We start from the raw sequence: 144,179 nt of genomic DNA, 5'->3' as shown, positions 1-144,179 counted from the left end.
TTCATGCGGCTGAATTTTTAAAGTTTTTGTCGAAATGTCTTAAATTTTTTCTGTCCCATTTACCTGCGCTTATCATGTAGATCCGGATTGCCTTAAAAAAATGTCAAAGAATTCATACTTTTTGATACCAAATAACGTATAAAAGGGGATAAGCTCCAAAAGACGTTTCCTATGGAATTCATACCGGGAGAATTATCAGACCGGTTCAATACTTAAATTTGTATATCTAGGAATAACGTGACATTCTAACCTTTATGCCAAGGACCCAGTCTTGCATAGATATAGAAGCTTCGAGTCTCGAGTCTATTCTGAAATCGTAGAATCAAAACGTTCTTAAGCTCCTTTTTGTGTTGGTCTGGAGCTATGGCGTTTTCCACAACATAAAAAGAACCTCATCCTTTCCCTGAAATAAGAGAACAGCCAATAATGATCAGATGATGCTTTTTTATTTGAATAAGTATTGCTTGTCTGGTCTGATACGAAAAAAAAACTACTCCAAATCTTAAAACATTACGTACTGTCCAGACGATCAGAGCTTCTATGTTTATGCAAGTGGCGATCCTTGCCATAAGGTTAAGCATGTCACGTTATTCCTCGGTACAGAAAAATTAATTATTGGACCGGTCTGTTAATTATCCGGACGTGAATTCCATAGGAAACGTCTTTTGGAGCTTATCCCCTTTGTACGTTATTTTGTATCAAAAAGTATGAATTCTTTGACTTTTTTTAAGTCAATCCGTATTTGATGTGGCGAAGACGAAACAGATGCACCAGAAAGCATTGAGTCCCAATGAGTGTCTGCTTCAAGCAAATTTAAACGTTGACAGGCATCACGGTGTTTTGCACAATAATTATTTTGAAGTCTTAATATATTTTTTACAAATTAAGCTTAGTTAAACTTTTTCAAAAGCTAGAGTGTTTTTTTACTTGTACAAATTGACAGCTATGTAAAGATGCGAGAAAAGGTATTATTTTTTTTTTATACAAACTATCTACATAATAATACCTTTCAAACAAAAAAAAATTACCAAAATCGGACCAGCCAAACGCGAGTTTATCGGCCACACACACTAAACGAACTCATTTTTATATATAAGATTTATGAGGTGATACTCTTAGTTCAAAAATTATGACAAAAAACCTTTTTCAAATTACCAACCATTTAAAAATCAAAATTTGTTTTTTTTTCATCATATTATGTACGAGCATTTGAAAAATAGGGAGGGGTTTGAAAAGAGATACCGATTAACATTAGCTTTGAAATTCTGAAATAAGTGTCTCACAATTTTTGAAGTGAAAACTTCTTTAGTATCGTAGTGATTTGAAACAAGATGAAACGAAAACGCGACACGACTTCAACTTGTTATAACTTTTTTGTTTTAATAGATAGATAAATGAAATTTGTACTGTAGATAGGTAATTAAATAAATTATAATTGTAAAAAATTTCAATTAATTTCATATTCAAAATTCGGAGATAACGGTAAAAAGATGTTCTTTTCCAACACACGTTATATCTTTTGATCTAGTGCACATACAAAGTTGATTTAACTTTAATACGCATGCTGATAACATAACCTTTTATTTGATATATCACACATAACGTTACGTGCTCTACAAGTTACACAATCTTAAATTGAAATAAATTTAAAAATACCTCAAAACACCTGTGGAGATCTGTTGCCGATGGCCAACTACCAGTGTTGGAAGTACCGTAATCTCATAATGGAAATTCGACATGGTTGACTTTAAAAAATTCTAACTTCTCTTGTAGACATCTTTGAAATAAGATTTATGCATCATTATACAAGGTGAAACAATAAGCTTTCACATGGTATAAAATTTTTTATAGGTTGTCAAACAAAAAAATTGATTTAATGGCATGAGAACATAAAAATAAATGTTTTTTTTTGCTTTTTGGATGAAATTTCATCGAGTTTAAAAAATTCTAGCTCTTATTGTAGATGTCTCATACACCTGATCGATATATATACATATTTTGAGTTAAGACAATAAGCTTTCAGATGATATAAAATTTTTATAGGTTGTCACATAAAAAACATGGATTTGAAGGTGATAGAATAAAAATAGGTAGATTTTTTCTATTTTTTTTTTTTCAAGAAAAATGATTTTTTAAGGTTTCACTTCTACCACGTGTGAATTGCACACATGATTTTTTTTTGTTTTTTTTTTTTACTTAATTTGGTATCTTTCTCTAACTATTCTTACTTTGTTATGTAACCCTTATTGAGACAAAAATTATGACAATTTTTGATTGAGAAAAAAAATAATTTTCAACCATAAAAAATCACCTGTATCTGATATCTCCATCATACAAATTTTCATGCACATGCACACTTACATACTAAATGAATGTTTGTTATCTTTAAGATTGCAGATTTAAATATTTTTTTACTATAGCCTTCATCGTGTTCCCAACAGATATCAGTTTTCAAGTTTATTTTGTCCTAAGAAAGGTCTTTTTTCAAAAAAGGATTCAAAGAAAGGTCAAATTCCTCATTCATTTAATTTCTGCCCAAGGACGTGGGACTAATTTAAATTCATTTACTTTATCTCCTTTGATAGCTTCCGCAAAATTAATTATCTCCTTAGGGATGATTCCATAAAGTACTATAAAGTTGCGAATATGCCCAACATCAAGCAAATCAAGCAAAAACTTCAGCGAGCCTTGAAGAAAGAAAAAAATCTTTGAATTAGAAAATTCTACTTCTTACATCCTTATTCACCCTCAAGTTAATAATAGGAGCACCGAATGTTGTCCAACTTGGACGTTCGTCATTTTTTACGCCAACCGCATTTCCGCATCGCATAAAATATTCAGATTTTAAAAATTAATTTACGACAAACAATTTTAACGGACAGTGATTTTCGAAAAGTTTTTCCTCTCCCAGGTATGTATTTTTGAAATTCTTTTTCTTGGAATTTCTTTTTTTTTCTTCTTCTTTTTTATATGTGAGTTCTAATCTGCCAACTAAGGACTGGAATTTTGAGAGAAAAAAAAAAGAAAGAAAGAATGAAAACTTTGCCAAGAACTTTGGTTGGACTCAAAGAATGTAAAAGTTTCTAATTCAAAAATTGAATTTGAATTCGTGAAGTAATCTTCAAATTAAAGAAAAAGAAAAAACGAAAAGAAAAAAAAATTGAAAAAGATAAAATAAAAGAAGATGTAGGAGGACGAACATAACGGAAGATGGATTGAGCTCATGAAAGTGTAATTGAGCGTAAAAGCTCGGGGAATTGGCTTAATGTAATTGAATGTGCAAATTTTTACTTTTGTAAAACACTTTGAGATATACAAATACAATGCATGATTTATTTTAGTGAATCTGTATTTAAAAACTATGATCATATAAAGGAAGATAGAAGAATACAGTAAAAAAAAAAACACTTCATGTGAGAACGAAAATTTTTAAATTATTTTGGCAAACATCATGTCACACAAGCCTTTAAGTTATACATTTATAAAAAGGTTAAGATTGTCTCTATCTGCTGCTATTTTATTTATTAAAATCGAAAGCAGGGTTCGAAAGCTATAGCTAAATAAAAACAAAAGTTTTACCAAAAAAATTTCATTTTGATCAGAAACGACATAAGTCCAGCGACTTTAAAGGCTTACAAATCCGTTAAGACATAAAAAAAAGTTTATATTTTAAAGGTTTCTAAATGCATCTTAGGCTAGATTATAACTCGGCATACTCGAAATTTGAAGTGTTGTGGAATTTTAAGTAAAACACAGTTTTTTGTTGCTCCTGAAAAGTTTATGCTCATGGACTTGTCGTTTCTGAAATAAACGATTCATTTGTACATTAGACATTTAATAATAAAAAAAATATGGTTTAGAACTGCAACCTAACCTCTTTAATAAAAATTCTCTTAAAAGTATGAAACATTATGCTCTGCATATACAAATTTAAATAAGAAATTCAAAAACTAAAAGCTTAATCTGAAAATGCTAGTGATTCTTATTAAATAACCGTTATCTTTTTTTTTTTGTTTATTTAAATTACTTTTATTTTACTTTTATTTAAATTATTTAGAGGTATGATTTCGTGATTATCTAACAAGCCAAATTTTCTAAAAAAAATTATAAATCAGTTTTTATAAATTACTTAAGCATCGTTTTAAATGATTTTTTCTACAAATCTAATGTCGTTTTCTATTGACTTTTGAGATTTTTGTGTAAAATTCTCAGATTTTCCACTGCAAATAGAATATGAAATCTAGTTTTGTAATTGTGTGCGAAATCTGTGCGTATAAAAAAAATAAAACAACAACAAATGTTCAGACAAATGTCAAACAGAGGAGTGTGTGTGAAAGTGCGTGTGTTTGTATGCGTGATAAAAATCCAGAATCAGATTCTTGAATCTCAGATTCATTTTTTTGTCATTTTTTTGAATCTCAAGACGCAAATAGATCATGAAATCTGAGATTTGTCCACTATTTCCCCTCTTCACCCCCCCTTTCAGCTGTCAAATTCACAAATCTCATCCTAAGATTCGTCAATAGAAAACGACATAAGAATCCGATTTGATTCTTGGTTTGAAAAGGAATTAAAAAAAAAATTGAAAATCGTTAGAGAGGTTTAAAAAAAATAATTTTTTATAGGAATTTAAAAATTTTTCAACAGTTTTTAAAAAAATTTGGTACCTATCCCATTTTTAAAAAAATGTTATTCAACAAATAAAAATAAAATTTTGAAAAAATTTCTTGATTTTTCAAAAAAAAATTGAAAATTGTAAAATCAAGAAATATAAGTATGTCCCTCAAATTCGAAAACTCCATAAAGCACAAATGTGTTTGATTTTATTCAAACCGAATTGCTCCGAACTTTCTTAAAAAAAATATTAAAAAATAAAGATTTTAAAGTGAATTTTTACGAATTTTTACGACATTTAAAAAAATTCTTATTGAACCACCAAATATTCAAATAGTAAAAGTTAAAAAATTTCTGTATTTTTATAAGTCCTTTCAAATTAATACAAAGATAAACTAGTATATTTAAATGTTGATCAAATCTGGGAATATGAAATTGTATAGGTACCAATAAAATACACTCTCTAAACCCACAATACAAATTTCATAAAAAAAAAATACATAAAATTACAGACATTAAAATATAAAAAAATGTTTACGGTATAACAAATCAAAAATTTCTGCTAGGTAGGTACTTCTTTAAGAATTCCAAAATTAAAAAAAACAATGTTTTTTTTGAAAATTTTATACTAAAAATCAATATTGGAATTTTAGAAGATCCCTAGAACAACCTGGAGCAAGTTTTGAAATTCAAGAAATTTTAATATGAAATTTTCATTATGTATCAATTTTTAGGAACAATAGTCAGATCACTTTTTAAAGGTTCAGAAAACTTAAAAGATCGAAAAGAGGGACAAGTTTTTTTTTTGTTTTTGGCCCCTTACTTTTCAAAAATTTTGAATAACTTTTAAAACCTGGAACAATTTTTTAAAAAATTCATTTTCGAAAAATGAGGGGCATTTTTTTGCCTCTAAAACCCTTATTTTTGAAAAATAAAAAAAATGGAATAGCTATGTCGGAACAAATCGGTAAGAATCTGGAACAGTTTAAAAAAAAATATTTCAAAAAAGTGGTGGGGGGGGGGGGCTAACTTCACACACTCTGAATCATGCTTAAATGAATGAAACTTTGTACATTATATAGAATTGAAAGATAGGTATGCCGGTTTTAAGTGTCAGTTGTTCTAATTTTAAAGATGTAATAGGTTAGGGGAGAGTGGGGCTAAATGTAACAGGGGTAAGAATTAACAGCTAAAAAAAGCGATGTTCCTTTCAATATTAAGAAACGCGTAAAGGAGAAAAATGCTCAATTTTTGGATATCTACCGGCACATTTTCTTCAGATGAAGATTAGACGACAGGGTGAGAAGTTACACTAGTGGTGCCCAAAAAATGCATGTTTGTAACTTTTTTTTTTAATTTTATTTTCGGTCTACCTCTTTACCCGAAAAAGATAGAGTGCTAAGTGTTTTTTTGTTATATGCAACTGTGTTTTGGCTCAAATTGCGTGTATATGTTATGTCTATATCAGTTTCGCTTTTTTTTAAATTTATTTTATGTGCCAAATTTCATGCTGGGGCTACTTGTAACATTTTTCCGGGGCAAGTTGTACCATGTAAAAACCTACCTATACTGAAAAATTGTTTACCTAATATAATTAACAACCCTGAATATGAATGCTTGTAATTGAATTTGTATTTATTTTGAAATTGGAAAAACATTTTTGAACCACCACTTGAATTCATAAAGCTTATAAAACAATTTATGAATTCGAATAACTTTTATTCAAGACTACTGTCAAATTTTCTCTGGAAATCTTGGATTTGCTCCACTTTTTACAAATTTGCACCAAAATTTCATGACTGAGGTTTGTTTTTATTGTTATTAATTAAAAATAAATAAATATAAACAAATAAAGGTATTTTTCTCTTATTTTTAGTTCTTGGTACAACCTACCCCGGTATGTGTTACACTTTGCCCCGTATGTGGGGTAAGTTGAAACAACACGATTTTTTTTTTTGGAAGCTTTATTTTTCAACATTACCGTTATGTTTTGCTAAATTTGTATGATGGATCTTGGAGCTAAAACATGGGTCTTTAATTTAAAAAAGGTCTGGTTGACCCACTTTCAAATTTGTAGGAGAACCATCGATTTTAGAAAAAAGTGTTACATTTGGCCCCACTCTCCCCTACTATGAATCACTTAATTGGATTTTTTATTTTCGAAATTGGATTTTTTTTTAAATACTTTAAAAATTATTTTTCTTGCTTAAAATAAAAATCGAAATAATTTATCTTTTTTTTATTCCATCACCTTTAAATCCATATCTTTTATATGACAACCTATTAAATTAAAAAATAATAAATTTTATACCATCTTAAAGTTTATTGTCCTAGCTCAAAATATATATATCGATCAGGTGTATGAGACATCTACAAAAAGAGCTAGAATTTTTTAAACTCGATGAAATTTCATCCAAAATGCAAAAAAAAAACATTTATTTTTATGTGCTCATTAGAGTGGAGCGTTTTTGGACTTTTCTTTCAGATCACTGCGTGCAACTCATGGTTTATGCCTTGTGCTCTTTTGAACATATTCTGATACTTTTTTTTTATTCGACAATGGAAAAATAAAAATCGGGAAGCCTCTGAAGATTGCTCGTATTTCACGAAAATCGATATTTTATGAAGCGTTAGAACCCATCTGAATTGACTTAATCTTTTTCATTTCACTACCAACTGCTCATAACTTATGCTGAGTGGTCTCTAGAACCAGATCTGATCCCCTTTTTTGAGTCGTTAATGGAAAAAACGAAATCGGCAAGGCTCCGAAAAATGCACATTTTCGCAAAAATTCAGATTTTTTAAATTGTATAAAATCCAACCCAGAACAAATTTCTTTAACAACTTGTTTGTATTTGCTATATTTGTTAGAACCTATTTGAACCTTATAAGCTATGGAGCACTCAAACTGAAAACTTTTCTGTAATAATGACGTCGTTTATGGGGGATTTAAGAAAATGCTACTTTGACATCCCCTGACCCATTTCAATAGAATTTTAAATTCTAATACTACACTTAAAAACTTCGTTAATAATTTAATTTTTATATAAAACACTAACCTTTGTTACTGCATTTAATTTATGTCGATATCTTATTTCAAACCTTAGATATTTGACATTTAGGTGTTTCCATAATTCTTGCTCATGCTTAATTTTTTTTTTTTAACTTTGCCTGCAGACGGTTTTCTTAAATACCATACAATTTTTTGTTTTCCACAAACTTTTGTTTTTAATAATGTTAAATTCATAAAAATAAATCGTTAAACGGTATAATTATTACGCCATTTTGACTTCGAAATAAAAATTTAGCATGGGCAAGAATTTAGTATGGGCAAGAATTATGGAAACACCTTAATGTCAAATATCTAAGGTTTGAAATAAGATATCGACATAAATTAAATGCAGTAACAAAGGTTAGTGTTTTATATAAAAATTAAATTATTAACGAAGTTTTTAAGTGTAGTATTAGAATTTAAAATTCTATTGAAATGGGTCAGGGGATGTCAAAGTAGCATTTTCTTAAATCCCCCATAAACGACGTCATTATTGCAGAAAAGTTTTCAGTTTGAGTGCTCCATAGCTTATAAGGTTCAAATAGGTTCTAACAAATATAGCAAATACAAACAAGTTGTTAAAGAAATTTGTTCTGGGTTGGATTTTATACAATTTAAAAAATCTGAATTTTTGCGAAAATGTGCATTTTTCGGAGCCTTGCCGATTTCGTTTTTTCCATTAACGACTCAAAAAAGGGGATCAGATCTGGTTCTAGAGACCACTCAGCATAAGTTATGAGCAGTTGGTAGTGAAATGAAAAAGATTAAGTCAATTCAGATGGGTTCTAACGCTTCATAAAATATCGATTTTCGTGAAATACGAGCAATCTTCAGAGGCTTCCCGATTTTTATTTTTCCATTGTCGAATAAAAAAAAAGTATCAGAATATGTTCAAAAGAGCACAAGGCATAAACCATGAGTTGCACGCAGTGATCTGAAAGAAAAGTCCAAAAACGCTCCACTCTAGTGCTCATGCTATTAAATCAATTTTTTTGTTTGACAACCTATACAAAATTTTATACCATGTGAAAGCTTATTTCTTATTTCACCTTGTATAATGATGTATAAATCTTATTTCAAAGATGTCTACAAGAGAAGTTATAATTTTTTCAAGTCAACCATGTCGAATTTCCAGACTGATATTACGGTACTTCCTTTCCTACACTGGTAGCTGGTTATCGCCAACAGATCTCCACAAGTGTTTTGAGGTATTTTAAATTTTTTTTCAATTTAAGATTGTGTAACTTGTAGAGCACGTAACGTTATGTGTGATATATCAAATAAAAGGTTATGTTATCATGCATGCGTATTAAAGTTAAATCAAATTTGTATGTACACTAGATCAAAAGATATAACGTGTGTTGGAAAAGAACATCTTTTTACCGTTATCTCCAAATTTTGAATATGAAATTAATTGAAATTTTGTACAATTATAATTTATTTAATTACCTATTTACAGTACAAATTTCATTCATCTATCTATTAAAACAAAAAAGTTATAACAAGTTGAAGTCGTGTCGCGTTTTCGTTTCATCTTGTTTCAAATCACTGCGATACTAAAGAAGTTTTCACTTCAATATAAAAAAAAAATTATTTCTCAACATTAAAAAAAAAACTCTGTTCCTAAACCAATTCTCTTGGACAAAAAATTTTGTTCTTCACTTCAAGTTGTTTGTGTAATTCCTGTTTTAGTTTTAATTGGCTCTCATGGTATGCAACTTTGTATCTCTTTTACAAGTAAAAAAAAAGAGTGTGTGTACACATGTACACGCGACTGAAGTTATACTTCTCATTCAGTATTATGTAAATTAATTTTATTTGATATTTTTAATTTCTATTATGAAGTAAATAATCCACACTTAGTTTCTTTTACATTTTTATCAAGTGAACAATAAATTAATTCTACAGTTTTTTTCGTATGTTTCCATACTTTGCAGTGACTGCTTTTTGTTCCGTCAATTCCATTATAATCTTTGAACAACAACAACATCTTGAAGGTGCTACCACCAAGTGTTTTATGGCTAGAGTTACAGTACTGTTTCACGGATGCCAATCCGATCATCAGACTCCTTTTATTCCATTTTGTGTGTGGTGCTTATTCTAGTAATTTTTTTCATTTGATTTGAAAAACTTCTTCCGTCACACTTGAGTATTGAACCTAGACCATGCGAGTTCAGAAGCCAGTACACTACGCACTGCGCTACCTCACCCACGTGATTAGCCTCACCCAATTGCAGGTTTTCTTAGTTTATCAACATGCAAATGAATAGACTTAGCATTTTTACTAGCTCCTTCAAGTATGATTATTGTTGTTCGGCTCTTTCATGTTTTTCTCCATAGTCTTAAGCATAGCAACAATTCGTTTGCATATACGAAAGTAGGAAAGTGATTAGAAAGATGTTAGGCACGGGCCCTGATTATTTTTCATCATATTAAGTTTACAGTTTTTTTTCGTATGTTTCCATACTTTGCAGTGACTGCTTTTTGTTCCGTCAATTCCATTATAATCTTTGAACAACAACAACATCTTAAAGGTGCTACCACCAAGTGTTTTATGGCTAGAGTTACAGTACTGTTTCACGGCTGCCAATCCGATCATCAACAGTACTGTAACTCTAGCCATAAAACACTTGGTGGTAGCACCTTCAAGATGTTGTTGTTGTTCAAAGATTATAATAAATTAATTCTTTCATCCTCCTTGCGTCCATGTAGTTTTCAATTTATTCTGTGAAATTTACTCATGTTGTGCGGTTCAGAACGTACGGTTGATGGTTAACGAAAGTAAATGAATTGCGCATAAAATGTGCGATATGGTAATTTTATGAGAATTGTGTGTGCTTCAGCACAAGTAGTAGCAATATGGAACTTGCAGGGTTGCTACAAAGCTCAAAAGTTAGCTGAGCTCAGCTCACAGCTCAGCTCAAATTTTGAGCTAGCACACTTTTGAGCTATGTACCATAGCTCAGCTCATTTGAATTCCGGTATAATCCGGTTTTTCGACTTTTTTCAAAATTCCGAGAAAATCGCGTTTGAAAGTTGGGGTAATTTTTTTTTTCGAAAAATCCCCGAATCTTTGAACGCTCCTGGAAGCTAAACCGCTTGAGAGCAATTTTTGGGAGTGATGCCAAATGATAGCTTGTGTCATGGGCCTACGCTTTGCACATTATCAGATTTTTAAAAAATCGCCTTCCATGTTAAACCACCACATCATGCCTTTTTTTTCAGAATCGTGCCTATTTCTTTTTAATTTTAAGTTCTCCCGGTTTGAGAACGCTTGGACCTACAGGGATGGGAGTTGTACCCAAATGTAGGTTAGAGTCCCTGCTACCTTTTGGCATCAAAAATTTTATTTTCATTTTCTTCAAAATTCCGCGATATAGGCGTTGGAAGTTGAGGCGCGAAAAAACTTCTTGGAGCTGAACGCTTTGATCTAGAGACAGGGGAGTGGTGCCATATGAAAGCTTATATTCTCAGATACCCGATAGTGGTATAATCCGGTTTTTGTTTTTTTTTTTCAAAATTCCGAGAAAATCGCCTTTGAAAGTTGGGGTAAAATTTTTTTTCGAAAAATCCCCGAATCTTTGAACGCTCCTAGGAGCTAAACCGCTTGAGAGCAATTTTTGGGAGTGATGCTAAATGATAGCTTGTGTCATGGGCCTACGCTTTGCACATTGTCAGACTTTTAAAAAATCGCCTTCCATGTTAAACCGCCACATCATGCCTATTTTTTTCAGAATCGTGCGTATTTTTTTTTTTAATTTTAAGTTCTCCCGGTTTGAGAACGCGTGGACCTACAGGGATGAGAGTTGTACCCAAATGTATGTTAGAGTCCCCGCTACCTTTTGGCATCAAAAAAAAATTTTTTTCATTTTCTTCAAAATTCCGCGATATAGGCGTTCGAACGCTTTGATCTAGAGACAGGGGAGTGGTGCCATATGAAAGCTTATATTCTCAGCTACCCGATAGTGGTATAATCTGGTTTTTCGATTTTTTTCAAAATTCCGAGAAAATCGCCTTTAAAAGTTGGGGTAAAATTTTGTTTCGAAAAATCCCCGAATCTTTGAACGCTCCTGGAAGCTAAACCGTTTGAGAGCAATTTTTGGGAGTGATGCCAAATGATAGCTTGTGTCATGGGCCTACGCTTTGCACATTGTCAGACTTTTAAAAAATCGCCTTCCATGTTAAACCGCCACATCATGCTTATTTTTTTCAGAATCGTGCGTATTTTTTTTTTACTTTTAAGTTCTCCCGGTTTGAGAACGCGTGGACCTACAGGGATAAGTTGTACCCAAATGTATGTTAGAGTCCCCGCTACCTTTTGGCATCAAAAATTTTTTTTTCCATTTTCTTCAAAATTCCGAGATATAGGCGTTGGAAGTTGGGGCGCTCACTTTCAGCTGAGCTCAAATGAGCTGAGCTATGGTACCTAGCTCAAAAATGAGCTAGCTCAAATTTGAGCTGAGCTGTGAGCTGAGCTGAAATGTGAGCTTTTTGCAACCCTTACAACTTGCCACATGGAAATTACCACATGCAACTTGTCACATGCAACTTCCCACTAGAACTTGCCACACGCAGCTTGCCACATGCAACTTGCCACACGCAACTTGCCACATACAACATGCCACATGCAACTTGCCACATGCAACTTGCCACATACAACTTGCCACATGCAACTTGCCACATGAAACATGTAACTTGCAACGTGTTGTGTGTTTTATGTTTGCCGTACTGCGGCGTACTGCATTTTTAAATACTAAAGTACTGCCTGCTCTAAAGGTGAAACGACAGCCCTGCTACCCAGGGTGATCGCGTCATAATCCCTTTGACATTCTTGTCAAAAAGTAAATTTTCATACTCACCCTCCCATAAGAAGTATAACTTCAAAAACATTGTGTTTCAAAAGCACAAAATGTATGCAACAAGTGTCTGTTGCTCTTTACTGAATCCCAAAAACACTTATCCAAGTTTCAAGAGTGTTTAAGTACCAACCATCCACCACACCAATATGTGTTTTAGGGTGGTTTTACACTTTGGCTTTGTTAAATGTTTTCCGAAGGGTATTGCTGTGTTGTGTTTAAGTTTTCGTGTTGTTCCTCGGTACACCTGAATTGTTGTATGATTTTCAACGAATTGAGAGATGAAATTGTAGGTATTTTGTGTCTGTAGGTAAGGTATATTGACGATGACATCTCAGTTCCGTTACGACTCCTGTTGCGGAAAAATTTAATTTGCATTTGTAACACATGTTTAAGATTTCAAATGGGGTTGAACGTTGAAAACATAATCTGAACTTTTATAGGTGTTGAATGAGAAGGGTTATAGAAGGGTTGGTAGAGGGTTGGTAGATAATTATGTTTAGCTAATTGGTTTTGTGGCGTTTAATGTCGTGGGAAATGTTGGAATTCTTATATGATTGAAGAAAAGCAACCCTTCAAAATAATACAATACTTGTTATTTGGTATTTGAAATTCTTAGAATTTAGTTTCAAAGGAGGTTAAGTCAAATATTATAGTTTTTCTTCGAAAATGATATTGAAGTTTACTTAACTTAAAAAAATCCCAGCACTCTTGTGTTCAAAATCAGTTTAATGTTTTAAACCAATTCGTTTGTTAAATTTATACAAAAAAATGTAACATAAATTTCCATCTAATTGCCTAATGCCGCCCACAGAAACAAACTCTCAATTCCTTGTATTCAAATCCACTCAGAAATTTCTACCGCAAACAAAGTTTTTTCAATGTTTTCGCACTTAATTTGCATATTTCTTTCTCAAAAAAAAAAATTAATAAATCCCTGCTCTCTTGTCAAATTGCTATAAATTAAAAAAAAAAAAATGGAATCGTCACCATTGAAACTGAGTCCTTTTTACTGAGTCCTTTTTACAACTTGATTTCTCTAATCCAGTGCGTGTGTGTGAAAAAAAAAAAATATAAAAATGTCCTTTTAAGCAGCCTCTCAGCTTCAGATAAGGATAAGTATCAATTTATATGTAGATTTCTTGATACTTATTTGCGCCTATTAAATGACATCGACATTCGAAATGTCTCGACTTTGAGGGTTGGGTTAGTAACCACTAGTTTCGGCTCGCGAGGCTAATACTTTATTAGAGCGAAATCACCAATCTTCCAAAGAAGTAATATTCGCATGTTATTATATGACAATGTTTCTGGAGATGGTCCTTTTTAACTCTGATTGCTAGGGATGTAAAAGAGAGTGTTTGCAAAAATTGTGTGTGATCACAGGGTAGCGATAAGTTGTCTTTTTATTGGTCGTAACCTAAGTTCACAGCTCCAGGGTAATTGAATTTTATGATAAGATTTAAATGGAAAATTCGTCTAGATATGACGAGACGCGCGATGGTGAAATGGATGGCATAATTTTGAATAAATATTAAGTTCCTGAAAAATCCGAGTATTATAAGAGATTTTTTTCGCGAAGACATTTTTTTGTGCGGTTTGATAGTCCATTTTCGTAGAAGAGAAAATACAAAGTACTTTGACATGGTTTGGTTTGTCACCATAATGTTATGTCATTAAAAATATTGATGTTTTATACACAGAAGTAGTTCGAAGTAAGAGGAGAATACACTAAATAGAGTTCTGGAATTCTAAAATTTTAAAATTCAGAAAAAGAGGTTAAATTTGTCCGAATTTCTTTAATGTAACAAAAATTTCGTAATGTAAGATGAGAGATATATTTTGTTAAAGTAGTGTCTAGAGAAACAGTTTGTACATGGATTGCCTAGCGATTTATTCACACTCCATTAAACTTAAAGTCTCCATTAAAAACGGGAAATTTTAAAATTTGTATGTGAATTGACAGATTTTTAATTTTTGATGGGCACTTTAAATAAAATGGAAAGTGAAAGAATTGGGCGTTAGAGGTGTAAAAAATATATCATGTCAGAGAAAATTTAACTTAAGAATTTGAATATTCCGAATTTTTAGAAATTTGATATATTAGTAGGATAAACTGAGGTGAATTTAGAAGAAGGTCAAAAAGCTATTTCCTAAACAAAAACTGGTAAAAAAAATTGGTACTGGAATCAATAGATATTGTTAATATGTATATAAGATTCACACATACAAAAAAAAAATGTAAAAAATCTTCAAATCGACATAACGCTTAAAAGTCAAAACCATGAAATTCGATGTTTGAAAAATAATTCACCAAAAATCAGCACGAAAGGTATTTGAAATAATGTTTATTAGACTGATTCACAAAAAAATTATTTTTTTTCAAAGTTCAAAGTTAGGCATATCGAAAAAAAATTCTGTAAAGGTACAGATTTTAATATTAATATTAAGTACTACCGCATCGAAAATTTCAATTAAATGGGAAAAATTGTGTTTTTGAGTTAAAAAAAAACGCACTACAAAAAAGCTTTTATATAATTTTTTTCAACAACTTTCAAATAAAAAATGTAATTTTTCTCATTTTTTCAAGTTTTTGACGCAATTATTAAGTTTTTCAAACAAATTCTTATTTTTTTTAAATTTTATGTATGTATTATAAGTTTTATTTTGGTTTCACAGAACCTTTTATTTAACTGTCAATTGTCAAACTCCTAATACTATCGTATTAAAAATTTTCAATAAATTCGAATTATATTATTTCATTAATTTTCTCGTGTTTTTTTTTTGTTCAAGGTATAAAAGCATTTTTGTAGAGCTTTCAATTTTATACAAGAAAATGATTTAGCCTAGCCTTTTCAGCAGTACATAATATTAATATTAAGATCTGTAACTTTTACAGAATTTTTTTTCATCATTTCCAACAATATTTTCGATATAACTTTGAACAAAAAAATAAAATAAAATTTTTTGAATAAGTCTAATTAGAGAGTAAAAACAAAATAACTTGACACTATCTGCAAAAATTTTAAATTAACATAGTTTTTTGTCTTCGTTGTTTTTTAGGAAAATTACAGATATTTACATTTCAATACATTGTTTAGCAAAAATTTTAATTTCAAAATATTTTTCTCTTGACCTTATACGTTCTGTAGGGCATATTTAACATATTAAAACTGCATACTTTATTTTTCAAAATACCTCCAAAATATGGATTAGGGGAAAAAAACGGTTTGGATTTTCATTAAAAAATAAGTCATTTGATTAAAACTTATGTCGTTTTCGATTGGTTTCACTCAAGGATTCACTCATTCTGAAATCGAATGGAACAGGTCCAACCGCTTCCACTCAATTCTGTTTTTTGTTAGTTATTCTGTGAAATTTCAAATGACAAATATAAATTCATTTTTTTTTCCTTTTAAAAGAAATATAATAAATTAATTTTTAAAATCGGTAATATTCAACAAATTAATGGTACAGTTGGTTTGCAGAATATTTTAAGTAAGTACATAATGCGTTTATTTGTTAAATTACACAAAAAAATAATATTTTGAATGAAAATACAAAAAAAAAACTGATTGAGTGATTGTTCTGAGTTTTTATTACTCATGTACCTATTAGTGCTTCTTGATTTGATTCTGATTTAAAATCGAGAAGAGAATTTCTCTTCTGAGAAGCGTTCTTGCTGTCATTTTCAAGTCAATAAAACGGTTTCAGAAGACTTCCAAATGCTTCCGGACGCCTCTGGACGTCCAATCGAAAACGACATTAATATTGTTTTAAAAAAAGTATCAAAATTGATATTTCAAGTTAAAAAGTATGCTTAAAATCGTCGTTCAATTGGAGAAGTGTCGAAAAAAACACCATAATATTTTTAACTTCTTTACATTTTCATATAAAGTTGACTATTTTGGTGTTATATATTTGCCAACTATGTTTTTATGAATATAAATAGGAAAGATGGAAAAAATGTGCCAACTCAAACAAAAAATCCAAGGAATAGCATAAAAAGTGTATAAAAGTGTTTTTTACTAGTTTGGTACTTTTTTGTCTTTGTTTTATTTTTTTTTTAAATTATTTATTTCATTGAATATGAACAGTTCTACATAAATCTAACTGCGAACATCTCAGACATCAATTGAGCTAAATTTATAGTTAATATTCAGTTTTGAAAAAAATTCTATAAACGCTTATTCCGTCGGCCATTTTGGAACCACCATTTTGAAAAAAAATTAAAGTTGGAAGATTTTTCGTTTTTTTCATACTAATATGCTTGAGTGTCCTAAATTTCATGACTTTTCCTCAAGAAATGGCCGCGTAAATGATTTTTGACGCCTTAAAGCACCAAATGCATCACTGTGCGGCGAGGAGAATGATAAACGGTCAAACTCCTCTTGTTCGACACATTTTTAAATCTTTAACGAGTTCATTGCATTCACTGATTGTGTCAACTTCATTTCTACTTCAAATTTGTTAAAAATAATAATTTACGAAATATTCTACACATAACAATCGTAAAAATAGGAATTTTGCCATATTTCGACAAATTTCAAAACTCTGTGCTACCGGAAGTCCTTACCCAATTCGAACAATTTTTTTTCAACTTAATATTTAGCTCATATAAGAGTTGTCCAAAGCAAAAAAAGATATTAGGGTGATTAATTTTTTTTTTTGTAAAAATACCATTTTTAAAAATTTTTTTCAAGCTTTGGAGCCAATGCGCGGGCAGAAAATATTAACCGATTTTGATAATATTTTAACCCCTTCTTAGTCTTCACTATTCACAACTTTTCCGCGCTATTACGAATTGAAATTCGAAAAAAAAACCAAAAACGACCCACCTTAATGTACATTGTTCTTAACTCTGATACCTGATACCTCCTTATAGTTAAAAATTCCAAATCCCAATTTAAAACAGAATGGTCTGAAACTAAGCCTTTTAACTTTCAAAATAAACCGATTGAATACTTAACTTAAGCCTTGTAATTCAGCTCAAAAAAAGAACAGCGAGTTTGGCTTAAGAACTTGATTTGACACCAAATACTCCCAATATTCATATCCACATTTCTTTTCAACAAGGGTACTTACCTATGTACTTCTACTTATATGAGGCAATTTAATGATTTTAAAATCATAATCTAATATCCATAAACACACCTCCCATTCTATTAATTCCAACGTACGTGTACAAGCCTAATTAAATAAAACTTGAAATTCCCTCAACGCTCGCAACAAAATCAACTTATCAATGTGTAAGCTCGTCAGTGTTAAAAATGCCAACGGTTAAATCGCACCCACCCGTAAAAAAATAAGAAGACAAACTTTTCCGAATTATTGATGCCAAAAAACGGGGTCTATGAGTAGCCAGCCAAAAAAGTAGCTGTATAACATTATACCTTATATTATCTTCCCTTAATAAATTCACTTGTATGTGTCAAGGGAAGTTTAGCTGAATTAAGTGTCTGTCCATCTAAAACAAATTGACAATACTCTGGTGGTGTGTAAAAATGAAGGTAACTGGTGTGTCGAAGGACACTCTTCTCTTTTTTTTTCAAGTCAACCACGAAAAATCCCTAAAACCCCCACAATCACAAATTATTCATGCAGAATTTATTAATGACGCAAAATTTGGCATTAAAATTTAATCAGACACAAAAGTTGTCAACTCAAATTTAGCTATGCGCTATCCCTGCATCACTTCATCATACCTTTTACCATCAAGAGTGAGAAGTTTTTTTTTGTCTTCTGTGGAAAAAAGAAATCAGGGAGAAAAATTGGATTGAACGCAGAAAGTTTAACTTAACTCATGCCAACACTGTAAGCTTTCTGATTGAATTATTTAAAAATAAAAAAAAAGAAAAAAAACGTCCACAAGGACAAGAAATCTCGGAAAGAAGCCAATAGAATGAAAAAGTTTTCGTCTCCACATCCTGCAAGTGTCACACTTTGGCACTTTTCTTCAGCACCGCCATCATCGCCCACCACTGTCACCATTTGACACCTAGGTGAATTTCTTCACATTGGAAATTAATGATTTTTATATTTTGTGTGTGTGTGTGAATTTTAACAGACAAAGAAGACGGCCACAAAAATGTTTGTTGTCATCAAGAATTTATTTACGGCTCCGATTCTGCAGATAATAGTCCCTAATTCAGTCGCTACTCTCTGCTATCAAAACCCGAGTAAAAATGGAATTCCGTCGCACCACCGCGCACTTTTTGACCACCGCACCACCACTGCACCACGTCGGCACCATGATCAAAAATTTCTAAACCGCCGCACCACGACTGCAAACGGACGTGAGATGTCGTGGTGCGGTGGTTGTTCACCAATTTTTTCATATAAAGTAAAATGGTGCGGTCTTGGCCGTGGAGCGGCAGTAGTGGGCCCACATTTTCCGCCAAACGGCGGTGGTGCAGCTGTGGTGTGGCGGTCAAGATATTTTATGATTTTCTTTAAAAATTCAATTTCTATTTTGACTCGGGAGTCCAAACATGTTTAGCTTCACCACAACTAATAAATACTCTGAACTGGTGAAATTCACCTTGCAGAAAGGTTGATGAAGGTTGTTGATTTCTTCTGCCAACGGAACGCGATATACATTGAACCTATACGCTGTGATGTTAATTTTTTTCCCTTCATACTTTTTATACCGGAACACGGTCTTGTTTTAATATAATAAAAATTGTGGTGTATTCTTCGTTATAACATGGGGGGATGATAAGACGCACTGGGCCACGTTTGAGGATGTGGCCTCTTTTTTTCCTTATTATGTCACACATTTCCCAGCTACTTTGCGTTCAAAATTTTCATTTTTCTTTTCTTTTTTTATTATGTCATACAGAAAAAAAAATGAATTTCAAAACCTCAATGATTTAACTGATGTCATGGGGAACGAAAAAATCACGGCAACAACCAAAATCCAAAGAGGGTTGGGTGGTGGGTTCTAAAGGAAACCCCCAATGACAAAGGGAACTTATATTCTAACATCTTTACCAAGGCTGATGTGTATAATATTGGTAAGCTAAATGGCAACCGTCATTTCACTTAATCACAATGTGTCAGGAGTGTTGATAGGTAGAAATACGACCTACAATCTAAACCATATTATAAGAAGACCGGCTTTTAATAGAATATAATATGAACATTTGTTATAGGAAAGCGTGAAGCTTCAAAATGACGAATGAATTTCCTCAGATATATGATATGATTTATTTGGAAATTTAGAATTGGAAAATTATTTCATTGTTATCAAATTTTATATGATTTCATGAGAATTGGACTTTAAAATTTTGGTATATAAAAATACTTTAAATTAAAAACCATTCAACAAAATCATGTGTAGGTAGATCGTATTATAAATTAAAGTAGGTACCTAAATTTTTGTTTGAGATTGGTTTAAAACATATTGGGAGGTGAAGCAAAATATAATACTTTTTAATAAACAGAATCAGAGATTGGTAACTATAATGTTTTTTCGTAGGTGTATATACCACTCATTTGTCAAATGCGAAACATTGGTCTGGTCCTTTTCTTCGGTCTTTGACCGTTTTTGGGATTTTAGCCTAATATGCCTCGAAAACAGCCATTGACAGAAAAAAAAACGAAACAAATCTGGGTCTTTTCGTAAAAACCTTCCAAAGCTATAGTTTGAATTTAAATTAATGTTTCATTTTATTTTTACTTTTAAAAGGATTTCAATTCCAAGTCAAAGCTTTTAGGAAATCATTCCGGATAATAAATTACAAATCTAATTTTTTAAGATTTTCGAAAATCATCCGAGGTGTACGTACCCCTTGTCTAAAAATTAGAAATTTTCAAAAATGTTCCCCAAATTCATCAAATGAGACATGAAAAGAACGCATTTTTAAGACTCTATTCATAACTGAAAACCAGAAGTTTGCAGTAGTGATGGGAACTATCGAATAAAAACTATCAAACTATCGATAGTTGTAAAATATTCATTCATTCGATAGTCTTAAATCATTCATTCATTCATTTATATTAGTTACTATTTTCATTCGAATAGTTTTTTCATTCGATAGTTTAGTTACTATTTTCATTCGAATCGTTTTTTTTATATGATAGTTTTGTCATTAAAATAGTTTTTTTTATTTGATAGTATTTTCTTTTGAACATTATTATTATTCGATAGTTTTCTCATTCGAATAGATTTTTTTTGTACGATAGTTTTTTCATTCAAATAGTTTAGTTACTATTTTCATTCAAATAGTTTTTTTTTATACGATAGTGTTTTCATTCAAATAGTTTCATAAAACGATAGTTTTTTCATTTAAATAGTTTTTTTATACGATAGTTTTTATTCGATAGGTTATTCGATAGTTTGCTTGATAGTTTTTATTCGATAGTTTTTATTCGAATGAATAAATGAATGAATGAATGAACTATTCGATAGTTCAAATCATTCAGTTACCAACTATCGATAGTTCAAATCATTAGATAGTTCCCATCACTAGTTTGCGGGAGTTCGGGTTGTTGAATTACATATTTGCAATCGATTTTTGTTTTCATTCGGAAGCAGATATTTTCGGATCAAAGTCCCGAAACAAGTTTTGGTTTACAGATATGAGATGACAGTGAACAGGTCTTTGCATTCAGCTAATAAAATTACAAATAGGGGTACCCCTTGTTTAGAAATTCGGAATCTTCAAAAATTTTCTCTAAATCAATCGAATGAGACATCAAAAGAAAGGGCTCTTTAGACTCAATTTATAATTGAAATCCAAAAGTTTGTAGGAGTTCGAGTTTCTGAATTATTTGCAATCGAGATATATGTATATTTATTTTTTTAAGATTATCGAAAATTATTCAAATATAAATATGTTTTTTTTTCTTTTTGTATGCTTTCATTTAATTTGTAACAGTACCGCCATCTTCAATGAAAAATATTTATAATTTATTTTCTATTGTAGGTATTTGAAAATGAGAGGAAGAGCTTATTCCATAGGTATATGGGAATATTTTATGGAAACTTCAAAGCTTTTTATTGTTAAAGCTATTATATTTTTACTTATAAAAATAAATTTAAGCTCTAGATTTTAACAGTTGTCTAAACTAAGAATACATCACAATATTAAGAAGCTCTCAGAGAGCTTTTATCAAGTTGAAAAAATAAATCGATGAATATTTTTAAACGTAAATTATAAAACCGGTGTTTTTTTATATCTGTCAGAAATGATGCATAATGCAAAGATAGAATAGGGCTTTGCTCCTTTATTATAAATTTGTTCTTGCTTTTTTTAGTTAAATTAAAATGTTCTCATTTTTCGCTAATTTTCCATTATATTTCGAGAGTTATTTTTCCTCATCATCAAGTTCTTAAATTTACAATTAAAATAACAATAATATTAAAAATAAGAAGAAGAAATAATTATTACCTACCTGCTACCTGTTTAAATGGAAAAGTCAATAACAATCACAACATTTTGTCGAAATTATTAGAAATTTGTTTTTATGTGTCCAATGATAAACCAACTCGAATTGTTGATGACACAAAAATGGCTCTAAAGATTTTCAAAAAAAAAATTTTTTTAATTCCTTCCTGTACAAAAAAAAATAATAATTTGTTCCTGAAGACATGTTTAAATTCAAGACCAATTTAGGGTTTTATTATCAAGGGACACGGTAGTGCGCAGCCAAGGTCTCTAGCAACTTTGGCCATACACCTTTATTTACAGGAACAAGTCATGCCATTTTTGACCGAATTTTCTTGGGTGCGTACAAAGAAAAAAAATTGAGATTTTCTAGTCAGGGGGCGTGGTACCCATTTCCGCTGAATTTTTATCAATTTTTTAAGAGCATAATCTGATAAGTGTGGAATCTTGAAACTTGGTAAGATGATAAAGCTGGTAGTTTATACGAGAGGAAAAAATTAAAAAAATTGCGAATTTTAGGAAGAGGGCGTGGTAACTGCCCAATTTCGCTAATTTTCCATAGAATTTTATAGCTTGGTAGAATCTTATGGCTGCCTTGCAAAAAGTAGTGAAATCCCAACAAAAACATAAATGTTAAAAAGAGCCAAGTTCTCCAAACTTTAAGTTATGATGGCACAAAAAGTACTGAGATGTAAATGTTAACCGAATTATAAATTTTAGTTTTTTAAATTTTTATCAATTAAATTTTGATTGTTACCAGGAAATTTAAAATTTAAATTTAAATTTCAGTTTAAAAATCGATAATTAAAAGAAAAATCGTCAGGAGAAGAATCAAAATTTAGTTGATACAAATTTAAAACTAAACTTTAGAATTTGGTAAACATTTACATCTCAGTACTTTTTGTGCCAGCATAAGTTTAAGATTGGAGAACTTGGCTTTTTTTAACAGTTATGTTTTAAAATTAATAAAAATTCTTTCATTGATTTTTAAATAGCTTTCATATTCTAAGCAAATTAACGTGATTTTTTTAAGACTTCTATAAAAACACTTAAAAAACTGCGGAAGTCGAATTATTAGCTCAAGTTCTTAGATCTGTCAATTATTTCTTACCAAATGTAGTACAATATGTGTCTTATATTTATATTCAACTTGTTTGTTCATACATACCTACTCTATTTTTATTTTAGTCATATTTTAATATTTATATTTTAAATTTAAAATTTAAATAAATGAAATTGTTCGCCTTAATTTCTTAAATGAAAAAAACCATCGAGTCTAATGAAGCAGTTTAAAATTAATAACAAAAAAAAAAAAAAAAATTGCCAACTATTGAATTATCTTTCAACTGCAATGTGGTACAATGCTGTTGTAGAAAAGTTTTATTCTATGAACGGTCGCGGTAGACTGGTGGGGCAAGCGTCTCTGCTGCGTGGCGACAACAAAAGGTCCACCTTCAACAGACAGAAATATGTACAAGATACTCCGACTTTTCTAGCTGCTGATGTGTTATGAATGCATATCGAAGAGGAAGTGCGCCACTCTGCAACCAGAACAAATGGAAAACTTTCCACCGTTTAATGAACTTTTGTTTGCCAACTTTTTAGTTTTTTGCTGTTGGCAGTTTGAAAAGTTTAACCCAGCCATTGCATTGGTACCATCTCTGATCTGTTTCACTGTCGACTGGGCTAGTTGCATTTTTTTTGCATTTTTTTATTTTTTTTTTTTTCTATTTCTTAAATTGAACATCACAAGCGTCACCATGTTCTTGTGATTAACGAGATACGGAATAAATTCAAAGGAATATACAACTTTTTTAATTGGTTGTTTGAGTCTGCTATATTTGTGACTGGGAAATGGAACTGGATGAGTCCCTTGGGGAATATAAGTTCTTTTTTTTATATTAGGCATAACATTTTTTGAAGTTTGATTTAAATTAAATTTAATGAAAATAGCTTTCCATACAATTAAAAAAAAAAAAAATATAAAAAACAACAAATGTTTTTTTTTAATAAAAGAAAGTCGAATTTTTGTTTTTAAAAATATTTTTTTTTATAAACACTTAAAAAATTTCAATTTTTTGAAAAGATATTTTCGATATTTTAAATTGCCTTAAACAATTGTTCCTATTTTATTTAATACTTTTACAACAAGAGAAATTACGTCGACTGGGTCGTGCATTTTATTTTACGCCATGGTGAATTAATATTTAGAACTAAACAAATTCTGGATTCTTATCAACTAAATTAATAAATATTAAAAAAAAAATAATTGTATTCGACCGTGACAGGACTCGAACCTGCAATCTTCGGATCCGAAGTCCGACGCCTTATCCATTAGGCCACACGGTCATATTTATCAGTAGCAAGAAAATAAAAAGTGCCTATTTTAAACAAATAACGAGTAATTGTTTAAATTAAATTATGAGATTATTTGTAATTGTTATTGTGAGCGCTTGATTCAAATGTAGAATATTAAAGTATTTTTTTGACAACGTTTATGTTCATGTCGATCTCGATTGTGGTACTTAAAGGGAACGACTTTATAACTTAAATTTATCATTTTGACAAACAGTTGGACTACAGGTCAAAACAAAGTAAAAATTGACTTTATTTCATAAAGTCCAAAAAACAAATTCTTGTTTACGTTTTCTTCTTCTTCTTTACAAACAGTTAACTATCAAGAATAATCAACTTGTTTTTTGAATTAGCGATACACTGTGGTCACTATAGCGTATGAGGAACAGAAACAAAAAAAATGAACGTCAAACCTAATTGTTCTATTCTTGATCAATTTATAAGGAGAGTAAACCTAACAAATTAATGGTTTGATTAGGTAGGAAAATTTTTTATAGGAGATGCAGCACTTAAGCTCCAATTTATAACTTTTAAAAAATAATTCCAGATAATAAAAGGCGATATCTGCTTTAGATCTAAATTTTTATTTTCGACTTTTTCAGATATGACTGAACTTATTATTTTTTTTTTAAATATACTACCTAGCTTTTTATTAATATTTAAAAAAAAAATATGAAGCAACTTCGTTGCAAGGAGATTTTTCTAGGTTCGAGAAAATGACGTTGATATAGTACACAACGAAATTTTTACTACAGTAACAATTTTCTTCCAAAAAGAAGAAAGTTAAGAAACTAGATAATGTAGCAATTTCAAGAATAATTGTTAAATAGATAAGAATATATTTTTGACAATGTTATTTTAGTTCAAAAACATAAACAAAAATTACTTGCTTCGATGGAAATTTCCTCTTTTTTTTGCAAACATTTTTTTCTACTTTCATGTAGGATTTTTGCCTTGGAAAATGGAATAGGCACAGTAGATTTAATATACATAAATATCTTTATTTGAAGAAATAAAAAAAAAAATAATAAAATAAAATGCACGACTGGGTCGTATGAACTTGCTCTTAGGGTTAGAGTTGCTAAAATGTTTAAGTGTTTTGAAATAGAAATTTTGAAAATTTATATAAAAACAAAAACAAAAAGCTCGTTTTTCAAAAGTAAAAAACTCTAAAACAAGTTTTCAAATTGAATTCTTTTATTAAGATGCATTAAAAAAAAATTCAAAATCGTTAGAGCCGGTTTAAATAAATTTGGTAGGTATGCCATTTTGTAGAAATTTTTATTCAACAAGTAAAACCAAAATTTCAAAAAATTCAATGTCATGTTAAAGAAATATAAGGATTTTTGAAAAAAAAAACTTTTTTTTATTAAAAGATAAACCTTATTTGAAAACTTGTACTTGATTTTTTTTTTTATAAAAATCGTAGGAGCCGTTTTTGAGAAAATTAACTTTTTCAAAATTTGTATATGACGTACCTGTAGTTATTTTTGGTCCAAAAAAATTAATTCCAAAAACCCCTATGTACAGGATCCAAAAACTGCTTCATACCAAGTTTGAAGTAGATCGACCCATTCGTTTAGGCTGTAGCTTATACAGATCGAAAACATATTGACAGACAGACGGACAGACGAACTTTCGAGACCCAATTTTATCGCATTCTCGTAATATTATGGAAAATTGTTATCTCAACTTTTTTTTAACGAATGCATAACTTGATATATAGAATATAGTAGGTATAGAATAAAGATATCTATATCGCAAGTAAAAATGAAGGTGAAAGATCGTAAAATTAAAAAAAAAACAAATATTTTGGTGCGAAAGTTATGACCGTGTTTGGAGTTTAATTTAATTTTTGCTTGAGAAAATTTTTGCGAGCACAGTGTTGGAAATAGTTTTTTTTTAGTTTGAAGTAAAATTAATTAAAGTTAAAGTAAAAGTTAAAGTATTTTTAATCAACGTCTTAAAAAAAAAATAAAAGGAACTTTGTGTCGAAAGTAGGTACTTTTATTGTGAAAATGATCTTTTAAGAATTTCATAAGAAATTTAAACAAACATTTTTTTTTTTATTTTTAATTACTTAAAAACCATTTCAAATGATTTTGACTTAAAAATGAAGTAACTATGCCATTTGATTTCTTATATTAGAAGGAAATTTAAAAAAAAATTGGAAATTCGACACGTAAAATGTAATATGTTCAACGTTAATTATTTACTAACATAAAACATCTTTAAATTAAAATTGAAGCAACGTAGGAAATTTTTTATTTTTGTCGGACTTCAGCTATTTTTGCATTTTATCACTATCATTTCCAACAATGAGATATCACATTGACGTTGCATTCGCCTAGTGTAGTGACCCTAAAGTCCAGTGGCTCCCAATTTTTCCTCTTTTTTTATAATTTACCTATGCTTTTTTTCAAAATTGAAACAACTTTGATAAAATGATATTTTATAACGGCAAACTACTTTAAACTTACGATGTTCTACTTTGATTTTAAAATTTTCGTCTTCAACGCAAAATCATTCCGAAAATAGTTTATTCAACGTGTTTTTTTTTTCTCAGTGGAGCCGCCTGAAAAAAATTTTTTTTATACAAAAAGTTTCCAAAATTTTTTCAACAAAAAAGTTAGTATGTGAATTTTAGGAAACATTTCTCAACAGTCAAAAATAAAATTCTAAAAAAGTCATCAAACCGTTTTCAAAAAATTCATTTTTCAAAAAAAAAATTTTTGAATTAGGTAGGGTCAATGTGGGTAAATGTAAACAATTTCATGTCTTTTTTTTCTTCTGACTTCAGATTTGAATATGTTTTCACAGAACAACTTCACAGGTATCTTCAAATGCAAATATGAAATGATGGCAATTCTTCTTTATAAATATAAACAAATATTTCCCAAATTGTTGAAATTACAGTCAAATATGGCATGTTTACAAATACCCCACCATGTTTGTGTTTTTTTACAAATTCGGGGTAAATGTGAACACTGATTTAAAATTTAGAATTTCCTCTTTATCATATGGATAACGACTTGAAAAACGTTCAAGAAGGTATTTGACAAAAACTTTTTCAAATTCCAATAAAAGTTTTTGTTTTCTTCTTTTGATTCCACTGGTTTACAAAATTAAACTTTTTTTTTGTTGCCGGAACAAAAATATACTTTTCTGAAGGTTTTCGGTGTGCTGAACTTGAATCCGAAGTCAAAAAAATTCTAGCAGCTCCCGTTTTTGAGATATTACCGTTAGAAAGTGCAGCACTTCGGACCTTATTCTTTTATATAAGGAAAATTGTTTGAGCATATTTAGTAACGGTTTTTATAAGAACTATTTACCACCTTTTTAAATCTGTTTAAATCTCTCCGATATCTTTTTTACTTCCCGAGATATCCTCAGTTGTTTGATATTTTTAAAAATTTTATAATGTCATTATCTTCTTTATGATATGTATATGAAGCCAAACCCACTGACTTCAGTTTAAGATATCTCGGGCAATACATAAGATATTGAAAAGATTTAAACAGGTATCAAAAGATGGGAAATAGTTCTTATAGAAACCGTTACTAAATATGCTCAAACAATTTTCCTTATACAATAGAATAAGGTCCGAAAAACTCAAAAAAAACGTTTTTTTTTGCATTTTCTAACGGTAATATCTCAAAAACGGGAGCTGCTAGAATTTTTTTGACTTCGGATTCGAGTTCAGCACACCAAAAACCTTCAGAAAAGTATATTTTTGTTCCGGCAACAGAACCCTTGTTAACCAGTGTTCTTTATATAGGCACCCAATATGCCTCCTGAGCACCTCTGAACGTCATATTTTTTTTTATTTTTACATCAAAGACAGATTTTGCAACATCATCCACTGAAAATGATGGATTTGGCTACTTTAAAATATGACTCCACGGCACTTTAGCAATAGTAATTGACTAAAAATACTTTATTTTTATTAAAACAAATAATTTCAGCAAAAATATATGTTTATATTTACCCCCAGAATACGTTGTTTACATTTACCCATTATGAAAAATATTCTGGGGTAAATTTAAACACATGCAAATAGACATAAATGTCCTGTATTTTAAAATTTGTTTGTTTCACACATAGCCGTAGGTAGGATTTCATTTCGGGGGGGGATAGCTCAGACCAAACAAATTTTTTTTTTTGAAATCGCAATACTTTGTATCAACTATATGTAACTGCAGTCGATTTTAAATCCCGCTAAATCAAAAAGTCATTTGAACTGTGTAGAAGCGAAAAATTTGCCAATAGGTATCCTTTTTAAGTATTTTTTAGGAGAGGAATTCGTAGCTAAAAGTTTAAAAAAGCCCTGCTTACGGTAAACGAATTTAAAAATGGCCGAATATTCAGCGGCATCTCTAGTTTTGTAGGTACAAAGAGTGATAAGTTGGTTGATATAAATTGCGAGCGTTAGCGAGCAAGAAAATTTTTTTTAAGAAACAAATTTTAACCATTCTAAGGCTTTATAAAAAAAATTATTTCGTACAATTTAATATATAAAACATTGAAAAATGGACTTTTTCTTGCATTGAAATTTTGTAGCAGAAAATTGACAGGTACATTCTATCTATTGAGTTCTAAATGAAATTAGCAATACTTAAAAACCAAAATTTTAAATAATCCAAGTTGTTTGACATGAGCTAATTACACTGGTCAACAAGGTTTTTGTTACAGAAACCAGGGTATACTTTTCTATAGGCTGAGCTCGAATCCGAAGTCAGAAAAATTCTATCACATCACGTTTTGGAGATATTCCCGTTAGAAAATCAAAATGCCGATTTTTACCAGTTTTCAAAGTTATTTTTTAGCGTTTACTTATTTTTTTTAAAATTAAATTTGTAACAGTTTCTAAAAGAATTGTGTCAAAATTTGAAAGCGATTGGTACAGAACTTTTCGATATTTGCTATTAAAAGCAAATAAATATGAGATGCCCCAAACACTTTGATTTCAAGTTATGATTTCTCGAGAAATAGATATTTACAAGATTTAAACGGATTTAGAGAGACAAAACTTAATTCTTTTAGAAACTGTTACAAACTCAATTTAAAAAAAAAATAAGTAAACGCTAAAAAATAACCATGAAAACTGGTAAAAAGCGGCATTTTCGATTTTCTAACGGGAATATCTCAAAAACGTGATGTGATCGAATTTTTCAGACTGCGGTTTCGAGCTCAGCACAAAACCTATAGAAGAGTATACCCTGGTTTCTGTACTTCACTTCACTTTGAAATTTAACAATAAACTGAAATTGTTTAATTTTATAATTTGAAACAAAAGAATAACGAAATGTTGTAAATACAGTGCTTTGCAAAAGTATAATCGCACCATATAAAAATGCTATTTATATAAAACCGAGTATTGCAGCGACACCCTACTATTTTTTTTATTAAAGGGGATCCAAAAACAAGAATATTGAGAAGATCAAAATGTCCCGTTACTTTCTCTTATAATTTTTAGAAATAAAAACAAGTTTTTCTTCCATTGCAAAAGTATAATCGCATTTTTTTTATTTTGAGTATGGCCAACAAGGTTTTTGTTACAGAAACCAAGATGTACTTTTCTAAAGGTTTTTTATGTGTTGAGCTCGAACCCGAACTCAGAAAAATTCTATCACATCGCGTTTTTGAGATATTCCCGTTAGAAAATCGAAAATCCCGCTTTTTACCAGTTTTCGAGGTTATTTCCTAGCGTTGGTAGGTACTACAGTCTCTGAATAAATCGATACATTTATTTTCGCTTACATACTGGATTTAAGGTTAACATAGAACAAAAGTGGGTAATAAGCAACTGAAGATATCTCGGACAGCAGAAAAGATGTCTGAAAGATTTAAATAGATTTACGGGTAATATTTCAAAAACGAGATGTGATCGAATAAGTTCGTCTTTGGATTCGAGTTCGGCCACCGAAACCCTTTGAAAAAGCATAGTTTAGTCTCGGCACCAAAAACCCTGCATAAGTACTTGAGGTATTTAAAGGGTTCTTAAAAGAGCATTTTAAGGTGTTAACATAGTGCTTAGGGAAATGGTCAAAGAGATAAAAACTCTTTGTAATGGACCAAACAATTTTTGTTTTCCTTTATACAAACTTCATCGACAGCTTCTGCAACGATGCAAAATTGGTAGTGATTCTAAGGGAGATTTTCATATCGGTAATCAAATCACTAAAATACAAAAACAAATCATTTAGTGCTGCACACATTAGACTTGTATATGTTTATAGGTAATATATCTTTTGATTTTCTGAAAAAAAATTTCGGGGGGGGGTTTTGGGTGTTTAACCCCCCCCCCTAAATACGGCTATGGTTTCACATAGAATCTACATCAAAATTCAAAACTAAAAAGTATTTGCAAATTATACTGACTTAATTGAATCTGCAAAAATATTTAATATTTCTGAAAGACTAACGACTAGTTTGGCACTTTAAAAAATTATCTTTCACGGAAAATACGCTCGTCGAATGAATACTGACTTGACAGCATTGAGTTTGACGTATAAGTTAAAAGATACATGCGTCCGCGATTTGTACTTATGTATACGTCACAGAGACTTAACTGAAGCTTGTTATGAGCCATGTTCTCATTTACCCCTGTTTACATTTACCCACATTGACCCTATGTAGAAAAAAATGTGTTTTCAAAATTTTTCAATATACGGTTACTTAAACGCCTTTGCATAGATACTTTCTTTGAATCGAATCCTTGAAAGGAGAAAAAAAAGAGAAGTGAAAAAAAACCTTTTTTACTTCGAGAGTACCGAGACCGACATACATAAATCTGTCGCAGTAAGGAAAAACGACATATATGTAAGTCAGTTTTTACAACTTTTCAGGAGAATGTTTGGCTTCCTATTATAAGCCAATGCTAATGTCATAAACCGCTTAAGATAAGACTTATGTAGTTATTCCTAGTTGTCACCGTATCACATCGCACACAAATCAAAATAGTAAGAGCTGATTTAGAAAAAAGTTAGTTGAGATCGATATAATAAGTATTGTCAAACGCATTTATTTCTAAATCGGTAGATAAAAAAGTGGATCACCGTGGCGTACACGCATTATATTTTCTAATGAAGGTTTTAAAAAGTCCAAATTCAATCCTAAGTGGGCTTTAGGTCTGGTTTATAAGGTCACGAAGATAGGAATTATTGTTTTAAAAAGTCAATATAAAAGTTTCAGTTTTCGGTTAAATATAATTAATCGAACAAATTTATCTTAATACCCACATATTTTTCATCATGAAGATCGTTAACTATATTAAACAATAATGGGATAAAAATATATGTTTCTCAATAATTTGATTGCACTTAAAGCATTTGCAAGAAAAATTTGTGAAGTGGATTGTATTTTTGACGGTTTTTGTGAAAATAACGGCCTAAAACAATACTAGGCATAAGATGATTATAAAGTTAAAGTACATATATATTTACATTTATTTAAATTAAATTTCTTACAGAGAAAATCATAAAAAAGTCTTTTGAGTCCCATCTTCAATCGGATATAAGAAAAAGTCTTTCATCTCTTTATTATTAAAGATTTTCTATGAAAGCAACCCATTCATCCATATAAGATTTGGAAAATTCAAAGAATATTCAATGATTAAAGTTTCACCGTTATCCTCAATGCCTCTTTATTCTATATACGACACACATGATATAGAACTTATTCTTTTTGTGCCACTGCTGCTGCCGCCCATCATCACCACCAGTTGCCTTATCCCTGGTTCAACAGGTGTTAAGTTGTTTCCACTTTAAGTAAAAAAGTTTTCTAACTAAAAAGAGAATTTTTTATATTCTGTAGCTAGGCAAATACATTGATAAAGTAGACAGCAAAACTAATTTTGCATGTATTGGTAGGAAAATGATGGGAAGAGTGCGGAAGGTGTTTGGTGGCAGAAAATAGTATTTTACTATACCATAAGATGGTTTTCATCTTTCTGAAAACACCACAAATCTGTATACTAAGGTATAAAGAAGGAACAAAAAAATAGGTATATAATAGAATGGTGGATCAAGGATTCTTTTTACACTTTGTACATATTAAAGATTGTGTATACAAAAACTAGAAAAAGGAAGAAGAAAGCAACATAAGGAAATTAAGAAAAAAAAAAAAACTTAACTCACATTGAAACATTAAGGTTGCCAATCCAGACGCTACCGACAATCAAGCTGTACAAATGAGGACGTTATTCAGCCAGCAATCGTGCTTCCTGAGCGATTTGAGTGTATCTAGCGATAAAACTAAAGTAGGATTTTTGAGAAACTCTAAACAGGGTGTTTGAACATCAATTTGAATGTAAATTATGTATCTTAAAGCGTTTTCAGTGCACTACCGTGCGTTTAGACCCAATTTTTGGCGCTTCTAGCAATTTTTAAATCTGTAAAAACACAAGGTATTAAATTCTTCCCTATAGAACAAAATATATCAAAAGCGACAGAAGGACATAGTATAAATTTAATAAGCTTTAATTTTGTAGAAGATAATCTTGTATGTGACAAAAAGTTTCGAAGATTAACGTGTACAAATGGAAAAAAACGCATGTATCACCTTTTAGACCCTAGAGTTATTTTATGAACTGTTTAAGATACAACAAAATGCATAAGAACTATTTTTTATAAAATTAATTAGCTTCTTTTAGTACACTAAAATTTTTCAAAAATAAACGTGAAAAAACAGAAAAAAGTGATTGTTTCTCTTAATCCCCGATAGAGCTCACGTCGCGTCGGTTCCGGGGGACTTTTTTTTGGGTTATCTCTAGATATTCTTGTGGTAAAATCAAAATCTTTCGAAAGTGTAGGTACCTACTACACATGCAAAATTTAAAACTATGAGGATTCGAAAGATTTTTTTTTTTTTTTTTTTTTTCAGTAAAAAAATTTTGTTTGTCTTGTTTTGTTAAAAAAAATCAATTTCTGGAGTTACCCAGAAAAATTATTCTAGTGGTTCTTGCTTATTTGATCAGTTTTCAGACGCCGTTTGGACTCTTCTCGTTCTGTAAAGAAAAAGGAACCGTTTCTTTAGTTTTAGCTTATGAATAGCAACTTAGCAAATCCTGAAGTAAATGCTTGACCAAAGAAAATTCTTGTCAAACTTTTGCTTGAGAAAATTTTTTACTTGAGTAATGCCTCTGAATTCCACCCTAAGTATGGTGGGATGAAGAACGATAAAAACCTTTGAAAAATCATATCTCGAAAACGTATCCATCATAATTTTATTTAAAGAGATTCCCGATCTCCCGAGGTCAAAGAACGTAAAAAAACTAGTGGGATTGAGTGTCCATTTTAGCTGTAAACTAGTGTTAACAGATTAGAATAGCGCGTTTTTTGGCAAAAGCACCTAGTACTTTTTAGTAAAAATATAAAAATATTGACATTATTCTCTGATTTGCAATTTAACAACAACTAAGTCTTTCCGTTGACTTAGTTCCCGTGGTCTAAGTTCCCTCCACCAGAAATTGAACGGTAAAATTTAATGAAATTAAAAAAAAATTCAAAAGCTTCCTTTGAAAAATAATTTTTTTGAAAAGGAGTAATTTGATTGAAAATTTGATTTCAAGTGTCGTTTAAAACTTTAAATGGCATACTAAATGTTTTGAAAAATGTTAATGATTCTCAAAAAATAACTCATTAAAAAAATCAATCCAAAAATATCACTTGAATTTTTTTTGTAAGAAATTTTACACAAAAAAATGAATGAAAAAGAGAAATGCCAAACATATAAACAAAAAAGTTACAAAAGGCCTTTTTTTAACACCACCCAAAGAACATTCTTTGCTATCATCTATTTTTTTTTTCTTTCACGTGATTCTTAATTTTGAGAGGAACACAGTTTTTCTAAGCTATTATTTTTTAACAAAAGCCGTCTTTTATTTTCCGTGTGACCCAGATCAGATCATTGTATTCATATGTTGAGTTACAATAACAAAACGAAATCCTATTTTTGTTGTGAAGCCAATAAAAACAATGATCTGATCTGTTCCACTTTCCCCTACTCAAAAAATATTCATCTCTGCATTATTAAATAAAATGCACGACTGGGTCGCACGAACTTAATCTTAGAGTTCAAGTTGCTTAAGTTTTTAAGACTTTTTATATAGAAACTTGGGAAATGTAGGTATATAAAAACAAAAAAAAAACAAATAAAAAAAAATTAAATTAATTTTTCAAAAAAATAAAACACTATCTGAAATCAAATCGCCCCACAAAAAAAGTACGCAGTTTTATTTGATATATTAAGGTGCATTTTTAGAAAAAAAATTTTCAAAGAGCCATTTTTTAAAAAACTAATTTTTTATAAATAATTTTTTGAAAAAAAAGTTTAAAAATAAAATTGGTATGCCATTTTGTAGAAATCACTAGTCAACATCTAAAAACAAAATTTCAAAAAAATTCAATGTCCCGTTTTCGAAAATTTGATTTAAAAAAAAAATTCAAATTTCTTTTAAAAATCAAAAAATTATTGTTTTCAAATTTTTATTTTTGGCTTATATTTAAAGTATATAAATGCTTTTGTATAAATTTCGTTGGAATACAATAAGCTGTTTTGCAGAAAATGCGAAATGAAAAAAGCGGTCCTATGGTCTTCAAAAGATAGACCTTGTTTAAAAACTAACATTTGAATTTTTTTAGCAAAATCGTTGGAGCCGTTTTCGTGAAATTAAACTTTTCCGAAATTTTTGTAGGACAGGTACCGTTATTTTTGGACCAATAAAATTAATTCCAAAAACCCCTCTGGAGAGCCTCCAAAAAATGCTGCATACCAAGTTTGAAGTCAATCGGTCCATCCGTTCAGGCTGTAGCTCCTTATACAGACAGACAGACTGACAGACAGACGGACTTTCGGGACCCACTTTTTTGGCATTCTCTACCATCGTAATGTCATGGAAAAATGTTATCTCAACTTGTTTTTTTTTTTTGTACGAATGCATAACTTGATATATACCTAGTACCTATATCGCAAGTAAAAAAAGCAAGTAATTGTATCTAAAATATAGTACGTATACGCCACAGTGCACGTACACAACGTGCAAATAATGTGAATTAGTTACAATTTGGGCCCTGGTGCAAATTAAGAAAAAACACTTGCACTCAATAATGAAATAAAATTTCATTTTCATGGTTGTTATTGTATAAATAAACAGAAAAAATCCTTTTAAATAAGAACCGAAAATTTAAAAATATTTTTTTAGCTTCATAGGTACATAACTTACTTTTAAAATATTACAAAAACAAACAAAAAATTACAAATACAACTCTGAAACAAACCAAAATAAATTTTAATTAACAAAACAAAAAGCAATTTTTCAATATTTTTGGCTCCTTAGTAACCATCGATTAAACAATCCCGTAAAGCGATTGTGGCACTACATCCATCCATAGCGAACGAAATAATGTTTGTATATACCAAACTGAGATGGCAATAACAGTTTAAAATTGAGACCGATAAGACTTTATAAATAATAAAAAAACAATTCAAAATAATGTGAAAATTAATTTAAGATAATTTAACTTTTGACTACCTTCAATAATTGTACAGCTTTGGAATATAGTACGAAGAACTTACTGCAACACAATAATAATAAATTTTACACTCACATATGGGACATGCAATATGCATTAAAAATGTGGTTTTCATTTTTAAAACCAAAAGAACTTATATTTAAAACCATAATTTCCTCTTTATAAGAATATGAAAACATAACTCAAAATTATATTACTTTTTCATATAGTTTATGTGGTAATACCCTGTATCTCAAAGTTATAAAAAAAACTTCCGTGTGTATCCTAAATCTATGCTCAAGAAGATAATACTCATTTTATTATACCCACCGTGTGCTTTTCTGTATAGCGTTCCTTTTTTTTATTTGAATAATATTCAATAAGAAAACACACAACAGTGGGCAACATCGCACAAAACCATTATAATTTATTCCAACTCTGTTATTTCTATGTATGAGTTCAATTCTGTTCTAGTATGAATGATACAAAAAATGGTAAAAACTCAACATTATAAAAGCTACATCGGCAACAGTGCCATAAGACCCTTATCCATTGAGCATGACAATTCGTCCTTGCAACCATTTTTCCAATGCCAGACCATACAAAGAAAATAAGGAAAAGCAACAATTTGTTGTCTTCTTTTCTGTGTATCAAGACATACCTATAACCTATAAGTCTTTCAAACACTCAAGCCGCACACAAATATATACAAAAAAAGTCCTTATTTTTCCGGTACCTCAATTGGACTTTCGTGGTGAAAAGCTTTTTATAATATCAACACCCCGAAAAAAAATTCACAGGATTGGTCTCTTATCAGTTTGGCTTTTTGCTCCAGCTACAGTTTAATCTCTCTCGCCGGGCTGAAAGCAACGTTGTTTTATGGGAATAACAAATCCTTTTTTTTGGTATCACAAAATAGCAATTTCAAAATTTTTTTTTTACTTGTGAATTCCTGAATTCTCTACTGAAAGAAAAAAAATCTGTAAAAAGCGGTTTTGTGTACAGCGAAAATAGAAATTGCATTAAAAAATAAGAAAAGATTGTATCTCATAATCTCGTGCGAGGATAACCTTTTTTATTAAGAAAAAATAAAGTGAATAAAAAAAATTAAGAAAAAAAATTGTGTATAAATCTAATAAAATCCAATCAAATAAAAAATACATATATTTTCTATCAAAAGGATACCATCTAAAGAATATTTAAATCAATTTAAGAAATGATAAGTAAGTTCAAAGCTATTTCGATTTGATTCAATTTCTTTCTTTTCTTTTTTTTATTTAAATTTATATCAAAATTAAATTTGTTCAACAACTCTTTCTCTCTAAAAAAAAGGAGGTAGAGGTAATTTTCTTTTTTTGCCTTAAAGCCATAGTCCCAACGCAAATCTGATAATCGAAGTCTTAACCCATCATTAACCCAAACACCCTTGACCTGCCCACCAAAGCTAATGTAATTCTGGCTCTTCACTTCATTGCATTTTTGCTTCGGCAGTCGAGTACGGGACATTTTCATGTTTTTTTTTTCTTTTATTTTTCCTTTTTTCTCACTTTGTTCAATTTTGCAATCCATGAACCCATCCTTCTTGATTAAACCCAATAAAGTGAAAGGCACACACATACACACAATACTGGTGTGTATATATCTGTATCTGCTATTGCCACCATACCATATACAATATCCCAGCCAGCACCTACTCTATAGCACAAAGTAACAGGATGACAAGGACTCTAGTCGATTAACTACAGAGTCGGACTTACCTTTTTATAAATCCCTAAGGCCTAAATTTATAATTATTTTAAGTGGTGAGAGTGGAGATGGGATTACCATGGGCAGAATAAATATGACTTTTTTTAATTATATCAAAATAATTTCGTAGTTTTTTGTTTTTGTTTTTCAATTTCATTTTTTTATGAGCGCTATATTTAGCTCAGGGCAATTAGTCAAAATATGGGCATGAAATCGCATTTTTCGCGGGACAAAATTTTTTTCATGGAATGTGTTCGGGTGGTTGTCCTTATCATAAAAGTCAATTTGTTGGGAAAATTGGAGGTTGGGAACAGCCGCCATCTTGGAAAAGAGATTGGTAGCGTTTTTATTGAATAGCTCCATTGTTATTCATTTTAACAGAAAATGACAAAGGTAGGACTTATTAACAATAAAATTATCTAAACAATGATATACAAAACAATTCCGTGAGTTGATTAAATAAAATTTTATAGTTAGTCAAAGTGCGGGTTTGTATCGCAAGGTTGGAACAAAATGACATTTTTTCATATATCTGACGAACTTTTGATTTGTTTGGATAATTCTTCAAGAATGAATTATAGTACTTATAATTACCTATAAAATGAGCCCACAATCGTTATTGTAACCATCGTATTGTAGAAGTAATCTAACTCCGAAACTCTCCATGTACTAGTCAAAAGTGAGAAAAAAGCTAGTTTTTTGCTAGTAGGCCGAGAAAATTTTGGGAGTAGAGGTATAACCAAAATATAAGTACGCAGTTTTGCTGCCATACTCGTGTTAATGTCGATTTCAAAGGTCTGACAACTCTAATTTTGGGCTTTATACGGTTTTTGGGGGGTTAAATAACTTAAATTTTCCAGTTAACGTGAATGGGCTAAATTTGTACTATTTGAAATTATAAATATACAAGCTGATGCTCTATTATTTTTCCTAAATCTGGACACCTTAATCTCGGCTATGGGGTTAATAGAACTCACGATATAAGCTTTTTTAACTAACCATATCAGGCTTTTCAATTCAAATAAACAAACAAAAATCGAAACAAAAAAGCCTCTAAAACATAATCGTATAAACGGCTTATATCTTGAGTTCTATTGGTCACATCCTCAAGATTGGGGTGTCTAGATTTAGGAAAAATAATAGGGAATCAGCTTGTATATTTATAATTTCAAATAGTATAAATTTAGCCCATTCACGTTAACTGGAAAACTTACGTTATTAAACCCCCCAAAAACCGTATAAAGCCCAAAATTAGAGTTGTCAGACCTTTGAAATCGACATTAACACGAGTATGGCAGCAAAACTGCGTACTTATATTTTGGTTATACCTCTACTCCCAAAATTTTCTCGGCCTACTAGCAAAAAACTAGCTTTTTTCTCACTTTTGACTAGTACATGGAGAGTTTCGGAGTTAGATTACTTCTACAATACGATGGTTACAATAACGATTGTGGGCTCATTTTATAGGTAATTATAAGTACTATAATTCATTCTTGAAGAATTATCCAAACAAATCAAAAGTTCGTCAGATATATGAAAAAATGTCATTTTGTCCCAACCTTGCGATACAAACCCGCACTTTGACTAACTATAAAATTTTATTTAATCAACTCACGGAATTGTTTTGTATATCATTGTTTAGATAATTTTATTGTTAATAAGTCCTACCTTTGTCATTTTCTGTTAAAATGAATAACAATGGAGCTATTCAATAAAAACGCTACCAATCTCTTTTCCAAGATGGCGGCTGTTCCCAACCTCCAATTTTCCCAACAAATTGACTTTTATGATAAGGACAACCACCCGAACACATTCCATGAAAAAAATTTTGTCCCGCGAAAAATGCGATTTAAATTACTAATTTCCCTGGGCTAATTGCCAAACTTATTATTTTATTTTTTCATGTGCCCATTTTCATTGAGCATTGCAATTTTTTCGCGTGACGTGATTTGAGCGACATAATTGCTGTTTAAAATTTATCAATATGAAAAAATCCGAATAAACTTTGGTTATTTTAGGGTTTTGAATTTCTCTTATGATTAAAAATAACAAAATTTTGAAAAACGGCTCTAATGATATTTGTTCTTTCGCAAATTACATATATCAAGAGAAAAATGTGGAAATCTGTACAGATGGACGCACAGACGAACGGATGGAATTGCTTGACCCACTTTTTCGGATTTCTCCATCATCGTTATGTTTTTTCAACACCTACCCACGGACAAAAAAAAAAAAAAAAAATCGTTATGTTTTTTTTTCAACACGAAACCAATACTTGCTCTAAAGATACGGTGACCATCAATCCTGGTTTACCCGGGACTGTCCCGTAATCAATAGCTTGTCACGGGTTTTTATTTAAGAAACCCGAGACGTAAAAGTGTCCCATATTTTGTAGTTTGTCCCGTAATTGTCCCGTATTTCTATAATCTATGATTATTGTATTCAAAATTTTAAATACTTTGTACGGAAAACAAGAAAACAGTGGTTACGTTTTTAATTTTTTTTTTTTCAATTATTTTTTTCCAGGTTGAAAAACAGCCCTCATAATTTTGATTGTAAAAATGTTTGTTTTTATAAGTTATTAACGGTCCCTATTATAAAACTATTTTATTGATTTTTAACTTTTTTTTTCAATGACTAAAATGATTTCAACGAAAATGTTCTCATAAAACTGTTTAAGAAATCTTGATATCAAAATTAGGAAAAATTATGAAAACTCATTTTATTATTATTTTTTTTTTGAAAAACCTTGTTTTCAGAATGAAATATGGTCACCGTACCTATAGAGCAAGTATAAAAATTTAAATAATATAAATAATTGAGTTTTTTTCCAGTTACCCTCCTTTTGCATGGATACATGCAAAGAAAAAACGAGAAATATTTTCGTTTATAGGTGTTTTTGTTTTTTGAATTTTTTGAAGTAATTTTTCTTGGAATGTCTCTGTCTTTTATAGTTTTTTTTTCAAAATGAGAAAATCGAAGTGATTTATAGGGCTATTTGGATTATCTCTTTCTAGCATTGAAATTGCTTAAGCTGTAAAGTGATTATTTTGTATTATTTCTGTTTTGCAATGAAAATTAGGAAAATGTTTGACTGTATAGTAAAAATTAGAACAGTCATAATCTTTAGAACTTTTCTTTCATGTAAACGACAAGCCCCTCAAAATGAAGATAATTAAAAGCAACATTTCCTAATCATTAATTCTAAAATGTAATTTTTTGACTTATCGCTGTTTTGTACTGAGGGTTAAATAATTGATTAAAGTAATGACCACACCGGATAGGCATGCGGTAGAGGTACGGGTAATTTTATAAAAAAAATCCAAGAATTTGTTAAACACTTTCGGCCTGTACCATTTTGAAATTAATTTTCTCTTTACAATTGATTTTCACAACTTTCTTGGCAGGAAGGTTAAAAAACTGTTTTTAAATACATATAGCTACATACTCGTGTCTCGCAAACCAAGCAAAATTTTAATGAGACTTTTTGTAGAAAATTAAGAGCCATTTGCTGATTCGAAACTTAAATAAAATTTATGTTGAACTTAAATGCTTAAGTTTCAATTCAGCAAACGGTTCTAAGTTTTCTATCGGAATAATGTTTTTTTTTTTTAATAAAAAAAAAAAAAAAATGTGATGATCACATTTTTATCAATTTGTATCAACTTCTATGAATAGAAACTTATATAACGGTTTTCCCAAGAACTGGACATAATTTAAATGGGACCACACTGTAAGTACCACCTTTCAACCATAATCGGTTAAAAAAAAGGACAGTCGAATTGAGAACCTCCTCCTTTTTGGAAGTCAGTTCAAAATTTAATATATACCAAATTTTGCTTCGTTAAATAGATTTATTTAAAAAAAGCCTTATCTTCAATTCCCACGCTCTCATTATATACCACTCCCTGGATTTATTTTCTTTTATAACATAACGATGTCTGCATAAAATACCCGTGAATGTCTTAGGCCAGAACTATAATAATTGGATGAAGCAGTCGGAAGCTTATGTCAAATCCTACGTTTTTGTTGTTGTTTTCTTTGACTTTTTGATAAGTTTTCATCCGTCGAGTGCGGTTGCGAGCGATGTTCCCCTCCGTTCCGTCCGATGCTTCCGTCAATTATAGTTCTACCTTAAGTTCCGTATTGCTTTATTTTTTAAAACATAATCTAGCCTAGCCTAGCATTTGTGGATCACTGCGGAGTATGCACATCCAACCAGTTTAATTATTTATTCACTTTTTTTTTCAATTATTATCGCTTTTTAAATGATTGGGATAGTAAACTGGTCGTTCAAAATTATACACGTAAGGGGTACAATAGGGTGGTACCACAGTTGCATTTTTTTTTTTATTATTTTAATGACCTCTCTAGGAATTAAGCAAGATATGATTAGAAAGCACCGATTTTATGCAAACAAAATTTTTGATTTTTTAAAAAATACAAAAAATAGATTTTCAAAAATTTAGTTTATATCAAAATAATCAATAGAAAATACATTGCAAAAAAATGTCGCATTCTGATTATAAAAATTTCTTCATTTTTGAGGAAAAATTCTATGGTTAATTGCAGAATGACTTTTGAACAGGGGATACAGATAATGATATTTCTTTGCTGCCGGCAAAAGGGGTTAAGTCAAAAAATCGATTTTTGGATTTTTATTGGACTTAAGTCAGTTTTTTCTCTTTCGTTTGGTCCTATCGCCATAGCTCTAGCGTATCTCCTTCCGTTAGAAATGATTTGATATAAAGGGTTTAAGTCAATTTTTTTTAATTTTGTAGTACTAAGGGCGTAAGTTGACTTAACTACTTTGTGTTTTGCATTAATTTTTAATTTTTAAATACAAAAATTGATCATAATGCGTTAAGTGAAGAGGAAGCCAGAAAACGAAAAGCCATTTTTCTACAGTATTATATTATTTTAAAAAGAATTCTCACATTTGGTAATGGATCACATTGATATTTCAAACTTTCTTTTATAAATTAAACTTTGTTATCAATGTAAACAAAGATTTTTCTTGACTTAACACCTTTGGACCAAGTTTATTTTTGAAGACTAAATGGCTCTAAAGTGTTAAGTCAACACAATTTTTTTAAGAACGGTCATTTTCTGCTTAACGGCATATGGATATTAGAAAAGATCTTATAAATGATGTTTCTGCATCATTACTTTTTCAAAACAATCATATTCAGATTTACAAACATAAATTGAAACTTCAATTTCTTTTTTCTCAAAACTACCTTTTCTGACTTAACACCTTTTTACCCGTCGCCAAAGATTTGTCATTTCTCACAAAATCGAAAAAAACAGCTAAAAGCAAAATTGTGAATTTTCATACGATTTTAAGTTTTCGCCGGTTTTCAGAGCACGACTTTTGAGATAAATTTGCTGGTATCATTTAACTTGGGCTGGTTAAATAAAATATTGGAGAACAGAAAAAATTGAAAAGTTAATGTATCCCTTTTTGAAATTTCATCCCTCAATTATTCATAAACAAATCGTAGCAGAACAAAATCCAAATCTTTCGATGAAAGGGTTTTTTTTGTACTGATTTCATTAAAATAAAACAAGCGGTTTTTGGATTTGAGTGATCAACAACTTTTAAAACATGTTGTGCCAAAAATATGGATACAATTTTTTTCATTTTTTTGAGCTTCCAGAAATCAAAAAATATACCTCAAAACTATGCGACTTGTGCATTTCAGATGGCTTATACTTATAAAATTGCGAACTCAATTTTTGGTTTGTGAAACTTGGTTGTTGTAAACTTGTCAACGAATTCACAATCGAATATGCAGTAAGAGTACTCGAAGAAAGGGGGGAATCTCAAAGTGCTGTTGAGAGCATGAAGAGGTGATACTGATAGACAACATTTTGCAGCAAATTTCTATTCTATTGTGAGATGTCTTTGAGAGTTAGTTTGAGTGCTTGCATTGACATATATATAAAGGAATGATATCTTACAGATATTGTAGTTATGTACGTGCAAAAATTTGTCATGTGAATATATAAACAAACTCTTGTTGGTCAGGTGTGTATCAAAAATGTCTAGTAGAGTGTTAGTAATGGTCATATTGAAACCACAAAAATGACTTCTGGGAAATTATTCTTAAAAATATTAGCTTCTAGACAATTATTGCAATTTAATGGTCTGCCAAATTAAATTTCTATGTAAAGAAAATAAAATATAGAAAATTCTCAAATAACCCCTACACCAAATCTTTAGATGAAATCGAAACGATAAATCAAATTTTTATTTCCACCACAATCATTTTCGATTTGTTAATTAATTTTGATTAGTTTCCCAAAAGATGAGAAATTATCAACCATTTGTCAGGTTATGGATACATTGATAAATGATGAGAATACGGTTTTTGAAGAATAATATCTTTTGGAAATCCATAACTTTGAACTTGATATTTCAAATGGTTAAACAAAAATCCATCCACTTTAGATTTGTCTTTATTATAATGACACTAGTACCAAGACCATATATTTATTTATTTTTTTATTAAATTTAAATCCTTTTGTATTTGTATGTAAAATTTTTTTAGTGAAAAAGTTATGATATAGTGAGGTAATTTGATGTGAATTTCGTTAATCAGGAAAAAAAGGAATACAAAAAAATTTTTTTAACATATCAAGAGTAAAACGTACTTTTTTCTATTAAACCTACCCTTTATTGAAGTCTTCGATTACATATCAAATGCAGATACATTTATATATTTAAATAATTTAGAGTTCGAATTATTAGGTTCACTGTGGTGTATACGTAATATTTTGTCTGAACAGTTAATATAAAAAAAGCTTTGTCTCATTCAAATTAAGTAAAGTACGTTGAGATTGAAAATTAATTGTCTCAGGAATCACAATGTTCAAGTAAAATCAACACGAAATTATGAAATCCTTTATAGGTTTACTTTCTTCAATTAATGATGATTTTCGGGGTGGTTGTTTGTCTAGCAATACCAGGTTTTTCTACTACATAGTTTTTAGTTGCTTTAGTTGCTAAAAATTGTTAAGTAAAACAGAGGAATGGATTAAATTATTATCAAACATAGAAGAAGATAACGAAAAAGATGTAGTTCACATCTGGGTTAAAAAGTATAAAATACCAATTGAAGCAATTGATTGCACTCACGTGAGTTACATATGATATAGCAGCAACTACAATTCAACCGATAAGTGCAGCGTCGGCAATGAAGGGTCAACAGCACGATCAACCAAAAAGTGCAGCATCGGCTAATAACGGTCAACAGCACTTCCAACCAATAAGTGCGGCATCAGCAATAAAGGGTCAACAGCTCAATCACCCACTAAATGCAATGTCAGCATTAAAAGACTATAAAAGCAAAGGCATAACCGATCAGAGGAGCCCAATAATACGTATGTAACCCCAATGATCGTAGCGACGCTTGGACGGCGGATCATTCTGGTTTCTTATTAGTTTGTTGCATTTAGTATAAATTAATAAAGCGCAAGAGGCCTGTGGCCCAATAAAAAAAAAAATAAATAAAAAGTTTTTTTTTTCTTTCTGCGGCCACATAAAACGTAAATCGTGCGCGTTAAGAATAGTTCAGTCAATGAGGAGTCAAATGCAGAAGACATAACAAAAAGTTGTGAAATCAGCAAAATGTATTTTCGCATTATTTGGCCCTGCAGGGTGCGCACAGAGGGGCAGAACAGTTCGATTTGTGATATAAATTACTTCTACTAATAATAAGACTATAATAAGACTGTAACTAAAGTTAACATTCTTCTTGAATTCTATGGACTTTTTACCATTAAAATTTTTATTTTTCTTCAGGAAGTTAAGTAAAGGGACAAAATATTAATACATTTAAAAAAAATATTAATTTTTAATTATATTTTTTTTTTTTTGTTAAAAAGTGAACTTTATTTTAAAAAATAGTTCTTTTGTTTAACCTGTAAAATATTTTTTTTTTTTGAAAGCTTATTTGCATTCTTACAAATGTTTTTCGATTTTAGTAGTTTTCGCGAAAACATTTTGTGAAATAAAATTCAAAAGTCAAAAATTTGAAAAAAATTGTCAAATTTGATGTTCAAGTTATTTATTTTTTTAATTTGTAAGGTGGAACTTTTTTGAAAAAACCTTATAACAGCATCAATTTTAATTGTAAAAAAATTAATAATAAATTAAATTAAAAAATATTTTATTAAAAAAAAAAGTAAAAAAAACACTAACTTCCACGAAACTTCTTATAATAAAATTAAAAAAAAAAACAACTTTTGATAAAAAAAAAACATTGTTTTACGTAATCAGTGCATGATTGTCAAAAAAGGATAATTTTGTAATTTATTTTAATAAAAACAAAAAAAAAAACACTTTCTTCAAAAAAATCGATTTTTGAAGTTCGAAATTGCATTAAAAATATTTTAGGCAAATATTTAGCAAAGGTGTTTATATGGGCTTATAGAGTAATTACTTATCATGCTTTCTTCATTTTTATACTTGCTAAATATTTGCCAAAGCAGAAGATTTTTAGAGAATGCGTTTCAAAGAATTCATTCACTATTTTCTCATTCAATTTTTAAATTTAAGAAATTTTCTTAAATTTTTTTCTCAAGAAGAATAATAATTTACATACTTTCGTCTATGCGAGACATTTTTATTTTATTTTTTCCCAAATAGTTTTGAGTTTAAACAAAAAAAAAAATAATTTCTAGACAACATATGTACAAAAAGAGCTGTAATTTTTTAAATGCAATCAGTTTTATAATAAACATCAAGAAACCCAACTTTTTTTTCCTTCCATCACCCTATTGTCCATTTTTTTATATGACAAGCTATAATAAATTTCATATCATCGGAAAGCTTATCATTTCAGCTTAAATTATATGCTTCAAGCATATTTGTACGACGCTTACAAAACAGTTACAATTTTCCTTCACCTGTGGTTGATCATTGCAAATGATCTCCTCTGGCATTTTGTGATATTTTTGGACTTTTTTAATTTCATTTAAATTTATCTATCGATTACCTTTAAAAAAATATATTTTTTACCATCTCCTTTTACCCCTATTTACCCTATTTAATGATTGAAATCTTAAAAATCATTTATTAGTATTTATGTTTAGGTTATATCATTTCAAATAAGCTATAGCTAGTAGCTTATTTTTAATTTTTAATTTGCAATCTATACCCCACTGCTAAAAACCTCAGACGTAATGGGAGATTTATAAGACGTTATTTCGTCAAAATATAAATAAATATTTTTAAATATCTTGTATAGAACTAATAGTGTTAACTTTAAGAACTTTTTCTCAAGTCAAAGTGCTCGGAGACACGATTAACCGATTTCAATAAAATTCCAGAAATCCACGAAAAAGACTTTTGTTTTGATATTATTTTCTTTCGAGATATAAAAACTTTATAACATTTCAACAGCCATTTATGCATTTTTATATAAATTTAACCTTAAAAGTGATGCCTTTTAAGTTGAAACCTTATCTTTCAAAACAGACATAGCAAAGAAAAAGAAAAAAAACTTCACGTAAGATTTATTTTCTAGATGAACGTGCAGGAAGAACACATTAGACATAGCAAGCATATCTTCCATTCAAAGATCCTTGCAAAAAAAATAAGAACTCTCGAATAAAGAAGTGTTTGTATCTATCGATATGAAACCTATCGACGAAGAAGAAACACAAAAGTAAGAAGAAGAAAAAAAAAATCCTGAAATGCATTAGAGGCTTTTGCTTTTATATTTTTTTTTTAAATGATATTTTTTTCGCTTTTCTATTTCTGTTCACGGAGGCGTATGAGTAACGCATTCTCTCTATGAATCAACAGGAGAAAAACGTGCTCTGCAATTTGTGTTTTGTTTGCATAGAAGATGGATGACTAAATAAAGCAAGTGGTAAAAAGAGGGAGGTGAATTGTTTGTGTTCAATAGAGTTCAGGCACATCAGGTATTGGATACCTGAGAAGATAATGCAGTGTATTTTTTTCTCTGTGCACACGAGCGTACGAGAGATCAAATTTGCTTTGGAAATTATAATGGTCAAGCAGTAAATAGAGTTTTGTGTTTCATGGATTCCTTTTTCACAAAGATAAAAGTTTTTGATGTAGGTTGGTAAAATGGAATTGAAAACTTTCAGAATAAAAGGTGTTTGTTTGGTTGTTTGAAAAATAAACAGGAATTGTTGTCTGGCTCTCTTTTTTTCCAAGAAAAAATTGAACGCTATGAATAAAATATCTATAACGCCCATATACATAAATAGAAGTCTACTGTATCTAATAAGAAAATAAAGTAGGTTTTTATTTTATAAATAAATTTTGTTTTATTTTTTGTTCAGTCAAAACATTTGGAAGCTTCAAATTAGGACGCACTAGAAGACTGCATGTTTATAAAAATAATGTTGATTAATTTTGTAATAAAATATATTTATTTTTGTACTTTTTTCAGATTGAATTAAAACAAGGAACAAAAATTGTAAATATCAAACAACACAAGCTCAGATATCCAACGTTTAAATCCAGTTGAAATTCCAAACAAAATATTTGGAAAAACTAAAAAAGTTTATTTCATATTTTAATGCACGGTAAGTGTTGATATTTGAATTTAAATAAGTTTTGTGTCAAAAGGCATTCCGGCAAACCATATTACACACAATATAAACACAAACATAACAACCCACTGACACCGTAAGTACCTTTGTCCTTGTATGTAAAAGAACCACCCTACAACTTTTGTTTTTTTTTTTTGTTTTATATCTACCACTGTGATAAACTTTTAGAAAGTTAGATATTATAAATAATTGTGTAGATATTCTATGAGTTACTGGTCATTTTGCATTATGCGTTTAATTGATAGAAAGTTTAAGAAGATTTCCAATTCTGTTTTTCGAAAGTTCCTGGAAGTCGTTAAAAAAAAAACAAATTTAAATTAAATTTTTTAAGTTTTTTTTTTTGAAGGCAGTAGATATTTATTTCAGGGTTGTAAAAAATGCATTTGTTTTCCATTAAAAAATAAAAAAAAAATATTTGCTGCAAATAAAAATTTTGCATTAAAAATAAAATAATTATTGGAACTGAAAAAAATTTGCTTTAAAAAAAAATTATTGCATCTGAAAAATATTTCCATTGAAAATAAAATTTTTATTAGGTACAGCTGAAAATATTTTGCATTCAAAAAAATATAATTGCAAATAAGAAATTTTATACACTAAAAAATAAATTCAATGCAAAATGTGTGAATTAAATTTGTTTTTAATAGTCGTCGAATTTGTTACAATTTTGACTATTTGGTTTTACATAAATTTTAGTTGAAATAGTGAGTGCATGGTCAAAAAGTCAAAATTGTAAGAAATTCGGAGAATCTTTAAAAAAATATTTAATGTCACACATTTTGCAGTTGTAATAAAATTTTTTTTTAATGGAAAATATTTTTAGTACATAACAATAAATATTTTTTTAATGTAAATATTTTTCATTTGCATTAAATATGTTTGTTTTTATTATTTCAAATGCTTTTTTTTTTTATTGATATTTTTTCAAACCCGATTAATTGGAACCTAAATTTAAAATTTATTTGAACTTAAAATTATTCAATTAAATTTGTTCATCATTCCTCTTAATTAGACTAATAAATAGCTTGCATGCAATACAAACATTCTTAAATATTCATTTCTTAAATTTCAACAACTTTAATAAACTGCCTTGCATTGATACAAAACACTTAAAAAGTCCTATTAAACATAAACAACAAGGTATAAAAAATTAACTTTAAGCTTTTAAGGGGTGTTAAAATGTTTCTGGTTAAAAAAGATGGGTATGTAAAGCAAATATGGAAGTTTCACAGCTGAAACGGACCATGTCAAAAGGAAAAAAATTCAAGTGTAGCGCTAAAATCAGCGCAAAGTTTGACTTTTCTAAGGTCTGTCATTAGTTTGATCCATTGTCATTTTTGTCATTTGTCCGAAAAAAATATTCACCATATAAGATTCAATGGAAACGTATTTATCTACTTTAACTCGTTATATCTCCGAATTCACTTTTTGTGACTTGATTCACTTCAGCTCTTAACCCTCCATATATACGCTCATCTGTTATTCAATCGGTTTGTACTGCGAACTGATTAAAACATTTTCCTTGGTTAGTACAAAATGCATTAAGTTAAATTTAAAAAAAGTACGTATACACCAGAGTGGATATTTTTCTTTCTTTTACAATAACATTTGTGCTTAGTGATTTTAACTGAATTGTTGACTTATTTTATTCAATGAATCGTTTCTAACTATAAAACTGAGTACTAGGTATTAAGTTCTTCTAAAGTGATCCAAAATAAACACTAAAATCTCAATGCCCGGCCCGTCTGAAAAAAAATGTGTTTGCTTTCAACTGAACTTATTTGTACATATTCTTCTTAAGGAGTTTTTACTATTATGTGTTTGATGTTTATATAGAGTTTTCTTACTCCACTGTCCAAAATTGTTCATAGATTTTCTGCATGGATCAATTTGGCTAGCATAGAACACATGGAAATCATTAGTTTAAAGTTTCCGACACATTTTGTAAGTAAAAAAAAAAAATTACTAAAAATTTATTATCTTCGTTGTTTAAAATTATTAACTTATCAAAATTGGCATACCAGTTTTAATTTTTTTTGTTTCAAAATTATTTATAAATTTAATTTTTTAATACATAGGTACATATAAGAAATTATGAAATTTTTTTTATCCTAAAATGCATTTGAAAAAAAAGAAATCACGGAACCAAAATCTTATAATTTTTTTCAATTATAATAATAAATATAAAATTAGCATTTAAAATTCAAATAAAATAAAATAAACAATGTTAGCTACTTGAATTTTATCATAAGATTGATACGTCTTTTCAGTCCTAAAATTTAAAAACATAAGTTGTAAAAGCCGACTAAATCCACTTCAGCTTGGTAAGCAGGAGACATTACATAATGGCTTTCAGACCCACAATATTTACATTTTTTGAGATTTAATATTTTTGAATGACATTTTAGTTATTTTCTGTAATGACAGTTTTCAGTGTCATTTAAATATCTGAGGTGCCAAATGCTGCCAATAATTTTCTTTTCCTATGCGTTTTTTTTTCTTTTTTTTCCTGTGCAAATTTTATTAAAGCTTGCAAAAATTGACACATATAAATAATTGGCTATTGGAGTTAGAAATATTGTTATCGTTAGTAAATGCATTTCTAATACCATTGTTTTAAAATGCAAAATATACCTAAATAATAGAAACAAATGTTGCACTTGAAAAATTATACGTGGAATAAAATTCGACGAAGATTGAGTTTTGGTAGATATACATTTATTATAAATTCAAATTTTACTCTTTATATGCAAATGAGTAATACCGACTTGTTGATATTACCAATTTACCATACCAAAAAAATAAGAACAGCCAAACTAATAACTCTTCCTTCTTTCCCAACATATAGTCAACCCATAACTCTCTTATTACCATAAACTAACTTGATTCCATGAATATAAAATTATTGTTTGCTTTTTGGTAGTCAAACAGATTTTAGCAGCTTAGAGAAGCCGCCTTTTTGGAACCAAAAAAGGCAACTTAACTCAAATACCAACTCAAATAACCTTCATGCGGTACAGGCATCAGCTTATTTACCCAAAATAACCTAGATAAATAATAGTTTTCACAACTTCTATCTTAAAACCCTAAAATTTTGGTGGGAACAAATAAAACGCGCACAAAAACACACCAAACTACAACAACAAAAACAATACAAACAATTGGAATTTAATAAATTAAATCATGATCCTGAATGCAGGAACTCTTACTCAAAACACAAAGCACTATCCATTAACATAAAACTCTACAACACCATATACCTACACACATGCATACCCATACTGATGGCCATGTGTGTGTGTAAATTCAAACTCAATATAATTGTTTTTCCGGCCTGGTATGCTACATCCACTCACATGGTTAAATAGGAGGGTTGTGCCAGGATCGAAATTCAATTGAATTCGATTAGTGCTTTTTCATGCACCTGCACCTGTATGTACCCAAAGTACTCCTATATCCTTATATTCCTTGCATCGCAGAGAAAATACTTGCGGGAAGCAATACCTACCTATGCTGAATAACTTTTTTCGTCAAAGATAAAAACCCAATTAAATAAAACCATCGTTACAGGTATTTGGTATAATAGTGAAAACCGCGATTGGGTACGAGTTGCTGGACGATAGTACCCGTTGTACCCGGTCAAGGGTTTGAGACCAGCATCAATACGTAAACCATCGTTCTCGGCGAGTGCTGCCCACCATCCAACAACATCACAACAACAATCCGCACCCTCGTCACCACAAACAACAGCAGCAGCATCAGCAGCAGCCGTCGTCTCCTCCACGTCATCCACATCATCAACCTCATCAACGGCAGCAGCGCACACCCAACATCCACATCCTCATTCACATCCGCATCCTCATCAACATCATCACACTCAATCTACTACTCATTCCTCCTTCACAGTCACTACAAATTCATTTCACTCCCGAGAATCGGTGGTTCAACCCCTTGAAGGGTACCAATCCCCCATCACAAGCGCATCCAACTCTAACCCAGATCCAGGCTCCAGCAGCAGCACCACAGCCGCTAACGCCACCACCACCAATAACGGTTCTTCGCCACCATCGATAGCGGCCATCGCAAGCGCAACTACGTCAGCAACAATAGCATCAGCAATGGGAAGGCGAGAGATTAAGCGGGCCAACACGAACGTCCCGAAGTCCTACGACAGCTCAAGCGGTAAGTTTTGTGCGCTGAATTCTACTCTTTTTTTTCGTTCAAAATTTATATTTTGTATGATAGGATTTCATGGATGAAGGATTTTTCGATTCACGCAATATTGCCTAGCTTCGGTACAATTTGAATATTTGAATATTTTTGTTTACCCCCAAAGGCTGGCAGATGCATGTAGCATGCAGCTAGCCGCAATAATAGCATTTGTTTGGTCTATATATTGTGCTTCTAGTTGTGTATTATGTATTTGTGGTACGATTTTGGGTTATTTTGGTATTTATAATTTTTGATTCACTATTAAACAGTTGTAAAAAAAATACATAAATATAACAATTTATTGATGAAATTATGCATACACGTGTATGGGGATTATCGAAGCTATTAATTTCAGTAACAAATTAGGCATTAAGGGTTGTGGTATACTTTCCGAGACCATCGAAATATTTTAAAAGTGATGAATGATGTTTAAGTGTCTAGAAAGTTTCAAATTTTAAACATTGTTTAGGTAGTTGACGGATTCAAGTTTCTAAGGATAGTAGTGGATTTAGTAATATGGGGTGCTTACAACGAATCTGAAATTTTCCAACTAGAATTTCAACGAAAGAAATGAGAAATAAAAAAAAACACTAAAAAGGGAAAATGTACCTATGCCAAAAAAAAAACACTTTTGATTGATTGAGATACGAAACATGAAACATGCCTTCGAGTTATTTGTTAATGAGAATCTATCCATAATCCATCCTCAAAATATTTATTGTAATTTTTGTTGTCTGTATTCTGTACAACATTAAAAATTATAAGTTTTACCAGTTTTAAAAAAGCAATTAATGGTAATTGCTAAAAACATCCACTTTCCACACTAAAAAAAGCACTCTTTTACCATAAATATTTGCATATCCTCATTTGACTCTCAATTATTATTTACATAACTGAAAAACCTATTTTAACTCTTTTAGATACGATGCTTAATTTGATACAATATCTTAATATAAAACCATAAGAGTCAGCTGCATTGTTCCCAAAATAATGCAAATATCGTCAATTCTGTCGAAATTAATTTTTTCAACGTAGTTTAATAAAAAAAAAAAAAAATAAGAACTACCTAATTTAACACACGGTCTTTCTCTACAAAAACGATAAGGTTACTTACTAGTGGGCTACATTCTTTGTGTATTCTTCAGGGACAATATGTTTTAAGCTTTGGGTCTTAGATTTGTTGAATCCTTTATGCCAATAGAAATCAGTTTTTTTTTTTAATCTTTAAGACAGGTAACCTGATATTTGATATGAAGTTTTAGCGGTAGGAAATGGAGCACACCACTTAAGCTCCGTTGAACAAAACCGAAAAGAGCAAGTCCTGTGTTCGTGCACATATTAAATTTTAATGTTCCACTTTTTCCCAAACCATATTCTGCAGGCATGATAATCATCAGAATTTGGACTGGATCTTCAATTCAAGAATACTGTGTAACTTTATTATATAGCTTAGGGTAATTGTATGGCGATTTTGGTTTTAGTAGTGAAAAGCATAAAATCGGTTCTGCTTTCGTTAAATTCCTGTTCCACAACCAGTTGATCAATTCATAATTTTGCTGATAATGGCTTAAAATTTGCCTGATACTGGAATAACTAGGTCATCCGCGTAGGCAAAGTTACTTTATACTCTACTTTTCTCATAGGGTTCAACCTTAAAAAAAAAAAAACGAAAAAAAGATTCCTCCCTGAGGTGTACGTACACTGACACTTCGGTATGCATCTGGCCTTTACTCGTCAAAGATTGTCATGGATTCAATAAAACTGGTCAGCAGCACTTTTGCCACAAGAACCGAAATAAACTTATTTGACGGTTTAAAGGGTTCTTATAGACAAGAGGTTACAAATTATGTTGAGTTCAATTACTTCACATTAAAACTTAACCTCTTAAACAGTCAAATGACGTTTTTTGCGTTTTATAACGGTAATATTTAAAAAACGGAGGCCAATCGATTTTTTCTGACTTCCGATAGGAGTTCAGCGCTCTTAAAACCTTGAGAAAAGTATGTTTTGGTTCTTTTTTCATACAAAATTTTAATTTTACTGACCAGTGTAAGCGATTCAGTTACGACACTGTTGGGTAAAGTCTTTGAAAATGAATATGATCATGACCCCATAGGTACCTACATATATGGGCAATGCCATTTGGGCATTGGGCATGCTTTGAATTTGTTAGAGAACGCATGTTAAAGCTCTGATGCAATTTTTTAATATTTATTCAAAGTAGATGATTAATAATGGCGTCACACATTTTGAGAATTAATTCTTCAGAATAATTTCTTATTTTAATAAGCCCTGATTTTTCAATCGCCAGATAAATAAAGCCAATATAAAAAAAAACGTTTATTTGTAGGAATAAGCCTTAACTGAGGTTAATCTCGCTAATGAAATATTGTCTTTAATAAAAAAGTAATTATTTAGTAAAACGGTAAAAAATGACGTTACTTAGTAAAAATGTTCAAATTCGGCATTTTATTCAAGTTATAGACAAGAACTCGAAAAGTAACAAAAGTATGGTCACCGTAAAAAACAAAAATGTTTTAAGATTTCGGCAAACCAGTGAATTGTTCAATTATGTTACGGCAACCTTGTTTCAATTCAAACTCCATGTTACCCAAAAAAAACTTAATTCTCAGCATATGACGATCCTGAAACATCCATCCCCTTGGCACGAATACAATAACTTGGGCGCCAAGATTTGATAACGGTTTTTTGTAGAAGGTTTCAATTAAAGAAAGTTTCCATCCAATAAATTTGTTTGGTATGGGAGGGGGACGCATCTGGTTTTCTCCACACTTTGAGGCGGGAGGGGCAATAGTCTAAACAAAAATGTCTTTAAATAACTGTTCCAAAAATAGCTCAACCCTTGAAGATCTTCAATACTTCATGTACGAGTAAGTGTTAGAAATGTTAAAAAAGAAAACTTAAAAAAAAAAACAGTATTTCCATTTTTGTGTACAAAATCAAAAATTATTGTATATTATTCGATAAAATTTTTAAAATTAACATAAAAACATCACACTTTATAGCTCACCAACACGCTAGTTTCTAACTATTAGTATAATAGCGTTGGTTGAAAAATAAAGTATTTTTAAATGCATTTTTCTTAATTACTTGTAAGTATACAGAATAAGTTCTGTTTCCTTTTTTTTTTAAATAAATAAGCAACGATTCCATGCTTCACACGAAACAAATAAACTGAAACAAAAAATATTGTTGTCTCATCTAATCAAGAAATTGATCAGCAGCATCAACGGCAGATCTGTAGATATCATCGGCACAGGGATTAAGATCCCAGAAGGCACCTTGGCAGCCTAATCGTTCAAAACATTGATAACGAATTTCTGTATTTCTATTATCACAGCACGATGATATTGCCCAAATGCAAGCTGACAAAGTACGAGGTGATGATTCTTGTGCTGGTGTTGGACGTTGTGTTGTACGTGGTGTTGTACGTGGACGTGGTGTTGTTCTTTGAGTTGCTGCTGAAAAAAAGTGATTATTATTAATTTTAAAATAAATTAAGGAGATTGATTTAATTATAAGAAAATACTGAAATTAAATAATTACCTGGAGGTCTTGTATTTCGATTAGGAGAAGCCCTATAATCCTCATCTCCACTTTGAAGGATTGAAGGTGGTGGTCTCCTTGGTGGCAGTGTTCTAGGTGGCGCCTGAGTATTAACTGAAATAAAAAAAAACATCGATTTATTCAAAATACAAAATTTCTTATAATTTTTCTAACCCAAAACTTTAGGGTATTTTGATTTGGAATGAAAAAAAGAGTGTGTGTACACATGTACACGCGACTGAAGTTATACTTCTCATTTGATATTTTAAATTTTTATTATTTTTGTTTTATATTATTATATATAATAAAACAGCGTATTTTTTAATAATCTCAGCTTATGGTGATCTAAGGAAATTTGTTGATGCTATCTCCATACCTTAACCCAAGACAATCTGTTCATACTAATTTCCGGGGCTAAATTTTTGAGAAAAAAAAAATTAAATTTTATCTACGATTGATGGCTTTTATATCAATACAGGTTTAGTTTTAGTCTATGTTGTTTTTTTCTTTTGTTTATGAGTATTTACATTTCTGTTTTTTTTTTTGGCAACTTGCCACATGCAACTTGCCACATGCAACTTGCTACATGCAACTTACCACACACAACTTGCCACATGCAACTTGCCACATGCAATTTGCCACATGCAACTTGCCACATGCAACTTGCCACATGCAATTTGCCACACACAACTTGCCACACGCAACTTGCCTCATTTTGCATACTGAATACCACATGCCTCGTGCTACTTGCCACATGCACTTGCACCATGTTACATGCCACATGGTACTTGCCACATGCATCTTACGACATGAAACATGCAACTTGCTGCATGTTGTGAGTTTTTTTTTACCGTACTGCGGCGTACTGCATTTTCAAATACAAAAGTACTAGGTACCAACTCTAAAGGTGAAACGACAGCCCTGCTGCCCAATTGTCTCGAAGATATCGATCGCGTCATAATCCCTTTGACATTCTTGTCAAAAAACAAATTTTCATACCCACCGTCCCATAAGAAGTATAACTTCAAAAATATGGAATTAAACTATCAATCAGTCATTCAAAAAAAAACTCTTTTTGGCCCTTAATTCTGATTTTGGAGGTTTATTGCAATTTTAATCTAAAGTATTGTATTTAGGGTAACAAGTCCTTCAAAACGTGCTAAGTCGCTGCCTGAGTATTTTTTTTTTTTTTTGAGCTTTACAAAGGAAGTTTGTCTTTTCGAGCTTCTTTGCGATGTCTTTTATTTAATAAGCTACTTATTTTAAACTTGAAAATTTAGCTTTTTCTATGAAACAAAACTAGGCAAGGTTTCATTGTTCCAAATTTTTATAATTTCGATAAAAAGTGGACTAGGATGATTACTGTAGAGAAGGATGAATTGATTTACCTGAGCCCGTATCTTGTCCCGATACTCGATTCTGAATTGGAGAAGAAGTACCTCTTCGATTTTCAACAGGAGAAGAAGTTACATAATCCTCGTCTCCACGTTGGAGTATTGGAGGTGGTGGTCTTCTGGGTGGCAATGTTCTAGGTGGCGCTTGAGTATTCGCTAAAATAAATTACATGTTTGTTATTTTTCTTCAACTTTGTTTGATTATTATAAAATAATATCTAATAAATTGTACCACCACCAACCACAGCACCACAACTTTACAAAAATTATTATTTTTAGTAATAGGACAATAAACCCAATATTATCAAAATTAGGGTAATGAAACTCCTGGTCTCCATGTCTCAAATAGGTATTCTATTAAGTTGCTAATCTTTAGTTATTTCTGCTAAACAAAATCAAGGGTTATTATTATAAATCCAAATTTTGAACTTGTACTTTAACTTTTATCACATCAGGCGGAAAGATTTTTTAATGACTATAAAATACGTTTTATCCCATCAAAATGCATATAAGGAATTCCGTTGAAAATCTTAATTTCTTAATTCATTAATTCTGAATTTAAAAGAAAAAAATTAAACGTTCACAGATTAAAACATTTTTTTTAATGGTTTGGACTCCAAAACAAAGTGTCCTATTGATTTTCTCGTATAGCAAAAACGAGATTTTAAAAATCGCTAGAGACATTAAAAAATAAAATGCATAACTGGATCGCACGAACTTGCTCTTAGAACTAACAACTTTTTATATACAAATTTGGTAAATGTATAAAAAAAATTTAAAATTCGTTCTTAAAATTAAAAAAAAAAAACAATAATTTAAATGAAATTGATCTCCAAAAAAAGTATGCAGTTTAATTTTTTTATAAAGATCATTTGTAGAAAAAAAAATTCAAAATCGTTAAAAATAATTTTTTGAAGAAAAAAAATTTAAATATATAATTTGGTATTCCATTTTGTAGGAACTTTTAATGAACACTTAAAACCAAAATTTCAAAAAAATTCAATGTCACGTTTCTGAAAATTTAATTTTTCAAAAAAAAAAAACTCAAATTTTTTTTAAATTCCAAAAATTATTTTTTTTCAAACTTTGTTTTTGATTTAAATTAAGGCAATATAAATGTTTTCGCATAAAAAAAATCTTTAAAATTAAACTAGTAACTTGGAAGATAATTTGAAATTTAAAAAATGGTTCAAAGGAAAAAAAAACTTTTTCATTAAAATATAGACCTTATTTAAATACTTATACTTGATTTTTTAATAAAAATCGTAGGAGCAGTTTTTGAGAAAATTAAACTTAAATTGATATAAAACAAGGTACGGGTATTTTTGTTTCAAAAAAATTAATTCCTAAAACCCTTTTGTACGGGATCCAAAAACTGCTACATGCCAAATTTGAAGCAGATCGGCCCATCCGTTTACGCTGTAGCTCCTTCTACAGACCGACATACATGCGCACAGACTGACGAACAGACGAACTTTCGAGACTCACTTTCTTCGTATTCTCTATCATCGTAATATCATGGAAAATTGTTATCTCAGCTTTTTATTTTTACGATAAATAGATATATAGTACCTATATCGCAATCGCAAGTAAAAAATAATTTCTTATTGATACAATTTTTCAAAATATTCGGCTTGTTTAAAAAAAATGATTTTTAAACAATTTGAATGATTTTTTTTTGGACCTAAAAGAATTTCTATTTTATACTCTAGGTACCTTGACTACCAATAATATCTACAGAAAATAATATTCAAAATTTGGGTGTCTGGAGGGAAGCCGGATAAAAAAAAAATTAGATAAGACTTCTGAAACATATCAAAATAAAATCTTCCCCTGGGCTGGGACGCGCAAATGTGGATCTATACAATTATTAATTTAAACAATTGGTTCCTTAAATAAATAAAACATGTTTTTTAATTGGTTAAATCTTCAAACAAAGTCCACAGTTGGATTTCTTTTATAAAAATAGAGTTTAATAAAAAATTAAATGCAGTTTTTCAAAAAGATCAATCTTTATAAAAAAGATTTTTGAGAAAAGCGTTTTTTTTTTTTTTTTGAATACCACTTTATTTTTTTTTAACGAAATCGTTGAAAATTATGCAAGGTATCTTTTTTGTTGGTGCTAAAAATATGATTCCAAAAATTCTTTTGAAGAGAAATAAAACGGTTCTTATCAACTAAGTTTGAGATAGATCGACCCATCCGTTGAGGTCTCAGCTGTAGGTACCTCACATGCAAGTCCAATACAAATTTCCTTTTTTTCTTACATGACTTTCTGTTATTGTATACCTCTGTTAATAAATATTGTAATCAAACGTTTTCACTATTCTGTTATATAATATTAAAAGTATCATTAAATGTGGACAGTAAAGTTGTTAAACAATTTCTTCCCTAGAAATTCAACATATTATATTTTCTTAAAGCTTTTTACGTAGTGTACGAGTATAGAAAGAGTATAGGGATTGTTCTCAAAAACTCCTTATTTTAAGATTTTTCTAAAAAGTCATAAACACACTTCAGTATTTACTATGCTTATTTTTAATTTTTCAGTAAAACCGATTTTTTTATCTTATTTTCGAATTCATCGTGAGAAAACTGATTTTAAAGTACTATGTAATTCATTCCAACTCATTGTCTTTATTTAATAAAAACTAATAAAATCTATCAAATTCATCAAAAATACATACCTGATGGTGGCAAATCTACCGATCCCCAAACTGGCAAATCGTCATCTGAAATTCCAACACGGTTACCAACAGAAGATGGAGTTGGGGTAGGATTTTTGGGTACATAACCTGGTAAATTATAATTTGGTGATCTAACTGGAACCCTTTATATGTGTAAAAAATAAAATTAAATTAATATATAATAATTCTTAAATCATATATATAATTCACACTCACTTCGAATAGATAAATAAATGATTCTTATAGGGCACTCCTCCGTACATTGGTATCACATTTGAATAATGCGAAACTGGATTGTAGAAAGGATTTCGTTTATGACGCAATCGTATATTTTTCATCGTATCCTCGTCCTCTTCTATTCTCACATCACGCCGATGTCGATGATTATATTTTTTTGGATTTTTATTTAATAAATTTTTAGATTCGTTTTGGATATCCTTGGGATTTGTATTGTCCTCCTCATCATCAAGCAATGATATAACTTCAATATGAATATCATCTTCGTTGAACTTGTTGTAATCATCTTCATCGCTATGCTCTTTGGTGCTGCTGCCGCCTTGATGCTCAATCGGATTAATATCAAAATATACCTTTTCCGGTTTAATATATCGATAGCTTTCAGTTTGATTGCGATGTCTGTGATGTCGAGATATTTCTTTGTACTTTCTTCGACTGTGGTGTGGTTTAATTTCTTTTACTTTCTTTGGATCTTCCTCTTCGGTTTTCTTCTTAGATTTTTCCTTGCTAGGATCTAGAGATACAAAAAATATAACATTTATGAAAATAATAACAGAGAACACAAATCATTGTGATGACATGCCATAATCCTCGCTAACAATGTCCTCCTTGTAGTATATAATCGGATGGACTTTCGATGTGGTTTCGACAGCTGCAAAGTTCTTCCACTGTGCGTAATGGAAAATACAAAAAAAAAAAAAATAAATGTAAGCATTTGGGAAGAAATATAAAAAAAAAAGAAATAAACTTTTGTGTGTCTGTTGTACATACATCGATGTCATCAGGATCAACGTAGTCTTTGTCGTTGTATGTGAGGGCATCACTGCTGCCATTGTCGTTGTCGGTTTCGGATGGCCGACAGGAAGCCTGTGACATCAAAAGGACAAATATCAAACAGCAAGTGAGAGAAAAGCATTTCCGTTTCGACGACGACCGGAAGTCATGTGCATTTGTGTTGAACGAGTTCATTTTCATTTATTTTATTGTTGTTTTTTGTAGATATACTATACACACTGAAAAGAGAAACAAAATGGATTTGTCAGATTAATAACTGAAATTACAAAAGGGATAGTATTGTCTTTCTTTTTTATTTTATGGGAAGAAAGGTTACAATTTATACTCATGGGCTTGATGTTATATAGCTTTGTTTTGTTTATTTATTATTGTGAATGACGAAAAGAGGCTGGAAAATTGATGAAAAATTAAATATTGAGATGAAAAGCTCTCCATAATACCCTACGGAACCCTGCAAAAATGCAGATTTGTATATTTTCAAGAGAATAAAATTAATTTAATATAAAAGGACAAAAATATCAAGATTTAAGAGAAATAAAAAGAAAACTCTGTATATGAATAGAATATGTTAATAAAAAGTAATAAAGTAGAAAAATATCTTCTATGGTAATGAAATTTATGGGTCGGGAAATGATTTAATGAATTCAGAGAGGCTCAAGGAATGTTAATTAGTTTTGAGAGCTTTTGCACAGTGAAATAATGTGGAGATAGGAAGATTTAAATACTGGATTGGTAAGAAGTCAAAATATGGAAAATCATTGAAGAACATTGAAGCACGAAATGTCATCTTTTGTATTTATAGGGAAAACTTTGAAGCCAAGGTATATTTTTCTTGTTTTAAGTTGTAGTGAATTAACTTTAAGCTTTTTCAATTATTTGAAATACAAAAATAAAAAAAGAGTGTGTACACATGTACACGCGACTGAAGTTATACTTCTCACTCAGTATATTAATTGAATTTCATTTAATATTTTTATTATTTTTCTTTTATATTATTATGAAAATAATCAAAGAGCGTATTTTTTAACAATCTCAGCTTATGGTATTCTTAGGAAATTTTTTGATGCTATCTCCGTATCTTAACCCAAGACAATCTGACTTCCCTGAATATAGTTAGGTATGCATGAAAAAATCTTTATAATTGGAAATTAAGAATCTTCATACCAATTTCCAGGGCTAAATTTTATCTACGATTGATGGCCTTTATATGAATAAAAAATTAGTTTAAATCTATGTTGTTTTCTTTTCCCGTGTTTTTTTTTACCGTACTGCATTTTTAAATACTAAAGTACTACCAACTCTAAAGGTAAAACGGCAGCCCTGCTGCCCAATTGTCTCCGAGATGGCGATTGCGTCATAATCCCTTTGACATTCTTGTCAAAAAACAAATTTTTACACCCACAGTCCCATAAGAAGTATAACTTCAAAAAATCTAGTACAGGTAAAATGATACGAAAAAATTAAGAATAAAAAAAAAAGTTTTGGTTTTAGAATAAGAATACCTATAGGATCAAAAGAATACTTTAGAATTGGTAAATGGGTGTTTTTTTTTATAGTAGGTGTTAAAAACGTTTCATGACAGCTGGCATACATTTTGTTTATTTTATTTTTTAAACTTTGAAAATGTGTGTTTTTGGCACATTCGGAAATCAACGATTAGTCTGGTAACATCAATGGTATAAAAAATACTCTTAGGAACATAATTAAAATTTGTTTTTGCAAATAAAATTAATCGATAATTTTTTTTAATTTCATAAGGTGTTTTTTTTTTCGTTCTATTGATTGACACATCCTTTCTTTATCATTGGAAATTACTAAAATCCAGTTTGGCTAGAAGTATTATTTGAAAAAATATTGGATTTCATGCTTTGAATTTTTTGTTGAAGGCCAAGAATCAAATGTGCAATTCATTTTCAAAAACTCTCAGATTAATTTTTGTTAACTAACTGTCTAATTTTATGTTAAATACTGATCCTCATTTAGGACTTCCTCATAAACCATTAAACCGATTTCAACAAAAATTTTTGCACAAAAACTAAATTTAAGAAAAATAAAAAAAAATATTTTTGGATTTTTTTTTTTTTTTTTGAAAAATCAATTTTTTTTATGGTTCCATGAATTTTTCGATTAATATTTTCTTTTTGATGCATATACAAATAATATTAACTATACGTAAAAACTTCTAATTTTTTTAAATTTGTTTGAATTTTTTTATATAAAAAACTATTTTGTTAAAAAACGGCAAACAAAAAATTCTTTAAATTTAGTTGAACACTTGATTTGAAGCTTAAAACATTTGAATTTTTTTTTTGTAGTTTTCAAAACATTTTTATGTTTTTCTTAATTTCTTTGTTTCTCATGAAAATAAATTCAAAATATTTATTTCTGAATCAAAATGTCATACTCTCTTTAGATCAGTCCCATTAGATAATATATCAGAAAATATTACAAAAAATCTCATTAAGGTTTTGGCATTTTGAAATAGTTCCTGCGAAATTTTGGCTGTGACTTACAGGAGCTTGCCTTGAAATCTGAACTATTAATATTTTTCAACTTTTCATTAAACATAAAGTTACTTAAATTTAATTTTAATACTGACTTGATTCATTTTTCAAAAATAAAATTTGCATTAACGATAAAGATTTTTCCATACATAAAAAAGTACGCATACGCCGTAGTGACCGTAAAAAAACTAATTAAAAAACTAATGAACACAATTAAATCGGTGATCAAGAAATATTAACTTTTGTTGTAAGAAAATTCACTGATTGTCATAAGCATACAGTTGTTCAAAATTTTACATCAGTTGCGTTCTACGATTTGGGATTATCACTGTCACTGTTAATTTATCCTTGCAATGTAGGTACGTTTGCAAATTATGTTTAATTTTATTCAATTATTAGCACCGTAGGGAATGATTATTCGAAAATCAATATAATTTATATTCATATGTACTTTCCAGAGGGAAAAACATGCTCCACCGATGACATGCAGGGCGATTTTGTTCAATATTCACATGAATGTTTGTTACTATTCTGCTATACTTTAAAATAAAATTATTATCCTTGAAGCGTTTATATTGCAAAGCATAGTTTAAACAAACCAGATGGCCTAAAATTTTTTTACATAAATAATAATGCTTTTAATCCGAAAAAAAGGAAGATTAAAGATTAAACAAATTCTCAATATTAATTTTGTTCATGTCAAAATCACAGGAGCCATTTTTGAAAATAAAAAAAAGGCCGAAACTAGTTTTTTGACATTAAAAATTAAAAAAACGTAGAGAATGTCCAAAGCACAGTTCTTTTCCATAAATTAATGAAGTAAGTTGACATTGTCTTTAGAGCAGTAAATTTTTTAACAAACCGAGTACACACAAGAAGAATTTAGAAATCTCAAGGTCCATTTTATTTATGTAAATGTATAACTTACTAAAACTGTTTTTGAGAAAAATATTTAATTTTTATTTCTACTAAAAATTATATTTTTATTTTTTTTTTTTTTTGACTATGGTCCAATTTTCCAATAATCAGATAAATCAGGGTAAAGATGAAAAACACTTTAAGATTCTATTAAAATTCAAGATTTGATTTTGTACATAAATTTGTATGTTTTAGGTAGTTTATTTTATTTAAAACTTTTTATTGAAATATTTTTAGAGAATGCTTTAATGCCCTTCCAACTCAAGGGAATAAATTCGTTAACTAGAAACTAGAACAAGAATCAACTTTCTAACATTATTTGCACCACATTTTTTGTTTTTGCAAATATCGATTTTACCGCTTAATACAAACAATCAAAACGAACTTCTTTTTCTATTCCCAAAAGTTTGTTTGTTTATTTGAAGTTTTTCTCATTAAGTTGTAATAAACAACCACAAAACGCACTCAATTTAGACTAGAATCATTTAAAGTTTGCAAAACCACTAATTAACACTATCGCCCCCATAAACACAAATCCACCGCATTTGGAAGTTAATTTATTTTACCTTTCTTTATTTCTATCACAGCCAAACGCACGCACACTTACAAAACAAAAACGAAAAGCAAAAAAATAAATAAACTTTGAAAATAAAAATACTTAAAAAAAAATTATCTACAATTTAAAATCAAGACACGCGATAGATAGAATATTCTTTTATACTGACAGTGCTACATGTTCTCACCCCCATTATATATCTCAAAACACCGAACGATGATGTTGATGATGATGGCGCGCATTTTTATTTTCCCATACATATGTTCGTCATATTTGTGGACTTTAGAACTTCCTTCTTGAATCACAAATATTATATTTAGCCTTGGTGACTCAAACTTCAGAATTGTACCTTTTAGAACCCCTTTTTGATAGAAAAATGTATTTGCTATAAAAAAATGTCTACAATAGTGACAAAAGATAAAAATGCAATTATTGCCTTATCAGTTCAGCAAGTGTTCTTGTTTTGAATTTAAAAAATCTACATATATCTTAGGGGGTAAGGTTGCAATTTTAGGTACCTATTTTTACAACTAGTCTGAAGTTATCAATACATCGGCTCCTAGGACCAATATTGGAGGGCTGCTATCGTCGCTGGAACCCTATCCCGACTTTTTCGCAACACTTAAATTCTTCATTTTACATTTAAAAATTTTGAGGAAAATCATGAATTTTTAGAAATTTTGAAAAAGTGTTCATTGGACATCTTAACGCAGGGTTTTATGGAAATTGCTGGCATCAAAAACCTTGCATACCCTAAGTCCAAAGGAACAGATATTGAGATTTGACGTCCCTTATCTTGGCGGACACTTTGTGGCGGAATAAAACCAAATTAGTCTCATTAATTGTAGCTAATTAAATGCTAATTTGTTGCGCAAACCAAAAATTTGTAGCTCGTTTAGTTTTTGAGTTATTGAATTTTCCGCTAAAATAAGACTGAAGTTAGCGGACAAAATCTGAAATAATTAAAATAAATGAGTTAAGTTGGCCTCCGAATTTGTAGCTTTTTAAATGCTTTTCAATTCCATAAACTTGGATTTTGTAGCCTTAACAGTTTTTTTGATATTAAAAATTCCGCTAAAATAAGACTGAAGTTAGCGGACGAAAGTAGGAAATTTAATATTTTTTTGATGCCCAAAATTGTAGCTAATTAAATGCTAATTTGTTGCGCAAAAATTAATTTTGTAGCTCCACCCAGTCATTTTTTATTTAAACTTAAAGAAGGCCAGTGGAGACTTTTTGAAAAATTCACTTTTTAAAATTTTTTCTTTTGCCATTAATTGTAGCTTTTGAATACATTATTTTTGATACAAACCACAATTTTGTAGCTCAAACCGTTTTTGAAATATTCAAGATTTTGTTTTAAAAATACACCTCAAAAGTACCCTTTCAAAATCCAAAAAAATGCCAAATTCCAAAATTTTTTTTTCCAGAAATTTGAAGTAACCTAGACTAAGACGAAATCCAAAAACCTCGATTTTGTAGCTCGATTAGTTTTTTTGTTATTCAATATTCCGCTAAAATAAGACTCAATTTCATATGTAACGGTCAAAATTTTCAAAAAAGTTGAATTTTCAAATTTTTTTCTTTTCTAGAAATTGTAGCTTTGCAAAACAAAATTTGTTGCGCAAAAATTAATTTTGTAGCTCCATCCAGTCATTTTCAATACAAATTTGAAGTTTAAAAAGTGCACTTCCTGTTCGCTGTACCAATGCACGAAATTTAAAAAAAGACTTTTTTAAATTTTTTCTTTTGCCATTAATTGTAGCTTTTGAATACATTATTTTTGATACAAACCACAATTTTGTAGCTCAAACCGTTTTTGAAATATTCAAGATTTTGTTTTAAAAATACACCTCAAAAGTACCCTTTCAAAATCCAAAAAAATGCCAAATTCCAAAATTTTTTTTTCCAGAAATTTGAAGTAACCTAGACTAAGACGAAATCCAAAAACCTCGAGTTTGTAGCTCGATTAGTTTTTTTTGTTATTCAATATTCCGCTAAAATAAGACTCAATTTCATATGTAACGGTCAAAATTTTCAAAAAAGTTGAATTTTCAAATTTTTTTCTTTTCTAGAAATTGTAGCTTTGCAAAACAAAATTTGTTGCGCAAAAATTAATTTTGTAGCTCCATCCAGTCATTTTCAATACAAATTTGAAGTTTAAAAAGTGCACTTCCTGTTCGCTGTACCAATGCACGAAATTTAAAAAAAGACTTTTTTAAATTTTTTCTTTTGCCATTAATTGTAGCTTTTGAATACATTATTTTTGATACAAACCACAATTTTGTAGCTCAAACCGTTTTTGAAATATTCAAGATTTTGTTTTAAAAATACACCTCAAAAGTACCCTTTCAAAATCCAAAAAATGCCAAATTCCAAAATTTTTTTTTCCAGAAATTTGAAGTAACCTAGACTAAGACGAAATCCAAAAACCTCGATTTTGTAGCTCGATTAGTTTTTTTGTTATTCAATATTCCGCTAAAATAAGACTCAATTTCATATGTAACGGTCAAAATTTTCAAAAAAGTTGAATTTTCAAATTTTTTCTTTTCTAGAAATTGTAGCTTTGCAAAACAAAATTTGTTGCGCAAAAATTAATTTTGTAGCTCCATCCAGTCATTTTCAATACAAATTTGAAGTTTAAAAAGTGCACTTCCTGTTCGCTGTACCAATGCACGAAATTTAAAAAAAGACTTTTTTAAATTTTTTCTTTTGCCATTAATTGTAGCTTTTGAATACATTATTTTTGATACAAACCACAATTTTGTAGCTCAAACCGTTTTTGAAATATTCAAGATTTTGTTTTAAAAATACACCTCAAAAGTACCCTTTCAAAATCCAAAAAATGCCAAATTCCAAAATTTTTTTTTCCAGAAATTTGAAGTAACCTAGACTAAGACGAAATCCAAAAACCTCGATTTTGTAGCTCGATTAGTTTTTTTGTTATTCAATATTCCGCTAAAATAAGACTCAATTTCATATGTAACGGTCAAAATTTTCAAAAAAGTTGAATTTTCAAATTTTTTTCTTTTCTAGAAATTGTAGCTTTGCAAAACAAAATTTGTTGCGCAAAAATTAATTTTGTAGCTCCATCCAGTCATTTTCAATACAAATTTGAAGTTTAAAAAGTGCACTTCCTGTTCGCTGTACCAATGCACGAAATTTAAAAAAAGACTTTTTTAAATTTTTTCTTTTGCCATTAATTGTAGCTTTTGAATACATTATTTTTGATACAAACCACAATTTTGTAGCTCAAACCGTTTTTGAAATATTCAAGATTTTGTTTTAAAAATACACCTCAAAAGTACCCTTTCAAAATCCAAAAAATGCCAAATTCCAAAATTTTTTTTTCCAGAAATTTGAAGTAACCTAGACTAAGACGAAATCCAAAAACCTCGATTTTGTAGCTCGATTAGTTTTTTTGTTATTCAATATTCCGCTAAAATAAGACTCAATTTCATATGTAACGGTCAAAATTTTCAAAAAAGTTGAATTTTCAAATTTTTTTCTTTTCTACAAAATCGAGGTTTTTGGATTTCGTTAGTCTAGGTTACTTCAAATTTCTGGAAAAAAAAATTTTGGAATTTGGCATTTTTTTGGATTTTGAAAGGGTACTTTTGAGGTGTATTTTTAAAACAAAATCTTGAATATTTCAAAAACGGTTTGAGCTACAAAATTGTGGTTTGTATCAAAAATAATGTATTCAAAAGCTACAATTAATGGCAAAAGAAAAAATTTAAAAAAGTCTTTTTTTTAATTTCGTGCATTGGTACAGCGAACAGGAAGTGCACTTTTTAAACTTCAAATTTGAATTGAAAATGACTGGATGGAGCTACAAAATTAATTTTTGCGCAACAAATTTTGTTTTGCAAAGCTACAATTTCTAGAAAAGAAAAAAATTTGAAAATTCAACTTTTTTGAAAATTTTGACCGTTACATATGAAATTGAGTCTTATTTTAGCGGAATATTGAATAACAAAAAAACTAATCGAGCTACAAAATCGAGGTTTTTGGATTTCGTCTTAGTCTAGGTTACTTCAAATTTCTGGAAAAAAAAATTTTGGAATTTGGCATTTTTTTGGATTTTGAAAGGGTACTTTTGAGGTGTATTTTTAAAACAAAATCTTGAATATTTCAAAAACGGTTTGAGCTACAAAATTGTGGTTTGTATCAAAAATAATGTATTCAAAAGCTACAATTAATGGCAAAAGAAAAAATTTAAAAAAGTCTTTTTTTAAATTTCGTGCATTGGTACAGCGAACAGGAAGTGCACTTTTTAAACTTCAAATTTGAATTGAAAATGACTGGATGGAGCTACAAAATTAATTTTTGCGCAACAAATTTTGTTTTGCAAAGCTACAATTTCTAGAAAAGAAAAAAATTTGAAAATTCAACTTTTTTGAAAATTTTGACCGTTACATATGAAATTGAGTCTTATTTTAGCGGAATATTGAATAACAAAAAAACTAATCGAGCTACAAAATCGAGGTTTTTGGATTTCGTCTTAGTCTAGGTTACTTCAAATTTCTGGAAAAAAAAATTTTGGAATTTGGCATTTTTTTGGATTTTGAAAGGGTACTTTTGAGGTGTATTTTTAAAACAAAATCTTGAATATTTCAAAAACGGTTTGAGCTACAAAATTGTGGTTTGTATCAAAAATAATGTATTCAAAAGCTACAATTAATGGCAAAAGAAAAAATTTAAAAAAGTCTTTTTTTAAATTTCGTGCATTGGTACAGCGAACAGGAAGTGCACTTTTTAAACTTCAAATTTGAATTGAAAATGACTGGATGGAGCTACAAAATTAATTTTTGCGCAACAAATTTTGTTTTGCAAAGCTACAATTTCTAGAAAAGAAAAAAATTTGAAAATTCAACTTTTTTGAAAATTTTGACCGTTACATATGAAATTGAGTCTTATTTTAGCGGAATATTGAATAACAAAAAAACTAATCGAGCTACAAAATCGAGGTTTTTGGATTTCGTCTTAGTCTAGGTTACTTCAAATTTCTGGAAAAAAAAATTTTGGAATTTGGCATTTTTTTGGATTTTGAAAGGGTACTTTTGAGGTGTATTTTTAAAACAAAATCTTGAATATTTCAAAAACGGTTTGAGCTACAAAATTGTGGTTTGTATCAAAAATAATGTATTCAAAAGCTACAATTAATGGCAAAAGAAAAAATTTTAAAAAGTGAATTTTTCAAAAAGTCTCCACTGGCCTCGTCAAACCGGAAGTGCACTTCTGAATCTTTAAGTTTAAATAAAAAATGACTGGGTGGAGCTACAAAATTAATTTTTGCGCAACAAATTAGCATTTAATTAGCTACAATTTTGGGCATCAAAAAAATATTAAATTTCCTACTTTCGTCCGCTAACTTCAGTCTTATTTTAGCGGAATTTTTAATATCAAAAAAACTGTTAAGGCTACAAAATCCAAGTTTATGGAATTGAAAAGCATTTAAAAAGCTACAAATTCGGAGGCCAACTTAACTCATTTATTTTAATTATTTCAGATTTTGTCCGCTAACTTCAGTCTTATTTTAGCGGAAAATTCAATAACTCAAAAACTAAACGAGCTACAAATTTTTGGTTTGCGCAACAAATTAGCATTTAATTAGCTACAATTAATGAGACTAATTTGGTTTTATTCCGCCACAAAGTGTCCGCCAAGATAAGGGACGTTGAGATTTGGCCATCATAGTAAAAAAAACTGTATCAATAACGCAGTTTTTGGTTGAGCTATATCTTTTAAACTAATTGTTCTAAAGAGGTCATTTAGAATCCAAAACAAGCATATTAGTACAGGTAAAATAGACATTTAAAAAATAAAAAATTGTTACACTCATGAAAATTGGCAAAAAGTTTGCTTTTGGGATAAGAAACAAGGATAAAAAAGTCTATAAAAAAAGATGGGTGAAAATGTGTTTTTTCGCAGACAAGAGGGAGGGAGTGAAGGTCGAAATTATACTGAAATAAATCATCATATGAGATATGACACATGTTTTTAAGGTATTTTTTGATGCTAAAACTAATGACATAAAAATAAATTCAATACGATTGCTCTAAGAAAAGTTATTGCCGATTAAAAACAAGGGTGCTTGTTTTTTCACCTCAACAGGTAAAATATAACCGAAACCCATGTGAAAAACATGCTATACTGATGAAATTCGGGATGAAGGTTTTAGATAAAGCGAGGAGAAAGGATTCAATTCAAAATTATTTTTTGTGAAAGGGTGTTTTTTTATGGGTTGAGTTATGTGTGAGAAAGGTATCATAACAGCTGACTTATATTTTATTAATTTTTAAAACTTGGTGAAAAAGTTTAGTATAAGAATTAAAAATCTATAGAGTGAACAAAATTATCTTGAAGGAATTAGTACTACAAAAATTGTTACACAAATGAAAATTGGTAAAAATATTTCATTTATAACAGAAACCAAGAACCCGAACAGTCTATATAAATATTTTAGGTTAAAGGGTGTTTTTTTTGGAAAATAGGGAAAATCTGCAATAAGACCGATAAAATCAATGGAAAAAAAGGTACCCTTACGAAATTCTTTAAATATGTTCTCTTTTCCATGGGAATTATGAATAAAATAAATCTATACATTTTTTTCCTGTGCAAGGGTGTTTTTTTAGATGAGGACAAAATATGAGTATATTTGAAAAAGTGTGTAATACTAGAGTAATATTAGTGGTACCCTATTGAATTTCAGTAATTATGTTACTTTAAGATTGAAACAAAAATCTAAAGTGTCTATCAAAATATCATAGGTGTTTTTTTGAGTGAAAACAAAAATGATGGGTCACCCTAATGAAATTTGGTGAAAATACTGAATTTGGGATAGAAAGCAAGAATAAAGAGTTTTCATAAAAAAAATTTAGGTGAAAGGGTGTTTTTTTTATTCGAAGAGACAGTAAAATCTGTAAATGGTCCCAAAAAGCTAATAATTCATTTTATTTTGGTTTTGATGACAAATTAAACGTTTATACTTAAGTTCGTAGACGTTTTAACGAATCATTGGCTTTTTGGGACCAATTACAGATTTGACTATGTCTTCGAAAAAAACACCCCTTCACTCAACTTTTTCTTATAGACTTTTTTATCCTTGGTTGTTATCCCAAAAGCAAACTTTTTGCCAAGTTTCATGAGTGTAACAATTTTTTATTTTTTAAATGCTTATTTTACCTGTTCTAATTATAGATTTAATAAAATAGAAATTAAAACATTTTTTACCAAATTAAATATATATCTAGATGCATGCCTATTATTTTAATCAGTTAATTTGAAAAAAATAGTCGTGCGATCGATCAGGTTTCATTCAAAATTGAGTCAACATTAACCATATTGTTTAACGTTTTTTTCCTCGATTTCATTGTTTTTTCTTGTTATTATTAAAAACAATATTTTCCATTATTTCTACTCAACAATATTTCTTATACTATCAGGGTTATCATTTATCAGATCACTAACAAAATAGGAAAACAATCAAGTGGATATCCCTTGTTACAATTATGTTTGACTTCTCCTTATTTGACTTGTTCGAAATGCATAAAGGCTGAGTCAATATTTTTCAGCAGTTAGGTACAATACTTCAATCAGTCGGTATGGTGTTTTTTTTTTAGAAAAAATGATGAATGAACATTTTATTGAACATTTTTTTCTTATTACTATTTATTTGTACAACTGCAAAAACAAACAAGCAAACAAGAAAAACCTTATCAACATGGCAACACTTAGATGTATACCTACGTCAGATCATTATTTATTTTAGGACAAACAATTGGGTAGTTAAAGGTTATTGTCAGGTAGATGATGGCAGAACGCAACAAAAAAAACTGAAACAGTTTTCGCTTTCTTATTTTCTCACAATACTGATTATTTGCTACCGAAAAAAAAATATACAGTGGCAAAAATACAATGCTAGTCTTAGTCATTTTGAAAAACATATTTTCAAAATTGCTTTGAAAATAATGATGATCACTTTTTTGTTTAATTTTCTATTTTGAGCAAAGAAAACCGTAAATAAAATGAACTTATGGGAGACATATGTACACAAAAATTAAAGCATGAGTAATTAATAGTAAAAAATGAACACCATTACTATTCAAAAAAATAAAAAATAAATAAATCAAATTGAGAAAAATATATTAATAGCCTGATTTATGTATTCTGAGTATTTTGTGAACATTATAGTAAATCGATTGCCAAAAGCTTAAATTGAACATACGACTACAAAATAAAAAATAAGTAAAAAATAAAAATATTCTCCGAATCTCAAATTGAATTATCAACCGACAAAATTATTTTGATAAAATCACATAACTTTAAATTAGACAAAATTGACTTTAACTATTACTTTATGACCACCCCATATTTTGAAGGTATTCTTTGCAGCCCAAAATATCAAATGACACCCTCTTCTTTCATGTTACTGAGAATTTTGGAAATTCCAGCCTCACTTGCGTCATTTTGTTATATGTATCTTCTGCTTTTGATGTTTCAGGAATTTTAGGATAGGTATGGTTGGGTTAGGAACACTGTTGATCAATGTTCATTTTGTCCTACATAACATAGCACTAATCCCTGGTATTTTGTTTTTTATCTTTGGTTCATAGAATTTTACCTCTGTTTCATAGAATTGTGAAAAAAAAAACCATTAAATTGGTATTAATGGTGTTCTATATACAAGTTTGAAGTAAAATTTAAAAAGGGTATAAAATAAACATTTTTATACTTAGAATACGGAAATCAAGTTAAGTGAAAAAAAAAGAAAACGGACTCTTAAGCAGCGAAAAAGAAAAAAAAATCGTATTTCTTTTTCGAATTTTCTGAAAAATGACAAAAAGTGTATTTTTTATCGTTTTGAAAAGTCTCTCATTGAGTAATTTTAAGAAATGCATAGCTTTTGATAGATAATAGAAGAGAATCTACATTGCACCAGTGAAAAATGTAAGTGAAATAATAAGCTTACAGATGGTATAAAATATATAGGTACTAGGTTGTCACGTAAAAACGTGGACAAAATGTTATGCGCTGAATAGAAAAATTAATTTTGTTAGCTTTTTCATGAAAAATTAGTGATTTTAATAAAAACATTTCTATACTTTTTACGCAACACACAGAATTGAATATGGTTTTATCGTTTAAAAAATGTTTAGGTAAGGCCTTAAGATGGTGAACTTTTTTTATAAACTTTTGATATATAAATGATATAAGAAAAAAAAGAAATTTCTGTTCGCTTTTCTTTTTGTAAAATATGATTGCCTTCAAAAAATGATTTTTTTCTTATTTTTTGGTTTTCTTTTATTATGCTATGAGTTGCTGTTATTATCTTACAAATTTTTAAAACAAAAAAAGTTGACAAAAAAAATTAAATAAAATAGAAGAGCAATTTTTTAGCTCTTTTGTGTGACGTTATTACGTAAAATGATCGCCCATAAGCTGAGTTTACAGACAGTATTCAGAAAAAATTATAATTTTGAACAGTGTGGTGGTTGGTTGTAATACATAATAGTGGTAGAAATTTGATAAAAGTCTTTATTTTTAAAAGAAAGGTTATTTTATGTGTATGTGATTAAAAATTTTTAATATCTTTCTTTATTTCCCCAAAACTCATGTCATAACTAACGAGCTTGAAAAAAATCGATCAAGGAATAAAAGTTAACGCAAATTTGTCTGCTTGTCCATCTCTATCTCGAACTACAGCCCAAGCCACTTAAGAGGTTTGCTTGAAACTTGAAAAGTAATGTTTTTGTGACTGCCGATAAGAGTAAAAATTATTTGTCTTAGGATCAAAATTAATTTAAAAAAGAAAAAAAAAAAAATTAGATCCTTGTGAAATCATACAGTGGAAAGTTTTGCCAAAAATACACATCAACCATATTTGTATTTTACTGTAGTTTTTTCTCGAAATTATAATAATAATATTTTTTGTGAAATAAAATTAACTTAAAGTTAGTATCATTTTCTTGTTCTCAAAAGATAAGACACTAGAGATGTAATTCATTACTTCTCGATTTCTTTTGAAATTAAAAAGAAGTAAAGTAAAAGTTTTCTTAAATATTCAATTTTGGCACAAGTTTATAATTTTCATACACCATACCTGGGAAGAAAAATTTCAATATTTGCATATTTTATGCTGAAATGTTCAATGGATTCATTCTTAAATAATTGTTTAAAGGTCATGAAAATCTTAAATCTTCATTAAGCTTCGGTTGGGTGACGAAGCTTGACATTCTAGACTCTAGAAGCTAATCATTAAGGTATAATTATTAATCTTCTATTTTGTGATGAAAACCTATGCAAAAGTTGACTGTATTTTTATTAGTTTTTCCTTGAAAAAAAAAAAATATATTCTCCTATAAAAACTAACAGGCAGAACACCATACAACAAAACATAAATTGGCAATCTAATATTAAGATAACTTTAAAATCAACCAGCGTTACACAAAAAACTTTGACGTTAATTTATAGTTTGAAGGCAGAAATAACTATTTTATTTCTCTTTCTCTATACTTCGTTATAAAAAAAGGTGGAATCTCTCATTCCCATCTCTGCCTTCTCAAAGTACTTAAAATTTGTTTTGAAATATAGTTTTTTGTGCAGTGTTTTATGTTGTTTTTTTTTTTCTGTGCCAGAAGTCAGATCAAATCTGAAGTCTGATTGAACTGGTCACGTTCGAAGAGTTAAACAACAACCAAAAAACAAAAAAAAAAGTTTAATCGAAAACTATTTGGTATCCTCTCGTTTTCGTACGAAAAAACAAGTTAAAGTTTGGTTAGGTACCTACAGTTAGATGGATACACACTATGGCAAACTTTTATCAGCAGACAAAAACTTTTCAGGAGTGAAATTCCAATCAATTGTTTTTTTTTTTTCTTTTTGATGAATCACAAAATATCCTGACGTTTGGTTTTTTTTTTTTTGTATTTTTTGTAGGTATAACGAGTTTTGAATCATTTCCGCTACGATTTTTCAAACATTATTTATATTGATTTATTGATAAGGGGTAGAAATTTATAAATGTGGTAAGGATGTGACTGTTATTCAACGAAAAGGCTTACCTTAGATAAATATAATAGGTACCTTCTACATGTGTAAGCAAAAATCGTGCGTTTTAGATTTTTTTTAGATAGAAAACCTGAATAACAAAAGAAGGATGGGAAGAAGGCTTGAAAGGCATTTCAAAAGTAGGATAAGGCATCAAACAAAAAAAAATATTTGTCATAAAATATTTTGTTGTGTGTATTGTGGGAATAGAGCTCAAGATATACCTTAACTTTTTAAACAAAAAAAAATATTTTTTTGAAGGGTTGTTAAGTGTGTCAAAGTACCAGAAAAGGATTTTTACATTTATTTATTTTTCTATTTATAAATTAATATATTATTAATTTACATGCATAATCATTAAGGTATAAATGAAAAAAAAAATTAATAATTCTTTATTTTTAATTTCAATAATATAAGCTTTACGATAGAATACATAAATCAACAAAATCTCTTTCGCAAAAAGACACACACAAGGATGCTATTTCCGGTCTCTTGCCCAAGCATTCCCTCATAACATTTATTAAATTGCAATGTGCCTATGTAACTTAAACCAATATTAGATATTCTGTTAAACTTCACCTAACCTGACAATAAATCGATTTAATATCCTCTACTCTACTCGACATGAAATCGACCAAGAAAATTTTTCAACAAAAGGAAAAGCGCCCTCAAGCGGATAATAAAAAAAAAATATTCTATGAAATATTTATAAAATGTTACGGGTTTTGGCTATAAAATAAATTTTATTACATAGACAGACATCCATCTGGGGATATTTACAGAAAACGTGTAGGAGGTTAGGTATACTTGTATCTATGAGTGAAGCAGTGAGCAGATGTTGAGAGTTTAACTTTAGAATATAATGAATATTGCTTTTGAGGAGTAGGACACTAGCCTGAAAGATTTTTATTGACATACCTGTTGCAAGAAAAAAACTAAACGGAGGGAAGATTTTTTGTATATTAAATAAATTTGAGCCCTAAAATTGAAATAAGCCATTGATACTTAAAAGTTAAAACCTTTTGCAAAACTAATTTTTGGTGAAATTAGTAAAGTGGTTAGGATAGAAACAAGGAAAATAATGGTGGATTTCTAAAAACCCTAAAGTATTAAATTTTTTCCAAACAGATGACATAGGTTTTAAATACTCAAGAAACAGAATTGAGTTTTGCTATATTTTGAAAAAAATGCATTTGGGTGTTCATAAAAATCCATTTTCTCCCTTTTTATCTTTTTTTTATTAAATGTTTTTCTTTTTGCTATTTTTGTGGGGTTTTCCCATTTTTTCTGCAAATTTCATGGCGCTAAAGATTATTGTTTTGAAATGTCATGTAGGTATGCAAACTGTTCAATTATAGAAGGTTTCTAATCGCATCCAAATATACTCATGAAATTTTTTTGAGAGAAAACCAAATGTAGAATTGACAGTTTCCGTCCCCAAATTATAAGGTAAAATAATTTATTGATAGAGTCATGGTGAGAAAGATGGATCCTGTACACATACATACAGACAAAAGTCAAAATAAGTATTTTGAGAAAATTTTGGCTAAAAATCCCGCATCGACCACAAAAAGCCAAGAGTTGGAAATAAATTATTTTCAAAAAGAATTCCGCTAGCAAAAGGAAAACAACAAATAGCAGAAAACTCGGTGAGAACAATTTTGGGATCTTTACCAATTCATAAAAAAAAAAATTAAAAATTAACATTAAAAATGGCTTCTGAAATTAATCTGAACGCGTCACATGAAGTTATTATATCACTGAAAATCCAAAAACGATGCAATTAATTTAATACAATCGAAGCTTACTCCATTTTATGGAATTTTTTCCCAAGACTGCTATATCCCCAAAGGTCATCTTTTGAAAAGTAACGGTACGATAAACAAAAAACGAGAATTTAACTTGATAAAACGAAAAAATAGAGAAAGTTTATCCCCCAACTTCCATTAAAGAAACAGCTCCAAGAAAAATTAAAAGAAGCAAAACGATCAATAAGCTGCAGCTGGAGTGGAATCCATCACAAAGAAGTTGAGTCGAGCGCCAAGTATGAAGTTTTCGAAATAGTCTTGAGAGCAACCATGTGCTCTGGGGTGCAAGTTTGGGGGACCTGGGAAATTTGATGAAGGTCATTGACATTTAATTAAGGTCAAAGACAAGAATAATTTGGTTTCAAGGGAAAAATATTTCTCGTCAATATTACTGTCATTTACAGAAAAATCGAACTTAAAAATATTTTTTTTTTTTTTTTATTTTTCTCAATATTTTCTAAAATAAAAATGTAGTTTTTCTACATAGTCTAAATAAAAATTTTTAATCTATAAGTCAAACTTTTCAAAAATCAATACTATTTTCGGTAACATTTTTGATTGAAAAATGGACCAATTTTTCAAATTAAATTCGTCAACAAACCAAAAAACATTTAAAATAGATAAAAACATATCAAAGTAGTTTTTAACTAGATTTAGTTAAAATTTAAACATTTTTGAAAACGATAAAAATTAAAAAAAAAAACTGTATTTTTGTATTTTTCTCAATATTTTTGGTTCAGTTTAAATTGTAGATCTTTTTATTATCTACAACTTTTATATTTAGGAGATCTACCTACTTTTGACAGTTAACAACATGATTTTTGAGACCCACCACACTTTTTCGCCTACCCACCCCTTTGCCCCCAATTCGTTTGTGTTAAATTTTTTGCAGTTAAATTTTTCCCTTTCATTTTTTTACTATTGGTAGTTTCTACCTCGGTGAAAAAATATTTTCTATTATCATGGATATATTTTTATTACTCACGAAATTCACTTTAAATATTAGAAATTGCTACCAAAAATAAAAATAAAATTTTTTTTTAATTGTGCTTCACAAAAGTATAAAAATGCCAAACGAAAAATTGAAACGTGATTTACGTTTTCAAAGGAAATTACAAAATTTAATAAAATACACTTAAAATACACTCACAATAATTTCCATGAGTTAACAAAAACTACCTTTTTTAATCATTCCGGTCACATTTTTCAATAATTAAATAAATCAAAATCGATCCAACAACATATTTGAATATTTTAAATTATACTTTATGAATCATGACTTATAAATTTTTTCAACGACCTATACGAAATGTGTGCATTTTTTTACTTATCTTCATTTATTCACCATTCACAAATCTTTTATTTTTAAAATTGAATTTTTTAACATAACTCCTTGCAACAGGTGCTTTCCCTATTTCAAATCATACACAAATATCAACATAAAACTTCTCTACACGTCGAAAATACTTGGAATTCAACTTTCAACTTGAAAAGTTTCAATCAAGTGCCAATTCATCGTAATGCCCTAGATTCTTAACATAAATCAGAAAGTAACTTCAACTCGTTGCGTTGGTGGGTAGAGGTGTATGCAGTATCTATCAGTAAGTAAACAACAAGTATCGAACTGAAAATAAAAAAAAAATCGAAAGACTTATTTGACTTGACTGGGTCTTAATGCAGACTACGAGCCAACGATAAAGAACACACAAAAGAAGAAGAAGAAAAATTAGGACTTTTCATCGTAACGTTGGCAAGCAATTTGTTACGAACTAAAACTTCCTTAAATAAGACAAAAAAAAAGAAAATAATTCCACCAAATTGAATACTTCAGTCCGCAGGAAAAAAAAAAGGAGAAACAAAAAAAAATAAACTTAAACCGACTCACCGACAAACTTCCGAAATCAAAACAAATAATGACCCTAATTGTGAGCCATTTTATCTCCACAAAATTGATGAGTTGTACCACCCTCTTAGTCCTCCCAGTCATTTCCACAGTCATACCACAAGCTTTTTTACTTTTGATCCTCTTCTCAACTTTACAACGCCAATTTCCATAGTAAAAGTGCTTTCTCCCTTGACGACCCCCGCGCGAGTCCTTCGACAAACCGACTTACCGACGACCAAAGTGGTATCCCTCGCCATTCTTCGCTTTGTTTTTTCCTCTCTCTGACAAATAAAAGAGAATCAACATTTCTTTGGTTGTTCGTTGAAAACAAACAGGGACGAACAATGCCTCTGATATAGATTCAACACATGAATCAGGATTCAGGAGAAAGGAAAAAAAAAGTTATGCAATTCAGGACTTTGAATTTTGTTTTTATCTTTTTTTTTTTTGAATAAATGTTACACTTGTTTCTATATAAGTATATTCCAGACCACACTCCTATGTCCAGTTTATGTCTATTAAGAGCTCCCAGATATTTTCTTTGGCTAAAGTTTTTTGTTGGCTTAGGATTATGTGTTAGACCTGGATACTTGTATATATTACTGATACACATAATGTAGTGTGTATCTTCCTGTGTAAAGAAAAAAAAATGATTTCTTGGTCATATAAATAAAGTTTATCCCTATTACCTACCTAACCTACCCACCCATACCCTAAAGCATGTCAAAAAGAAAAACTCTCAGCACATTTTGTTTCCTGTTTAGGAATTAAGAAGCTACTTTTAGGTAAATATTTTGGCAGAAAAAAAGGTAATTTATGTAGGTGTATGACTTGCATGAGTTGCTATGCTACATTTATTTAAAAGAAAATCTGCCCGGATTTTGAACATTAAGTTCCAGATATTAAATGTTTAATAGTAAAAATAAAATCTACGACTGTGTTGTACGTACTTGCTCTTAATGCCAATGCTTATTCAATCGACAAAGTATGACACTAAGACCTCAAGTTCAAAATAAGGCAAGTCCTGCCTTAAGGACACTATGCCATTCTTATAGAGAACATTTATAGAACAGAAGTTTCCGGGAAGTGTTTATTCAGATTTTAGGGAAATATTGGCTGGGGTACCACAAGGAACTGTCCTAGGTCCCATTTTTGTACCTTTTATTTACATTCAAACATAAAACACAATTTCTGTAGACAATACGATTAACGAATCGACAAGTTAATTGCAAAACAATTCTCTAGGGTTCACCACTGGTCCAACAGCACCAAAAAAAAGTAGTGTGTATATATGGTCAGCCCCACTTAAGAGGTATTTCGATGCAATCAAATAAAAAAATATTTTTGTCGTTTAAAATAATTTTTGTTTAAAACACATTTACAACAAATATTTAAAGGGTCTTACTTGATTTTGTTTGTGTTATAGCCAGTTTTTTTTTTGATTTTATAGAGAATATTAATTGATGGAGGTCTTGGAAAATGATCCAGGATTCAACTAGGTAAAATATATTAAAGTTTGAAACTACTATAATTTTTGGATAGGAACTAATGTACCTATTCAATGATTTGCAAGATCACCCAACTGCACTGTATTGATTTTTTTAATGGAAATGAATGAAATACATTTCTTATTACACATGAATAGCAATTGTTGTTGAACAAGAACAGTGTATTCCCGTAAAAATCAGATTTTTTAATGAATTTACCTTATGCATGTTTTCCAAACTATCATAAAATGTATGAGTTTTCTCTACAAATACCCTTAAATTTGTCTAATCTTATTCTGGGACACCCTGTTAATAACGAAATTGTATCGTTACTTTGAATAATACTAAATACTGGTTTGGAGAAAAATTGCAACTTTAATCATTCAGTAACACGGCCGAAGAAAATTATCATTTAAATTTGGGGTATGCAACAAGTTAAGTGATTCTATTAGAAATGCGTTTTAGTTTCCAACAAAAAAAAAAACAATGACCACTTATTTTTTCACTAACGGCGCTGTAAGTCTTCAAAAAATGTCAACTGATTTCATTACTTTTGCAAGTGATATAACAGTTTTTCGTAATTTAAAAATTTTAGTGGTCACTGTGGCGTATGTGTAACATTTTTTCAACGATTGCAACAAAATTTTTTATTGTTGGCTAAAATCAATTCAGTTCACCTGTTCCACTATTCATTCACATTTTAAATGCTTAAATGAGTTTACGAAACCTAATTTGGAGTGCTTGCAAAAATTCCTTGGACCAATTTATTTATTAATAACTTTACAACTACCAATTGAATAAAATATATCAATCGCCAATTCGTTCAGTTTAAAATGCCTTTTTTTATTTTTACCCTCTGCTCGATTGAAGATTTCATCGACAAAATTGCTTTCGTTACCTTTTCTAACAATCAAATCGTGTCTTTGCGTCTAGACATTTAAACCAAAATTTCATTTAAGTGATCAATCAATCAGGAGTCAGAAGTGTAGTATGTCTCATTAGATTCAATGTTGGGATTTTTCAAACATGATACACCATTTGATACGTGCTCAGGTTGTTTTATGTTCCAATCAATTTCCCAAGTTCTACTTTTATATACGAGTATACTCGTAACTCGTATGTGCTGCCTGAAAATTGTGAAGGAGAAAATGTCATGTCTTCTAAATTTGTGTGACTAGATATCTCCAGAGCACAAATGTGTGTGTGTTAAACTTGTAATTAATTTGATAACTTTCGACTTTCGAGTTTGGAACGTTCACAACAATGAAGACGAGTTGTTTAAAAGAATCTTTTTTTTTTCACAGGATGCTCTTGATTTGTCCAATTATTTTAATCATGTAACTTTTTTCCCACAACGAAATACGTTTCTTTGGGATCGTTATATTTCAGGGTTGAATTTATTCATGAAAATGCTTTAAATTCTTATTATTTTTTTTTTTTAAGTGGAGCCTTAGTATTCCCTGTTTTCTTCGAATTTTTGGATGTTTTTAACTGAATTGAATTGACTACACATTTTTCGTTCCAAAAGAGCTAAGAAATTACTCATCGTATTAGCTTATCATCCAACAATAGGTCTTATTAAACCGCAACGTCTGAAAGACTTTGATTTTGAATTAAAAGTTTGGAAATTCTTTTTTTTTTTTGGTAATTCTCCTCTGGATTTCATTCCGAAATTTTAGCAAGGGAGTTCATGTCTTTATTTATTGCTAGTTTCGCGCCAAAATAAAAACAATAAATAAAAAATTCGAGATTTAAAGGCCCTTAAAGGAAAGTAGTTATGGTGATCCTCTACTGGTTTTTTTTCTCAAATAAGAATTCAGAAAGCCCACTTCTAGTTTTACAATCATTTATTTTTGTTATTATTTTGTTTTGACGTCAAAATAAACCGAAACAATGATTGTGTTTTAATTTGGGAATTTCCAGATTCGTGCTGATGAACTTGAACTTGATTGTCTTTCTCAGAGGCTATCAAGAAAAAATCATTTACTTTGTTTATCTAATTCAAATTAAGAATTGTAAATAAATATTTAAATGCTAAGACAACTGAAACGGTATTTTAATGATTTTTGTTTGTTTAAATTCAATGTCATTTTTCTAAAATTAATCTGACATAAATAGTTACTCTAAATATTTTATGATAATTAATAGAATAAAAAATGTAATACTTTCTGAAATTCGTTAGTGCTTTGGACAGTTAAGACGGCTGCAGCTGCAAGCTAATGGTGTCTATAAGTACGCTAAGATTTGTTTACACATGCATTATTTGCGGGCATAATCTAAAACGTGTTAATATGCAAATTAGATGCAATAAGATACAAAAATAGTTAATTACAAATTTAATTTTAACTTTGGAATGCTGACTAATCTAGCAGAAACAGAAAGTTGTTAATTTGAGGTCGAATAGTAACTTTAATGGTTTTATTTATAAATAAAACATTTTTGTATTTGTGTAACAGAGGCGGGAAAAAACGAGTATTAAGGGAATGATAAATTGTTTTTGTTTTTAGAATATAATTAAAATAATAGTTCAACAAACTTTTTATACACATATGTATAGTAAATTAAGATGAAGCTCGGAAAGTAAGACACTCATGTTCAAACTTCAAACTCTCATAACACTGGTATCGTCGGTAAGATTGAATTTTCTTAAAGTGCAATAATATTGAGCTTAGAGCATACCAAATGTGCGTTATGACTGTCAACTACTACAAATCACATTGACCGATGCAGCAACATTTTAGAAAATTTGTTTAGAAAGAATGAATAGATCTGTATGAAGATGGTTTTAGGCTATATTATCATGTCCGAAAAGAAGTTCTTCATGGTTAAAATTGAGAAAAAAGGTACACAACTGACGTTTTGTATTTTCTAGGAAAATAAAAAACTAAAACTAAACTTACTTTTACTGTTTCTTTTTTTTATAATAATAAATGGATAGAAATGTGCCTAAATTTACTTTTATGTACATTTTTTTCAACAAAAAAATTAAATTTTAAATTCAGTTTTATGTTTAAAATTTTTAAAAATTCAAAAAAAGAAATCTTGATGTTTCAAATTTATTGTGAATAATTTCAACTCCATTTCAACCCACTAAAAACTGATCAATCAATTCAATAAAATAATTGAAATTAAAAAAAACAAAGTGAAAAAAGTAAAATTTTTAGTTACTTACATTTTAATTAGTTCCGTTTTACCGGCTTGAGATTTTCGGTGTCAATTTTAACTGTCTTGCTTTATGCCTGAAAAAAAGCAATTGAATAGGTTGACAAACTAGAACAAGGTATTTAATAATGTGTTTGTTTTGAATAGATTTCTTTGTGTGTATTCATCAGCAACACACAAAGCTTGTTTTGTTCTTGTTTGTTATACAACTTTAGGGAATAAATAATGTCAACCTAACAAAATGAAATTACCTCAACCGGAGAAAAATATTCTTTAAATTTTATGTATGAATAGAATTTAAAGTGCTTGACCTCCATCACTCTAATGTTTTTATTTTCGGCTTTATGCCCGGAAATAAAAATATTTTTTTTTATTTTATTATCTACATAAAAAATCAAAAAAAAAAAGAAAAGATTTTTGCAGTGGGAACACTTTAATATTTTTTTTTTTGTTATAAGGTGTTTGCTATAATACCAAAATACCTTGAAACCATATAAAGTCAAAATTTAAAGTGATGAAGGTGATTGTTGGTATTATACTTCTATGAAATTATAGACTAATTTTATTTTAAATGCGAACATCTTTGGATTGTCATTAGTATTCAAAACAGTTTTGTTTTTAAATCCCCTTTTCTTATGTGAAGAGCTCACAATACAATTTTATTATCAAGTAATCTTTAAATGGAGAATTTTTAACTCTATTAAGTCACCACAAAAACACGGCAAATGATGTATCATGAAACAAAAAAACAATCCGAAAAATATTAAAGCAATCTGATTCTTATCTGGATTTTTTGACAAATTGTAATTCTTCGTTCTGTATTCCGCAATTAAATGAGTAATTCTTTACAGCCTTTTTTCTTCAAAAATCCCATTATTATTATTTTGATGCTCGCCACCTTTATAATAATAACATTATTGTGTATTTATCTACAATCAAAATTGTTGCTTCAAACAAATTCTTTCTAAAACGGAAAAGATTAAAATTAAAAATTAAAATAAAGAAACTTTCTCTCCGCCCAACTCAAAACCTAATCCATTTCTAAGGATTAACATAATTTCCATCACCTAGCCTTTTTCTAAGAAAACTTTCAAAGGGTTAATCTATCAAAAGTTTGTTTGTTTGTTTTTTTTTTTTTTTAATTTTTATTTAACCCAAAAAGCTTTAAGCAGGTTTTCTTTTAGCTTAAATAATTTAATGCACTTATAGTTTCAAAAGCATTGAGGATTTGGAACAAAATTCCCAGCGAAAAGACTTAAATCTCACTTGACCTCAACGAAAACACCCATTTATCGAGGAGAGTATAGAGGAGAAGAGACTTCGGCCGCCGCCGCCGGGTTACGTATTTATTTACTGTCCAATCCAGTGGGATTATTTCTGTCCAAACCCTTTTGTGTCCTCAACCGTAGAATTAAATGTCAGTCTCGTAATGGTTGTTCAGTACATATAATTCAGCAATTCCAGCAATTTCATATACCTACCTACATATATGGACACAACACACTGTACGAAACATTTAGATATACATATGAATTAAAAGAAATTTGTGGTTATATCCTGTTCTGTTCTTGTATTTGGGTATGGACGTCTGAAAAGCCCCTCCGTGTGGAAATAGGTTATTTTTCAAAATAATTTTCACTTTTAAAACACACAAGCATATTTTTTCGTTTGAAGTTTGATGCTAACAATTATTACGGTTACCATATTTTAAAAGAGAAAAATATTTCGTTGAAAAAAAAAACAGTTGATGTTCAACAGGCTATTCTAGTAAATGAACGGACGAATCATGTATTTTTCTCAAAGAAAATTCTCAAAGTTAAAATTGTCCTCAAAGTAAAAAACTATCAACATTTTTGAAACTCAGATCATAACGAAGTTTCTACACTAATTATTTAGGTACAGGGGCCATCGAAGTAAGATAGGCATACCAAAGGCCCAACCTAAGCGTTTTCAAATTTTCAGATAGAGCGTTACCTTAGAACAATTTTTTGCTGAAAATAATATACCTAAGAATCACCCTTTTGATGAATCTGAGATCCAATTATGTAATTGGAAGTAATAATTGAATTTTTTTCTTTTAAGATGCATTATTAGAAAAAAAAAAAACAAAATCTTTAGAGCCGTTTAAAAAAAATATTTTTTATAAGACAAAAATTGAAAAATAAAATCTTTGCATTAAGTTCGTATGACATTTTGAAGCAAAAACCTTATTTCCAAAAATTTCAATGTCTTGTCTTCAATGTTTTTTGTTTTTTTTTTGTAAATCGGAATTTTTTTTCAAAATTTAAATTTTTTATTTAAAATACATATAGAGGCTTTTCAATGGCTTTCTGAAATTGAATCAGTCGTTTGGGAAAAATTAAAAAAACTAAAAATTTATTTCTATGAAGGTTCTGTTAATAATAATTTTCGAAAACAAAATTCATAAAAAATTCAAAAAGATAGGCAAGACCGCCTATGAGGACAAGACGATTTTCGTACTATGTTGTATGAAAATTGGCAACAATTGCAATATAAAATAGGTGCCCTTTGGTACGATCGGTTAAGACCCCAAAGAGTTACGGTAAATTTTGTGATTTTTCATCAAATTGTTATCGTTCATGTGAAAAGTCAGTTGTATTTTTGACACTGAATTAATTAAAATTTTTAACTTTTCTTTTTTTTATAATAGAAAGTGAGTATTAAAAAGTATTTTTTACGAAAGAAGGAGTCATAAAAATAAATAAAAAAAATAATAATAAAGGAAATCAAATATGATAGGACTGGGGCAAGACCGCCCATGGGCGAAATTGGAAGCTCTGGTAGCTTAAACAAAGTGAAAAAAGAAGTTCACAGTTAAATCTTCAAAAAAGCTAAGCAACAGGCGCCAAACAACATTGTAATTGATGATTCTGATGAAGAGGACTTTGCAGATTGTATTTGTACCTTCTATCTGCAACTGTTTTCTTGATCCAATCCAAAGTATTGTTGGATTAAGTGCAAAATGTGTACCAAATGGTACCAAAAAGCTTGTCCTAGAGTGAGAACTAATGAAAATATAGCATAATTGTGTTATTATTACAAATAGGCTGCCTTTACAACAATAGAAACAGTCTTTCTACCAACAAAATTTGATAGGGCGGTCTTACCCTTATGTGGGGGTTTTTTGGTTGATGTTTTTTCAAAACGTATTATCTTTGTTCAGTATTTTTTAATTTTTTATAATAGGTAATGAGAGTTTCTGCAAAAAACATTAAACTTAATGAATAAAAACTTTATTCTATTTAAAAGATGTTTTTTATTGGTTTTTAAGACAGTCAAACACTAAGTGGGCGGTCTTGATCCCACTTCCTCTACGTTATTGAAAAGCTTACTATTTTCATTTTGGAGAAATTTATAGGTACTTTTTTAAGTCCTAAAATATCAATTTCTGTGCAGTGTTGCCAGATCCAGCTATTTATTTATGAAAATCGAAAATTTGGCTCTTAAAGTTTGAGTTAAGTTTAGATATTTGTGAAAATTATTTAAAATACTGTTAGTATAGTCAGTTTTACAAAATTGACAGATAACATGCAATTTTTGAGGGCCACTGTTTTGGCTATCTTGTTTTGATTTCACTTAAAACTTTTTTTTTTCTTTTTTTTTCTTTTTTCAAAGAAAAACTTTTGACAAAAAAAAATAAATTACATTTTGAAATAGAAAAAAAAAACAAATTTATGTTTGTACAATCTTCAAAAACTTTTGCATACCAAGTTTGAAGTAATTCGACTAATACGTTTAAAGACTGTAGCTCCCTAATACAGACAAACAAACTTGTGGAACTTACTTTTTTTCTGTCATCTTAATGTCATGTTTGATTGTAATCAATTTTTTTTTTTTTTTTACAAAGGGTTAACCTAATATACAAGTAACTTTTTTAAAGTCAATGAAACAAAAATTCAAAAAGATGTATTTCGTACTTGCCATATAGGTACTTTAAGGATTCGTAAAAAAAAAGAACTTGAGATAATTAATCAAACACGATATTACGATTATAGAAAATGCTAAATAAGTGTGATTCGCAATTCTGTCTGTCTATCTTGAGCAACAGCCCATACTACTGGAGCAATTTGCTTCAAACTTGGCAGTTGAGAGGTTTTTGATTCCGCATAGGGAGGAAATTGAAATTTTCTTAGGACTAAAATTAACGGTAGTTGCCATATGACCAAAATAAAAAAGCTTATGTTTCTCTTAAATGGCTCTTAGGATTTTGATTTAAATACATGTGTACTGCGGCAACTGGGGACATAAAATCCTACGTTGTTGTAAATAAAAAAAATATTTTTGAATCGTTATTAACGACACCTGCCATAGAGAACCGTTTTTTTGACTGCTGAATTTCTCATAAACATAATTTTTGTTCGAAGACATTTTTGTGACCTTTTTTAAAATAATTTAAAATAATTTTCAAATGGAATGTTAGTAATTAAGTTCTTAACCGTACTATAGGAACAATAAATTGGCTTCTTAAGACTTATCTTATAACAGAATTTATTTCCCTTCCGTAAAAAATATCCTTTTAATCAAAATAATATTTTCTGGATATTAATTCTTAGGTAAACGTAATGTAATTACAAAATTTCATTAAGGTCCTTTTTTTTACAAAAATTGCAGAACTGTGAATAATTGTATGGTCACCACAAGTCTTGAAGAAAAACGGAGATGTGCGGAAGCAATACGCACAAATTTGACACATTACAATGATATTTTTGTGAGAATGATAAGAGACTTTATATTTTTTTTTTAAGTGTGAAAGGTTAAGACCGAAATTATAAATGTCAGGTATGAGGAAATGAGCAAAATAATAATTACTGATGGCACAGACATTATTTTGCTGGGGCTATAATGGTTGAGGGTGTTTGATGGTCGGTGCGTTTTCCGGTCTTGTGGGGGATGACATCAATGTAATCAAATAAAGATCTCTCTGGTTGCCAATGGTGCCTCAGTGTGTGCATAACTCATTAACTCCCTGACAATAAGCAATTAAAACACTCAAATTACAAACCTACCAGAACTTAAATATTGAATATAATTTAATTACGCTTGGTCAGCCATGCGCAAAAAAGAGCGTACCAAATATATTTCAAGCGTATGTAAGTGGGGTGAGTATAGGAATGTATGTAGGATGTTTTTTTTTTGTGTAGAAGAATCTCTCCACATCCAGCACAAACAAAGTTCTTAGAAACGAGACTTTATTTTTTGTGTCACCGGAATGGGAGATTTTACGTGATGACATTTAAGTTTTATAGTGACTAAGAAGTTTGGGATTTAGGGTGTGAGCTTAAGCTTTATAGGCAAAACAGAAAAAACAACAACAACAAAAATAGATGTGAGTGATGCCACATTATTCAAAACATCTACCTTTTACACACACACATAAGAGATAGAATGACATTTTGGTTTAGGTTGGGATAATCTATACCACCCTGGGATACGTAAGTGGGAAAATCTGAAGTGGGTGGCTGCTGCTGCGATGAGATGACAGTCGTGACAGCGATACAAATCCAGCCTTATTAAGTGATTGCAATGAAATACGTGAATGATGTAAGAATCACATCAATGTCGACGATTTTACAAGCAGATCAATCGGAGAACTTATAGAGCTTGTATAAGGTTTAAAATATTCAAGCATGAAGAAAATATCAAAACAATCTATGTGCCTACTTAAGCTTCATTATGATTTGGAGAACTATACAAATCATTGTTCAATGTTCACGTCTACCTGGCTAACACTTGAAATATGAGCAAAAACTTAGATCGTATTTTGTATTCTCTATCGCTCCATTGAGTTGGAGAAAATTTCCCACAACGTCATGAATTTGTTGTCAAGGTTTTTTTCTTTTTTTACATGGTTCTGTTTATTAATGGGTATAAGCTTGAGTACTTATGTATACTTCCAAGTTCCAAGTTGGATCTTGTATAGGAAAGAATGGTAGATAGTTAAGCGTGGATCTATTGTAAAAAAACGCTATTAGTGTTATTAATTAGAATTCCCTAAACACTTTTAAATTGTTAGTTATAAAGACTTTAAGTTTTCTAGTAACCGTTTACAACGGTGCATGAATCGCCATGTTAAAAATACATTTTCTTTTTCTCTATATATTTATGTAGGTGATTTTTATAATTGGAATAATGAATTTGGAATTTCCAGAAGAAAATTAAGTTACAAGAAACACACTTAATTTAACTAAGAAAGCTTTGATTTATTAATATTTCACTTTCCAGTAATTAGTATTTTCCAGTATTTAGTAACGAAAGTGACGTAGGTAGGTTGAATGGATTTTATGCTGACTGTATTTTCTTTTTGTTTAGAATGATTTTTTTCGAAGCAATTAATTTTTTGTATACTTTGAGCATGACAAAAAAGATCAATCATCATCAGAAATAATGTACCTATTGATAGTTGGTACTTTTAGATTAAGTATAAGTTTGTTGTCACGAAAGCGGATGATACACTTATTCTAATAGTAGATCCATTTTGATTCTATGTAAATGAGAGGAATATCCTCGATATAGATTAAGATATTTACGATATTTATTTATTTGATCATTGGGATCTTTGAAGAAAAATTTTCAATAGTGTAATTTAAATTTTCGGGAAAGAACCGGTCATGATCTGGGAAGATGTGGATGTGGATAGTAAATACGATCGTTTCATGATCCAGTTTAGGTCAAATTTGTGTCTATAACAAAATCTCAAAAAATAAACTCTCAACGATTCAAAAGTTGATTGTTTAAAAATTATGCTATAATTCAAATTTTTTGAATTATGTTTAAATATTATATTGATTTAGGGGAAGTGGGGACAAGGCCACCTATGGGGGCAAGTCTGTTTTTGTGCTATTTCAATTGGTAAAATAAGGGACTTTTAAAATGTTTTTCATCTTACTCTAGCTTGAATTTTTTAATTTGCAAGAAAAATAGAAAGTTCGAAGATAGTTTTTGTATGCTTTTGAGATTTTGGCATTTGAGATAACTTTTTCTTATTTTTACGATTGTTATTTTTCGAGATAAATTTAAATGTATCAAATCACTTTGTTTATTCTATCGTATATTATACCCCAAATCATTTAACTGATTTTTTCATACCTAAAGTAAAATGCACGACTGAGTCACTCGTACTTTTTTTTATTATAAAACTTAGCTGTGATTAGAGCATTTTGTGCATTTAAAAGAAATTTTATTATAATTCGATAATATTCTGCATTAAATTTTAAACGATTTAGTTACTAAATAATAAAGCAGACTGAGTTTTAATTAGGTGTTCGATACCGAAAAAATAGTAGGTTTAATACATTTTTCAAAAAAATTGAATGCCAGTTTTTTTTTAATAGATGAGAAATAAGAAATTGCCTACATTAGAATATTTGCAATTCTAAAATTTCGGGAGAAAAACTATGACGGTAGACAAGTTTTACAAAATTTGATATTTAATAACTATTGCCCTTTTTCCAATTTTTTTCATTTAAATATTGTAAATCTAAAGAGTTTGTATGACGTGAAAAATATATGTATAGGAAATTATAAAACATCTCATTACTGGTCTGAAATATACATAAGTTTCAAAAATGTGTTCTTATGGTTGGTTCTGTTGTTGGCATTAATTTTTTATAATAGCATCTCCACAAAGATGATGCTATCTTTAAAATCATTTTGGTCTCAACATTTCAATATAACTTTTGAGACTGAAATATTGGAATTACATTTTCGATTGAAATTCGGCTTTTCTTTCTCGAATTATATCGTTTTTTTTTATAAGTAACACTTCTGATAATAACTTTTACAACTGTAATTAAAATCACACACTTTTGTACCGCCTTACTCTGAGAGGATAACAGCTAAAAAGAAGAATTATTTATGAATATTTAATTTAAATATTGCATTTCTTATTAAAGACCTGAAGAAAGTGATAAACATCCCCGAAACGTCGTTAAAAATAAAAATAAAACTTGAACGTAAAGCCTACAAAACCCTTAAACAATTTTAAGGAAAGACCATTAGATTTCCTATCAAATAATTAAATTTCAATTTTTGTATGTGATAATTTATTGTTATTACATCGTCACAATTTTGGCTAAGACTAAAACCTCTGCCAATTTATTCATTGAATTGTTTAAATAAAATCAAGGAAAATCCCATATCATCATATATTTTTTGAAGATTAATCATACATAATTTTAACACATCTCAATGATTGTCTGGATGACTACATAAAGGCCATTCATGAATTCAATTCTCGCATTTTAACCGCTTCGCGCTGTCGTGCAATCAATATGTCTAGTCACCTAAAAAATGTTGTCATAAAAGCATAAATTAACTTCCATATTTATACACATACATTTATATGATTACAACTTAAAACAGAAAACCAAATTATTATTTAAATTAATGCCACCATATGGTAAATCGACTTTTAACATCAATTTTAATGGAAGTCCCAGACAGTTGGCGCGCGTTAGCTTATGTCATGTCAGTATTTATGAAAACAGAAAACACTCATCGTTTTTTTTTCATTGAAATTTAACACACATTGCTCACAGAAATAAAGGGTTAATCAATTAGATGGGTTTAATTAGAAGATACAATATGATCGATGTGATCAGAAGTTTTTTGAACTTAAAAACATAATTATATTTAGTGGACGATTGGGTCGTACGTATTTGCTTTTAATATATTTTTTTTTTTCATGAAATAGAAAAGTCTTGAATATTATGTGCCTTATAAAGGACTCCAGGACTCTTCACATAAAACAACTCTGCTTTGGATGTATTTTCAGTTTGATATCCATTGATTTAACTTTCAAAAGTTCGACAGCCAAATCTTATCTTTAAATTGCTTTCTCTCTGGAATTTGATTGAAGTCCTTATATACCTTTACTTAAGATCTCAAGTAAAATCAATCAAAACATAATTGAATTTTTAATAAAAGAGAAAAAAGAGAATCTCCCTTTTTTGCCCAGGTTATATAACTACCTAATGTTTATATTTAACTTGAAAAGTATTACTTGTGGCGTTTTAATTTTAATCGAATGAATGAATTCTAAATAATTCAACAAAAATCGTTACATAGAAGAGAAGAAGTTCTTTTTGAGTCCTTATAAGGACGTGAAGAATAAATTGTATACCTCAACGGAAGATACAAAAACATTCAGCGATTCATAAAAAATGCGAATCACGAATTTATAATATTGGCGTGAGATTTATTCCTTTAAAATCTCTTTTTGCTTGTGTATACCAGAATCATCCTGTTTATTGATTGGCCTTCATAAAACCGACAAAATTCAAAATAATTTAATAATAATTTTATAAATAATTAAAATAATCATTTTAAGATGTTTGATGAAATATAATCCATAGTTAATTATTCGATTCAATCGTCGACATGAGGTTTGCAATTTTACATATTTATTTTTTAATTAAAATGTATTTTTTTAACTTTAAGCTAATTGATGTTGAAAAAAAATATCTTCCAATTATGTAGATATTAAACAGAAAAAAAAATCGGTTTACTTTGCATCTGCATAATAGGTGAGAATTGGTAAATCAAGCGAATGTACATGCAACACATATAAACAAAATTTAATACACTTAATTAAAAGACCACCAAAAAAACATTTGACACGGATGAATAAAATTATATACATATTTTATATGCAGCTGTTCTGAATATTAATTACCTACACGACTATTGATTTTGCAGAATTAATCTATGTAGAGACAAAAGGAAGAACGCAAAAAACAGAACTTGGTTGAAAATATTAAAATTTAATGAGCATGGTTTTCTATCTTGTTTTGCTATTGAATTTTTTTGAAAAAAAAAAATAAATTCAAATTTGAGAAACCGCAGAATATTGCTAATTCTATCTGTTAAAAAATTAATTCTAAACTTGTTTTTTTTTTTCATTTGTATAACAAACTGATTTCAATAGTGTTTATATATGAACCCGCAAGCGAAAGAATTCTGCCGCGTGTGAACATACAAAAACTTAGTTTAGCCATCAATTCTCTAATAGAAAAATTGCACACAAAAAAACTTTAAATCAATGAAAACCACATTATTTTAACTATTTTTTTGGAAAGATTTTATGTCTAAGCTTTAATTAAAAATATTTAAAGTTGTCATTAAAAATGATAAATCTGTCAAGTCACATATATATAGTAAATTTACGAAAAAATTATACAAGTAAATTTAAATTTTCTTTTTTAAATGGCGACTTTAAATAAAATTAAATGTAAATAAACTATGGATCAGTAAAATAAAATTAAAAACGTTTTATGTGGTTTTGTATTTTGAAGCAACGTTTGTAAAAAAAAAATTAAAACTAACACGATTTTACTTGAAAACAATTTTTCTCTCAGTGTGTTTTTTTATGAACTGTGCAAATCTAATTGAATGTTTGGTTCTTCAATGACGATATCTATATAATAATAACCGTTATAAATTGGCACGACTCCCAAACACAGCCTTGAAATCAATGAAATTTAGTTCAATTACTTCCAATTTTCGAAATGTTAATTATTAATATTAATTATTTTTATAAATTGATTTACTACTTTTCAAATATAACATGTTGATTACCTATTTATTAAAAATGACGCCTTACTTATCACAGATGTCCTCAATTTAAGCGAATGAATATTTAATTTAAAATTGCTTGTATATTATGCATGTACATTTTATAACGTTTGAACGTTTAGGTTAAAAAAAAATATTTCGACTTTTCAATTGATGCAAGAAATAGGTTTATTAAAAATCAAACATTAAGATTTAACTGAAATTTTTGAGTAGTTTGACAGGAAAATTTTCGTTTTGTTTTATAAATTCTTACAGTTTGTAATTTTGCATGTCTATAATTTGTTCCCTCGATCACTAATGTAATCTTCTGAATAGTCATTACAAAACGTAAAAGTATTCCCTAAAACATTTTCAAAACTAAATGCACGCCAGCGGTCTTTAGGGTAATAAATTGGTTCTTAAGATTAGTATCTTAAAACTGGCAATCAGCCTTTAATTCAAAAATAAAATCAGTTTATTAAAAAAACCCTTTCACCCATGATAGGAATATATATATTTTAACCAATTTTTTAAATCTACCATTATTTTAACATATTTGGAACTCTTTTGGTTATTGGTTATCATACCAACTGCAATACTTTGACCTTCACATGTAATGTATTTGATTTTATTTACAGGGTGTTTCAGTACAAGATACTTACAAGTGATCTTAATTCCCCTCAAAAATTACCATTTCAAATACGAAATTGAAATAGAATTTATAGCCCAGTAATTTTAGACATTTTTTACCCCAATCTGCGGAAAAATTCCTACTGGGCTCGATTTTGGTATACACCTTCGTTACGGCGTTGTTATGAAGATGTGAAAAATCGACATTGATATCGTGTCCGCGTTAAGAGTTATAGGGGTCAAAAGGTCACAAAAACTGGTTTTTCACGATTTTCAGCAAAACGGTAAGTCTTATCAAAAAATTTTCAATGCAAGAATTGTAGACCAGATTATTATATATAAAAAGTGTCATGACACTTTTTTTCCTAAGACCCACCGTTTCTTAGGTATAACGATTCAAAAAGTTGAAGTTTAGTTGTAATCGTCATAATCCTATTCCTGAAAAAAAAACTCCCAACTGAAAAGTTCCTGAAATTTCATTATTTTTTTAGCTTGAATTTCGTTCCTCAACTGTTAAGAATATGGGGAAATAAAAAAAAATGGAAATTTTCGCCATTTTTCCGATTGGGGCCCTTCTCCCGAAACAATTTCCCTGGGAATTTTTGTTTAGAATATGTCTCAAAATATACAGGGTGTGCAATAGAGAATGGACAACCCTAAAACGGCTTATAGCTACACTTATGATTGTTCTAAAAACAGATAGAAAAAAGTTCTATCGCAACCAGTTCATAAAATATGGACTTTTTTTCGTTCAGTGTATTTTAAATTTTATCATCTTATGTTTTCGTTCACTACAACCACGAATGAATGAATTTTATTTATTTCTTTTTTTTATAATTTTCTACAATAATTGGATGAGTACATAAACACTTTTAAAATTTCATAGCTATTGCACATTTTCGTAAAAAAAATTTTGAAATCTTTTTTTTGATGCAAAATGTAAAAAAAGTATTTTATGAAAAATTTTAAACACCTGTGGTATAAAATAAATCTATAGAAACCTAGGTGGCCAACTTTCTTAAAAATATTCTGGTATAAGGAGAATATTTTTAAGAAAGATGGCCACCTAGGTTTCTATAGATTTATTTTATACCACAGGTGTTTAAAATTTTTCATAAAATACTTTTTTTGCATTTTGCATCAAAAAACAGATTTCAAAATTTTTTTTACGAAAATGTGCAATAGCTATGAAATTTTTAAAGTGTTTATGTACTCATCCAATTATTGTAGAAAATTATAAAAAAAAGAAATAAATAAAATTCATTCATTCGTGGTTGTAGTGAACGAAAACATAAGATGATAAAATTTAAAATACACTGAACGAAAAAAAGTCCATATTTTATGAACTGGTTGCGATAGAACTTTTTTCTATCTGTTTTTAGAACAATCATAAGTGTAGCTATAAGCCGTTTTAGGGTTGTCCATTCTCTATTGCACACCCTGTATATTTTCAGACATATTCTAAACAAAAATTCCCAGGGAAATGGTTTCGGGAGAAGGGCCCCAATCGGAAAAATGGCGAAAATTTCCATTTTTTTTTGGTTTCCCCATATTCTTAACAGTTGAGGAACGAAATTCAAGCTAAAAAAATAATGAAATTTCAGGAACTTTTCAGTTAGGAGTTTTTTTTTCAGGAATAGGATTATGACGATTACAACTAAACTTCAACTTTTTGAATCGTTATACCTAAGAAACGGTGGGTCTTAGGAAAAAAAGTGTCATGACACTTTTTATATATAATAATCTGGTCTACAATTCTTGCTTTGAAAATTTTTTGATAAGACTTACCGTTTTGCTGAAAATCGTGAAAAACCAGTTTTTGTGACCTTTTGACCCCTATAACTCTTAACGCGGACACGATATCAATGTCGATTTTTCACATCTTCATAACAAAGCCGTCATTAAGCTGTATACCAAAATTCAGCCCAGTAGGAATTTTTCCGCAGATAAAACCTAAAATTACTGGACTATTATTGATTCTTTGAATATACAGTGCCAAATTTTCTTGTAATAAGAATAATGTTTAACTTTCCATTGAAAAGGCTATAAATAAATATGTTAATGTGCAGTTGATTCGGAGTGTATAATGTCATATTAAATTAATAAACACAATCAAAAAATACATTACTCCTACAAACCTATGTGCTTATACAAATTTGCTTCAATTGACTTCTATTGTCCAAAATCTTCTTTATTAATACACTATAAAACTTACTGACATCTTTACAAGCTTTCATAAAATAATGTACCATAGAGTAATTTTCACCCAAAAAACAAATGTTACACCTTTAAAGCTCTTAACCTCTTTATACTGTGATTTCTCTACTCTACTGGGTGTTAAGTGGGTTGGCATTATAATGATCCAATTTATTTTGCTTCAAATTGAAAGCTATGCTCTCTACCTTTATAACACATTAGATATTGTATCTTTACAAGCAAAAAAAAAAAATATGTATACAAAATGGTCAGTAAAATGACAGAACGTGCCATAGCTTCAAATCTTTTTTTTTCCTCCATGATATTAACACAAAATAACAACCACACTAAATTAACCCCGGAAGGTGTTTTAGTCGTCACACATATTTTCGTTTGTCAGCAGCAACTGGCTACAGCAGCAGCAGCAGAAAATATAAGGTGATTCCATTAGAAGATAAGATAGCTTTTCCAACACAGCACAAAGTTGGTGTATATAAATTTAGGTTTATGCTCCTTTAACTGAGTATTTTACCATCCCAAAATTAGTCTATATACGATAACAAGGGTTATCTTTAGAAGATTTTCAGTTAGATACAAGAGATGCGGATGAGATAGAAACTGAGATACCTATACTTTTTTTTCTGTTTTGTGTGGGAAATAATCGTTTGTCGCAGAGTAATTTCCTGGCACAGCGATTGTCGATGTCAGCCACATAAATATATGAGAGTATCTTTTGAAACGATATATGACGGTGATAAGATAAACAAACAAAAAAGAACGCACATGTTGCCATAGAATTTATATGAAGAATCAAAGGGGGCTCCGTGTCATACAAACATACTTTCGGATGCGGGATCAGAAATTCTAGCATATTTATTTTTAGAATTAGACAAGCTTTTTGTCAATTTCAAGATATTTTTTATTGTAAATTGCAATGCATTCACTAAACATTGCCTGTCGCACCTCTAAACAAAAATTATAGATTCGACGAGGTAGGTAGATATGTGCCCGTGATGAATATTAATGCGAGTATCTATCTGGTGTATAATGCTGCGGAATGATATTCCATGCAGAAATAACAAGCAAAAGCACTGAAGGTTGTCTTGTCTGCATAAAATAATCTTAGATTGTCGGTTAAGTAGGAATGAATTGCCATGTGCTAAGATTGTCTTCTCATCACACAACATGAATTTTAATCTAAATATTGTACGTACTCAATTCAGACATGAAAAGTTGTACCTTTCTATCTAAATTTAATTTACTTCTCGCGTTAATAGAATATATGTATTATAATAATGTACTCCACATTGTAAAGTTGTCTGAAAAATTGGGAAAAACAAACTTTAAATTGGAGTATGTTGAAAACTCCAGTTCCTAGGTTTATTTTCAAAAAATTATTAAAAAAAAAAAAACTATTCAAACAATTTTTAATATTTTGCTCTAAAAACGCATTTGCATTCCATTGAAGAACCAATTTTACATTTACCAAACTTTTGTACTAAAAGAAGACACTAGTACTAGTCAGAAAAATTAATTCATGAACTTTTATGAATGATACCGACGCAGAATATAATTCTCCATAGCTGGTTTAAGGGCCTCCAAAATCCCTCTGTTGATTTTTTAAACCAAATTTAAAATACAATAATAGTTGATCGTTTTCAAGCTGAAAAATTTTATGTTGCAGCAATCTGACCATATGACACATTTTTTCAAGGTATTTTTTATCATTGAATCGGATGAGATTAAAGAAATCTCTATGCGACTACCCTTAACAAAAGGTTTTGAGTCCAGAAGTAAGATATACCTAATCGAAAAAACTGTTTAAAATAATGGTGAGCAAATAATATAAATTTTGTCCTGAGTTGTATTTGTTATACCTACAAAGAAGGAATCAAGAAGATTTTTTTTTAATTTTCTATTCGTAAGATGGTATTTTTCTATACGTAAGATGGTCACAGAAAAGAAAGAAAAAAAATGTTTAGTTGGAAATATCTCAGGAACCAGACCTCCAAGAAAATTTTAGTTTTCAGTTATATGAATTGAGCTTAAAGAGACCTTTTTCTTGATGTCTCTTTTGATGGATTTGGAGGAAATTTTTAAAAATGGAATTTTTTTGGCAAAAAAAATTCTGAAAAAAAATAAATTTGTAATTCTTTTACCGGAATGCATAGACCTGATCACTGTTATATAATACCTGCAAACCAAAACTTGTTTCGACTCTTTGGTCAAAAGATATCGGCTTCGTAGTATGTATATTATTGATTTTTTTTTCCGTATTATGTATAGGAATTAATACAAATCGATCAAAATAGTGAAGAGGAAATGGGGGAGAATAGCGGGGAGGCATTCAATATACGCCAATTAGTATGTTATACCTTAAACTTCAAGAAACCATTAATTTCACTACTATTTAAAAAATAAGATAGTCAAAAATTGGTCAAAGTCATGACCAAATTAGAAAGTTTATTAATCTTCAATGAAAAATAAATAAGATTAACAAAATAATTTTTGAGGCTAAGAGTTATCTGTTGCAGATAAATAAAATCAATACTTACATTAAATTTAATTTTATTGGATTTGATTGCGGCTATGAGTCAGTGCAGAATGCAACACACGCGTCGAGGTGCTTTTTACATGTATGTATTTATACTGATATACATACTTTAATCAATATCTTCAAATGTATTAATGTACAGTGGTGGCAAAATAATTAGAAACATCCTCCTTTGTTTACAAAATGTTATTTTTTTCTTACTATAAATACAAAATATTTAATAAATTTTTAGCAAACACAAGTGATGATATAATCCTTGTAACATTTTAAGAAAAAAAATGTAGAATTTATCCAACAAAAGAAAAATATTGCAAAAAATCTAAAATAAAGTCCAATTTTGTGTGGAAATATAATTAGAAACACTGAGGAAAAATTACTAAGAAATATCCTGTTTTTGATTTTTAGCATTTACATTTGCCAAATTTGGTCAATTAATTAAACGTGCAATTAATAATAAGGACTATCACCAACTAATTTCTATTAGTTGGTTAATGTGGTTGCAGTCCTCGAAAAATGCCACATGTTCCAAAAAAATAATAAAACGTCCTTAACAATATTCCTGACACACCAACCCCTTATATTTTAGAAAAAGAAGGTGCAATAAAGAGGAGATCCTTAGTAAAACATCAAGCTCTCCAAATACCTCTGTTAAAAAATATTTCTAATATTTTTTATTCATATTAAGAACATACAAACATTTTGAAAAGAAAGAGCGTGTTTCTAATTATATTTCCACCACTGTATGTACCTACAATTACATTTTCAAGATTAAATAAATAAATAAATTTTAATTCTCAAATAATTGATTATTCATAATAAACAATAAAGACCTACCGCACTATGCAATAATAAATACTTTACTTTCTAAATACTGTACGGCCAGTTTGCAGCTGTTATGTCTATATCTTGGGTTGCGTTTTCGAGGTCTGATAATAAATAAAATGAGATTTATAGTTTGAAAATTAATTGAAAATTCCATATGGTTACCATAGAGTGTGAAAAGATGAATGAGCGAATGTGCCTTTTGTAGTATAAGCATTTTATATTTAAAAAAAATATTAAACATTTTTCTTAATTTAACGTTGAATTGTATTTGCTTTGCCGGCTGGGTTGTCCTTCTCGACAAAGTGAGTTCATTCCTTGAATTCATTCAGCATTTTGTTTAAATTGAGAGTGAAGCTAAATATTAATATAAACAATTTCCAATAAAAAACGAGAGGTAATATTCGCAAAATAACACCAGATGGCCTCGAAGTCTAAAAAGTCTTATAGATGAAAGATAAAATTTAAAATCATAAAATCGATTTTTCATTGCCAGAAATGTTGAATTATACAATTTTTTTGTTCTTTGTTTTAAGAGTCGAATGGTACAAATTTAGATTTAGTTAAAAATAAATGTTTACATAAAGAATAATTTAATGAACTTTTGCTTATTTCATCGATCTGATATGTTTACAAATGAATTCAATGAAATAAGAAATAATATCAATTTTAACGTGCGCAAAAAAATCAAAGCTATATTCTTATTGTTTACCATGTAAACAATATCTGATGAGAATCAGTCGTATTAAATCGGTTCCAGACTCTACCGTTTTAAATACAAATCTTTGAAATTTTAGACGCACGTTATGCTGTTAAAATAAGAAAAAAATATACAATGAGTCACTCGTGTTTGCTATTAAAAGTTGATTGGAACATATGTATGTAGGTTTTGTTATTGGGTTGGGGTCAAAATTCTGTATGTGCCAAAATTCGGATTCCAAAATTCGGTATTCCAATATTCTGTAAATGAAAAATTGTTTTGATAATGAAAAAAAGTGCGCACTTTTTTCATTATCAAAAACAATTTTTCTTTTATCTACGAAGCCAAAACTAAATTTTTTGAATAATGTTTTTCCTAATTTTTGTATTTTTGTTTTGTTTTTGAAAATTATCTTAAATAATAATTAATAGACTATTTTTAAATAAAAGAGATTTTTTTTTTGTTTTTCTTAAAAAATTAGTTTACAAAAACATGAATGGATAATGTGAATTTATTTTTTGGAAAATCTAGGAAAATTCTTAAAAAAAATTGGGTCAAATTTTGTCTGGTTAATTATACAATTCTAATTTTGTCGAAAAAAAATTAAAATTTTTGAGAAAAACGAAATTCAAGTTAACAGAGAAAATAAAAAATGCTCTTTTATTGACAAATCTCAGGAGAAAAGGCACTTCCTTCAAATTAGTCAAATTAGTTGAGCACTAAATTATTCAATATGGCTTATTTTACACAAAATATTTATAATGACGAAAAAAATGTAAAAAAAAAAATTTTATTTTTTTTTTAATTCGAAGAACTTTTTATTAGGGCCTAAATATTGTACCAATTCGAGTTTAAGGCTTTTTATCGTATATGCTCCTTTACTTTTTTTGTTCAAGTTGTTCTTTACATTTTTTATCATTTTTTTTTGTTTGGAAAACGGAAAATGTTTTTTTCTGAATATTTTATATACCTAAATCTTTTCTGTCAAAGGGAAAGTAATTTAACTTGAGAATACATTATTATTTATTTACAGAATGAAGTATCTAATTTTTTAAATAAAAATTGTTGCATTAAAAGTTTTGACAAAATAAACAACTTCAAATATTAAGAGCAGGTTCATGTGCATTTAATTTATTTTTGCCAGGGATAAATCCCCAAAAAAAGAATAACATAATCCACAACCATTAATGTCATGCCAAAAAGGATGCTGGATTTGTTCCTCAAATCAAATTTAGCTTCTTTATTTTTATAACTTCCTTAATTCAAATAAGGTATATGGCGACTTTTATTGTATCTTTGTTTATAGCATGACTTTACTGACATCATTTGCATAACTCTATAGCGAATTTTTATGTATCCGATTGTTTAAGGCCAAGAGATGACAGCACCACAGCACATGTTTCCAGTGATCAGGGATGAGAAATGATTTGAATTTATTTTTAAACAAAATGTTTAAATAAAACAGTTGAAACCAGGGGCGGACTGGCCCACCGGGCAACCGGGATTTTTCCCGGTAGGCCCTCGGGCAAGAAGAAAATTTTTAAAAGCACTTGAAATTCTATTTTGTAAGAGAAAACTTTCTCATAAAATGCTCGGTTGCTAGTTAATATAAACATGTTGTGGCCTCCTATAAATCTTTCGAGGTCCACAGAATTATTTTTGTGGCCCTTTTATTAAATGTAGGCCCCCTATAGATCTTTGAAGGCCCACCGAACTTTGTTTGTGGCCCTTTAGTCAATGTAGGCCTCCTTTCGATCTTTCAAGGTTCACAGAATTATGCTTGTGGCCTTTTTAGTAAATGTAGGCCCTCTATACATCTTTAAAGGCCCACCGAATCTTGTTTGTTACCCTTTCATTAAATGTAGGCCCTCTATAGATCTTTGAAGGCCCACCGAATTTTGTTTGTGGCCCTTTAGTCAATGTAGGCCCTCTTTCGATCTTTCAAGGTTTACAGAATTATGCTTGTGGCCCTTTTATTAAATGTAGGCCCCCTATAGATCTTTGAAGGCCTACCGAACTTTGTTTGTGGCCCTTTAGTCAATGTAAGTCTCCTTTCGATCTTTCAAGGTTCACAGAATTATGCTTGTGGCCCTTTTAGTAAATGTAGGGGGCCTCCTATTGATCTTCCGAGGTCCACAGAATTATGTTTGTGGCCCTTTTATTAAATGTAGGCCCCCTATAGAGAGCCTTGGAGGCCCACCGAACTTTGTTTGTGGCCCTCTAGTCATTGTAGGCCTCCTTTCGATCTTTCAAGGTTCACAGAATTATGCTTGTGGCCTTTTTAGTAAATGTAGGCCCTCTATTCATCTTTAAAGGCCCACCGAATCTTGTTTGTTACCCTTTCAATAAATGTAGGCCCTCTATAGATCTTTGAAGGCCCACCGAATTTTGTTTGTGGCCCTTTAGTCAATGTAAGCCTCCTATTTATCTTTCGAGGTCCAGAGAATAATTTTTATGGCCCTTTAGTCAATGTAGGCCTCCTATGGATCTTTCAAGGTCCACAGAATTATGTTTGTGGCCCTTTAGTCAATGTAGGCCTCCTATGGATCTTTTACAATAATAATTTGCCTCCACTTTAAAGTTCCTATCGATATGCATCCTTTTGAAATTTTTTAAATTAAAATATTGTAAAAAACTTATAGTATCGTTCATAATAATTTTTTTTTATTTAAAGATTTTTTTTAGAAAATTGCCGTTCCCGCCTTTTTGATTTTTTTTAGTGTTTTTTTTTTTCGACTGTTTAGATACGCAAATTTTTTTCTGAATTTTTAAAAAAACATTATTCTTATAGGAAAAAAAAACATTATTCTTATAGGAAATTTAATCCTCTACAAAAAAGTTTTAAATGCGATACATAAAAATTTTGCTTTGTTTGCGAGATATATTGAGAACCCCAAAACCTGGGCTTTTGCACCCCTATCTTCAATTTTCACCCTCTCATTTAATAGCAATCCGCGGTTTTATTTTTAGAAAATAGTTTCGGGATTTAGGATAAACAATATCATATGAGATCGTTTTTTTTTATAAAATAATGTTTTAAATTGATAAAAATATGCTTAAAAAGCTTAAAAAGATCAAAAACAGTAGATTTTCAAAATCCATATTTTATCCAATTTTAGACGTATTTAATTTTTGTGACCATTATGTTGAAAGATAAAGTAGTATTCTCTTTTCTCCTTTATATCTAAAAATGCTCAAATGATACAAAAAAACTATTAGTAAAAATATCAAAACTGTCGTTTTTTCCCTTTTTGAATAGTTTTTTCTTAAGTTTTTTACAATTTTTTAATTTGAAAAAAAATTTAAGGGATGCACATATCGATAGAAAATTTATTTATCTTCAAAACATTACTTGGTAAAAATTTTCAAATTCAGCTTGGTTTTCAAGTTATAGAGATAGACAAAAACCCAAAAAGTAACAATAAGGGTCGAAAATATTTATAGTCACAAAATCCATAGATTTTGAAGAAAAGTATTTTGTTATCTTTTCCAAAAAACGTACTACACATGCAAAATTTAAAACGAAAGGTTTTGATTTTTTATTTCAGTAAGAAATTTTTTTGTCAAAAATTTACTTTTAAAATCTTTTTATACATTGCTCTTAAACATCTGGAGTGACCCAAAAAAATATTTTAGTGTTTGTTGCTTATTTATTCAGCTATCAGGGCCGGTTTTTCTGTTCAGATTAGTCGTTTATTACTCAAGATATTGCCCGAACTATGCTGGGAAAAAACAACGACAAAAAACTGAGAAATTATGCCTCGAAAACGAAAAAAATTTCTTCTTAAGTAATTTCCGAGACCCTTAGGACAAAGCACGTAAGAAAATAAAATGCACTATACTGCGTCGCACTTACATGCTCTTGTAGTTAAAAGTATCTTTATCTTAAATATCTATTGGAAATTTAAGATTTTTTTAAGTTCCGAGAAAAAAAAATTAAAAAAAATATAAAGTTAAAAAATTAAATTTAAAATAGAAACTTTTTTTAAATTTTGTTTTGCATTTTACACTTTAAAATGACAAGAAATACCTGTCTGTAAATTTTGATTTAAATTGGCTTATGCTTTGATGAAATATAGAAACCAAAAAAATATGACAATTTTTGCAAAAACGACAACGCCATATTTCCGTTTTCCGAATTTTTTGAGAAAAACTAAAAATGCAGTTTTATTAGAATCCAAAAGACTATTACGTACACAAAATTTCGAAAGCCGTTTTCGAGAAAATTGCGATACCTCCAAAACGGTATATTGAAAAAAAACGTGTCTTTGGAATAAGGTAAAAATCATCTGCACCAAGTTTCAAGGAAATCCATCTACCATCTACCCGTTTACGCCCTAGCTCGTAGGACAGACCGACGACGGACGGCATGACGAAACCCACTTTTTTTATCTTCTCCATCATGGTAATGTTGGTTTTGATTCAAACCTCAATTTTTTTTCTACACGAAACCAACACTTGCCCTATAGAGCAAGTAAAAATAGTGGGATTGAGTGTCCATTTTGGCTGTAAACCAGTGCAATTAGAAGTGTTATAGTTTCAAAAGTTTGTGAAATATATTAAATAAAATACACTACTGGGGTCCCACGCACTTGCCCTTATGGTGAAAGTAACTCTGATGTTAAAGAATTTTACTGAACAAAATTAGGGAAAATTCAAATTTGATATTTTTAAGGAATTCTATAAGTAGTCAAAATAAATAAAATCTGTTTTTGTAATTAAAAGATCATTTAAAACCGTGTTTATTAAATTATCTTTTACACAAAACTAAGTACCTATGCTATTTCATATTTTCCATGAAAAGGAACTTTCAGAAAAAAAATTCGAAAATCGTTTTATAAAAAAATATTTTTTTATATAGGGTAACTTCGGGCATTATGGCGCACCGGGCATTATGGCGCACCTCTCAACTACCATACTTCCAATACTCGCATTTAAATAAAACCAATGCAGAAACTTTGGCCTTCGTCGAACACTAGCCTTGTGACGATCGCAGGTCAGTGCTATTATTTTTGTGCCAAACAAAAAAGAAAACAAAAAAAATATACCGGTTCTGGGTTCCAATATAATATCGCTTTGTTTTTGTTTGTGTGTATCTCGGTAAGTATACAGTGCACGTGTTTGTTGTAAAGAGTGAAACGCAGAGTACAGTTTTGGTTTGGTTATATCACTTGTTATATTTTAACTGAAGTAAGAATTGTGTTTAGTTTTTGGAGTTTTGTGAATATGTGTATATTTTGCAATATGGCGCAGATGTAATAAGGGCATTATGGCGCTATATTATACCCGACTGCGCCATAATGCCCTTATGTAAAACTAATTTCAAAAGTAACTCTGGATTTTTTTAAATTTGAAAATAAGCTCAATTTTACGTTAATTTTATGAAACTTATTTACAATTATATTTCATAAATGCTAAATATACTTAAAAAAAGTAAAGGGTTCCGAAGTAAATGGGGCTCGCCATATTGCCCGTACATAGGGCAATATGGTTTTTTTTGGACTATTTTTAATTTAATTTATTTTTTGTTAAAAAGCTTGAATTTGTATTCTTAAATAATTTATTTATGTTACGTTTTTATGAAATTTAATTAAAAAAAATGATTGAAGTAAAAATTGTAGTCCGTAGTAAAGTTATTTGAGTTTGTGCTTAGGTATGCCATAATGCCCTAATTTACCCTATAAAATTTTTCTAACATTTTTCAAAAAATATAGTTGGTATGCCATTTATAAGAAATAAAAAACGAAATTTCGATAAAATTTTTATCAACCCGTTTTGAAAAAATCGATTTTTCAAAAGACAGGCAGGTACCGTTAGTTTTGGCCCTAAAAAAAATTTCAATTTGGCCTCCAGGAAATCACCCAAAACTATTAACTACCAAGTTTGAAAAAAATCGCTCCATTAGTTTAGGCTATAACTCGTGGTACTTAAAGACGGACAGACAAACCAGAATAGCGGGACCCACTTTTTTAGCATACTCTATCATCTTAATGTCATGTCTGATTGTTATCTCAAGTCCGATTATTTTTTCGAATCCTTAACTTGCCCTATAGTACCAATATCGCAAGTAAAAATGTCAATTTGTCTTCACCTTTCGAGACAAACCGGGACCAGTTATAAAATTGAATTTAATATAGCCACGGAATTCGTTAGAACATCATTTTTTAGACAATTTTATTGTGAATAAGACTGTCTTTGGCCATTTTTGGTTAAAATGAGTAAAAATGGAGCTATTAAATATAAATGGTACCAACCTCTTTTCCAAGATGGCGGCTGCTTTCGACATCCTACCATCCCAAAAAATTGACTTTTATGATAAGAACATTCATCCAAATACATTCCACGAAAAAAATTTAGTCCTGCGAAAAATGCGGTTTGATTTACTAATTTGCTTGGGCTATAATATCATTCTAAAACGTTGTGTTGAGATCAAATAATAATAATAACATTCTACATTAGTCAAACAAATTAAGATAAAGGTTTTTTCGATTTGTATTTGTATTTTTGGAAGAGGTGGACAATTATGAAAAGTGACATTCGATATATTGATATATAAAGGCCTTATATATGATATATGTATAAAGAATACATATTTTCTTTTGACTAAACTGAAAGTAACACCCACTTAACGTTTTAAAATGAATGTTATATAACTTAGCCCTGTAAATTTTTTTTATTTTCAATCACTCAAATAAATTGATCCGCCTGTTCACAGATTTAATAGATCAATCTTCTTCTTCCTTTTTCTCGGCGCTGTTATGATCTCGATGTCGAGGGGATCATAACCTTCCCACGTTACTGCTTCACACTAGTGATCCGCTTGTGGGGTTCGCCGGGTTGACCTCAGAAATCGGCGGCAAGGCTCCCGGTTTTGTATTGTTCCGTTTCTGAGGCCAACTGAATGCTGGTGTTTTTGCATTTGCTTGTACCAGGAGTTTTTAGGCCTACCTTTCTTTTTATTTCGTGTTGGAACGTTATATAGATTTTATAGATCAATAAACGTGAAAAAACTTAATATCAAGAAACAGTTTCTGCATATCAACTTTTCTTTTTAAAAATTTTAAAAGTGAATTATGTATTTGTGGCCCTTTTCCTTAAAGTCCCGGGAGGCCCTTTGACCCCCAGTCCGCCCCTGGTTGAAACAAACAAAGGATCATTTATTTGTGATGTATTTAATACAAAAAACATAAAATGCCTCTTAGGTCAGGGAAAAAATATCATCATATTTTTATTTTTAGGTAGTAAGAGTATTGAAATCAGTACAATTGTATTGACTTTTTCAGTCCTGGTAATAGCGCCCTGATATGGAATTCTAAAACCTGAACCACATCGACTTGTCATAGTTTCTTTATGTTTTAACTGACTTCTGGTTGTGTGAAAAATATTAAAAAAAAGCTAACATTTCAAGTTCTCTATTGAATAAAATCTTCAATGTTAAGGTCTGGTCTTTAAATTTTGAATAAATTTATTATCTTTAATTTAATTTTGCACAAAAACTATATAGAATAAAATAAAGCCTGCAAAAAAAAATTTAATATCAGTGGCAGGATTTTGGTACAAGAGTTTCCACTCCCAAATTCCGATTCCTTTTTTTTTCAGTACTAAGATCTTACAACTATTAATGTTTATTAATGCTTAGCTACCAAATAGCTTTAAATAAAGATTCATAAATTTTTATTTGCTCATTTCAATAATGTCTTAATGCTTCTTCATTGTGAGGTTGTGGAATTTCAATGAGAAAAAAAGCTTCAAAGACACATGCCTTCAAGAGGAATGTGACACCATAATGTAATAATTACTGAACTAGCAGCGATATATATTTTTTTTTTTTAAATCAATAGTTTACCTGCATAAAACTAACAGCAGCACCAATATCAGTATCTTTGAGAAAAAACAGAAGCTGCAGCAGCTTGCCGGACTAATTAAAATAAACAAAGTTTTTTTTTACACTTTGGTACTTCACTATCAAGAGGCGGTGTTAAGAGGTAGAGAAGAGGTCGTATTCCTACCTCTATTTATTGGACCGATTAATAAAAGCACTTGTACTTCAAAGCGCGCTCTTCTTAAAAGAAAACAAAAAAAAATTAAACACAACAAAAAATTAGATACAAATTATGTAAGGTTAGATAGAACTTAAAAGTGGAGAGTTTAACAAAGAAACAAAAGAATATTAATGATTATGATGTATTTTTACCTAAAGAGAAAAAACAACAACAACAAATCACTGGGATTGGACAATCTTTAAAGATTTTTTTTTTTATTATAGAGAAAAGGTAGACACACGATCACGATCATTAATTAAATTTGATCGAAGAAATTCGATTAAACGAATGCGGCGGCAGCGGCGAAATTTGTGACGGCACGAAGCATCGTTCGGTTCGACGTCATGTATCTTCCGAATACAACTGAAAAGTCTGAAAATACTTAGCTGGCGAACTTTTTCAAAAAATAAAATAAAAAACAAAACAACTTTATAAATATAAAAGCTGTCTGTTTTTCGTTTCAGTTTGTGTGCGTTTGATTTTTGCTCTGCTAGCAGAATAAATCTCAACAGTGCTCGGAGATCTTGGGGGAAATTTCCTTTTGTTATACAAATTTGGATCTAAAAATTAAACGAGATAACTGAAATTTCTTTATAATCCAAAAATGGTAGAAAATTTAGTACCAAGATAGTCAGAAAAATTGATTCGCGAATTTTTAAAGATTTCTATGGAAGAAAAATTTCTACCTCTTTTGCAGGTTTAAAGCTCCTTAAAATCCCTTGTGATATTAAAAAAAGACGTATGTACCTATCGAGATTTTGTCGTAATGAAGCGATCACCGTACATTTTAAGAAGATCGATTAATTTTTAAGGTCAGAAATCCAAAATTTCAGACAAAATCATTGATTTTTTTGATCGAAATTCCTTTATAACGGTATCTAAATAAAAACAAACTTATTTCTTGAGATGAAGCTATCACCGTACTGTTTTTGAAAATTGGACCAGTCTTAAGGCAGTAGACCAAAGTTTAAGACTATATTTTTTTTTACATATCTGACTTTTTTATCGATTAATTTTTACGATTTTTATAATAAAAAAAAACAAAACGCAATTTGATGATGTTGGGGTTCTTTTAAAGATTAAAATAAATGCGTTTGAAATTTAAAAATATTTTGCATTAAAAAAAAAAAATTTTCATTGAATGTAAAATTCTTATTAATTTTCTGGATTGAAAAAAAAAAATTCAATGCAAATTTTTTTTTTTTTTAATACTCCTCGAAATTCTTACAATTTTTAGTTTCGAATATTTGGCCTTACATAAGAGTCAATAATATAGTTGAAATAGCTAATGTTTAATTAAATAGCCAAAATTGTAAAAAAATTCAATAGGTTTAAAAAAATTTAATGATCACATTTTGCATTGTATTTTTTTTTTTTTTTTTTTTTTAATGCAGACATTTTCTTATTTGCAATAAAATTTTATATTTAATGCTAAAATATTTTTATTTGCAGTACAAAACTTAATTTTTAATGCAAATATTGATATTTTTCATTTGCAAAACATTTTTTTAGGTGCAATAAATATTTGTTAAATACTAATGTTTTTCACTTGCAATACAATTTTTTAATTTGCAATATATAATTATTTTTTTAATGTAAATTTATTATTTTTGCAATAAATATTTTTTTAACTTTTAATGGAAAGCAAATACATTAAAAGAAAATAATTTTTTAATTTGGATTCCAATATTCAATTAATTAAATGTATTTGATATAAAAAAGGACATTTAGTATAAAGTGTACAATCCGCTTTTCTCTTTTTATTAAATGCCTACTAAAGAGGACACAACAACAAAAAGAGAAATGTCGTCGGGACGGATGGTAACTGGTAACCGTATTTATAACAATGAATAAAAATAAAAAATGGCGTATGGAGATTTTATCAAGACAAAGCGATCGTTTTACTCTTTTTGGAAATCGGTTAACATAAACTCAATATTACAAACGAGTTTTGTCGCCCATTTGAGACTGTTTCAGGGGAAATTGCGTTTGTGAATATCCAAAGTATTTTTTGAGTTTTCCAAGCTGTTAGGAAAATGTTTCTCAATTTTTTTCACAAGAATAAGAATAAAAATCAAATATCTTGCTTTTTGGAACTCGAACGCGAATTTCATCTTTTTTTTAATTTTTTTGATGAGGTTTAAATTTATCGAATTATTATAGAAAAGTTTTAAAGACGTTTGTAAATTTTTTAAAATTATATTATGTGTAGAATTTGAAAGAGAAACAACAAGTTCAATGCAAAGTGTCCTTCGCATGATAATGGAATTCCTTATAATTTACTAATATATATATATATTTACTATATATATATATTTACTGATCTAAAGGATGGCGTTTTCAGAATCAACCTAATTTTTAAAAATATCCCTCAAATTGTTTAAAACACTAAATACACTTATGAATTGGGTAAAATAGCTTACATCTATCTTCACTGGCATTGCTTGCTTGTTTTGGTTTGTTATTGTTCGCATCGCATATGGCCAATGGCAGCTATAAAGCAAGCTGATGGTTCTGCTAAGTGCTGATGCTTAAAATGCTGGTAAGCAGGTTTTTTTTGTTTTGCTTTCATAAAGTGTAGGATAGTGTTGCTGTGTTGGATGTGAAGTGTGATGATGTCATTGTTGTATGTACTTAACATATTTATTATATATTCACTGTTCAAAGAACAAGATACTACAAGGTAAACTTTAGATTTGTTAGATTAGTATAATGCAAGGTAAATACAATATTTGGTCCAAATTTTGATCAAACACTTCACAAAGTGATCACAGTCAAGATGAAATGCTGCACCTCTAATTTGTGGTCTTTGTATTAAAATAAAACTATTCAATTCAGTTAACTTTAAAAACATTTAAGTGTTGCAAACGACTGATTAATTTTAAGAAGTTATGGGAGGTCCTGGTTCCTGTACTTAATTTTGTTTATGCACTAAAAAAAAGCCATTGTGTAAAATTGCACTTGACTTCATCACGACTCTTAGAGTTGCCAACTGGAATTTTTCCACATTTTTGTTTAATATGTAAAATAATTTACCAATGTATTAAATCTAAAAAAAAGAATAAATTTCGAAACTCTTATTTTCGAAACCAATCGAATAAAATTGATCACAAAATTTAGAATTTAGATTTCAATGCATATTTTGCAAGTAAAAATGCAACATGGCAACTCTGCTTCCGACCTCAGACTTGCTAATTTTTAAAACAATTTATGTACATACATACCAACAACTTTCATACCGGCATTCTGCAGCCTAAGCCCTTTGTACTTATTTCTGCATTCAGATGACCAAGTTAAATTCTTAAGGAAATAGGTTAATTGAAGCATACCATTTGCTGTAAAAATAAAACCTGTTAGGTGCTATATTTTCTTGGTAGAGGTTAACTACTTATGTCAAGTTCAATAATCTTCGTGTGTAAACAAAACAAAATTGTATACATATTCGTACATATAAAACAAAACAGTCTCATGATGCATTCAATTCAACAATATACCTGCATAGGTATCATTTTTTCTTTTCTTAATCTTATTTTGGGTTTTCCCAGGAGTTATATTAACGTCACAGAATGGAATATCATTCTTACCTAGTTTTAGGGAAATGTATTGGTTACATAAAAGAAAAGAAATATTCTGGTTCACTATCATCATTCATCACAATGAGGAATAATACAAAATAGCAAAAATACACGGTTTGCAACTAGGTACCTACTAATTATTAATTTTTATTAAAAAAAAATTGTACCGTAAAAAAAAAATATTTTTTCTATAAATACAAAATGTACGATTGTAATTCGAAAAATGTTTTTTTTAAGAATCCAAAACAATTTTTTTTTTTTCAAGTAGCTCTAATTTTAGGTAATTTAGGTAATAATTTTAGTTCTTTTTTTATCACCTTGGAAAATTGTAAATTAACTATTAACTGATCCGAAAGATTTGCCAACAAAAACTTACGACCCAGTCAGTCATCCTAGATACGAACAATACAAATTTGAAACTCATCGTTATCCATAATGCGGTTTTGTCAATTCTCAAACTAAGTTATGTAGAACTCGAGTTAAGTAATCGGGATTTGGCCAAAATAAAAATAACTTGTATTCACGACAAGACAAATTATAGTTGTTTGTAGAACTAGATTTGTGATGTTTGTGGACATTAATTGGCCATCGGTTTACTCTTTGACATTTTATATTTTACCTTCGGTGAAATTTTTTTGTTTCTATTTTGCTTCGTATTACCTACTTTTGATGAAATTAATTGTGCAGGCAGCATCACTTAAAATGTTCGAACGTAAAAATGTATTATAGGTAATTTAGATTTATTAAAATTTTTCTATGTAGGCTAAAGGTCGTTTTTAATTAATAACTATTTTGCATCGACGCGACGTTATTAATCAAAAACGACTTATAGCCTACATAGAGCAACAACTAAAATTATTCAACAATGGTCACAAAGATCGAAATAATAATTTGTTAACTATTCTTATTATTTATTAAAAGCTCTCCTTTATTTATTAAATAAAAAAATTACGACACAACAATTTTTTTCTTTTATTCAAACAAATTAGGGAATTCCAAACTTATAGTTTCGCCCACATAATTTAACTAAAAACATAATCTAAAGCACTTTAAAATGGTGTCATTGGATCATTTGGTTTTCTCAAAATTGTCGTCACCCTTATTTGTTTGGCAGTTTTCTACCGAAACACTTTTTAATGAGTCAATTCACTATGTAGGTACAACATGATAGTAAATTTGATATGTTTTTGTTAGAAAGGTGCACAATAACAAAGTTTCCTATATGCAATAGTATGTTCCTTATTTGGAACACGATTAACTTTTAATGAGTGTACGGGCTCAAAAGTTTCTCAATAAATAATTAAAATATTCCCAAAGTATTAGGTCGCTATCATTCATTATATTTACAATAGAAATACAAAATAACAGTTACCTTTATAACAGAACCATATTTTGTTTATATTTTTGTTTTTTGACTTATCAAGTTTTTAATATTAAAACGAAAGAATACTAAAGATTCTTAACTATTGAGATAGTTTGGCTTCAACACTTTTTTGTTTTAAACTGTTTTATGAGGAATCTAAAATTTCTTCAAGAGTATGCAAAAAGGGCTGCAAAACTATTATTTAAGCAGTTCTGTTGTGCTATGTTTTTTTTTCGTAAATCCTGATTTGTTAATTTTAACTCTTTAGAGCCTGTTTTGAAAAAAGTTTTTTATATATGTACCTAAAGGTGGTTCTTAACACAAAATTAATGACAACATCCGCTCAATCGTCTCCAAATAAATAAAAAAAAATCATGTGTGCAATTCACACGTGGTAGAAGTGAAACCTTAAAATATAATTTTTCTTGCATTTTGCACAATAATACTAAAAATTATCCTTAGTAATATTACATTTTAAAATATTTAAAAAACAATATTCTTGAATTACAAAACAATCGAAAACCTCTTTACACTTTTTTCTAGATTTCACAAAAACGACTCAATCAATTTTTTTTTTGCAAATTTCGAAACACGTTTATATGCAATGTTCAAATAATGTTGCATAATACAAATTTTTATAGATTTTGTTAAAAAAAAAGGTTAAATAGTTTTCTAATTTTTTCTACAAGGAAATTAAAACACTTATGAAAATTTTTAGCGACATTATTTAAAAATTGAATTGTTGACGAATTTTGCAAAATATTGGTTGAACCGTTTTTGAGAAATTGTTACAACCATTTGAAAGCATTGACAGAACCAAATACAACTATTTGTAGACACCACCTCCAAAGGAACAGGGCTATACTCGTAATCTTATAACATTGATAGCAAAAAAGTAATATGGTTGAAATAGCTAATGTATGGTCAAATAGTCAAAATTGTATTAAATTCTAGTTAAATATGTTAAAAATATGAAAAAAGTTTTCTTTGATGATAAAAAAAGACTAAAAATGTTTATAAAAATAATTTTGGCAAATCTGTTTAGCAAAATATAAATTGATTTGTTTTCTCATTAGAAAACTCTAAAGAAAAAAATCTTGAAAGTATTAAATATACCAAACACAACTAAACCACCCAGGTCATCTTGGCTAATAATGAACATAACCATATGCAAGCAAATATGTACAATGTACATTTATTTTTATATATCGGGCACTAAAGAGATATTGCTATGGCCTTGAATGCCACTCAAGAAATCGCTTTAACATCAAAGATAAATCAGTATCGTTTCATTTTTTAAATTTTCTTCTTTACTAAAATCAAATTCCAAGAAAATGAAAACGAAACAATTTTAATGCGTCTGTAGACAGCATCTGGCAAATTCCAATTATTGTCACTTCAATGACAATGATCTTATTTTTAGTTTCACTTTTTGACTAGATGAATAAAATCATAATTTAAATTACATAAATTCAAAGGTAGATAGGGGTAGAATATAATTTTTTAAAGTAAACCACAAACCAAATTGCGTTACGAATTTACATCAAATAAATATGCAACGTAATATTTATTGCTTTTGCTTTGAATTCAGCTTCCATTCGCTAACAAAATAAAAAATATCTACCAATGATTTGGCTTGTTCAATCTATTGGCAATCAATAAAATACTGATTGTAAACTATTTATTTTACCATTCACAACAACAACAATTCGCTGTTCGAATCTTGTGCGGTACATTACACCTGACGTACCTACTGAATGCCTATCTGTTTTCTTTTCTCATTTCGTTCAAGTGGACACCTAATTATCTTAGCCCTTTTACCTATTTCTTCATACATCTTTAAACATTATAGAATTTTATTTGGTGTTTCTCTTTGTTATATCTGCTGCCTACCCTATACCCATTAATGTCGACAGCCTAATGTGCTAGTCGGCTGATAAGTGAATCTGAAGTTTCCCGGTTCGAATCTCAATGGTGCTCGGGGAGTTTTTTTCTGTTAATTCAAGCAATGCTACATACTTATGTGATTTATCATGGCATAACAGTCGGTCTTTTAATAGGCAGATCGTTTCCGATTAAATCACAGAATAAATTGAATATTTCTCAAATACGCTCCATTTCTCATATAAATGACAGTGTTCTGGGAAATAAACGGACATTTTCTTTTTTAAGTCAAATAAAAATTTGTTTTGTAAATACTTATCAACTTTAGAGTTAATGCAGGTTCAATTCCCAACAAGAGCCAATATTTTTTTTTATTAAATAAAATATGGTTTCTTATAAAAAACATTTTTTACTTAATTGGTTTTCTTGGTGAAGCTTTGTACGTGACAATTAAATGTTTAAAACATGGTAAAGAAGAAAATTTTGGATCCTAAGTTATTCTGATAAATCTGTATATATTTCTCAATGAATTCGTATACAAATAAAAAGTAAGCATGTGTTGCACGTTCTTTGTCTTAGAGTTCAAGTTGGTTAAGTTTGTAAGTTGTTTTTTATAAATAGTATATTTTGAAAAAAAAAAAATAATAATAAATATAATAAGAATTTTGGAATTAGAAAAATTTTTTTTTTTTAATTATTTTGGTTTCCAAAAGAAGCACGCCATTTAATAACTTATTTAAAAAAAACATTAAAAATCCTTAAAGTCGTAGTTTTCTTGAAAATAATAATTTTATATAGGTACGATTTTTCAAAAACAAAAAACAAGTTTCAAAAAAATGAATAAATTCATTTTCCAAAAAATCTAAAAAAAAATGTGAAAATTATTGTTTTTTTTTCATACTTACCTACAATTATTTTTTTAATTCTATATTATTTAAATTCTTAGTTCTATTTTCTTTCTTTTTTAACTTTTAAACCAGTTTGTTTTCTATATTTTTGTTAAAATTTGTTGAGTGATTTGTTTTTTGAGAGTTAAAACAGAGACATGAATAAAAAAAAATGAATTCGGAGTAAAAAGGGCTAATATGTTACCATTATAGCTATTTGATAATGTCTTTCTATTTTTATTATTATCTTAGAAAAAAAATATTTTTTGACACAGATATTGTTAGGGTCCAATAAAGTTCAGGCTCTTACAGGGTTTGGCAGAAGATTTAGAAAAATAAATGTTTACTTAATCTCTCCATATGTTTATATTTTTGTAACAATAAGTTAAAACAACATAAAATATAACGCCTATTTGTTTTACTATTAAGTCAGTGACTAAATAATAAGAAAGAATTTCGTGGGTCACTATGGTGTATGAGTATCTTTTTTTATGAAAAAGTCTTAATATTAAATTTTTCCAATTCGTGGGATGAGTTGACCTTTGTTGACTACTCCACAAGCTTGCAATTGGTATGTAGCACTTAAAGAGGACAAAATAGATTTGTCTTGCATTAGGTTTTTTTTCCATTACAAACGTAAAATATAATGAAAAAGGGATTTAAGGGACAAAAATTCCAAGGCTCAAAAAATTTCTAGAAATATTTTTTAAAAGGAAAAAATTCATTACTTTTCTTCAAAAATACATTTTTGATTTAAAAATATTTAGGTCACGTACAGATAAATTACAACGTCACGTACCGACCCATGTATTTATTTATTTATTTAAATTGTAAATTGTCACGTACAGACATTTTTTTTAAATTAAGTTTTAATGGTTTAAGATTTAAAATAAATTAATTCAACTGAAAAGCCAAATTTTTAAGTTGTCACATTTTGTAATAAATGTGTGAATTGGAATGGTTATACTAGTTTAATACCTACCGTCAGGAATTTATCAACTAACTACTACCTCGACTGCAGTGGGCAGAGTGTATCAACAACAAGACAATTTACTAATTAAAATGTTTAAACTTTTTTTTAAATGATATTTGAACTTTTCAAAGATACCTATTTCATAAATTTATAGGTTTTCTTTTATATTTACTTGCAGCTACGTCAAACTTTGTTGGCAAATTTACCCAAAGTGTTCGTCGTATTGTTCAAGATGTCAAAGATGAAGGAGCTCCAAGTAAAAACATACAAAAAATTATCATCTTATATCTTTATAATAATTTTTTGTATTCATCTGGAATATTTCTTATAGGTGGCATGAGTCGAGAAGAAGTTATCGAAACAAATGAGCGACTACGAGCGTTGCGACTGCGTTTGGAAGAATCTTATGACACTGCTAAAGGATCTCTTGTCACCTTGATGAACAAATACGGTGACTCAAAAAGCCAGCGTAATATGTTTCAACGATATCCGATGTTAAAGCTTATGATAAAGGTATATTATTTGAATCAAAAAATTACAAATACCTATTCAATATAACTTTAATTTAGGATGTCATCCGGCTTGAAACACAATATTGGACACTCATCGATATTCCACGCCAAGAAAAACAGGAAACAGTTCCATCCTATGTAATGAGAGCTTGTTCGATAATGGAGAAAACACAAAAGTCCGGTGAAGGTGTCAAGACATCAGCCAAACTTGCAGAAGAAGCTGCCGAAAGGAGGGAACGAATGGAACGCCTTGAACGTATACAATGTTTTCTTAAAAAAATAAATGACAAATATAAGTTTGGAAATATGTATTTTTAGATATGACGACAGCGCAAATTGAACTGGAAAACACCCAACTGATCAATGATTTGTACAGACTTCTTAAGAAATATCTAGGATTACGGCATTTAATTCGAGTTTTGAAGGTTAATTCTTATAGATTCCCAATTTTACTTCTATAAGGCCTTACAGAGGCTACGATTGCTTCTCTAAGGCTTTATAGAAGCAAAATTGCCTAAATTTTAATATTTCTTAGTAAAATGTTTTATTTAATCCTATTTTTATAATTTTAGGACGAATATGGAAGCTCAAAAATGTATCCAATAATTCCACGCTATACAATGCTTAAAGACATGATAAAAGGCATAATGCATGATCCGGATTATATGGAAGTTTGTCACGAAGTTAACAACTAATTCGTATAAAACAAACCTTCTCACTGAGATTTAAAACTACCACCAAACCAAAACACATCATCTTCATTAAAAAAAAAAACTTTGAATAACAACAAACAAAAAAAAAAATACATTACATATCGCTATGGAAATATATTATACAAAAAAAAAAACATATATACAAACTATGTCTATACTATATAAATGAAAAAAAAAACCGATACCGATATTATATCAAAGTATGCATTAGATAGGCAAAAAAAAACGATTTTATTTTGGATTATTCCTAAATTTTCAAAATTAAAAATATTGATGCATGCAGACAGGAGATATAACAAAAAACAACATCATGTGGTTATTTGCATAGATAGATTAAAAAAACAACAACACAAAAATATGAATTTAATATTTATATAAACAGTATTTTCAAGTAATTTATTTAACCGATATTAATGCATGCTTCAATAAGAGCCAATAGTTAGACAATATTATGGGACAATTAGTCCCAAAAAGTGTAGCTTTAGTTTTGGAGTGGACAAAATTTATAATTTTTATGACATTTTACTTTTATGTATTTATTGTTAAATCAATGGGATTAAGTTAGGATGATTTGCACTAATGGGCATCCATTTAATGCTTTTATTTATATAAAATGCTTTTATCTGTCAAAATAATGAAGGTTTATATTTTGAGTTCAAGCCATTTTTTCATTTAATTTGAAGAGAAATTATGCTGGTAACGCTTTTACAATACAAAAACTGACATTCAAGTGACAAAAACAATCGAAATCGATAGCTCTTGGTTAAACTGACATAAGTTTAAAACACAGTTACATAAATTTCAACGATTGTTTTGCTCAATTTATTCTAAGTTTGTTAATAGTGAATGCGTTCCCGGAATGATTACGAGAATTACGTTGTCACTTCTTCAGTTTAAATAAAGTTCACCCCATTTTTAGTTTTTGGATGAATCCGTAAAGTAAAATAATAATTAAAGTCATTTCATTTCATTTTTTTTTTTTAGTTACAACAAAATTTTATACTTGTTGGTAAATAAGGTCTTAATTTAAAAACCATCGAGTCCGAGGAATGAAAAAGAATTACTTTCTAAATTCCTTTGGTTTCCAGAAAAGGTTTACCTTTTACCACAAAAATTAAAATAAAAAGCTAAGAACGCATATCTGAGTTATACATAAAAATATTTCCAAAAGTTCAATTTGTCAATGTTTTAACGAAGTGAAGTGTGGCATTTTGATACTTTTTTTTATTCCTTTTTTTTCTTTATGACAAGTCATCCTTACTTTTTCCCAAAAGATTTTTATACTATAGTTAATTATGCGTTATTAATTTAATTCCAACAATATTATTTTAAATGCTTCAAGCTTACTAAAAACAAAAACAAAAATATCCTATACAAGTAATAAAAAAATATACAAGTGTTTACAACATCAAAATATATTAAGAACAAAATAAAACGCTTTTCAAAAAAAAAAAAGAAAAAACACTATATAAAAAAATTTGATATTAAAAAACAAAACTATTCTACTATTTAAACTAAAAACAAAACTTAAAAACAAAATCAAAGTAAAAAGCCATAGGTATTATATAATAATATATTTTATAAAAAACAAAAACACAAAATATTTTCATTTAAAAATAAAAACACTATACAATTTAAACAAAAAAAAACTTTAAAAAATTTGTGAACAATACACCCACCGAACTAATCCACCACAAACAAACAAAAAACTCATAACTAAGACCAACTATATATATATTTATATAAAAAATACATTTCAACATTATATACCTAAAATGACATCTTCTCATTCCTATACAATATAAAAACCTAAAAATTATTACTACAATATTATTCCTAAAATATTTAAAATTAGTTATTAAAATTACAAAAATATTTTACTTTTGTTAAAACAAATTTTTGGAAAAATGTTTGAAAATTATTTGAGCTGTTTTTTTTTTAATTGATTTATAAAAATTTTCAAAAAAATGGTTATACCATAAAAAATAAAATAATATTCATATTCAACACAATAAAACAAAAGTTGCAAACAAATTCATTTTTCCGTTTTCCAAATATAGATTTCTTCAAAAAAGTGATTTGAAATTTTATTTTTAATTTCAAAATAATTTTTTTTTTCGAAGTTCAATCCTAATTTTAACATTCAGACTACAAAAAAAAACCTTCAAATCAGTTAAGTCGTTTATGGGAAATTCAGAAATCAAGAAAACGGTTTAATGGCAGGTACCTACCGTTTGTTCCAAAAATAAATTCTAATTTAAAGAGTAGTACTTTTTGATTTGATCAAAATCGTTGGTGCCGTTTTCTCGTAAAAAATAAGCTTCTTTTCACTACCAAACTTTTTCAAAACAAAATTTTCAAATTTGAAAAAAATTGTTTTTTTTTTGCTTAGAAAGTGTACCTCCCATAAAATTTTTTAAGACAATGCAATTTTCTTTAAAACGACTCTAAAGGTTTTGATTAAACTTTGCACATAAATTTTTAGGTTTTCCCGAAATCTCAAAAAAAAATTTAGTTTTCAAAATTCTGTTCTCTATGTCACCTTTTCCCGTACCTACATTTATTAACCTAGCTTCCTTAAAATCTATGTAGAGACAGTTCTTTTGTATTAACAAGTTAACTTATGTTTTTAAAAGTGTGACCCAGCCGTGCATTTTTTTAACAATATTGGCACCTTTTGGTTGTGATTTAGTACTACATAGCGCATTCGAATCAGCTTTTCCTCAAATTTGTGTTAATATTGCATCAATAAAAAAATATAAAATTGTTTTACTTAAGAGTAATGTGAACGCAGGTGAACGTATATTTTTGAATTGACAATTCAATTTTTTTCTTCGATTTGAAACACAAAAAATGTTGACATAAGGAACATAAATAATTTACTTTGATGCAAGTTTATCAAGACAAACAAGATTTTTTGTATGAAAAAATAAAAACGTCCATTGAATGTTTTGTCATTTTGTACGTTATACCGAAAAAGTTAATTTTAAAAATGTTAATATTTTTAAGCGTTTAATAAAAAAAAATATTTATTTTATAAAACTGGTGAAAAAGGTAAAACTCAATTTACCATTAACATTTATCATTTCCATGTAATAAAAATTTAATTTCTAAATTTTTGTTAATATTTTCCTTTAACAATAATTATTAAGCTTCTCAAGTTTTTTTTTTAATAAGAAAAAAAAAATCGTTAGGTATCTAGGTATATAGGTTTCGTTTAAATATTTTTTAGGTAAATAACATTGCCAAAACATATTGACAAATTATAATAAAAAGGCGAATTTAATTTTATTTCTATTAATAAATAAAACAAAATTAAATAAATTAATTTTTTTTATATTTTGCATACAAAAACATCGTAATAGTGAAATTAAAAATAATTATATATATATTATTCGTATATTAAGCAAATTAAAAAAAAAAATAAAAGAAGAGCTTTAAATGTGTTAGTGTAAACATATAACAAAATAAACCCATGGATTTTATTGTAACTTAAAGCAAAATAATTAAAAATACTTTACAAATAAATACATAATAATAAATAATAAAATTCTTCCTCTTCTTAATGTATTGAATAAAAAATATGAAATATAAAACGTTTAGTGAGAACGAAAACAAAATGAATAACTAAATAAATAAAATTGTTGTATTTTTAAAAATTGTTGTTTTATTTAATCGAATTGAGAAGAACGACGGAGATTAAATATTGCGAAATACGGACATTGTATAACACGGTGTAACACTCAAAATATACGCGGGCGGAGACCTATCAGGTTTTGTAGAGCTAGTCGCACTGAATACGAAACGGTATTTGAAAATGCCCTAACAACCCCAAAATCTGGAGTTACGGGCAAAAAACGGTTTTTTGGACCTCCACCCATTGAAAAAATTCTAGCTTCGGCAATTTTTTACCCATTTTCGATTTTTTTACAGTTTCTGACAGAAGATAAATATACCTTTTAACCAATGTATAAAACATGCAACTCGGTTAAACCACTTAGAATTTATAAGCTGTCAAAGTTCAAAAATTCAATTTTTTTTGTCATTTGCCCAACTTGGGCATCAATTTTAAGTATATGTTTTCAAAACAACATGCTATTTAAAAAATATATTCTAAAACTATATCTATTTTCCAATTAATCGAGGTATTTTTTATGAAAATCACTTCAAAATTGGCTTAGAAAAAAAAATTTTTCGATTTCAACCCAGATACAGAAATTAGAACTTTTAGGTATAGAACAAAAATGTTGTTTCGGCACGTAGTAGGATAACTTGGGCGCCAGAATTTGATAAGAGGTTTTTGTAGAGGAGCTCAATACAAACATTTTTTTCTTTGGGAGGGGGGTCTATCTCTCCCCGTTTAGGTGGGAGGGGCATTTTTCTAAAAAAAAAAATTATCAAAATAAAAAAAAATTATTAAAAAACAACGGCAGCACTAACAGTAATAAATGATACCATTTCCGAAAGGAAAAATTGTACATTTGATTCTAATTTTTAAATCAATATAATATAACCAATAGTTTTTGAAATAATCGATTTCAAATTTAAAAATAGGCGAAAAAAAAATTTTAAAACTCATTTTATACTATTTTTGTCCAGACTGTGAATTTTAGTAAAAAAAATTACTCACACAGAAAACTGCCTCAATTGATTTATTATCGAACCGTGAAAACTATGTTTCTATGTATTCTAGTTTTTGAGAAAATTGAAAAATTATTTTATCAGATTTTTCTTTTTTCAAAATATTTTTTGTTTTTATTTGTTTTTATTTTTCAATTTTTTCAATGGGTGAAGGTCCAAAAAACCGTTTTTTTGCCCGTAACTCCAGATTTTGGGGGTGTTAGGGGATTTTCAAATACCGTTTCGTATTCAGTGCGACTAGCTCTACAAAACCTGATAGGTCTCCGCCCGCGTATATTTTAAAACCTCATTTTTGTAACACCGTGTAATTATAGAGATCCCAATTTAAGGTCCTGATTTGAAAAATTAGTCTGGGAAAGCGGAACTATTATGATGCGTAAATTAATCTCAACAAAAACGTATCTGTAAGAAAGAGAACCAAGTTTTCCAATTTTAAAATTGTGTTGTAATATTTTAAATAATTGTAAAAAACTAAGGATAATTTAATGAAAAATAATTCCCAAATCGGAAAACTAATTTGTTCCCCTATTGAATAATATTTGAGATGCAGATGGCCAGAGAGGCTTTGTCTTCAAGTACCAAATCTGACTACTAGATGGCTTTCAAATGATAAACGAATACACCAACCGGAAATTATTTATTGTGATTTCGCCTCTTTTCGGTTTTGAGATTAGATTTAATAAGTTCCCTAGGCATCAACCCCACACTTTTAGTACTTGATGGCAGCATTCAAAGCGTACAATAATTTTTGAGCACATATAAAAGGTTTTAATATTAGATATGCTCAATTGTATATTAAGAAACGATTCAACGAAGAAATAATCGTTTAATTTTTGCAACGTATTTTATGTTTATCGATGCGACATGGTAAGGTAGTGCAGTAAACGATTCAAAATTCAAACGAACGGTATGAAAAACGCATATTGTATTATATTAACGCATATTTTATTCAATTTTGAAATTAGACTTGCTAACTTTCTTACTTAACTCGTACTGAGGACCGATGCTTTTGATACGCATCTTATCTAGGGTTTTAAAACATATTTTTGAAGTGAAAACTTCTTTAGTATCGTAGTGATTTGAAACAAGATGAAACGAAAACGCGACACGACTTCAACTTGTTATAACTTTTTTGTTTTAATAGATAGAAGAATGAAATTTGTACTGTAGATAGGTAATTAAATAAATTATAATTGTACAAAATTTCAATTAATTTCATATTCAAAATTCAGAGATAACGGTAAAAAGATGTTCTTTTCCAACACATCTAGTGCACATACAAATTTGATTTAACTTTAAAACGCATGCTGATAACATAACCTTTTATTTGATATATGACACATCACGTTACGTGCTCACAAGTTACACAATCTTAAATTGAAAAAAATTTAAAAATACCTCAAAACACCTGTGGAGATCTGTTGGCGATGACCAGCTACCAGTGTAGGAAGTACCGTAATCTCAGTCTGGAAATTCGACATGGTTGACTTTTAAAAAATTCTAACTTCTCTTGTAGGCATCTTTGAAATGAGATTGAAAGGTGAAATAATAAGCTTTCACATGGTATAAAAATTTGTATAGACTGTTGGGGAAAAAAATGTATTTAATATCGTGAGAAGATAAAATAACGTGTTTTTTTCGCCTTTTTTGATGAAAATTATTGTTTTGAATAAATTATTTTTATGCTTTACGCATTGTAAAAAATTAAGTATGGCTTAATTCTTTAGAAAACTTTGTAAGCTTTTTGATGGTCTATTTTTTTTCAAGAAAAATGATTTTTTTAGGTTTCACTTCTACCACGTGTGCATTGCACACATGATTTTTTTTTTTTACATTTGCCTTCTATTACAAACAAAAATAAAATATTTATTGTAACTAAAAATAGAAAAATGTCATTTGATTTGATATAGAGGTACATATAGCCAAAAAAGAATTTAAAGCAACAAAAAACCGAAAATCATTAGATAATTTTTTTAAAATATCATCTTTTATTACATATGTAAAGTAAACAAATTTTAACACATTTTTAACCCCCTATACGCAAGATATAACTTTTAAAATTAATAATGTCAATCGATTGGCCTTTACCTATAATAAAACACATATTTTTTTAAAAATTCGATAAATGCATTATTTACATAGTTATTTCGATATTTAGGGAGCAAAACAAAGTTTATTTATATAAAAATGCAAAAATTCAGACAAAAAACTATCTAATAATTATTTTTAGGCATATTCCTAAGATCCAAAAAATCCAGAAAAACTATTTTTTCTGAATTGTTTTTATTATTAGAAATATGGCGTACTATTTCTATAAAGCAATAGGTACTTAAAGATTGTGTTAGAAGCATCAAAAGAAAAAAAAAATATAGTTTGTACAGCTTTTGTGCGACCTTTTTCGGTTTGTTACAGAAATGTCACATTGGGCTACTAGGGTTGAAAGAAGGAATTTTGTATGCATTTCAAAAGAAATAAATAATACCTATTCACATACATAAATATAAAATACATTTTCAAAAAGTTTCATGAGTGTCTTTTCAAAAAAATTGATTTTTAAATAAAATATTTTGATTTTATTTATTACAAAAAATGTGTTCTTCGAAAACGTTATTTATTTATTATTAGTTGAAATCGTTTGAGTGATGGTTTACATGTGATTCAGAAATAATAAAAACATTTCTATAACGGTACCTTTAGTATCCAACGGTTCAAAAATGTTTACGAATCCATAACTTGCCCTATAGTTCTACCTATGTAAATAAAGTCTTGTCTAAAAGTATTTAGCATCCCAATGCTTTTTTGGATATATTCTGGACGAACTTATTTCAGGTTCCAATTTTCTGTTTGCTAAAATTAGTCGTTAGAGTGATGTCTTTGATAAATACGACCTTAACAGTCTATCAGTTCTCATCTTTTTTATATGCGTTTTTGCGTCGATTTCACTATAATATTAGAAAAATAAAAAACAAATGGTAAACAAAATTATGTAAAAATTATCTGTTCCAAGTTTTAAGCAATTCCATCTATCCGTTTAGGCCACTTTTTTATCTTCTCCATCATGTAATGTTAGGTTTTTGATAAAAAGCTCATTTTTTTTGTTGAAACGAAACCAATACTTGCCCTCTAGAGCAAGTAAAAATAAAGATCAGAGATAGTGATATAAAATAAAACGTTCTGCCAAATTTAATCAAAATATCGTCGCCCGAGAGTTGTTTTGTCGTAAACGCCAAAATGCACTTTTTTAAACTGGATATGTAGTAATAGTTTTAGAACGTTCTCTTTTCATTTCTGTTATCAGATTTTTCCTATCGTTTACCGTTACTGAGATAATTAGTGTGAATTTTGTCGTATATCCACAAAATAAGCATCGGATTAGCGTCAAACGCCAAAAGTTGGCGCTTACGACAAAAATTCTATGTATTTTTCAGCTTTTTTTTCTTCAGTATTGGTTTGTCGTACGTCGTACAAAACAGATACGGTAGAAACTTCGAACTTGTTTGTCTAAGGTAAATGACCCAAATAGAATATAAACAAATATAATAAACCTACTAGAAAAGTATTTATTGAAAATAAGGACTTCATGTGCTATAAGGACAATGAATTTAAAAACCGTCGGTCGCGGGCGCCGCACATAGGGGTATTTAGTCAATTTAGGCGGACAAAACACGAAATTTTAAACTGATCCAAACGTGAAAAATCAACATCCTACTAAAAGTAGATATTTTGCTTAGCATTTTCTTATAGTTTTAAAATTGATTATAACTTCAGGTGATTAACAGCAGCGGTCTAGAGTTCAAAGTTTTCAGCCCAAAGATAAAATTAGTTTTTTTTTGTAATTTAGCGACTGTGCTTAAGTAAGTACTTTTTTTTTTTAAGTGGATGTAGAAAAAAGTTTTTATGGAATATTGATAAGGAGATACGAAACTGTCTACTAGATGTTGTATCTTAATGTTGTATTACTTTATAAATAAAAAAGTGATATGTTGAATCTTAATACAAATTAATCGTAAACAATATAAATTTCTGTGTTGGTAAGGAGATAAGTTATACAATTTCACATTATTGTGTGCTAAAGTTGAATGTTTTCTAAAGGTTAAACTCTTATCTAATTGAATCTGTAAAAAACAAGTGCAACTAAGTGCAACTTCGACACATTTGCCCTTCTTAAAGGTTTTAGGTTTTGAAAAATGGCTACCTTGTATTCAGCATCCATATTTTAAGTTTTTTTTAAAGATTCAACTTCTTGAATTACAGAACCTGAATTCTTATGATTTTTCCTAAATTTTAAGACCTTTATCTTGGCAATACCATAAATAGAACTCCATTTAAAAGCGTTTTAACAAACCATTGGGATCCATTCTTGACACTTTTTTTTGATCAAAAAGTGGTTTAGTAAGAAAAATGTTTTCGTTGAAATCAACACTTAAAACACTTTATTCCAGTACTAAATACAAGCTTTTACCTTATTGATGAAGATAAACCGGAAAAATAATTTTGTCCGGGTAAAATTGGCAAATACCCCTATGTGCGCCGCTTCGTTCAAGCGCGTTGTCTTGAGCGAAGTGAAAAAAGGTCGCATTTTTATTTTTTTATTGTTGTACACTTATTGATCTTGTCACTTCGTTCGCGCTCGCTGTCTTCAACGAAGTAAAGTGAAAAAAAGGTTGCTGTTTTATTGTTGTATACTTATTGATCTTGTATCGAACACACAAGATCAACAACTCGACTGCAGTCGTAGGCGCCGAGCCCGTGGCGCCTCTTCGTTCACGCGCGTTGTCGTGAACGAAGCGAAAAAGGGTTGCTCGCAAAAAACACCTACTGGTCGAAAATTATTTTTTTAAGCCGCCATTGTTCTTCGCTAAATTTGCGTTACCTATTGTTTTACAAATTGATGATACTGATGATACTTTTACACTATTTTATAAAGCGAGCGGTAGAAAAGTGGAATATAAAAGCTCATCAATATTTAAAACATATAAAAAGTCTACCATAGCAACTTCTGTAAATTTGTTCAGCCAATGTCTTCAAATTACTAAAAAATCTAACTCGATAACTAAGGATAAGATTATTGATATTAAAAGCCTTTTCATATTTATGCCTAAATCAGACCAAGAATATTATGAAGCGTTATTCAAATCAAAAAATTAGAATAAATTCTTTAGTTTGATATTTATTTAATTTACTTTTATTTATGACCATATATTAATTTATTAATTTAACCAAACTTGGTTTATTTTTATGTTATGTCTTTCATATTTCATAGCCATAGGATGACTTCTATTTTTTGTTAAGACATTTTTTAAATTTTTTTTTTATGTTTATGGTCATATTTTTTGGTTTTTCTTTATTTTTAATCTATTTATTTTAATAATTGAGCCTCTAAGTCAAACCAATACTACTTCTATGTAATAAGAAACTATTTTTTAAATGTTTAATTAATAAATAAAAACGAACTGTGAAAATTTTTTTATTTATTTTTTAGTATTGGAATGTCGTACGTGCGCCTACTTTGTCGTACGTGTATGGGATGGAAAAAAAAGTTGATTGTGGTGGCGTTTACGACAAACTGATTTTGGATAAAAACCTTGATAATTTGAAAACTAAAATAGATGTGACAATTTTGACAACATAAATATGAAGAAGATATCGCACAAAATATTCTATACAAAATTGAAAAATATCTATCGGTCAGTTTTTTTTTTTATAAAAGCTCAAACCTTAAAATGCGATTTCCCAAAATTCCAAAATTGGCGTATACGACAAAACAATTCTCAGGCGACGATATACCATCGCATTTCACATCTTTTGGGTTTTCATTCATAGTTTAACCTTTGTATATAGGTACCTATATTTCTAGAAATAAATATATTTACAATGGTTTAACTTTAATACTAATGACAACATACTACAACACATAGAGGAAGGAATACCTAGAGAAGCGACTTCGGTTGGTTTTTCTCTTCCACCCTACAAGCTGCAATGAGAGGAAAAACTCCACAGTGCTTATATGTGGTAGTTTTCCCGTGCATTTTAAATGGCACCAACACATTCAACTGTGGAGTTGAGCTCAAAACAATTAAAAACAATTTAAGTGCTCAGTAGGAAATAAATTCATAAAAAAAATAATATAATAAATTCAAAACACGAACCTTTTTTTTTTATTTCTGTACATATTTATTGAAAGGTGGGTGTCTGGAGTGAGCTATTTGAGCTATTCAAGTTCATGTACAAACCAAAATCATGTTTAAATTCAAAATTTGTGAGGACATCTACTGGTGAAAGGAAGGTATTAAACGATTGTACTCCATTGTATATATATTTCTATTGACAACTAGAAAAGTCAAAATGCGACACTAGTGGGAAGTAGAAGCAACTACGTATACACATCAAAAATCGGGATCCATAAGCATTACATGTGTTTTCAATCAGGTAAAATAATTAAATAAAAAATATTAACTAATTTCATTTTAAACAAAATATATCTGAATAACTTAATTGATATTTTCTATTTCCATAGCACTCAAGTTCTAACCAAAAAATTGAAAGCCAAAAGCGAAAACAAAGATCCAAAGACTGCTGTATTCCGTGAGTACATACGTATTATATACAAACAATTTTATGTAAACAATTGAAAATAAGTCACAATTCCAGGATTAAGTGCAGAATCCACCCAAATGGATATTTCTATTTCATTCTATGACATAGTGCAGTACTTTGATGGGGTGAAGAGGTCCATTAAGGAAGGAGAGGAAATAGTGAAGGCAGGCTGGGTGTATGCTATTGGCCTATCACCACCTCCTTCTACAAACGAAGTCACAGCCATAGTTGTTGCTGTCTCTTCCATGACCTCGAAGCCCCATGAAGTTAAATTGAAAACTCTTCATAAAGATCATCTCTCATGGACATGCACTTGCTCCTGCAAAGCTGGCTGTGGCAGTAAGTGCAAACACATAGCTGCTTGCCTAATTTATATCCACAAGTAATTAATTTAAAACCAAATATATACCTACCTTTATCTTTATTTGTTTTCATTATACAGATATCCACACTTAGATATAATAAGTTCTACGGAGATAACCCAAAAGTGGGGTAAGTTAGGCAAGCAGTTTGCCACTCAGTTTTGCTCCGTAGATGCAAGTGATCTCTGCCACTGCCGAAGACAGATAAAAGTTTTCGAGGATGTTGTGAATGAAGATATTCAAAAAGAAATTTTTCAAGGTTTACTTGCTGGTAAGTTTAAATAAAACCCTAATTCGGTGGCCACAACCAATAACCGCTTGAATCAAAAAAGAAAAAACTGAGTTAGTTTCACTGTATTGGTACCCATTTTTTGGTTTGCCTCAGAAAGAACTCAATATTTTTTTAATTCGATGTGGATGTAGATTGAAAAAATGGCAAGCATAAGCCCACTTTTTTTTCTTAACTTAGACGATTATTGATTGTGACCACAGAATTTATACTTGCCTAGTATGCTGCTTTCAATGGGAAGTGAAATCAAATTTGAAATGAAATACAAATTACTTTAATGTTCATTTCTAAAAGCACATTTAGTTGCTTTTGATTCGAAAAAAAATTGCTCCTATGTACCTACTTGCCACAAAAATAAATAAAGTTGTTTTTTGACAATTTTTCATCCTTTTGAAAAATAGTGTATTTCTGTATGAAAATTTCACTTTGCATGAATGCGTAAATAAATAAAAAAAAAAATAACTTTTTTGTTGACTTCATTTAAAAATATCAAACAATTGAAATTAGTTTTGATATAGCTTTTAACTCCACAACTCCACGGAGTCTTTACGACATACAAAATATAAAACAGCTGCATCATGTTTACTGATATAGTAGTTTACTGGAATAAATGGATATAATAATTTTTCTTTGCTCATAATTATTCAAAAGCTCGAAATTGTAAATAATCATTTCGGGATAGGGCTGTAAAAGTAACGACAAAATGAATACCCGCATATATACGTTACTTTTGGTTCTAGTACCCGCATCAACGATATCGTTACTTAAGGTATATTTCGTATGTTTCGCATGTTTCGTATATTCATATGTTTCGTATATTTCGTATATTTCCTACATATGGTATTTTTGCTATGTCTCGTACTATTTACGTTAATAACTTGGTATTTTGGTTACTTTCGGTTAGTTTTCCCTGGAATTGGAATGAGAACGGAAACAAAAAAGGCATTACGATTTTTTAAATATATATTAAAAGTAAAAACGACATAAAAAATCTAATAATGCACGATTTTGAATACTTTTGCAGAGTGAGGCAAGCCCATATTGGGTTTGAGCATATTTCAGTTAAATGCCTTTTACTGAAAATTGAAATTGCTCGTGGGACTGAAATTTTTTTTTAGAGGCTTTTGAAAAAATCTATTAACGCAGGATTTTTAACGACAAGATAAAGTTTCCAAAATGGTATAAAACTTTTCTCTAGCTTATGTACTTTGGCAGAGTCAGGCAGACCCATATTGGGTTTGAGCATATTTCAGTTAAATGCCTTTTACTGAAAATTGAAATTGCTCGTGGGACTGAAATTTTTTTTTAGAGGCTTTTGAAAAAATCTTTTAATGCAGGATTTTTAACGACAAGATAACGTTTCCAAAATGGTATAAAACTTTTCTCTAGCTTAAGTACTTTGGCAGAGTCAGGCAGACCCATATGCTGAAACCCAATATTGGCAAGCCCATACTGGGTTTCAGCATATGGGTCTGCCTGACTCTGCCAAAGTACTTAAGCTAGAGAAAAGTTTTATACCATTTTGGAAACGTTATCTTGTCGTTAAAAATCCTGCATTAAAAGATTTTTTCAAAAGCCTCTAAAAAAAAATTTCAGTCCCACGAGCAATTTCAATTTTCAGTAAAAGGCATTTAACTGAAATATGCTGAAACCCAATATGGGTCTGCCTGACTCTGCCAAAGTACATAAGCTAGAGAAAAGTTTTATACCATTTTGGAAACGATATCCTACAATGGGCGACAAAAGCCTTGTCATTCCAAAATAACTTACTAACTTCGAATTTCGTGGAATACCAACTTATGGCGTTTTCGATTGGCAGTCCGGAAGCGTCCGGAATCATTCTGAAAAAATTTTATTCATACAAAACTGTCAGTTTTGTGCGAATAAAACGCTTTCAGAATGATTCCGGACTGCCAATCGAAATTACTATTATTCTAATAAGAACCTTTTTCAAAAAAAAAAAAAAAAAAAAAAAAATTCCATCTAAAAGTAATTTAGTCATTTTTTTTTTAAATTTTCTAAAGCATTCAAAATTACTTTTAAATGCAAATCAAACAAAATAGTATTCTTATTGTGTTGGAATACAAATTTTTTGTTTATTCTTGGTTGGAGAAATTGTTAGGGACTCAAAACAAAACCATTCCGTTTTTCTAATTATAATATTTAGTTATGAAATAAAGGCAACAGTTTCAGATTTTTTTTAATAAAATAACTTTTAGAAAGTGCCACATAGAAATACTTCTGATTTCACAACCACTTGCTGTATTTGGATGAAACAAATGGTTTTGAGTTTGAAATTTTATAATAGGTCCTTAAATAAACGCATTTGTAAATTTATTTGTAAAATGTTTACAGCCCGTCCTGACTGTGAGATAAACAGGTATTTTTTACCAAATTCAAGAAATTCCGAGGAGATTCGAGAAGATCAAATGGCACAAGCGCCTAGTCAAGAAACATCAAGATTAGCTCAACAACCTGAAATACAAGAATTTTTTAAATTAATCACGCAATCTGATGGATTAGAGCTTTTTTTACCATATCTTCAAACCTTCTCATCTCCTCAACAACTGAATATTTTATTAAAGATAAAGAAAACAAAAGCTGAAATCGCTACAATTTGCCAAGAAACCTTGTGTCAAAACAATGCACGATGGCTTCTGGAACGAAAGTTCAGGATAACTGGTAGCATTGCTTATAAACTGTTCACGTACTCTTATAATAAAACTCCAGATTGGCCAAAAAAACTGAAGTCAGCATACGAGAACAGTTTCAAGGGCAACGATGCTACCAGATATGGACAACAGGCTGAGAAACTAGCCAAAAAGTTGTATGGCAAAAAGTATTGCCTTTTTGAAGTTGGCCTAGTCATATCTTACAACCTTCCATTCCTGGCTGTAAGTCCAGATGGGGTTGCTTTCGACGGCGATGGTTTTCGCCTTGTTGAAATTAAATCTCCAGTGAAGGGAAAAGATATGACAACAAATCACCTTCTGCCGCATCTTAATTTTCTCTTCATAGAAAACGGCAAATATGATTTAAAGAAACGTCATGCTTATTATGGTCAAATTCAGCTCGGCTTGGTGGTATTGAATTTGGAATTGTGCGACTTAGTTATCTACTCCTCATTTGATAACTCTTACGAAGTTATACAAATTTACAAGGATAATGAATTTCTAGAACTGTATATAAAGAAACTTTGCCATATATACTTTGAACAAATTACTCCATTTTTACAAAAGGAATAACGCTGCAACAAAGTACAACTTTTTTATAAGAAACTAAACCCTTTATTTTGCATTTGTTGTGAGACAGTACGATGGATACTAGTTTCATTGTTGTTTATTGAATTACCTTCAAAGGTCCCATTTGTGGTGATGGTAAGAATTTAATTTTTCTATTTTTGGGTTCCAACTTTCCTTTTTGATTTCTCATATAATTGAACTGGAGCATATCTAACTAAGCAAATTTAAAATTAGGGTAAGGTATAAAAAAAATAGTGTGTTATATTTTTATCTTCTTTTTATTTTAGGTAATTTACGATGCGTTTTTATCATGATGAAGGATCCTCCATTGAAATTATCTGTGTTTTTTTTTTTAGTTCTATAAAAATGTTTCTTTAATTCGACAGTTTTTGTTTTGTTATTGCTTGTAAAGTGTAAAGTATATTTTTAATTGTGCTTTTTTGTTTTTTTATTTACTAACAATTTTTCGCTACTAAGTCGACAGTATTCTGATTACTTTAAAGTATAGTATTAATTATGGTTTTTTCTAGTACCTGTTGTATTTTTTGTTTTTTTTTTTTGTATGTAATATATATTGCGATATTTTCTACTGTCTTATTCGCATTGTATTCTTTTGTGGTGTTTTGCATTACAATTTTGTTTCTTTTAAGTTATATAATAAATTTTATTCAAAACATGAAGCTGAAACCAATGTCCGTCCAATTTAAAAGACTTGAAATTTAGTTATTTTTGTATTTATTTGTATTTGTATTAAAAAAAAGTTAGGTTTAAGGTGTTATGTTTTTAAAAAATAATACAAAATAAATGCTAATAGTATTTTCAAAAAATGTCTTTTATTTTTATATTTAAAATTTGCTATCATCTAATATAGGTGTACCATAATTTGATAGACCGCATAAAACTATCATAATGTCGTCTATATATGGTATAACTGATGAATGGATTTTATCTGATAGTATTTTGAACATTTTAAGTCTAGCAAATCTCCTTTCCACATGTACTCTCGCTGCAGCAATTCTAGTGTTTCTTCTCACATCTTCTCCCGAAAAAGGTTCGAAATGAAATTTAGGTCTTATCATTTCAATTCCCGCTTTATTGAGCTCATCGCCGATCATGAAGCCTTTGTCGACCATTACTGCGTCTCCTGGTTCCAGTTTCGAAAGAAGATCTGAGCGGTTAAATATCGCCTTATCCGAAGATCTTCCACTGGCAACTTTGCTCAGAAAGTTTATAGCTCCCGATGGTGAAATTCCAATCAACACTTTAAGCGTGGCTGCTCCCTTATATTGTGAATAAACTCCAGTTCTACATTTAAGGCATCGGAACGTTACCGTCTTCATCTCCGTGCAGTCTAAAATTGTCCTTACATTTTGAAAATACTCAAAGCATTTAGGCATCCTCTTCGCATTTTGTTCCCTTGTCGGCCAGTATATCAAGGGTCCAACTATTTTGGCTAAATGCTTTATTGTATCGACAAAATAAAGTTTAGCTGTTTTCTCGCTGATTTGGAACAAAACGGCCAAGTATGCGAAAGTGGAATTATTTTTAAGTTTGGACATGGTTAGAATAATCCTGTCTCTCATTGACATGTAAGGAGTTTCTTCTTTTCGTAACTTAAAAGATGCGTTTACTAATGCATCTAAAGTACTTAAACCATCTAGTCCTGTAAACGTTTTTAGTTTTTTATCCGTGTCGCACAAGGAGCTTACAATAGTTGGATTTAAATTCACTTGAATGCCTTTATTGCAAAAGCGACTGCAAATGTCGTCAGTACCACCAATATTTTCAGCATCCTCATCCTCGTTGTCAATCCTATTCGTTTCTTCTCCGACATTCCCTTCTCCATGATCATGTTCTTCACATTTTCGACTAGAAAAAATGTTTATTATTAATATTTACATATATAATATAAACAAATCGAATAATACCTTCTAGCAATGGACAAAGCTCTAGACAAAATTCTTCTAGATCTTATTTGATTGGTTTTTACCACAGATTTGGGAAGGTTTTGCGAGGGAAACGCACCCTTTACTAAAACCGGTCGTGATTTAGCGTTGCCTTTATTTCGCCTCAGGACTTGATGTTTATGGAAATGCAACTCACATATAAAAAATTGTTTCGGAAATTGTTTTCCCATCCGAAGAGTCCCGGACCATTTCTTCAAAAGAATAGGAGACTCCCGAACATCTTTTGGGAGATGGAACATCGATATTCCATCCTTCCGATATGAGTTGCACTGGGGAACCCCACAGTGTCCATTGTTAGCAGGCATGGTTGTCTGGAATATAACAAAAAAGATTACATTCACTGACACGGCACTTTATGGAACACGAGCTTCGATTTTCAATAGAATTTTGTTTCTAATTTATAGTTTTACCTTTTCTTTTTACGAATACAAGTTTTTATTTGTAAATTAATACTTTATTTATTGTTTATAAATAATTTTTATTAAAGCACCACTCAATTTTCATATGTTTCCCGCAATTTCTGATATTTTGATGTGTATAAATAGTTGCAACTACTCTCCGCAAGGGCACATGGGTCAGTTGTCAATAGTACTATCAATCCATGAAAATACTTTAGCGACATCTTTTGGTAGATTTGCACTTCAATTTTCTGCATGAGGTTCAAACATAAAATAAACTAGCGATCCCAGCGGTGGCGACGCAAAATAGAAAATTCTACTTCATGAGAATACTATAAGAATATATATACAATGTGTACTCATTGTATATATATTTCTATAGTACTATCAATCCATGAAAATACTTTAGCGACATCTTTTGGTAGATCTGCACTTCAATTTTCTGCATAAGGTTCAAACATAAAATAAACTAGCGATCCCAGCGGTGGCGACGCAAAATAGAAAATTCTACTTCATGAGAGTACTATAACAATATATATACAATGTTGTACTTTTCACACGTATTCACAGATAGGAAAACAAGAGAAAAATAAGAGAGATTATCTGAAATTAAATTTGCGGGTGTTTTAGGTAAGGGGGGTACGAGTCGGCTCTCTAGGTATTCCTTCCTCTATGGCTCAGTAGAGGAATAAATTCATAAAAAAAATAATATAATAAATTCAAAACACGAACCTTTTTTTTTATTTCTGTACATATTTATTGAAAGGTGGGTGTCTGGAGTGAGCTATTTGAGCTATTCAAGTTCATGTACAAACCAAAATCATGTTTAAATTCAATATTTGTGAGGACATCTACTGGTGAAAGGAACATTATAGCTTTCACACGTCATTGTATATATATTTCTATAGTACTATCAATCCATGAAAATACTTTAGCGACATCTTTTGGTAGATTTGCACTTCAATTTTCTGCATGAGGTTCAAACATAAAATAAACTAGCGATCCCAGCGGTGGCGACGCAAAATAGAAAATTCTACTTCATGAGAATACTATAAGAATATATATACAATGTGTACTCATTGTATATATATTTCTATAGTACTATCAATCCATGAAAATACTTTAGCGACATCTTTTGGTAGATCTGCACTTCAATTTTCTGCATAAGGTTCAAACATAAAATAAACTAGCGATCCCAGCGGTGGCGACGCAAAATAGAAAATTCTACTTCATGAGAGTACTATAAGAATATATATACAATGTGTACTCATTGTATATATATTTCTATAGTACTATCAATCCATGAAAATACTTTAGCGACATCTTTTGGTAGATCTGCACTTCAATTTTCTGCATAAGGTTCAAACATAAAATAAACTAGCGATCCCAGCGGTGGCGACGCAAAATAGAAAATTCTACTTCATGAGAGTACTATAAGAATATATATACAATGTGTACTCATTGTATATATATTTCTATAGTACTATCAATCCATGAAAATACTTTAGCGACATCTTTTGGTAGATTTGCACTTCAATTTTCTGCATGAGGTTCAAACATAAAATAAACTAGCGATCCCAGCGGTGGCGACGCAAAATAGAAAATTCTACTTCATGAGAATACTATAAGAATATATATACAATGCACACGTATTCACAGATAGGAAAACAAGAGAAAAATAAGAGAGATGTATACCAATTATCTGAAATTAAATTTGCGGGTGTTTTAGGCAAGGGGGGTACGAGTCGGCTCTGTAGGTATTCCTTCCTCTATGCTACAACATAGCATTGTTAGTTCGTCTTGGTTTGAGTCTTAGTTCAGCGCATTTAAAATTTGACCCAGCAGTTTGTACCTCCCCTAATATTTTTTTCTCATTCAATACAGATTTGGCGGATTTTAGTTTTTATTAAATTACCGACTTCTATTCATCCTAGGTAAAAATTTTTAGGTAACCTAAAAAAATTTAGATAATTCAATTTTATATGTTAAGAACTTTTTTCGATATTGTGTTTTAAAAAGCTAAAAAAAAGGAAAATTTTTAAGTTTTGGGGAAATATAAATACATATATGTATACCTAAAAATATAAATTTTCAAAGAAAAATTATTTGTTTTCAAAAATTAATAAAATATTTTTTTTTAGGTCCAAAAAAATGTTTTTTGGTTACTCAAACGCTTTTATATTCTTTAAAAAATATTCACGAACCAGAAATTCAAAAATCAGGAAAACGGACTTATGTATGACCTGTAATAGAAATATTTTCTTGGATTCTGATTTTCTTTTCAATGACTTAACTGACTTCAAAGAAAAAAAAAAAAAAAAAAACAGAAGCTTTTGAGCAGCTATGGTAAGTAAAATTCAAAAATTAAAAAAAAAATTTTAAATGTCAAATTTTGAAATTCATGCAGAACGTGTCTATCAACACTTATAATTTTGACGTGGCCAAAGGACTTGTCTAATTGGACACTGCTTTCTCGCAGGTTAAATAACATTCCTTTTAGTAAATTCAAAAGGAAGATGTGTATATAATATGTAGACAGCTAGCTGGAGATCAATCTGGCTGGTAGAGGCTATTGAAAACGTGCTTCGCATACCGTATTGTAGCGCAACATAAAGTGAGTGACTTATTAACAACGTTACATAATTTTTGAGGTCCCAAATTATATATTTTTGGATATACATCCAAAACAAGCCTTTGGGCAAAGTTCTGTATTTATTATCACAAGATTACAACAACATTCTTTTTTACACCAAATGAAAAGAAAACATGAACTTGAACACCTAATTTTTTTGGCTCACAAAACACTTTGAACTCTGCAAGAAAATGATGAAGCTACTTTGTTGTTCAAAATACACAAAAAGTTTCCATGAAACATAAATGCACAATGGCTAACTTTAACAAGAAATTTATAGCTTAACATTAAGCTAGGAGGAAATTTCATTGCACCTTCAGCTACATCAACAACCTTCCACCATTCAACCCTTTCAAAGTCCATAAGTTGGCGTTTCAGTTACAAAAGGTTAAAACGTGAAGTTCATTTTTCTTCTTTTTTTAACCTTTTTTTTTTCATTTCTCAATAGATGACTCCGATCCGACTACTTGACGTCACAAAAATTGTAATCCAACGCCCGCCGCTAGTTTTCAATGTTCTTAGAAATACAAGGAAAAAAAGTACAAAAAAGCAAAAAACAACACGAAAACATTTCGCCCATTCATCTAATTATTATCAACCTCCGTCATGGTTATAGTTACGCAGTGATGTTGATGTACTTTTCTTGGCTTCTTGGACGTGGTACAAAAAGAATAAAAAAAAAGAAAAATGCGATGGAGGAATAAATTTGCCTCAAGAGGATTCGCTTAATGTATCCTGTGCCTGGGATCTGGGATAATAGCTCAACATTTAAGAGAAATATATTTTTTCTTTTGTTAGTCTATTTATTGCAACTGTTGAATAAGGTATGGCTGGCTACGCTATGACGGTCATAAGGACTGGAACTTCCAGCCATTATGTAAGGGGGTATAAAGTATACAGTCATCTGTGTATATAGTCGGCTTTCCGGACAACAAGACCACCACCCCGGTGAAATGGATAAAGCAAATCTAATTGGTTCTTAAGATAATTAGTCCTTTTTTAAATTGGGTTATATCTATTAAGAAAAAAAAGGAACTGCACTATAGCACACAAGTGGCATAGAGTCGTACTATGGTTGACTTGCTTGATAAAGTTGAGAATGAAATGCATAAATGCGATTACGAGGACTCAAGGACTCTCTGTCCGTCCGATGTTGAGTTGAGAGTACAAATTCCGTTTTCTGCTTTTCAATTACAGAGTTTTCTGTGTTTGTGTTATTTCTGGCCTGTGTTTAGAGATGAAAAGGAAAAATTTGTTTGCTTTGCAAATTAGAATTAATTTAAATTTTAAAGTTGTGAGTTCTCAACTTTACGATATTACCTAGATGTATTTTTATGTCTTGATTAACCTAAAGCAAGATTCTCCTTTTCCTGACAAATCACCATTTACAATTTTTTATGAAGATTTGTGACATGTCCTGATTGAAATCCCGAAGTTTATACTTTGAAGGACAATACAAAAAAAATCACACTGAAAAGTCTCACACGCTGTAACAATGGCTGTACAAAAATTCCAGTGGGCTGCTGGCCAGTGGACGTACCTACAAAAATTTTAACTGATTAACGAAAAAGCCTAACATAAGTTCCAGAAGTCTGTTCAATCTCTTCTTGCAAGCTTTTACGAAAATTTATAAAAACAAAAAAGTACGTATACGCCTTGGTGACCAATTTTGTAGTTTTTCTAAACTTTGACTTTCACAATTCTTAAGACGAAAATTAACCACCAAGACAAATAGTAAATATAAACACATAGCAAAGCACCCTGTCATATGAATGAAATTCTTGTTTGGAATTCTCAAGATTGGTTTCGTTCAATTGTTTTCCATCAGGAAGTAGGAGTGACAACTAATTGCCCATCTCGAAAACTTGGCATAACACCAAGTTGGCTGAGTCGGTTTTTTTCTTTTGGACCACCATAAGGGTGCAGTAACCTAGATCTAATTAATTAGAAAGGATAAAAAGTTGGGTTATCTAGAGGAAACCCAACAAAGTGAGCGAGCATATATTGATAATTATTACTTAGGGGAAAAGTAAAAAAATCGTGTACCTATGAAGAGGGGGTAACCAATCTCATACGGAAGCTGTAGCATCGGTATGTGTAAAAGGGGGGCTACCTAATATAAAAATTGAACATACAAAAAAGGATTAAAGAAAAGAATATACCTTAGAGAAAAGGAAGACAAAAAAAAAATAGATTTAAAGTTAAGTAAAAATAAAAAAACATTTTCAAAAGCGTTAGAGCCGTTTAAAAAAAAATAATTATTAATAAATAGTATGCACCTACATATCTACATAATTAAAAAAAATATAAAATTAAAGTTGGTATGCCATTCAGTAGAGATTTAATCAACATCCAAACCCAAAACTTCCGAAAAATTCAATGTACCGTTTTCGTTAATTTGATTTCTCATAAAAAAAATAATTTTTTTTATACAAATTTTAATTTTTTCAAAATTGTATTTGTTGATTTGTATTAAAATGATATTAATGCTTTGTATATGAAAAAAAAAATTCTTCGAAATCGAATTATTAGTTGGGAGAAAATCAGTTAAAAAAAACCTTTCTACCGATAATAACGATTTTCGAAAACAAAAATTCATTAACAAAACGTTGGAGCCGTTTTTGAGAAAATTAAAGATTTCCAAAATCGGTATATGACACATAATGTACCTACCGATATATTTGGTCCAAAAAAATTAATTTCCAAAATTCATTTGGGGTGTCGCCATAAAACGCTACATACGTTTAGGCTGTAGCCCCATATACAGACAGACAGACGGACGGATTAAGTTGGTCAAATTACCCCCGAACCGGGGTTAGTTTGCTAGGGCTATGGAAACAGTTGACTTTTTTCATATTAACAGCTTTTTGATACTTAAACTATAAACAAATACAATTCAAAGTTATTGTTTCGTTTTGAACCTGAAACGAGCTAGCCCGGTTATCCCTACTTGGTATAGAAGCGTTTTCTTGATGTCTCACTTTCTAGTTAACGACGAGACCGATTTCAATGAAAATTTTTGTTAACTAATGTTTAAGTAACTCAAATATTAAAAATAAGGAAAATAAAAAAAAAATATTTTCGGATTTTTAAAAATAGTTAAAGGTATATTTTTTTTTTTTTTTGAAAAATTAGTTTTTGAAAATGGACTGATGAATTTTATTAGAATTTTGTTTTTTGTGTTAATATAATGTTAATAATTTCTCTTCAAACAAAATTTTTAAATGGCTCCAACGATTTTCAAATTTTTTCTGGAGATTTTTTTATAAACCAAAATTAAATGGCTTACATCGTTTATTGGTCAAAATAAGATGAAATATTCTAATAGCTTTAAACCGAATTTTATACAATTTTTAAGTTTTTATTTAATTTTATAAAAAAAAAATACTTTTTTAAACAACTTTTAACATATGTACATATGAGCAAGTACGTGGGACCTAGTGGTGCAGCACATGTATTTGTGTAAGATTGTCATGATCTCGAATGGGAGCAAACTTTATCCGATTCACTGCTTCACCTGAAGACTCTACAAGCAGGGTTCACCGTTGTAACCCTTCCGTATTCTGTATTTTTCGCAGGTATTTGAGTTTTTTTTTCAATTTTCACAAAACTGTCCGGGTTTTGTATTTCCAGATCAGGGTTTTTAGAAAAAAAAAACACTCGCCTTCAAAGAAATCATATATAAACTTGATTTTTAACTATTGTCACGTCTGCATCCAGCTGTTCGAAGACTGAAACTTAGGACAGTCAAAATGTCAGCAAAATTCAAGCAATGCATCTGAAGTCAACATAAGTAAATAAAAAAAACTAAAAGAGAACCAAATAAAATGTACCTTTGCACAGCTTAATACGACACAAGTTCTTTTTAAGTATATAAAGTTTTGGATTAAGGATAGCACCGAAAATTGAATTTCTAAGAACTTTTTCAAAAACACAAAATGTACCATTCAAGCAAATACTTCAATAAAATTACTTCCAAAAACTTCAATTTTTATTCAAACAGAAGCCCCAAGGCTACCAAACGTAAATATCCCTTTTTTCTATCCTTTCATTCATATTTAAAACCTAAACTTTAAATCCTAACTCTTTTCTTCATAAGTATCTACCTGCCATATGGACACAAAATCCCACAAGTTTTCGTAACAATTTTACTTTGTAAAAAAAAAAAACACAAACAAAAAACTTTGAACGAAAAAGACAAACCTACAAAACAAATGTTTTCTTCGTAAACGCACGGTTTTGA

At 29.4% G+C, this 144,179-nt stretch overlaps 4 protein-coding genes and 1 non-coding gene across 6 annotated transcripts; 2 read left to right on the top strand and 3 right to left on the bottom strand.

The window, feature by feature from the left end:
• Nucleotides 1-24,190: 24,190 nt before the first annotated feature.
• Trnar-ucg (transfer RNA arginine (anticodon UCG)) lies at nucleotides 24,191-24,263 on the bottom strand. The gene has a single exon. It is a non-coding gene; the product is annotated as a tRNA-Arg (tRNA).
• Nucleotides 24,264-47,972: 23,709 nt separating this feature from the next.
• Nucleotides 47,973-119,857, top strand: LOC129913940 (uncharacterized). The gene is made up of 7 exons (XM_055992942.1): nucleotides 47,973-48,094; nucleotides 51,692-52,303; nucleotides 118,762-118,839; nucleotides 118,915-119,096; nucleotides 119,153-119,351; nucleotides 119,414-119,520; nucleotides 119,668-119,857. The coding sequence occupies exons 2-7, from the start codon at nucleotides 52,240-52,242 to the stop codon at nucleotides 119,788-119,790; spliced, it is 753 nt and encodes a 250-aa protein (XP_055848917.1). The 5' UTR covers nucleotides 47,973-48,094; nucleotides 51,692-52,239; the 3' UTR covers nucleotides 119,791-119,857.
• On the bottom strand, nucleotides 55,273-65,044 carry LOC129913939 (uncharacterized). Of its 2 annotated transcripts, XM_055992940.1 has the most exons (7): nucleotides 65,002-65,044; nucleotides 60,990-61,231; nucleotides 60,802-60,886; nucleotides 60,198-60,732; nucleotides 59,982-60,124; nucleotides 55,901-56,014; nucleotides 55,273-55,815 (listed from the first exon to the last, which is right to left on the bottom strand). In XM_055992940.1, the coding sequence occupies exons 2-7, from the start codon at nucleotides 61,191-61,193 to the stop codon at nucleotides 55,556-55,558; spliced, it is 1,341 nt and encodes a 446-aa protein (XP_055848915.1). In that variant the 5' UTR covers nucleotides 61,194-61,231; nucleotides 65,002-65,044; the 3' UTR covers nucleotides 55,273-55,555. The 2 variants fall into 2 exon arrangements, with proteins under 2 accessions (XP_055848915.1, XP_055848916.1); XM_055992941.1 differs by lacking the exon at nucleotides 65,002-65,044 and having other exon boundaries at nucleotides 55,273-55,812.
• A 10,914-nt stretch (nucleotides 119,858-130,771) lies between the features above and the next one.
• On the top strand, nucleotides 130,772-135,132 carry LOC129915069 (uncharacterized). Its single transcript, XM_055994530.1, has 5 exons — nucleotides 130,772-130,878; nucleotides 130,967-131,034; nucleotides 131,089-131,428; nucleotides 131,489-131,690; nucleotides 133,917-135,132. Exons 3-5 carry the CDS (start codon nucleotides 131,124-131,126, stop codon nucleotides 134,940-134,942), a joined length of 1,533 nt encoding a protein of 510 aa, XP_055850505.1. The 5' UTR covers nucleotides 130,772-130,878; nucleotides 130,967-131,034; nucleotides 131,089-131,123; the 3' UTR covers nucleotides 134,943-135,132.
• Nucleotides 135,133-135,177: 45 nt separating this feature from the next.
• LOC129915548 (uncharacterized) lies at nucleotides 135,178-137,450 on the bottom strand. The gene is made up of 3 exons (XM_055995151.1): nucleotides 137,317-137,450; nucleotides 136,868-137,217; nucleotides 135,178-136,808 (listed from the first exon to the last, which is right to left on the bottom strand). The coding sequence occupies exons 2-3, from the start codon at nucleotides 137,209-137,211 to the stop codon at nucleotides 135,785-135,787; spliced, it is 1,368 nt and encodes a 455-aa protein (XP_055851126.1). The 5' UTR covers nucleotides 137,212-137,217; nucleotides 137,317-137,450; the 3' UTR covers nucleotides 135,178-135,784.
• Between the last annotated feature and the right edge of the window lie 6,729 nt (nucleotides 137,451-144,179).

This window comes from Episyrphus balteatus, chromosome 3 (genome assembly GCF_945859705.1).
Source record: "Episyrphus balteatus chromosome 3, idEpiBalt1.1, whole genome shotgun sequence".
NCBI lineage: Eukaryota > Metazoa > Arthropoda > Insecta > Diptera > Syrphidae > Episyrphus > Episyrphus balteatus.
This window is presented reverse-complemented; position numbering and strand designations above follow the sequence as displayed.

Bases quoted from the DNA above. Each gene is read 5' to 3' on its own strand.
- LOC129913939 (XM_055992940.1), bottom strand. From the start codon at position 61,193: ATGAAAATGAACTCGTTCAACACAAATGCACATGACTTCCGGTCGTCG. The intron at 60,887-60,989 runs GTATGTACAACA...CATTACGCACAG, and splicing joins TTGATCCTGATGACATCGAT to TGGAAGAACTTTGCAGCTGT. The intron at 60,733-60,801 runs GCATGTCATCAC...TTGTATCTCTAG, and splicing joins CATTGTTAGCGAGGATTATG to ATCCTAGCAAGGAAAAATCT.
- LOC129913940 (XM_055992942.1), top strand. From the start codon at position 52,240: ATGGGAAGGCGAGAGATTAAGCGGGCCAACACGAACGTCCCGAAGTCC. The intron at 118,840-118,914 runs GTAAAAACATAC...TATTTCTTATAG, and splicing joins CAAAGATGAAGGAGCTCCAA to GTGGCATGAGTCGAGAAGAA. The intron at 119,521-119,667 runs GTTAATTCTTAT...TTATAATTTTAG, and splicing joins ATTTAATTCGAGTTTTGAAG to GACGAATATGGAAGCTCAAA.
- LOC129915069 (XM_055994530.1), top strand. From the start codon at position 131,124: ATGGATATTTCTATTTCATTCTATGACATAGTGCAGTACTTTGATGGG. The intron at 131,429-131,488 runs GTAATTAATTTA...TTCATTATACAG, and splicing joins TGCCTAATTTATATCCACAA to ATATCCACACTTAGATATAA. The intron at 131,691-133,916 runs TAAAACCCTAAT...AATAACTTTTAG, and splicing joins TACTTGCTGGTAAGTTTAAA to AAAGTGCCACATAGAAATAC.
- LOC129915548 (XM_055995151.1), bottom strand. From the start codon at position 137,211: ATGCCTGCTAACAATGGACACTGTGGGGTTCCCCAGTGCAACTCATAT. The intron at 136,809-136,867 runs GTATTATTCGAT...CATTTTTTCTAG, and splicing joins GCTTTGTCCATTGCTAGAAG to TCGAAAATGTGAAGAACATG.